Here is a 143411-nt window from a genome sequence, read left to right as displayed (position 1 = left end):
ATTCAGATCTTTGTCGTGGTGTATCCATCCAAGTGGGGTGAGGGCCATGATGCATGGCTGCTACTCGGGCTACCTTAAACATATTACAGTAGACCACCAAGATGATTAGCATAGGGCATAGAAAATAGATTAATGTAAAGAAGACCATGAAAAGCAGACGTGTGGTCCTGCCTCCTGTCCAGTGGAGAGAGCAGTGTCTCTGACCAGTAACAAGGATTCCAGGAGTACCCAGAGTCGGGGTTCCCTGGATCAGCCATCCTACCAGAGGCAGTATTGACATGACAACAGCTTTAATCCAGATTCCCACCAGTACCATCACCACCACCGCTACAGTCATCTTAACCTCGTGACGCATTGGGTGGACAATGTAGTAGTAGCGCTCCACATTGATGGCACAAATGGTGAGGATGGCAGCACTCACTAGACACACACTCAAACAGAGGTAGCTCCGACACAGTGCTTCATCCACCAGGATCCGGTCTGACACCATTCCCATTGGCATTACCAACAGCGCTGCAAGCAGGTCCACCAGACAGAGGTGGAACACAAAGGCAAACTTGCGCAGCTGAGGAGTTTTAGTGATGACAACCATCACAGCCAAGTTCCCCACCACTGTGAGAACATCCATGATGAGCATAGCACACAGTGCCAATGACTGATGCAGATCTATCCCACTTTGGTTGCTTGTGATGGGAACAGTCACGTTAGAAACATTTGACTGTAGTGAGGATGGAAATGTGGAGAGAGACTTGTTCCAGGTGGGGCTTGGTGTAACGGGACGCTCCATGAGAGGATGGGATAAATAGGAAGAAGTTCGGTGAATTTCACGGGCCCATCACCCATCCTCCCCTGTCGTAGGGTGTCACTGAGAAGGTCAGGCAATGGTTTCTACCATGGTGGCTGGAAGCATACAGGCCCTGACTCCCATGGACTTTAGTGTTTGGTACTTCAGTTGACCACACAAGATTTTATCCACTTGAAGATGAGCTTAAACTGAAGGTGTCTGTCTCTCTTCAATACACCACACTCAACTGGAACGATCTTAAAGAAAGAGATAGTCTTATTTAGTCAAGAACTGCAAAAACTATTTTATCAAAGCAAACAGTTTAAAAAGTACTATTCATCTTTCACTAGTTCACAGTGTTCTTAGTCATATGGATGTTTTTGCCACTTCAGATGTTTACAAGCATTTGAGCATGTCCTGTCATTTTCTTACATGTAAAACATGAAGACTGATTTTATCCAAATGTTAAGGATGGTTTTGTGGTTACAATGACCCTTAGCTGTCACTTTAAAATCATCAGACTTGAAACACCCTGCGCTTGTTTACAGCCAGGGTCATGATTTACTATATATTTGACATCTGCATCCTCAGATGTCGGTTTTCAGGGCAGCCAGCACCCCAGGGAGAAGCTAAAAGCAAAGGCTGAACCATATGTCCCCATTATGTGAGTGAACAAGAAAATGTGGATGTGCAAATAAACTGCAAATCTCAGCATTTCAGAGCTCCCTGCTGCCTTAAGTGATGGGTGGAAAGGATCAATGACTGCTATTCATATTATGACAATCCTGACATGGTTTCCTATAATTTTCTTACTGACAAAAACACATTATGAACCATTAAATGTGCAAACAGCGATTCCTTAGGCTTATCTCTATAAACTGAAAAGTCTTGCATGAGAGGCTCTATTAAATCATATTAAATATATGCATATGGTGCTGGATCACTCTCAGCAGTGAAAATCATTGTTTGCCAGTCGAGTAGGAAGTGTTTACTGTAATAACTTCACTTGGATGCAACCCCACACACTGTTAAAGCTGAGGAATGAGCACCAAAGCTTTGGTACATTTCCATATGCTGCACCTGCAGGTTAAATTTTTCACTTCACAAATGTGACAAGCTTCGTCCCTAAAAGTTGCCTTTTCTTTTCCTGCCCACTTTTAGGCATGCCAGGCATAAAAAATTAACCAAGGGTTATAGTCACCGTCAGCACAACTGAATAACCTATAGACAATGGCAATGCAGCAATAACTTTGGAGCAGCCTTCTGGGGATTGTTACTCTAATCAACACTGGTTGTTGTAAGGAAAACAGTATCACCACATCATCCCTAAAGAGAAGAGGTTTAGACTCTCAAAGAGCTTTTTATTCTGTTAAAATCCCTTTAATTAGTATAACCATTTCAAAATGCCTTATTTTATCAAGTCTGAACCGCACAAACAAAACCATTTATTGAGGGAATGAAAGAGGGATTCGGCAGAGTCTTCCGGGTAAAGTAATCAAATCAGTGACAGCAGTGCAATTTAAGTTCAAACTCTGTTTTACAACTCCAAAAAAATTCATACAAAGCTACAGTATAAGGTTGTGTGGAATCTTGGACTGCTGACTAGAAAACATATGACCCTATCATATGCACATGACACTCTGTTTACTGTGAGGAGAAAACTAGCCTGTTGTTCAAGTGTGCCTTTCATTACAAAGCACTAACTCCTCTGCAGCAACTCACAAGTAACAAGCAGGGTTTAGCATGTGAAACAAACATCTATCTCCAGATATTTTGTCCCCTTATATTGAAATACAAAAATATGACAAAATACACTTCCTTGTGAGTCATATTCAGCCCTCATCCCACCTTTCCACCTACAACTCTGTATTAATGTAGCAGGTATGGCTTGAAATGTGTGTGATGATAAGGCAGTGACATACCTCAGTCTGAAGAACGCTGTTTCCTCCTGTGCAGGTTCACAGTCTGCTGAGGCACCGCCGACCTGTTTCGCTTTCTCACCCACACACACTGCAAACACTCATACACGCTACGTCACAGAGAGGGAGGGAGACGAGGAGGAGGAGAGGGGAAAGAGGAGAGTCCTCTGTCTCCTCCTTACCTGGCCTCTTTCATCTTGTCATCATGCTGACCACCCGCCTCTCCCCTTCCCTTTAAACACAGCACACACCTCCATCCTCTCAGCCCTCTCCTCGCCAGGTCTCTTCTATCCAGATTGGGAAGGAAGAAATGGAGCAAAAATTTAGGGAGTAACAATGTCTTCCAGCATATGATGCACAAATTGGGGTGGAGGGGGGGTACACAGTCCCTCACCTCACACACTCTCATACATAGGCTCCCTCACTTGCCCAAAGCAACTGCAGAGCCATGCAGAGTAGGCAGCGGGTGGGCAGGCAGTACCCAGCCTCCTCTGCTCTCCACTGGGTCTTAGTGCCTTGTTTCCTCAGCTGTCCTCATGGAGGAAGTGCTCTGCTTTTTACCCCCTCAAGTGATCTTGTTGAAGGTCATATCAGGACCCACAAAGAGGCCTGGCAACCATTTTTATGCTCAGGATCAGCATTTCTCCAACTCTCTGTCAACTTCTGCTCAGTAGGGCAAGATTTCTCCCAATACTCAATCCAGCAAAAGCCTTCTCACGAGGCTGGATTATTGATTTGTAGTGAAGTAAAGAATCCCAGGGGTTAACGTTAAGAAGCTGAGACTAATATTTACAGGAGTTTGGCCCACAAAATATACATCTACACAGCTTTTTCAGTAGTTTGCTTGTGTGCAAGAAATTAACACTTAAATGCATTGTCTGAAACAGCTAAAACATTTGAAACAAATGTAATCAGACTTCAGAAAAGAGCAACAATACTACAAGAGAGCAGTGAACACTACAAGATTTATGTGTACTCAATATCAAGAAAAATGTTTGTTTCCTTTACTTTACTTTTTGTCTTGTTGTGCCAATGGAGCTATTTTGGATTAAACTAAACAAACAGGTATAAAGCTTTAATAACACAAATATATATTAAAAATAACTTTATATGTTAAAGTTTGTTTAGAAATAAGTACTGGGTAAAATCTCACAAGAACAATTTTCTACTCACTGAAAAGGTTAATTCTGGTGCTTCCTTTGCAATAAAATTACACAAATATCTAAGTTGAGGTAATTACTGGTTAAATTCAAACCAAGTTATTCGAATTAGACAAGGAATTCGAGAATGGAAATCCTCCTGCCAGTGTAGAGTAATTGTGTGTATTTTCTTTACATATCTATGCAGTTTTGGTCTTTAAACTCAGTAGGCCACTGTTTTTGTATCTGGGAAGATCTGTTCTTTATTTCTTTTTTACCTTTGAATTTTATTTTTGGGAATAGTGCCATATGAGATGATTTATAACAATGTGTTTTGGACACAAAAAAAAACCTTTTGATGTTTGGAGGTTGATGTTGTATTTGTCAACTCTACTAGTCCTTTTATATTTGAGTACTTTTCTATGATGCTGTATTTACATGCATGGATTTACCAGAGAACATCTTTCTTTCATGCAACATGCTTTCTGATGGATTCATTCATCACTGGGCATGAAGCTCCATAAACCCTGATTAGTTCATGAGTCATTGCTTCTTTTTACTGGTAAATCAATTGCTCATTTGAACAGATATTAATTCATTGATCCAATTACTGTGCCACTGTTATTTCACAACCTGATGTTGGCTTTTGTTGCCAGGTACAGTGTGATGATCAGGTTTCTACTGCTGCTCATATGATCTTTTGGATAAAAAATCAGATATAATTTTTTTTCCCTGGGATATGTTTCGATATCTAGAGGGGACTGAGGCAGTATGTGATGCATATAAGTAATAGGTTTAATGTACAATAATTTAAGATGTGATGACAGCAATACTAGTGAGGCATTTTAAAGAGGCAAAGTAAGTATAAAGGAGTCTTTGTGTTTATTAATGTGTGTGTATCCTGTGACCGTGCTCGTGTCTGAGGTGTTGAATCATGACAGAAATAGCAGTTACTTGCTCATGCCAGCAGCACCAATCACAAGGGAGGGAAATACAATGGTTTCCATGGGAACCAAGACTTTAGCCTCCCTGTCTAGCCTCTACCACAGGCGTCAACCTCAGGGCACACTCCCTTACTCGCTGCATTCATCACCAGCCGTTGGGGAAGATGGAGTAGGATTCATTGTGTTTTGCCACCATGTTCATTGAGTGATTATTCTCCGATTAATTTCTGCCCATTTAACTAAACACAGGTGGGATTATTCATGCTTAATTACTGCTGCTGATCTCGTGTACTTTTTTATTGTGATCTTAGATCGAATCACTAGGGGGAGCTCTCACATTTAATAAGTTATAATAACATTAGAAATTCTAGAAAAAAAAATCTGCTCCTGCAGATTAAAACTGATATGATTCATGCTTCTAGAAAGAAGTTTAATTTATATCCATGACTCTAAATACTTGCACAGACCTGTCCTTATTTCTCTGAATTTGACACTGAAAGGTTTTCATGCAGATGCTGCAGAATAATCAATAGTCCTGGTAAATTAATTAGATTTGAGAACATGCCTGACAAGGATGTTTGATGTTTCACGATGTAGATGTTTATCTCTTGGTGCATTTAAATATGATTATTTGACTGCAGTGTTATAAAGCGTTATGTACACACACTCACAGTTCTGAGAAGTGAAGATCATGATGGGATTTACATCACACCCCCAGGGATAACTTGTTCTACAAAAATCCTTTTGTATTATTTCATACAGCGCTACATGGTTTCAAACAGGGCATTTTTGCTCCCATGGGTGACACACAAGGGGGCAAGGCAAGAAATGATAAATTCATTTCAAAGTAAATGGGAAAAAAATCCAAGGATTTGTCCGTTTTTAATTGCATTTGACATTATTTTTTATAGCTTAAATGAGCATTGCTTTAGTCCTATTATTTCATAGACCACATATAAAAAACCTTATGGTTTTGTAGGGGCTTGTTTTGTATCAGGTTAGTGACTATTGTCTGGGGATGGAGCCTCATTTTCCTTTTTTAGTGTAGTATTTACCTTATTTAAGCTGCTTGCTACTGAATTCTTGAATGAATTGTTCCACATTAATCCTTTGCTGTCTGCTGTCACATCATTGCACAATATGAAAATTAGGTATGAGTGATCCTAAAATAATTACTCTTAATGTGAAAGGTGTTAACCATGTTATCAGACGTCAGAAAATTCTCTCCTTCTTTAAGGAAGAGAAGTGTCAGATAGCCTTTCACCTGGAAACTCACCTCTCTGATTCAGAATATATCAAATTACAGAGGAGCTGGGCGGGCCAGGTGTTTCACTCCTCATATAATTAAAAAAGCAGAGGGGCAGCCATTCTTTTACATCGCTGTTTGCACTTTACTCTTGATAGACATCTGACAAAGAAGGTCGTTATCTGCTCCTCTCTGGCTCTTTATATGGTGACTTTGTTGTTTTTGGTAATGTGTGTGCTCCAAACATCCATGAAGTTCTTTGTTCTTCATAACTTCTTGAAGACCTGGCATCATGCCCTCTTCATATATACTAACAGAAAGTGATTTTAACTGTGTAAGCAACACCTGCTTGGACACATCCTCCCTCTGCTTAGCTTCCATTACTAAAAGTAATAAAATTATTTAATTTTATCAAGTAACAATCCCACATCCCCCGCTCGTGTTGTAGCACAAAAAGGAGGTTTAAAGAGACAATTAGAGCTAGAGGAAATGGTACTCGATCTTGAGACCTAATTCAGGCTCTCATCAAATACATATGGATATAACACTTAGAGGCAGCACATTCTGTCTTGATACAGATATTAACACAAAAGGCAGGATGTCAGATATTCTTTTCCCTACATAAACTATTTGAATCAGGAAACAAACCTGGTCGGATTCTTGTTCGTGTCACAAGTGGCCGATTCCAATTTAATCCCTTCTCTCTTAGACAAACATGGGTTCAGGTCATGTAAATCAACAGATATCAAACACAATTATTAGACTGTTTTATGCAAATCTTTATAGCTCAGACTGTAGCTCTCCTGAGGTTAGGTGGAAATTTCTTGATAAGATAGCAATCCCACCTCTTTCAAATGACCTGAGGGCTGCATTATGCAGACCAGTTATTAAAGATGACATTTTAGAAAACATCTGTCATCTCAAAAGAGGTAAAGCACCAGGTCCAAATGGCTTTGGCACAGATTTTTACAAGACATTTTGCAAGTTTGTAGCCAACCCTCTCACATATATTTATTTCAGTTGCTTTAAATAACAAGGGTTGCCTCCCCTCTACTTTAAACCTTGCCCACACCTATGTTATTTTGAAGAGAAATAAGCCTTCAGATCTTTGTTGGTTCTACAGACCAATTTGACAGCAAACAGTTGAAAACAAATTGCTTTCAAAACTTGTTACAAGGATTTTGGAGAGTTTGCTTCCAGTCCTTATAAATCCTGATCATACAGCTTTCATTCATGGCTGATATTGTTCTATCAATGTCTGGAGGCTTCCAATATTGTACAATACACTTCTCAGAAAAAAAAAGCTTATTATTATTAGCTATTTCACTTGATGCCGAAAGGCTTTCGACAGGGTTGAATTTTGCTACTTGTTTAATATTATAGAAAGGTTTGGATTGGGGGGAGACTTTATGAAATTGACTCAGCTTATATTTCATGCACCAAAGGCTATTGTCATAACTGATGGCCATCAACTGAAGCCTTTTCCTGTGGCCAGAGGTGTCCGCCAGGAATATCTATTATGTCCTCTTTGCCATGGCGTCAGAACCTTTGGCAAAGACCGTCCAATTTCATGCAAAAGGAAAGGGTGTCTGAATGGGAAACATGGAGCATAATATTGCCGTGTATGCTGATGACATTCTCCTGTTTGTGTCATCTTATAGATTATCTATTACAGCTATCATGACTATTTTTAATGAGTTTAGTGCTATATCTGGCTATAAGATCAATTTTGATAAACTAAAGGCCATGCCACTTGGAGGCTTGAGCAATACTGAGATTAGAAATGATTTTCCATTTACATGGTCAGCTGCTGGTTTCCTCCTGTCTTGAAGGAGCTGTGGAAATTAAATTTCACACCAGTCTGCGGTGCAGTTAAAAAGACTTAGAACATTGGCAAAATCTTCCTTTGTCATTTTTTGGCTGAATTAGTCTTATTAAAATGAATCTTCTCCCATGTCATCTATACCCCTAGCAGATGCTTATTTAACTAAAGGCCCATTTATACTCCCTTACATGCATAAAAAGCAACATCCATTTCAAACGTTGTCATGCATCGACATCCTCATATTTCCATGCCTGCTTTGCATTTTCATGGTTGTTTAGCCAATTCCTCCACTAGTGGGCAGTGCTGAGTTCATAGCGCACTCCCACGAGCCAACGTCAGTTTAAGGCACCGTTGTGCAGTGGCAGTGCACAACTATAAAGTTGTTTCCAACCACCCAAACATTTGCATATAATCTTTCTTCAAAAGCTCATGTAATTCCTACATTTGTTGTGCTTGTCTTTATTCTTCTTCTTTGGTACCTTTCCTAATGCATACATATATATATATATATATATATACATATATATATACTGTATATATATATATATGTATATATACACACACACTACCGTTCAAAAGTTTGGCTAATATTTCTGCACACACTGTATATATATATATATATATATATATATATATATATATATACACTACCGTTCAAAAGTTTGGGGTCACTTTGCCTATGGATTTAATAGGGAGTGACCCCAAACTTTTGAACGGTAGTGTATATATATATATATATATATATATATATATATATATATATATACAGTGTGTGCAGAAATATTAGGCAAATGGGTATTTTGACCACATCATCCTCTTTATGCATGTTGTTCTACTCCAACCGGTACAGGCTTGAAAGCCTACTACCAATTTAGCATATCAGGTGATGTGCATCTCTGTAATGAGAAGGGGTGTGGTCTAATGACATCAACACCCTATATCAGGTGTGCATAATTATTAGGCAACTTCCATTCCTTTGGCAAAATGGGTCAGAAGAGAGTTTTGACGGACTCTGAAAAGTCAAAAATAGTGAGATGTCTTGCAGGGGGATGCAGCACTCTTAAAATTGCCAAGCTTTTGAGGCGTGATCATCGAACAATCAAGCGTTTCATTCAAAATAGTCAACAGGGTCGCAAGAAGCGTGTTGAAAAAACAAGGCGCAAAATAACTGCCCATGAACTGAGGAAAATCAAGCGTGAAGCTGCCAAGATGCCATTGGCCACCAGTTTTGCCATATTTCAGAGCTGCAACATCACTGGAGTGCCAAGAAGCAAAAGGTGTGCAATACTCAGGGACATGGCCAAGGTAAGGAAGGCTGAAAAACGACCACCACTGAACAAGACACACAAGATAAAATGTCAAGACTGGGCCAAGAAGTATCATAAGACTGATTTTTCTAAGGTTTTATGGACTGATGAAATGAGAGTGAGTCTTGATGGGCCAGATGGATGGGCCCGTGGCTGGATCAGTACAGGGCAGAGAGCTCCACTCCGACTCAGACGCCAGCAAGGTGGAGGTGGGATACTGGTATGGGCTGGTATCATCAAAGATGAGCTTGTGGGACCTTTTCAGGTTGAGGATGGAGTCAAGCTCAACTCCCAGTCCTACTGCCAGTTTCTGGAAGACACCTTCTTCAAGCAGTGGTACAGGAAGAAGTCAGCATCGTTCAAGAAAAACATGATTTTCATGCAGGACAATGCTCCATCACACGCATCCAAGTACTCCACTGTGTGGCTGGCCAGAAAAGGTCTAAAAGAAGAAAAAATAATGACATGGCCTCCTTGTTCACCTGATCTTAACCCCATAGAGAACCTGTGGTCCCTCATCAAATGTGAGATCTACAGGGAGGGAAAACAGTACACCTCTCTGAACAGGGTCTGGGAGGCTGTGGTTGCTGCTGCACTCAATGTTGATCGTGAACAGATCAAGACACTGACAGAATCTATGGATGGCAGGCTTTTGAGTGTCCGCGCAAAGAAAGATGGTTATATTGGTCACTGATTTGTTTTTGTTTTGTTTTTGAATGCCAGAAATGTATATTTGTAAATTTTGAGTTGTTATATTGGTTTCCCTGGTGAAAATAAACAAGTGAAATGGGTATATATTTGGTTTTTGTTAAGTTGCCTAATAATTATGCACAGTAATAGTCACCTGCACACACAGATATCCTCCTAAGATACTAAAACTAAAAAAGCCCCACTCCAACTTCCAAACATATTCAGCTTTGATATTTATGAGTCTTTTTTGTTCATTGTGAACATAGTTGTTGTTCTATAATAAAATTAATCCTCAAAAATACAACTTGCCTAATAATTCTGCACACACTGTATATATATATATATTATCAATGCTCCCCATGAATTTTGGTCACCTGTAGGGCAAATAATATCAATAATAAATAAAACATAATCCTGTTATCTACAATAGCATCAGAGTGTGGCACAATATATCTAAATGCCTGGGGAAAAAGAACAGGAAATTCCCACTGTCCCTTATTACTCACAACCCAGACTTCCTTGCAGGTGTCAGCTCATCTCTGTTTTCTGTATGGTGCGATACGGGTAGTGATGTACTTTGTTATCTGTTTAAAGAAAACACCCTTATGTCCTTTCAGCAGTTACCGGAGATGTTGGAAATTCCCATGTCACAAATTTTGGGGGCTATTTACAAGTAAGACACTTTATATTTTCCCTAATAATTTCCCCGCAACTGCTCCATACCTTAATGAAATCAAAACATTTCTGATAAACTGTTAATGTTTAAAGTAGTTTATTTCTGTTTTTTGTTCTCATATGCTTCCCATAACACAAATGACTTGGGTATTGAATTTATTCTGGATGACTGGAAAGAGGCAATAGATGTGATAAGAACAACATCTACATGTAATAGGCTGAGGGAAACCCAGTACAAGATACTTTATAGATTGCATTTCACACCAGTTGTTTTGCATTAATAGATAGAACAATATCTTCCCCTTGCATAAAGTGTAAATCAGACAGGGGGACCTATTCCTATTTTAGGAGCGCAGACCTACCTCTAGATTTTGGACTCACATCGCCAAACTAATCAGTGAGATTTTGCATCAAACTGCATACTTCTTGAGAAGCTTCTAATTTCATTTCCAAGAATTAGTTTCATCATTTCCATGTACATTGTATTATGTGCCTACTCATCTTCTACCACTTATATATGATGGTGCATGTAATGAAATGTGGACTGTGCTTTGTATATCTGATGCAAAAACAATGTTTTGTTTTATTTTATTTTATTTTATTTTGCTTTTTGCTCTTTGTTCTTTTGTGTTTGTGTACTGTGTAGCTGTCATGCGTTATGTTGATTCTTGTTTAAACTAAAAAAAAAAAAAAAATTTTTTTAAAAGAACATAATCTACTTGAGGTCACATACAACTAACAACTGACCATTGAAGAGAAGGTGCATGCTTTCATCTGAATTGAAAAAACCCTCAGAGCAGTTTTGCACATTTGAACACTTAATGCAAGTGAAGCTACAAGGAGTAGAGCAGTGCATAAAAAAAATATTTTTTGTTTATTTTGGGGAATTTTGTTTGTTGTTTAATGGGCTCTCAATTCTCTACAATTTTTTTTTAAAACTTACATAGATGGAGGGGAACACTGTCACCAAATGGTGATCTTCATGCTCCCCTAACTCCTCCGGCGTTATTAGAGTACATAAATCATAACAAACCTTCTCCTGTCTGTTTAAATATTAACCATGAGGCTCAGGGAAAGTAGCTATAATTTCAGAAAAACAAATTTTATGGAAAGAAGCAGGATTTACCACAAAGATCTGAGTTGGATACACAGAAATAATGAAGTATAGTTGTTTTTAACTAACAGAGATCCCAGATAAACAGTAATTGTTATAATTTGCTGGGCATTCTGGGATTGTAAAGAACCAGAAATGCCATAATTACCTTAAAATCACAGAGAAACTTCTGAATTTTGTAGGTGAACAATTAAAAAAGGTAGACTGGAAACACCTACCTTACAGCATCACAAATAGCATATATATATCAATATGTTATTGATTGGGAATAATGCTATGTTATGTATATGGAGGACATGTAAACATACACAAAGTACTAATTTGCCTTCTCACATCAATTCTCAAATTCAAGTAAATTTTTTTTTCCTCTGAAACATTTTTGGACACAGTCACTCCAGGGGTGCCAGAGTTCCAACAAAGGCCATTTAAAATTAATGTGTTTATCTGTGGCATCTGGCAGGTGTTGCAGTGACATTCGATGCCCTTGACAGTCATAAATGGCCTGCAAGAGCTTTGCTGCTTTGTAGATATAACCTCCATCATCTAGACCTTTGACTGTACAGAGCCAGTGTGAATGTTGAAATTAAGACCATGTCCACACAGAGACAAGGTGTGGTGTATCCACTTAACTTTTTTTAGACATTTTGTTCCCATGGAACTGGCATTTTGGGAGCTTGAAAACACAAATTTTTAAAACCAGGAATAAATTAAGGTAATGAAAATCTACTATACAACAATATTTTAAAATCCCTAGCCAAAAAGAAAATTAAGCTACTTTGTAGGCCACACCTTGTGCATCCAGTCAGTTTTGGTTCATGTACTGTGTGATTTAGGGTGCATTCACACAAGGATATTCCACTAGACTTGATCCGATTGGGCACTAACTTTCGACAGCCACAATAAAAATCCCAAATTTATTTGATAAATTTTGGTTTTATATATATATATATATATATATATATATATATATATATTTTTTTTTTTTTTTTTTTTTTTTTTTTTTTTTTTTTTTCTAATGATCCGGCCACCCCCTGAAATTATCTTGGGAACCTTGTTGGCACTGGGACTCCCAGTTTAAGAAAGGCTGATCTCGACAGGCTCTAACAAATATAACAGAAACTATATCACTTGTAAGGCTATGAGAGATCCATGTTCGAGTGGCTTTACGTTTTTTTTTGGTTTGACTTGAAGGAATGCCTGCAGAATTGTCAAATTAAGCTCAACCTTCACATTAGCTCAGTGATGAACTGATTAGAACTTGGTGCTCAAAAGTCAAGGCCAGTGTTTTTATTTATCTGTTTTGCTCATTAAAGATAAATATAAATACAAAAGACTTACAGAAGATCAAGAGCACATTATTCAAGAGAATATGCAAATATGTTTACTTATAATTATTCTTTCAAGTACTGGTGCATCACATTATTCTCTTTCTTCATTTAAGGCAGAGGACGAATAAACAGTCATTAAAAATTGAAATAATAGACTAAACCTTTCTGTAACAAATCATTTTGAGATGATAATATTTGCATATGGTACTATAAATAAATCAAAATGCAAATCAAAAATTAGATGGTCACAGATTTTACTGAAACCAATTGGTGCAGTAAGCCAGTTGATTTATTGTTGGAGTGTATCAGGGAGAACCAAGGTTGCAGCCATCACACTCTCCCCTTCATTCATCACAAGACTCTGTATCTATGGTGACATGTTTGCATTTTATTTCAGACCCACTGTCTCCTCAGGAAACTTGATCTTAGATGTATTACATAATCTGACAAGTTCCCTCGAATATGGGCACTCAAATGTTTTTTCTCGTGTTGAACATCTTCTGTAACTGACAACACATTTTAACTCATTTATCACTGATTTGTTAATGTACGGGAGTGTTTTCAAGTTGAATTTTTCATAAATGTTTTTCATAAATAAATGAAAAACAAGGATATATAATATGCAACAAATAACCTCATTCTTTAAAACTACCTTAAACTCGTGATTTTGATTTAATTACTTTGTCATGTGTCTGTGTTGTAAATTGCTAGTATTAATTAAATTGTTTGTTGCTGAACATAATTTCAGAGATTAAGTTAATACAGAGAATAAAGTTAAAGGCTGCAGCTCAACTCTGACCTCAACCAAACCTCAAAGGGTTAGCCTGTGGACACTGGGGAATGACAAATATAGAGGCTTGTAGTCTTAGACTCACCATTTGGATGCAGGGATGGGGGTGGGCTTTTTAAATGTTCAGTGAAGCGCTGCAGGATAATGCTCCAAGCAACACAGTAGGCAAAAGCACTCACATCTTAGAAAAACATTAAGCAGCCCGCCTGAAAAATAAGCATGCCTCTTTAAGTTTTAAACTTAAAATTACATGTTCAGGATTGTGGTCATTTTAACAGAGTACAATCTTCATCCAAGTTTAACCTGTTCACATGCAGCAAGGAGCAAGGAAACCAGTGAATTAGTGAATACTGGACAAGGTGATGAGGAAGTGAACTAATAAAGAATGAGCATTAACTGGGGAATTCATTAGATAGACAAACAGACAGATAGACAGATAGACAGATAGATAGATAGATAGATAGATAGATAGATAGATAGATAGATAGATAGATAGATAGATAGATAGATAGATAGATAGATAGATAGATAGATAGATAGATAGATAGATAGATAGATAGATAGATAGATAGATAGATAGATAGCTTTATTAATCCCGTGGGGGAAAACTAAATTGCCAAGGACGGTTTACACACAAATAAAAAACAGACAACATAAACACTACATTAATAGACTCTGCTACACACCATTACAACATCAGTGCAACACAAACACAACCATAAAGACATACAAATACAATAAATGTCAACCATAAATTATTTCATAAAAAGTGCTCATTATAAAAGCACACAGCAGTAGGAACAAAAGACTTTCTTAAGCGTTCAGTTGAGCACCGAGGCATCACCATTCGCCCACTAAAAGAGCGCCTAAGTTCACTAAAAACGCTGTGGAGAGGATGGTGTGTGAGAGACAGAACAGTTCTTAGTTTAGTCCTCATCCTCTTGTCCACAATAATGTCCACAGAGTCCAGGCTCAGCCCCACCACGGAGCTGGCCTTTTTAATCAGTTTGTTCATTTGGCTTTTGTCTTCCATAGTGATGCTCCCACCCCAACAAAGTACAGCATAAAACAAGACACTGGCCACGATTCCCTGATAAAAGACAGACAGGAGCCTCCTGCTCACATCAAAAGAATGAAGCTTTCTCAGAAAGAACAGTCTGGACTGGGCCTTTTTGAAGACAGCTTCACTGTTCCTCCTCCAGTTCAATTTATGGTCCAGATGAACTTCCAGACACTTATAACTTTCAACTATTTCAATAGCCTGGCCTTTGATGACCACTGGAGAGACTATTCCCCTTTTTTTTCTGAAATCAATAATTAACTCTTGCGTTTTGTCTACAGTGGAGGAAACAAAGTAAAAACCAGGGTTACAGCATAATGGTCAAACCAAGAATTATCTCATAGTTTTTATCTAAGCTCTATTCCTTGGTCCTGATGGAAAATATCTTGGGGTTGAGGAGAACAGAATTTTTTTACCTCTCTGCAATAAATATGCTGAACACTAAGCATGCACTAATGTTCAAATAACCATATAAAGCACCTTAGTTACTTTGTCATATATCTTATGGTCATGTTCTATAGAAAATATATCATATTTGACTTAATAAGATATAACATGACATTTAACTTATTTATTAAGGTTGTTTATATATATAAAAAAAGAGATAAATAAAAGATGCTGTCACAGGCTATTTATCTACCCTACACATGCTTACCCTCTTCTCATATTTATTTACATGAATCCCAGAGAGTTGCCTTGAAGGATGCTCCTGAGCTTGCTAAAGGAGATACTAATCATGGCCACCACTAAGTCAGAAATCTTTCTATGTATTTGACTACCTGAGACTCCAGGAACAGTCACATCCAATGATTAGTGCCCAAGTGACCTTCAATTATTTATCCAAGCATTTTTTTTTTTTTTTTTTTTTTTTTATATTATTATTTTTATTCTGGTTAAGGTTGCAGGGCGTATCTCAGAGGTGTGGTTCACCACTTTCAGTTGGCTGAGATAGTTTTCCTTACACCATCTCCTCCCCTCATTTATTTTCATGTGGTCATTCAAGAAACTGCAGTTTTGACCCCAGGGCTTTCTGATTAGTTTAAACTTCTTGCTTTTCTTGGATTTCTTTATTAAAATTGAGGATGGGGGGGTACATTTTCCTCTTAGACTAATCTGGTTTTTGCGGCATGTGTATGAAACTGATTTGAACTTGAATGAAAAAGCATGATTTCCATTTCAGCGAGTTATCTTTATTTTGAGGAAAGTAAAATTCTGTGACAAGGATAATAACATGCTACAACAAATTTTTTTGGCCATATCCATTTATGTGCGCCTATTAAATGAGGTTAGTTTTTAAAAGGGCTTGAAGGCCTCAAAGTGATTGATGAAAAAAAGTTGTGTATTAATGCCACACGTAACCCACACCGCACCATCCATTCTCTTTGGTTTGACAGCTGGTGAAAGGGTAAAACTGACTGTGCAACTGAACATTAGATTAGAGCAATTATCATGAAATACATATTCATGAGAACATTACAAATGCCAGAGGTCTGCAAAAGTGTAACATTGACATACCGATGTGTCACATTTTAGTACAATTCGTGAGAACTTTTTCTCAGCAGTTCTGTTAGTGGGTTGAGACCAAATGTGATGCTGGTGGTCTGTCAAAACCAAAACCAGCCCTAATGACTGACTGAAGTCAGGAAGTCCAGTGTACACACTCGCTTTTTATCCTTTTTTAACAGTATTTTCCTACAGTCTTTCTTGTCTTCTACCTTCATTAGCGCCACAGAGAGCTGAGTCCTGCAGGCCTGATGGGGAGGAGTAGGAGGGGGATGAGCTTGTGAAATCCAAACAGATGCTGCATAGTTAATAATGCAAGCCAGCTGTCAGCATTTAGAAAGGTGAAAAAGTGAAAATCAGCTGTCAGCTTTCAGTTTGCTTGTGCACTAAAGCACGTGTAGTTCAACAGCAGCTGAAACACAATCAGGAATCTGCAAAAGCAGCATCTGCTATCATATTATCATGGAAAAAAGGTGTGGAAAATAATTTTTACTTATAGAAAAAAGATGAAATCTGGATATTTTCCTTCTTGTCAGACATAAGATGACAAAAAAATGAATGCATATGTCATAATTATGAGGAAGCGATATATTATTTCTGAAGTGACTGCAAATTTTATTGATATTTTAAACCAAACTCCTGCTCAGATTTGACCTGCTTCCTGGGATTTTATTGTGGATCATTTTAAAGGCAAACTTAAGTCAGTCCTCGATGCTGTAGCTCCACTCAAATCTAAAATAATAAAACCCAAACCCACACCACTGTGGATAAATGAACAAATCAAAGATCTCAAAAGAAATTGCAGGAAAGAGAGGAAATGAAGGAAAACTAAATTAGTTATTCATTTAGTAATTTTTAAAGAATAACTCAAAACCTAAAATAAATCAGTCAGACCATAACACCAAACGTCTTACAGCTCAACCAGACAAAACTGAAGTTTTAATTATGGATCCTGAAGACAGGAGAGAGCTCATTTGACCAAAATTATATAATTTCAGTCCTTCTCTGAACCTGGATGTTCTTTCTGAGCAGGTTTTTATTATAGAAATTAAACAAAGACAGGATTTATGTATCAGCACGGAGGTGCTGATTCATGCATTTATTTCTAGTAGAATAGATTACTGTAATGCAGCTGCTCTCTGGTTTTACCAAAAAGTGGGTTTCAAACCTACAACTACTTCAGAACATAGTGGAGCATGTTCGGAAGAGGACCAGAGGGCAGGAACATTATAAAATCGTTGCATTGGCTCCCTGTGTGTTTTTTTTTTTTTGGTTCTTTTAATCGTTTATAAATATTTTAATTTCTTGGGCCTTCTTATTTATCTGACTTTCTTTTAAATTATGAGCCCTCGTGGACCCTGAGGTCCTCTGGTACTGGCCTTTTAGTTGTTCCTAAAGTCAGGACCCAAACCTACAGCGAGGCCTCATTCTACCTCTGTGGTCCTCATCTGTGGAACAGCCTGCCACTTTAGCGCTGCAGACTGTTATTACTTTTTTTTTTTAAAAAAGGCTTAAGACCTTCCTTGTTAGTTTAGCTTTTAACTGAATACTATTGATTTTTATCTAATTCATCTTTCATTTTAATGTTATTTTACTTTATTCTATTTTATTAATTTTTAACACATTATTTTATGAAGTCCTGTATATGTATATATTTCTTTTTTTTAACTCCAGTGTTTTCCTCATGGGAATCCTTTGTGCCGGGAGCTTTGCCTGCTCAGTCTGGGGGTTGTTGCCACGGTGATCACGTTTGTCCGGGCTGGGGGGGGGGGTCCTGCACTGCAGCCCTACGGCTGTGGAGCCAGATATTTATTACTTTTAATATTTTTATTCTAAGAAACAGAAATTAGGAAGTTGTTTTTGTAGAATGAGGGTGGTGGTGGTGGTGGTGTGTGGGTGGGTGGGATAACCACTGTGTTTGTGTATGTGTGTGGATGTCTGTGTGACAATGAATCAAACATGAAATACTCAAACTTAACATGAGCTCTGTGAGTAGTTCATGGACCTCCTGTTGTTTTTTCATGTTTTGATGTAATTTAAAAATAAAGATTGCTAAGCGAGTTTTAATGGTGTTGAGCAATGGATTTGCTGCAGAGTCAGGCTATGTTTTCAGTTTTCATGCAAGAGGTGCTATAAAAAAGAATAAATCTGTGAAAGAATGAGGAAATAATTGTGAATATTTAAAGAGAAATTAATGAAACATTTAAAACTTAAGGGCAATACATAGAAAATAAATGCAGAGTTTTAATTGCCATGTCTTGTAATACATTTATATTATTATATTTTTCATTTTTTCCAAATAGCTTTTGCTTCTTATAAGTTGTCATTGCTTTTGGTAATGATGTGTTTTTTGGATAGTTTTTGCTTTAACAATTTATAATTCTTTCTCATTGCTTTTGCAGTTTCTTAGTTCACTCGAATCTTTCCTGCTTCCCAGAATTTTTTTTTAAAAAACAATTTTGGTATAGATTTTCTTCTTCTCAGCTGTATTTGCCATTTTTTTGGGTTTAGCTTTTACCATTTCAGTCACTTTTGCTATTACGAACTTTAATCTTTGATACTTTATGTTTTTCTATTCTCCAAGTTTGCTTTATTTTTCTGCTCTTAATAAACTGCAGCTATTGTTTCTTAGCACAACCTGAAGGCCAGGTTAAACAGACTCCTCTTATGTTTACTATCATTGTTCATCACACTTTGCAACAGCTCTCAGCAGCATGCTATGTAATTTCTCTGCACTGTCCTACTTTCAAGCATTGCCGTTCCTGAAAAACACATTTTCTAAATTAGCTACTTTATGCAAAAACATCCTGGCTCCCATCATTGTGCTTTAACGTTTTTCCCTTTTTTTCTTTTTTTTTTTGTTTTCTTTCTTTTGGTGCTGTTACTTGCTGTTATGTGTCAGTAATAATCATAAAACTATAACATCATTTATCAAAAGCAATTTTCCACTTAACTTAAAAACTGGTCATGATTATATGAAACTTTACCAAAGCCCACAATCTGTGTGGTCAGACGAGGTTCTACATTACAGCAGCACTTAACATGAGTATGTGATGCACCACAGCAGTGTGCTGCTAACCACTTGACAACTTCTAGTACAGACTACACTGAACCAAGATACAGTACGTGTTAAATCTCAGCATATGTAAATTACACTTTCCTCCACCATAAACTTGGCAGCACAGACAACAGGATGCAACACAGTTTTCTAAAGTGCATGCACAGTGTGACACCTAGCCATTTTTAATCAGCAGAATTTGCTTTTCTCATGTGTGAAGCTAAGCTTTAACTGTATGCAGCTTTTTTATGCTACTGACAGCATAATGTTTTTAAATAAGGAAGTGCACCATCTTCCTGAGCTGCATCCTTATTTCTAAGGACCGATTTTTCTGTGCAAGCTTTTAAAACATTGCCATTTCTATGAATAGTCTAGGTTAATTTCACAGACATATAACTTTAAATCAATGGGTTTAAGGGAACACTAAGCAGGAATACTAAACAATTTCCTTTGCAAAATGCCTATTCATGCCATATTAAATCAAACAAATGGGTCAATGCCTGTTCCACAACGATGATACATTGCAACAAGAGTGTTTATATTTTCGTTTTTTCCCCTTTAGTGGTTTATTTAATGTTCATGTTTAATTGGCTGTAGTTCAAATGCAGAACTACACAGAATAAGTTACACCTGTGTAAATAAATCTTCTTCCCTTTGGTTTTATTGATCTTTATTATCATTAGCATTATTACTTCTCCCAGATGTATCTAGTGATCTTTGAAATTATTCCAGCAATTAAATATAAGTAAAATAATATTGCTTAAACTTTTATAGACTTTTTTTCTTCAAAATGAAATTACTACATGATTGCTTTTAATTTATCAGTTTAGATCCCTCTGGGAACCCATGTCTGTTATACTTGATATTTCGAGAATAAAATAAGGAGATTACCCCAAAGCCTTTCAAATGAGATTCCAGCTATGGAACAGATTACAGAACAATAACATAGTAATGCCGCATTAAGGGAAAGGAAAATAAATGTTGTGTGTGTGCGTGTCTGTAAGTTTGTGGGTTCATCCGGGGGAAAGCAGATTAGAGAGAGAGAGAGAGAGAAAAAAAGGACAAATGTTTTAAACTGCAGTATTTTTTTTTATTTCTGGCACCTTAATTGGAAAGTTCCATGTGTCCATTCTCATATGCTGAAAAAGATGTGATTAAATACTCACAGGAAGAACATATAAACAGGGTAATAGAAAAATAGATTTAATGTAAGCTTGCATATGTGCACCAGTTTCATTTCAACTTTTCAGACATCTCTGTGACAGCAGAAATGACCCTGCGGTAAACCCAGTCTCTGTTGAATTGTCCACATTCTGCAAAGAGCAGACGGTTGAGATTAATAGAAGCAAGAGAAATACAGCCTTATAAATCCCTTAAAGCTCAGCACAAGACTGTTCCCAAATCAGAAGATTATTACAGACTGACACTGGCTGAAAACAAATCTGTTTAACACACAACTTTCTTCTTCTTGTGACGATTTTGGTTGCAAGAAACCATCCAGGGTCCAAGATGTCCTTGGACCCTGGATGGCCATTACCATCAGACAAATGTCAGGCATAAAATCTGATGTTATCAGGGGCTGCAGGAGCTTTGTGAGTCAAACGGTGAATTTCAGGGTTTAAGAAATCCAAATTTAATCATGGGAAAAACAGAAAGGGGTAAAAGCACGGGCAAGGGTGACAGACTGCACTCAGATCTTTTCAGAGTGCAGTCCTTTATTTTAGAATTTGATTCAAAGCTGCTTAAATAATGAATTTATATGGAAATTAATCAAATGACCTTGATAAATCTGAAAGGTGTGGAACATAATGTCAAAACTGTTGTCAAAAAACCATCATCACTAATTTTATTGTTGTCTTGGACCAGCAGAAGGGTCCAGAATTTGCACAGCACTGACCATGTTAGCTACTACAGGATGAAATAGTGTAGCAACTGAATGAAAGTGTGTAAATATATCATATATAATATAAAATATTATATGAGTCAGGTGAACAGAAACGCAAACATAAATGAATGATAATGTTGCTTCTGTAATCAGTGTTGGATAATATGTGCACATATCTCCAAAGTTAACATTTTCTTGTCCAAAATGTGTTTCTGCTGCTCCCATGTGGACAGAAAAGTATTTAAATGTATGTTTAACTACAAGTTGATGCATATTGTGTAAGCAGGTAAAATCCTCTGGCATTTTTCAAAAAGCCTTAGTTGTTAAAAGGAATTTGAGTGAATCTGAAATAATACATTATAATATATACATACAGAGTACCTTAGAATGACTACATCAGGAAGTAATACCACACCGGATCAGAGACACTATTTAGTTAATGTAGTTTTTTTTCTACTACTAACACCATGCCATCACTTCCAAACCTACTCTTTATTGACAAATGATCATTTATGGTTATAACTGTATGACATCAAATGGTTCAAATATGCAAAACTGCAAGTATTTCTAAACCCCATATCTCTCAGAATGCCTTCCTGGAATTAACTTTCAACTTCATCAGACATCATGCCATCAGTTATTCCTCTCATGAACCTCTATACTCTCTGATCTCTGTTCTATCTTTAGATTCAGTAAATAAAGGAGTGGATAATGGGATTCCTAATCATTCTTGTGATGTACACATCAAACAGAAGTATTTGATTCTAGTTGGTTCAGCTCTTTTTACTGTGAGATCCTAACAGTATTCTCGAGGAGGGTTCACTTTCATATTTTTGTTGCCAACTTGGTGCTCAACAATAGCATGCTTATTATTGTTGGTAAAGCCTTTGTAAAAATGTAGGTATGCTGGTAAATTTACCAGAAATCTGCTTGAACAACCTTCAATTTTGTGAATTTTCCTCAGAATGTAAAAAACTTGTTATTGTTTAATAAAAAAAAAACATATCTGTTGTCGACTTGGGAGGTGTGCTGTACCACTACGGTCACCTCTGATGATCATTTACTGGAGTGTCTGTCCAGTTTTGGCCAAAAGATGAACACAAGGCCGAGTACTTGAGACGAACACATATCTGAATAATAGATCAGTCCTGCAGCACCAAAGTTACTGACTCATACTCTCTTTCATCATATACTGCCATGGGCTTTGGCAGTCATTATATAATAACTGCAAAAAGTCTATTGCTGCTTTTTTGGGGGGGGGTGCTTGCATGAATTCCAGCTGAATTGGCTTTTTGGGTTGACCTCCCACCTCTATTGCATCCTGGGATTGTAATACCCACATGCTGGCAGGATAGAGCTAAGAGTGAGAATTGATTAAAAAAAGGGTGAAGTCTAAAACCTGTTTGTAAAATCCTCTTACTCATACTGGAGTCAGTGCAGTGCTGTCATGCATGAGGCATTTGTCTTATGTAATCAGGGCAGTGAGGTTTTGTTTTGGCTGCTGCTGTATAGGCCAGAGTTCAGAGGAAATGAGAGGAAGTGATGCTCAAGGGAGACCTCAATGGATCTAGTTCCAGTATCTGATTGTAGCCAGGCAGCTAGTGACAGGAATAGAGAAGGGGTGACTAAATACTTACAGTATGATGCTTAATTTTAGAAATATCACATAGATCTACATGCCCCTAAACTTAAGAAGGTATTCGCTCAATTACACTAACACACAAGAATTAAAATACACAAGTAAGTAGACACAGAGCTTTGCTTTCCTTCATTTGACTGTGTCTCCAGTTCTGCTGACAGGAAGGAAGAGCCTCATGTGTCCTCCATTATTCACAACCCGGAGTTGAATAAATAAAGGCACACAGTAAACACCTCTGATCTAATGATGCAATAGGACACTTCTCCTCAAAGCCAAAGGACATTCTGTCCAACTCTCTCTCATTCTGCTTCCCTTCCTTCTCTCCTCAAGGGTCTCTGCTTTCAGCTCGGCATCTCTCCACTCACCCATCCACTTAATTTATGGTTCGGTGGACATTTTTATTCTATGTGAAGGTGCTGCAGATTTATGCTGGCTGATTCCTTAATCTTATCTTTGTTATGACTGAAGAAATATAGCCACTCAGGCTCTTAATAACACTCCCTTCCTGTATCATATAGCACTGTTTCATGTTTCCATATTTAGCCCTCTTTTTTGAAAAAAAAAGTCAAATTTCATACGTGTTAAAAGCATGTGTTCGATTTTGTTAAGCAGCACTATACTCAAAATTCATTTTGTAGCATTGTGCTTCCTTTGACTGATATTTGCACTGCTTCCTCTTTTTAATATGGAAACAAATTTCAACACGCCACCAAGATTTTTCAGACTAAAGAGAAATTAAGGACCTTTCCCTCTCAGCCTCTTTGCAGTGCTGCACTCCAACACACGGATGCAATTTTCTGTCTCCCCTGGAGCTCAATCATTGCCGTTTGACTGGAGAGCTGCAGAGAAGACCTCTTCACCCAGGCTCTATGTGCCACTATTGGCCACAGAAACAGAGACTAAAGTGAGGAGGGAAAAACAGCAAGTGCTCAGCAAACAAGCCTTGCAGGTCGATGCTTTAACCGGTCCACTCTGGTTTGATGGGCTTTTAGCAAAGATAACAAGAATAACCCTGAGTCTCAGTCATTTGGGAGCGACAGAGCAAGTTCTCTGCCATGTGAATAGACTATGTGTTGACTGCTGCTTGGCTTGCTGTAAATCCCTCAGAGCATGAATTTACAGCATCCAGGGAGTGAAAAACTGAACATAGGAAGTAAAAAAAATATATAAACATGTTATAGAGTAATTAGTATAGGTAAAAAAAAGATACAATAAACAATAACATTTTCAAAGCAGTCTTTTGCTGCCTTCTCCTGGGACCCTTATCTTACTGGCCGAGTGCAGGGGCAGAGCTATTATTACAAATACTGGGGATTATCTTTGTTTTCCCATATAATTAATTAGCTGAGAATCATCTACCTCCATGGGGCACAGCTGTTGTGCATTAACACCTTTATCTTCGCCTTGAGGAAGGGATTAACAGGTATTAAAAAATACAGCTTGAAATGTTTCATCCTCCAGCATCTATCTCTATTAATTCTCTCTGAATATCATTAAAACAAGACTAAATCCTTTGTTATGCCTGTCTTTACAGTGCAATTAACTGCAGATTTAATATTTTTCAGATACAGCTTAAAATAGGTGTATAATGAGCCTTGTCAGTTTCACCCAATGTAAATGATTATGGACAGTCATTACAGTAAAGCTTGTAGCAGCACTAGTGCTAGCTTTAATTAAAACAGCAAGTGCCCTGCCTCCTGATTATATCCACTGCCACTACTCAGAGGGCCTCAGTAGGCTGACACCTGCAGCCCCTTCCTCCATGATTTAGAGTAATGGTCTCTGCCTTCAAAGCACAAATGGCTAAAACAAAGCCTGTTGCTAAGCGATAGAAGAACATGAGATGCCAAGATTACAGACCGCTTTGCTTTTAAGGGAGCCTGTGCAGTTCACTCGGGCTTATTCTCTAAGATATGATTGTCGAATGACCTCGTCTCATCCCTGCAGTTCTGATCAAACACAAAACTGAATGTGTTCCCATGGAAACCAAGAGCAGTCCAGACAGCTAAACAAAGATTACAGCTAATCTTTTTTTCTTTTTCTCTCTCCTCTGACACTATCCAAGCATCTGCTTGTCTCAGGTTTTTTTTTAAATCAGAGGAAAGTAATACAGCAAGGAGAGCAACCTGACCCCTGATGGAGCTGAACACCTCATTTAGCCACACTTACCGGCGTCCCTCACACACACACACACTCACACACACACACTCTACTATTTGACTGATTTATGCTGAATTAATGTTATTTACAAAACTCTGATGCAAGCTGTTGTTCTGTATACGTGTATGAGTGACACCAGATAATAATAAAATAAAAAAACACTTTTAAAATGGTTTCTATTGAAATTTATATTATATCAATGTTCTTTTTTTAAGTGGCAATATTTACAGTGCACTGTGTATGTGATAGGGTTAAAATAAAATAAAAAACATAATAGAAGAAAAAAGAGGATAGAAGAGAAAAGGAAAGATGGAAGAAAATTCAGTAATATGAATTGAATTCAAAACATTCTGGTAAATTTCAGATGTTCATGAATAACCATATTACTGTGTTGAATATGTGTAAGTATAAATAGTAATCATAAATAAAGAGTTATTAAGTAGTATTGATATTAATAATAATGTTAATATTATCAATAATAATAATAATAGCTTGAGTGAGAGTAACAGTAATAATGAAGATTAATAATAATTATAAAATAGTTAAAACATGCTTATTCCATGGGTGTGATATGGGCCAGTAGAATCCACTGCCAGCAGCAACAGGGGAAAAGGCAAAGGTCACCCATGTCACCCGACATCCTCGCCACACTGATATATATATATATATATATACATATACACATATATATATATATATATATATATATATATATCAGTGTTTTAAGGATTATATGCAAACATTGTGCCAACACACTTGAGATTACACAATTCTGCAGCTCCCTGAATTTTAAAGAGCTTTATTAGGTTAAACCTCAGTTGTAGTTCCTTTCTCTAAAAACACTTACTACACATCCTGACAGCAGCAAGCTCGAACAATAAAAAATAACTTAATTAATAAAAGATGTGACACAGTGAACCCATCTCCATCTTTTTTTCTAAAAGATTATAGGATGTTCTTGCCAGCTAATCTAACAAGAAGACATTTGCAAGGAAAAAAAGTTTTTGCTTTTCTTAGTATTTTCCAACTGTTCCAGTATTTTTCAGACAATGTCTCCACTGTTTTTTAGCTACTTCTCTGGTATCTACTTCAAATTGTGCATATTGTTGGATGGAATAGTTGCAGTTCAGCTTGGCGATGGGAGGGTGTGTTTACCGTTTCACTAGATGAGCCAGGTGGAGCGCAGCAAAAGATTGCTGTATGTAAACACAATTTACCTCGGCATTATCAGGCTTTATAATGTACACTGATCACCCTGACAGGTGTATTGACATTATGGGTTTTCAAACTGCAGTCTTTTATAACTTCATATGACTTAAATGTTATATTTAAAAAAAAAAAAAAAAACCTTATCTAACATTAAAACAGCCTGTAAAGACCATATTTCATGTTATATTTAAATGATTATTAAGTTATAGACTTCTGCTGGCCTTAACCGTTTTGCAAAGACAGATGTTCTGCCACATTTTACCTGTTAAATATTTAATAAATAGGTATGAATCATGGTATAAGAGAGAATCTCTTACTGATGTTTCTCTGTCAATCCCCACAGACACTCTGATTCTCTACAAGTTTTGTAGATATTGATCTGATTCATAAACTATCTGAGCCGGTAAGTGTGAGAACATAGGAAGACAAAGCCACCCTGGATTTACCACATAGCCAAACCAGTCCATGAAAGGCCGCAGGCAGTTGCCAGGCAACACTAGCCCTATCATTGCAGGAAGTGGAGTCGAGCAGAACATTAATCACGTTCAGCTCCATCTCACCAGAGTCACAGTACTATAAGAGTATGGTCAGACAGAGATTTCACAGTATGTTCAGTCATACTAGTTTGTACATTAATTTCCAAGAATCCTCAAAGTGTGATGACAACTTACACTTTGACCAAGTATTAATATATGTGCATAACTAGGGGAATACATCTTTAAGCACTAAAACATTAGAGCGCATTGTCAGTGTGAGTCCAAGACAAGAGTGTACAGTCTAAACACAGTTAGCCTTTATCTGGAAACAAGTTAGACCTGGTTTAAAAGATGTATTTTCCACGTAGAGAATTTATTTTGCACTGAATATCATCAATCAAATAATGAAGGATTTCTGCCTGCCACAGCCTGTTTCAACTGTGTTTGTTTCACCACTCAAAGCACACCTCTTTAAGGCAACTCCAGCTACATCAGAGTTTCTGTAGGTTTGCTATGCCAGCCTTGACTGTCTTGTGCAGTTGGGATAAAGCATTGCTCCAAGACAGCAAAAATAAAGACCCAAATGGGTGAAAGTATGGTGACGTTCAAGGACAGCAAGTTTAAAAAGGGTTAAAGCCATACGTGTTATTTTTCTTCTTTGGGTAATTTGAACTGACATATGTATCAGTGGATAAAGACATACCTTTAGGTTGTTTTTTGTTTTTTGTTTTATTTTGTTTGTTTTTTTAGACTGCAAATGCCTAAACTAAAGAAAGGGGTGCACTGAAATGACAAAGATGTCATCCATGGTGACCCAAATTCCAGGGTCCAACCTGGAGATTAACATCAATTACAGGGATCCAACAGAATAGTCACCTGATGCATGAACGTCATGGAACTCATCTATTCATATAACATGATGTAATAATGTCCTGTCATTAAATTATCCTATGTCCTCTTTTTTTGCTGATATCTTAATTTATTGTAGGATGTCTATAGTGGCACTCTGAGTAGGAGGCTAGCAGCTTACTGGCAATGTACTGGACCTCACAGCTTTGCCAAAGTCAAGAATCACCGCAGCAGATCTGTGGTTTCAGGAAAACCTCCACAGAAAATCTCAAAAAGCAATTTGTGGGTGGATTCACTAAAATAAAAAATGACTAGGTTTTCCCCTGCTCAGTCAGCACAGACCTAAACAAAGTGTGCACAGTGAGTAAGAATACCCTGAGCTATGTGTGAAGGAATCATTGTAAACTGGCCGCCTTGGTGGCTGTCTGCCCTCCACAAAATAATCCCTATTTAAAATTATATGGGTTAATAGGGTTAATCAACAACTACATACCACCTGGATATATCTCAGTTTTACATCTCAAAAAGGCTGAATTACATCTGAACTGACAGTGAGCAGAGCAATGATATGCGAGCTTTGATAGACAGAAAAAATAACAAACATATTTGCATCACATTCAGTCACATGAGAGAAATTTGTCCAGTTTTAGCAGACAAGAACATTTAATCACCAAGTGACTTTCTCATAGTATTGTGTCAGAAAGAAAATGTAAATGGCACTTACGAAAACCCGGGGAAATCTTATTTAATCATACTGCCTGGGAACTTGGGGGGAAGAGGAAAGATTAAAAGAAATACAATTACCAGAATTTAGATTTAACTTAACATTACATATGGAGATTTATAGTTTGGCGGGAGGTGATGATGGAACTGAAAACATAGGTCAACAGGTCCTTCTATTTCCCTCCTCACACATTATTGTACAGAATAATATGTGCCACTAAATATAGGTTTGGGGGAAAGATAAGATTTCTAACTGTGGACAAATGACTAGTAATGTAAAAGTAGACTTCAAAATGTCTAGAATGCTGTGACTAAGCAGACAATTAGGACAAATTAAATTATTAAAGCAAAATATTCTGGTGTGTGAGATCTAATTTCCCTGGCTGACTCCAGATGGACTTGTCCATTTCCTCTCTTGGGGTTTCAGTGCGTCTTTGGTGCGGTCACTTTCGGTAAACAGCGCCTTCTGGGTTTGAGCGCACTGCTGCTGCCGAGAAACACGTCAAACACTGCAGCAGCAGCACTGCGCGGAGAGAGCTGTAGCAGGCCTGCGTGCAACCACAGGAAGCTTGCGGTCTACAAATTGCTCATTCCTAATGATCCCCATTGCTGCTGATGAGACCCGACACGAGCTGGACCTGCCCAAAATGCGCCCATCATCTTCAAAAAAAGGATGTTCGCTCGCTTGTGCGTCCCCGAAGCAATATGTCCCGATAGAATCAAAGACAGCTAATTAAAGCAGTGGTTATCGATGGTTGCCACTTAAAGGTTCTCAGCTCTTTACGTAATCTTATTTTTGCGTAATTTTGTACCCAGTATTGAATGCCTCGTGGACCAGGATTATTTTGGACAGGAGATCTCTACAGAGCTCTCCCTCCTCCCTGCATCAGTTTTTGTCCTCCACGGCAGACACGGAAGCTCAGTCAGACTGGGGGTTGTTGGTGTGCAGCAACATTGTAAACAAACAAGGGGCTGTTTTAAGGAAATCAGCGTCGGTGCTGCATCCCGGCTGAAGGTAAGTGTTTTCCTCTCCATCTTTCGGCTCATGTGGTCATTTGGGTTTTCCAACAGAATGGTGCAATGCAACGCTTGCACAGCTCTTCCACAAATGGAAAAGGGGCATTTCAGAACATGACACGACGTAAATATTTGCATGATATTTACCTGTGCACCTTTTACTTATTTTGTCCTTAGTGTGAAAGTGTACTGCTGTATTTTTCTGTGTCAGAGAGAGTAATAGAATGGCGAGGCAGAGACAGGGAAACGGGCACTGGAAGAAAATCAATGCCTTGTCTTTCTTGAGCGTGAATGCACATGGGTTAGCGTGAGTACTGGGTTTGTGCGTTTGCATTTGTTTTAGAAACGCAAAACGGCAGGGGAAAGTTAGTCCGGCATGCACGTGAGGAAGACACGAGCAGAGAAAGAAACAGAAGTGGGAAGTGTGAGGACATTTGCACAAGCACAATAGGTGCTTGATTTTAGTAGTTTACGTTTGACTGTTAATAAGAAAGTTATACTGTCCACTAAAATAAAATTATTTCTTTTTGTGGCAATAAATAACAACGGGAGCATGTTTTATGTCTGTTTCTTGAAATTCCTGCTGCAAAAAAGCATCAAATAGAAGCAGCTTCAGCATCAGTCTGGTGTTATATGAGTTGTTATTCAGCAACTAATATTGTTTTGATTTGTTGCATGACACACATTTTTTGTATAACAGCTTGATCTTCAAATGAATGTTTGGATTTAGGATATTTCTTTGTAGTATTTTGATATTAACATTTCCTTCTCCATTTCATGAATGTGGCATCTTTGTATTTAAAATATAATCTCTCTCTCTTTCTGCTCTTTTGTAGCCTTCAATCAGCAATGTACCTGAGATTCTTCCAGCTGCTCTTCCACAGTTTTTTTCTGAGAATGGGATTGTAATAAGCCTCTCTGGGATTCAAAAGAACCGCTAGCATGTTGCAGCCTTCCACAAGAACAGGTGATAGCCTGTTGGAAATCTTACCTCACTGGAGTAAATGTCAAAGATGGGCTCTATTCCTTTCCCTCTACGTGGCTCTGCTCTGGTTACCAGAGGCAGCAGGATCTGCGCTGAACTGTCATAAGATGTGCATCTGCGCCTCAAACATAGTGAGCTGCTCCAAAATGAATCTAACTACTGTTCCCACTAATCTGCCGCATTACACTGCTGTGCTGGACCTCAGCTACAATGACATAGTACGGCTCCGGTCCGAGTGGACCCCAAAGAAGCTGCCGAATCTCCACAACCTCCTTCTCAGTCACAATGATCTACATTTTCTTTCTTCAGAGGCATTCATCAATGTGAAGCATCTGCGCTACTTGGATTTGTCCTCCAACAAACTGCAGCAGCTGGATGAGTTTATCTTTGAGCCTTTGGTCAACTTGGAGGTCCTCTTGCTATATAATAACCACATTTCTCAGATTGACCGATCAGCCTTTACTAGCATGATCAACCTCCAAAAGCTGTACCTTAGCCAGAACCAAATCTCCCGCTTCCCCGTGGAGCTGGTCAGAGAAAAGTCCCGCATGGAGAAACTCAGCCTGCTGGATGTGTCGTCTAACAGGATCAAGGTGTTGCCCATTGAAGAGCTTCAGACACTGCCTGCCTGGATTAAAAATGGCCTCTACTTCCACAGTAACCCTCTGCTGTGTCACTGTGAGCTTTACACACTTCTAGCCCACTGGTACATTCGGAAGCTCAACTCTGCTCTGGACTTTAAAGATGACTATACATGTGTGCTGCCAGGCCCACAAAAAACTCAAGTAAAAGTTTTTGATCTCAGTGGTGAAAGCATGAACTGCAGCACATTCAAGGAGGCAGATGAGGAGGCTTTTTTGGAGCAAACACTGATCCTCCACTGCGATACCAAACACAGGAACATGCTAAAGACCTGGACGATGCCTGGTAATGTGTTGGTGACACCTGGAAGCAACCAGACAGCAAAAGTCTTGCCAGATGGCAGCCTGCAGATAAGTCCAGTGAGGCTTGAGGATTCTGGGACTTACACATGCTTTGCTACGAGCGAGGCTTTCAATGAAACTATCTATGTGGTGCTGAAGGTTCACAACTTTACCATGCACGGGGTGGGGGAGACTTTGAACACAGCTTATACTACCTTAATAGGCTGCCTGGCCAGTGTGGTGCTGGTGATTATGTACCTTTATCTGACACCATGCCGCTGTTTCTGCTGCCCTAACAAGAGCAAGACTCAGGGTGAGGACAGCATCCATTCCTCGATGCTTAGCGTCACTCCGACCCACGAGGACCCAGTGCTCAAGGCTGAGCTAAACAGGCATGTGGCGTTCATAGATTCCAAGGACTTACAAGGCCAAAATGGCAAGCTCAACCCAAATGGGGATGAGGACGATGATGAGCTAGATGCAGAGGCTGGTTCTCTTCTCAAGGGAAAGAGGAAGAAATCAGTAGCAGAGTCCATCAGCTCCGTCTTCTCAGACACTCCCATGGTGGTTTGAGATGACACTGGCAAATTGATGGATGCCATATGACTGGCTGTATATGGTACAACATGAGCCATGATTTAGTTAATGTGAACTGTGACTGTGACCTTGTGGGAGACAACAGTGAAGGGGATGTTCATCTGTGGTTGCTGGCAAGTGAAAAAAAGGAACTCAAAGGGAGCTCAAAAGAAACTGACAACTTGACAATAAGCAGGACTTTTCCAGCATTTTAATCTGTAGCAATTACTTTCATACTGTGAAAGAATGGTATTGTAAAAGGACATAAAAAATATGAGTCTTACGGGAAAGGATAAGCCGTTGATATCAGTACTCAGGAAGGGATATGAAGAACTAAAGCGTGGGAATTGATAAAATAAATAAATTGAAAACAGATTTAAAGAAAGATGATGGCTCACATTTATGAAACCATGGCTGGTTCATAATTATATTAAATAGGGAGGATTAGAATAGATTGCATCTTACTTAACATTAGAGCATAGATACATTTACCCCTCCTCTATTATCACAGGAGCAGAAAATGACATCACGAGTGACATTCACCTTGAGTTATCTATAGTAAAACAGCATGACATAAAACCACATAATGTGAGATCCTAGCCTGATAAATATAACCAAGGGAAAAGAAACATTGATCCTCAGATGCTAAACATATAAAGAAGCCACAGGTCATTTTCATCCTACTTTATATCCCATGTTTAGTTGAAATAGTTGATCCTAGTTCGTAGTTTTAGTCATGTGCAGCCATAAAGGACAGAGCTGGTTCTTCCTTTACCGTGATGAGGGATCGATTTACATAGATTTCTGTTGGAAAGAAAAAGATTACCAACTTACAGTATGAATTAATCATGTATTGAAATAGCTGCCTTTTAGTTGCTGTATATCAACAGTAGGACCCAAAAGAAACATTTGCAACCTTGCACAATTAAACACTTGGAACGTCTCCAGCATATACACATTATGTGCAGAGAAGTATTTTGTTTTGACTAATTATCAACATATTGTCTCAATTCTGTATACAACAAGGTACCAGAGTCCTTACAAGGATGAATAGGCTTCTGGTTGTTGTCCACTGAGGTGCCACTTACTGTAAAGTTTGTCTCTTAGTTATAGCATCAGTTTACGTCTGTCACAACACTTGGGTGTTACATTACCACTGTTAAAGGCTCAGAAACGTAATTTATTTATTCTGTCTGGAAAATGTGCACATAAAAGAAAATGCCACAAATATTTTAGAAGTTGAAGTATGCGATCTTCCTCAGTGGATAGTTCCCATAACATGTAGCTGTTTTGTCCCGTGTTAGTTAGAAAACAATCTACATATGTTGTATTTGAAGCAAAACATTAAAGCTTGGGTAATAGCAAAACCTTAATGGTTCCTCCTTGAAATCAAGCTTATGAATAATACTGATGAGGCTGTAGATTACTGGCATCAAAGAGCTACTGTTAGCATTTGTAGCTGCTGACAGGAAATTTCCAATAACTCGGGGGACCAGAGATCTTTGAAAAGATCTCTTAGTCCCATCATTTATAATTAAATCTGCTGTAAAATTAAGATGCAAGATGCCTGGTATGCTGTGCATATTTTATAAACATCAGATCAGGAAGCTGCACCTTGGAGCAATTTCATTAAACTTTGCAGCGTACGTGTCACAATAGAGCAAGGCCAGCCAGCCATAAATGCTAATTGCATGTTTTAATGGGAATAAACTTCTCTCTGCTTTCCATGTCTTTGTCTCTGAGCTGGAGGAGATTGATGTATTGTCATGAGTCACAGTGACACAAAGGCTTTTTCTCTGGCTCCTTGTACACAGACAGTCTCAGTTCAGCCCAGATGTGTTTGCTTTGTTTTGGTACCTTTGTCATTATGAAACTGCCCTTTCTTAGGTTCAAACGCAATCATTCAACCAGGCAATGAATGCTATGCCCTTTAAGTAGTCTGCAATTTATTTATGAGGGAAACGCCTGAGCTTTCACTGAGCCTTAGCACTTCCAACTGAGTGATATGGTTGGAAAGTACTTTATGATCTCAGAATTGATTATGCTTTTAAGTTCCTGCTCAAAAAAAAAGTTCCATGGCATAGGCCTACATTAGGATTATAAATAACATTAAGTCACATCTTGTGACTAAAAATCAATTTATTTCTGGATGCAATGTTTTTACGTAAAATTAGTGGGATATTCACAGCTGCTGTGTGCACCGCAGCATATCCTGTGTGGGTGAGAAAAGGAAGTCACACTTGTCAGAGAGGTGGTGTGTGAATCACTTCACTCTGTCACATATTGGAATACCAGGTGGAGGAATAGACAGCAGCAAAAATACCAAGACACACTTAATTAAAGCCACATTTAGCACTATTGCAGAATGATAGCATTTGGCCAAGAATCTGTCACATTTTAAGGTTTGTTTTGTTTTGTTTCATCCTCTAGAGCAGAAATATATTTGCTCATATATTTGTTCCATCATCAGATTTCAAGGCTTGGCCACCCAGGACAGCATGAAAGGCTAACAGCTGAAATCTTGCACAGATAATGCCGCCACTGAGTAGCACAGTAAATTACCCTACCATTGTGGAAAAGTGTTTTTCTTGCTAGAACATATTGTTGATCCAATTAAATCTGCTGTGGCTGATTGGTGTTCTAGTCCTCTGTATTGTTCCTCAAAATATATGTTGCATTTCTGTATAGAGACGAACTAAGTGCTTTTGCTAAGGTCCTGGCATAAGGGAGATGAGTGACTTTGTTCTCTCCAAAGCAAATCTGCCTTCCTGTATATCTATATACAATATATATACATATATGTATTGAGACTTTCTGTGTTCAGTATTTATTAGTTGTGTACTATGTTCTGCCAGTGTATTCACTATTCTTCTGTATTCTGATGTTCATTTAGCATTTTGTCTGCCGTTGTGCTACTGTTAGTTACTTCAACATCCAAGTCTTATTATAAATGTTTAATTTTTAAGCAGGGTGGGGCTTAGTTTTTTATTGAAAGAAGGTGTATCTTACACCTAACTGGTAAAACAAATAATATTAATAATAAAAAGATGGTTTAAGGGAAACATATTTTAACATTGACCTAAATCTGTATAAAAAAGTGCCAGTTTTTAAGTAACTTAGGAGCTGTATCCTAATGGGCAGTGAATACTGTATGTAGCCACCAGTTGTAATTGGTCAGTATTTGACTTTGCTCATGAAGCCATAAGCAATTAAAAACACAGTGCTTTACCAGATTGATGTCATATCAGATGATGTAGGAAGCTGTGGGGAGGTGTGTTCTCCAACAGAGCAAGGGATATGGAAAAACTATAAGATCTCTCCAATGAATTTACAAAATGTGATTGGGTTTAAATGGCTTAATAGGCTATGGTAAATAAATTTCCTCAGGACATTGTTGATCCTAATGACATTTAACGACTGCATTTTTAACATTGCCATATTTGCTTTATCACCAAAGTTTGCAGGCCCTTTTTTTCATCAAGAAAGCCCTTAAGAAAGCGCTCTCTCTTGCAATTAAGGGAACAACCATGAGGTGGTGAGGCTAATAGCTTGAGGCTTTAACAGAGTGCTGCAATGAGTATCCATAAGACAAGAAGGGAGCTTTACGCAGCACTGAAAGCACTTTGTTTATAGACCACAGCTTCAAAAATGAGATGGTTGGTCACTGCCATAAGAGTTGAAAAGCCTCACAGCTTTAGCGTAATGGCTTTGCATGATATGCTTGAAAGCTTGACTGCAGGATAGACGCAAACCAGTAGGCATCAAATAAAAAAGATCATTTTAAAAAAACTATCAACTGACCTAATAAAAGATAAAAATTTACACTTTGTGATGTCTCTTATTGCCATACACACAAGAAACATTTCAAGATATTTGTGTAGCCGACAGGTACATTATGGAGGACTGGATTTTAGAAGAACTATGAAGACTTACAATAAAAATAAAATTACCATTTTAGAATAAATATAAATTATACTTTATCTGATCAGGATAGAGCTGGAGCTGGAGAAATGGTGGATGCCATGTTTACAATATAACTCCAGACCTCTTGGGTCAGAGCTCTGCAGGTTTCAGATGTTTCCATGCTCCAACACACCAGATGCAAATTAGTGGTTCATCAAAAGGCATGTGCAAAAATAGACAAGTTGTTAGAGAACCGTTTCATTTAAATCAGGTGTTTGTAGCAGAAAACTTGTAAAACCTGCAGGACACTGATCCTCAAGGATCGGAGTTGGTGATACCCGGATTAGAATTTTTATCCAATTTAATGTATCAGTCTATTGTTACTTATTGTCGCTTGCATAGAATAAACTGTTTATAGAACTTAAAAGTGGCTAAAAGTCAATCAAGTTGCTTTTTCTAAGGAGCACCAATGACGACTTAACACCATCTGGTGGTAACACTGTAACAGTGCAGACTGGATGGAAAAATATTTACAAGCATTTTTTTTAGGAGTTATTAAAGCATTATTATTAAGAGACGGTTTAATACATATAAACCCTATACATACATGCATACATAATAATTTTAAAAGTTTTATTCTGTGTATCTGATTACCAGAAAAACTAAAACATTTCTCCATGGTTGGGATTATCTGGTGTCAGAAAATGCAAATGAGACAGACAGAAGGGACTTCAAACTCAAGCAAAACTCCAGATATTTCAAAAGTCTGCTTTTTAATGCTTGATCACTAGAGAAACAAAGATAAACTACAGTAAACAGAAGGCATAAAAGTTGACAATTGTATAGTTATTATGGCATTCAATGAGTTGGTGTTAGCAGCAAAATGAACAGACTGAGGTATGTTTCTGTTTTTATACAGATATTCAACTAAAACATTTAAACACCCAGAAAAATAGGAATTCTGCAAAAACCTAAAAATAAATTCCTGACATATGTGCATAAAACAACAACAAGAACATACTAAAAAGTGTGCAAACATGTATACATGCACTAATGCATACTAGCAGAGTTCAATAGCTGCTGTGATGATATGTAAACAACTTACAAATAATTCACTTTAAAAATAAACAAACCTAAATTAAGCTCAGATAAAGAAGACAGTATCATCTTGCTTTTCTAAGATGAGCTATCATAACAAAAAGACGGAAGGCAGTCCATCATTTTCACTGCAAACTGCAGTTCTGTCTTTAGGAAGCAGATGTTACTTACAAACCCTGAGAGAGCATGTCTTTTATATTCTAATCCTTTCAGGAGATAAGACTGGGGCAGGAAAGGGAGGAAAAACATTTATACTTGGACGTTCTGGATGCAGAAGAGCTGACAGGCAATGATTTGGTGCTACTTTTGCGCTTCTGAGCAGAACATCTGTGATCACTGTCCATTTTCTGTTGAATAGCTGGTGGGCTTTCTCTGCTGGTGGGAGGGTGGTGGGCTGGTTTTGCCAAATCTGAAATCTGTCTCTCGGTGTGCCTCACAGGTGGAGGAAAGCATGGCTTTTCTTCCTGTGAGATGTTACTCTTGGCTGGTCTTTGAAAGGCAGGAACATGTGATTTGCCCATCTCATGAAGAGGGCGACCTCTGATGTATCTGGAAGATATGTCCTCATCACTGTGTAACAGCTTGGAAGCTTTTAGTGCTGGTTTAGCATCTTGCATTAGCTCCACCTCCATCATCTGAGCCTTTCTGGGTCGCACAATCGGGTAGCGGTGTTTACCAGACCCAAAACTAGTTGTGGTGGTGGAATAAGGTGGCATGCTAATGTGACAGTTCTGCTGAAAGTTTTTGATTTCCTGTTGTTCCTTTGAGGTAGACTCGTGGCTGAAGGGGGCAGTGGATTTAGAGGGTTTATCCACATCCCTGACAGATGTTCCAGTGGCTGGAGGTGAAACGTGATGAGACCTGAGACCTGATGATACCTGAGGCATTTTTCTAGAGGTTAAAGAAAAAACATCGAACTGATTTACTTCCCGCACCACTGCCTGCTCCTACAGCCTTTCCATTTACAAAGTGTATAAACATGCTGGAAGTTTTCTTTTCAATCTGTTCCCATAGTAAATGCACATCAAATATTCCAGCATATAAGGGACCATGTAAGATTCATAGTCTTATCCAAGGACACTTTGGAGCGGTTGGGAATCAAACAAGTGGTAGATGATCACTCCAACACCTGAGTCACAGTTCAATTCATTTATTCAGGTGGCAGAACTCAGTTAAGTCTTCTGCTTTCCAAATAAGTACCAGTGTTGCAATGTAACACCATAATCTATTTAATAAAAAAAAAAACATTCACATACATTGACATATCAAGAATAAACCAGCCTCTGTTGGGGAACTGTGCCTTGCTGTGAATTCAAACACCACAGATGGGACTTATCTAGATGTCTTCCAGTTTACTAGGCAACATTTTTTCCCCAACTGTATGTGCATGAAAAGGTGACCTTACTGCCAGATGCAAAGTGATGACACTCACCTCCACAAGTGTGCATTGACATGACGATCCATCATGGCACTGAGGGCAAATCGTAGGTGGTGCAAACGCCGGTCAAATGTGTAGATGCTGACACCCAGTGTGTGGCATCCGAAAGTGCATAGCTACAAGATAGAAATGGTGTAAGTACAGACACACCAAGAATTCAAAATTCAGTCTGCAACCTTCTGTATTTCTGTGGAATCAAATCTGAATCTGAGTTTTGGATTTCACTCTTTTAACTCATACAAAAGCTTGAAATTAGTTATTCCCCATATAAAAAGTCATGCAAAACTAACATGTCTACATAGTCCAATCCACCTGCTGAGTTTATGTATGTCTCTGCACTCACGCCAAGAGGTTTGGGGTGCCATGGTGTAGCAGGAAGATCTGTGGCTTCCTCCTCTTCATCCTCCTCTTCACTATCTTCACTTGACAATAGGCTCTGGTTAAAAGGGTATGGAGGCTGTATCTCCACTTCCACAGCGCCATTACTATCCTCCTCTGGTGAATTTTCTGATGGATTCCTAGACAGAACAAGTGTGAGAATAATCAGATCAACACAGGTTCTGTGTAGAAACAAATTCTCTAATAGAAACACATCATGATAGCACATTTTGTATTAAAATTTCCATGATTATTATTTATACCTGTTTTTTTCCTATGGTAATACTCTGGCTATTATTTTCACTGTCTACTAACTCGTTTTGGTGTGAAAAAAAAACAACAACAACAAAAAAAAAAACATTCATAAATTATGGTGAAGACTTAAAAACAACGAAAGCTGCAGTTCTACAAAATGCAATTTAACAGCACTGCAAATTTCATTCCATTTAATTCATGTCATTTAGATTTATATTTTATCTCAGCTTGCACTTTGAGGAACTGCTGCATCGACTGATCAAGCAATAAAGTTTTATACCTCAAAATGAGGCATTTACTGCCTCGAGTTGTTAGATTTGCATCAAAACTATTCGGATGTCGCTCCCTGTCTTGACCTTCTGAGACTTTTTTCTGCTCCACTGCCAACTGACCAACGATGTAAAGCTTCTCCGATGCTTTCTGGTGCTGGAGATGAAACCATTCAGCGAGAAAGGGTAGCACAAGAGAAAATTAAAGGGTAATTAATATTTAATCAAAAGATATTCTAAAACCTGTAATGATGCTTTCTGTGAAACAATAGAAGGTTTAATCCTGAAGACAAGAAAGAAAAACATTTTTATGATGAACAACATTTAAGATACTGTTAACAATACTGGATAGCGTACCTCAGCAATGGACTTTGCATTGCATATAAGTTCTCTGTTGCACAGTTTCTTCCTTTCTGGATCCACAACTGTGCAGTGTTTGTTCAGCTCATAGTCTTTTTCTATGTGGGAAAGAAGACAGCAGTCAGCCATTACATATAGTCCTGTATATGTGTACTAGTGTGCTAACACACTAGCTCGACAGCCTTTGCCAGTCTGGAGATAGGTGGATTTTTTCCCCCTGCTGTTGTGACAGATGCTCTAAAGGTTTTAATGGATTTCTCACTATATAAAGTACACCAAGATTAAGACAGTTACCAGGGGCTGAAAAGCAGTGGAAGAATAAATGAATGAATATCAGGCTTACTGTTGACGTTTTTGTTAATTCGGCTGTAGGTTTTCATTCCTTGCAGAGGAATGTTAGACCCAGTCAACTCCACAGTTGCCGACTGTTGCAAAGAGTGACTCTTTGACAGAGAAGTGAATGAGGAATCATCATCAGGGGGCAGGGGTCCTGAGTGCCAAGGAGGAACCCTGGGACAAAGTGTGGAAAGGGGGTGTTGTAAGAGTTTTACCTAAGGTGAGTTTTCCTCTGGTAATTTCACTGAAATTAAAATGCAGAAGTAGTTAGAGAAGAAAACCAGTTTTGTGCAAGTCCAATGAAGGGTCACAGGGAAGCTGCTAACCCAGCATTTTAGCAAGTGAGAGGCAGGGTACACCCTGGACAGGTCACCAGTCCATCGCAGGACCAACACAGAGACAAATAAACAACTATTCACACCCATATTCACTCCTAAGGAGAATTTAGAGTGATCAATTAACCTAGCATGCATGTCCTTGGAAAGCTAGTACATTTAGCATTAATTTTAATGCCTCTGATTCTTATTTTTCTCCCCTCCTTTCTAATGAAAATTATGCTTTCCCACCTATAGCTGTCCATACTAAGTTCTTGCATACACACCAATTTATTAAGACGGACATCTAACAGCAGTAAACAGTACCTTACTGTCTCATTGTGGACATTTTTAGGGCAGTGCCGGTTGGCAGGTAACACTGCTGAGGACAGAGCACTGTCCTTGTTACATTTTAGCTTTTCCACACATGAAGGAATATTTAAAGGATGCCAGTCTGGGGAAGGTAGCTGCTGAGATGCAAGGATAGAAGACTGACCACATATCCTTGTGATAGCACTATGCCACCTTTCACAGTGCCTCTCAAAGGCTTGAGGTTTCACAACCTGTCCACAGTGGCTGCACACCACCAAATAAAAGTTATCATGTGCTGGGCAGTGGCCAAATATATCCATATCTGTGAAGAAGAATACAAAAGAGGGAAATCAGCAGGAGTTGATTATGGACGTAAGCAGAATTCACAAGTTTAAAGAGCCCAAGACTTCACCTTCTTTCCCCAGAGTCATGGTGTCAGAACGGTGCATCCCATACTTTCCATCTTCAGCACTGGATTCACCTGCAGGCAAAGCAAAAACAGTCTGAAATGCAATAATACATTCATGCTGCCTCCTCCTCCAAAATGGAGGTTTACTCGGTTATTCAAGATTCAAGCTTTTATTATAGTCCATTTCTGCAATATGTGAGTACATACACAGGAGTCAAAAAGGACGTTTCTCTCCATCCCAGGGTTAAAAAATACAAGAATTATTTAAAGAAAACTGTGTATGAAAAATACAGTAGTTGAAAAATACAATATAAAAGGAGTATGCCTGTGAATATATATATATATATATATATATATATATATATATATATATATATATATATATATATATACACTCACCCTATACATACATATGCAAACCTACAGTGGAAAATAAAGAACCATGTGATTCTGATTAGTGCAATTTCTGTGTCCAGTAAGTATTGAGAGTTCAATGTTTCTGGGGGCAGAGGGAGGGGAGAGACTTCAGCTTTCTGACAGCCTGGTGGACGAAGCTGTTCAGAAGTTTGTTAGAGCAGGCCTGGGGGCTCTGGTACCTTCTTTCAGAAGGATGGGGACTGAACAGGCTGTGCAAGGGGTGGCTCATAACTTGTGAGTCCCTCACAATGCTAACTGCTTTTCAGGTGAGGCAGGTCTTATAAATGTCCAGGAGGGGGGGAAGTGAGACACCAATGATCTTCCCCGCTGTGTTCACTATGCCCTGCAGTGTTCTTCTGTTCTGTGCAACTCCCGAACCACACAGTGACACAGCTGGTTAGGATGCTCTCAGTGGTGCCTCGGTAAAAGTTGCACATCATGGGTGGGGGAGACACTCACTCTCTTCAGCCTGCGGAGGAAGTGAACCGGTCTTCACCGGTGATGTGCAGTTGGCTGTCCTCCTTTCTGTAGTGTCTCATCGTTGTTTTGAGATGAGACCCACTACAGTCGTATCGTCTGCAAACTTCACTATGTGGTTGGTGCTGAATGTTGGTGTGCAGTCATGAGTCAGCAGGGTGAAGAGCAGGGGACTAGAATAGCTTTGCTAGAAAAACTGCAGAATGTCACATCAGACCAGATCTGAGAAGGGCTGTCGAGGGTCCACGCATCTAATGTAAAGCAGTTCTTGTAAAACACGCATTTTGAATAGTCTGAACTTATTTTATCTAAGCCATAGCCTAACTGTGAATATCTGTTTGAATTAACCTTTTATTTCACTAGACTTCTATGTTAAAAGTATTAAAAGAATGACTTAAATTTGTATTGGTAGGTATTATTGTTAGAACCTCCTGCGTTAGGACCCAGCGGGTCCTTTGTTTCAAGCGCACTTGATGCCGCTCAGTGTACGTCCAACAACAAACAAACAAACCACGGGACACTGATGCTACTACGTGTTGGAAATCAGGTCTGGAGCTGCGGGGTGCGACTCACCGTCAGACGGCAACACATTCACCTTGTCTACCCAGCAACTCCAATTTAATCCGACAAAATCGTCGAGATTAAGATTTCGTCGATCCAAAGCGGCCATTGCTGCTTTTACGCGTTCACGTTCGTCAGTTCGCGCGCACCTTAATCGCGACACGGGGCTCGCGCCCGTGCAATCACCCGCCCCCCTTCAACATCAGGTGTTATACCCTTACATTAACTAAAATTAACCAATTCATTCATGTTGAACATCATGACGTTACAGAGTGTGACCACTTATGATCCACAATATGAATCCTGCTTTAACTACAGTGTGCAAGTTATTTAATTGTGTGGCAAACACATAATACACTGCATGTCCACTGGAGACAACCAGAAAAGGGTAATAAAGTACGACGAACTACAACAGCTCTCCTTTTTCTTTAATGATGCACAGCATTTTTGGATTGTAACAGGAAATCCAGAGCAATCTAACAGCAATGGATCAGGAAACTGTAAGAATCAAAGATATATAAAGAGGGAAATGAGAAGAAAGGCAGAAGACTAGGAGCAACTTGCACTGATGGATGCTGGTTTAAAAAAAAAAAAAAAAAGAGGAAGGTAGGGGGAGTCTCAATGACACTTGTCCAGGTGGAAAAATTTCCATATGCAAAGAGGAGGTAGAAGCCTGGCAAAAGGATGGTGTAAAGAACGCAGAGCAAGGAGCAACAGAGATTGATAATCTGTTTTAGAAAGGGGAGGGAAAAAAAAGTAAATTTAACTGTACCCAATAACAACCTAAGATTATACAATACAGAGGAAAAAAGTACAATAAAGCCTTGTCTTAAGATACAAAAAAAAAAAAAAAAAAAAAAAAAACATATAACCAAAATCAGAAAATGTCTTCAAGTTCTATTTAGAAAGGTTAACATGCATCAAATAGAAATGAAACACCGGATTAAACCTAACATTCAGCTCTTAACTACAAGTATCGCTGTAACATAATGAGATGAGACCTAACCCAATGAAGATGAAATAACTTTGCTTTCAACCTTTTTAAATAATCTCATGTTGGCAGATAAATTTTGTATACTTTAAATATGGTCTAAAATCTGTCAATCGCTGTGGTAAAGTCAGTCCAGTATTGGACAGGAATTAGGCATCTTCATACAAGTAACAGATCCTGCTAATGGTAGAAATGATGTATTGTGCAGATACACAAAAATCCCCAGTAGAAAAAAATAAGGCACTTCATTACAGATGCCTGCAAATACATCAAAGCACATTTAGTCATTTTTGTATTTGTGTCTTCAGGACACACTCGAAAGATGAAATCTCATGGGGTATCCTTTCAATAAAATTTAAATAAATTCTACAAAACTAAACAGGGCATCAAGCTTCAATTTCTAATATTTTTTGGCAGAACAACAATTGTTGTTTATTATTACTGAAACAAAAATTGAATTTGTCTTAAAGTTTTAGTCCAGATAAAAGAAAAAATATGAGTTTTAGAAATTATATTGTCCCATAACTTTTTTTTTTTTTTCCTTTACAGTCATTACCAAAATCACTCATTTAATAATACGATCTTGTAAAGAGGAAGCTGTGCAGTTATGATGGTGTAACTCCCCCCTCCACATTAGCAGGTTGGTTGGCTGATTTATGGAATGGTGTTTCTTTGAAAATAAACCAGCAGTTGCCTCCCCACAGGATGAGGTTAAGGAAACCAAATATCTGCCAAAAAAAAATTAAAAAAGGACATGAGTTAAATATGTGACACTGCAATTGTCCACACAAGTGTAATGTTAAACAAAACAAATTTGTATTTAACTTACAACAGAGGCATTTAATTTGCCCATATGAGGGATAGCTCCTGGGGTGCAAATGTTGCCTGGCTTGCAAACATCGAGTAAAGTAACAATTGTCAAAGGACTGGTTGCCCATTTCACGTCAGTCAAGCCTTTGGCCCATGCAGAGGATGATACCAACCACAGGAAAGCCAAGGCTGCAGTCACCAGCAGGTCCTTACAGAGCAGCAAAAAACATGATCAGTTTAATAAAAACAAAAGAAAAGAAAAAAAACGGTGACAATAAGGAAAATATATCTGCATGGTCAGTTAAGAACATGTCTATAAGATCATTTACACCAAAATCATAAGCATGAGTTTATACCGCGTGGGAATGAGATACTGATTATATTAAATGGGACAAAGACTGTGGGGCAGTGTTATAAACTGTTAGTCAGTTTTAGGTTCAGCAACTTAGTTCAGCCCTGAATATAATGAATGACCATGACAGTTTCTTTGGATTTTTTTCTTTCCTGATGGTAAAAAGGTATACTGTAATATGAAAAAAAAAAACAGAATTCATAGGGCTCAGATTGTAAAAAGGTGATTAAGGAAGTCTGAGACATCATTTGCCAGAATCCAGACCTTATCCCTATTGAGAATCTTTGTGATGTGCTGGAGAAAATTTCACACAGCAATAAGACTCTCCAATCTTTATTACAAGATCTTGTCAAAAAACAAATGCATATTTTACCCATATACTTTACTATTTATGTTTAAATGAGATTGAAGAATATCAGTATAACTGACCCCTAAATAAAATGAATAGAAATATAAGAATACCCATTCTTCATCAAAGTATAACCCTAAGGAGCTTTCCTGTGCTAGTGTTTTCAGTAAGAAAACGTTTTGGCCACAATTCATCCCATACACAGCTAACCTGTGGCAATGCAAAAGCATTTTTATCTCTGTTGTCAGGGGCACTCAATAACTGAGAGACTCCAGACATAACTTAGCAGAGCTTTTAATAATCTGAAACCACATAATGCAATATCTCCCCCAGCTGCTGGAAAACACCCCCTCCCCACTCTTCACACAACTCTGTTACATATACTGGCTCTGACCTCAAGTTGGATTTCAACATGGACTGAACTTCCTTGGAGCCAGCAGTGGACATCAGATTGAAAGTTTTAAACAAAAAGTACAAACAACACATACTGCCTGCGAAAATCCCAGATATGAAATAACACCAGATTCAGTCACTCCAAGACCACATGAAACACATATCTGCTTGAAATTTGCTTTAAACTTTTAACATTTTGATTAATCTTTAAACTATCTGTAAAAGGACCTAGCTGACCACGTGCACTTCACAAAATCAGCTGAGGAATCCAGACAAACATACCACGACAGGACCACGGCTAGACTCTCTGTACAGGTGCTGGTAGCCCAAATAGAGGACTAGTGTGGCAGTGCTGTAGAGGAAAGCCAACACTCCAATACAGACATAAAACTGGGCAGAGGATGAATGGTCTCCAATCAGGTAGAAGGCAGAGGTGGTGGTTTGGTTGACTTTGCAGTCTGGAACATTGTAGGGATGCTGCATTAACCTGAGTGCAAAGAGAGACAACACTTCCCATTAATCTGGTTGCTACATGTAAAGAAATGAGAATTCAAGCTTGCTTACAAACACACCTGAAAGGATAATTAAAGTCTGCATGGATTTCTTCACTGGGTCTTCCTTGGCAATGGACATTGATGCTGGCTGATCCACTGTATCCTCCAGTTGTAGCAAAAGCAAATATGGAGAACAGCTGGAACCACAGAGACAGATAAGAGAATCTGCTGCTGGCAAATATGTTCAAGAGCTCTGATGAAACTGTCACACACATATGCACACACTTCCTTTTATATTTTGCGTAACATGCGTTTGACAGGAAGCATTATTCACCATATATCATCACTGCGTTGTGAGTAAAACAAACTTCTCTTTCTCACTTCAAAAATAAAGCAAAATTAGCATAAATGAGCAAAATTACTTATTTATGTCTGTTGCCTCACAGAAGGTAAAATACAAACATGATCATGCTAATAGAAATAAAGCATGAGAATACCAATAAAAATACATGAAAAATATAAGATTAAAATTGACTTTCCCATCAACACTTTAACTTTTTACAGCCTCCGGTTGACACCCTCACATATAGCCACTTTAACAAGACCATAAGCTAACTCAGTCTTCTTTTTTTTGCACTATAACCATAAACATATATTGCACCAACTGTAATTTGCCTTATCTATTTATTATTGTGTTTTATTTACTTAGTGATAGTACTTGTTTGTTTTGTTTATTGGCTTTTACATTTAAAGTGATTACAGGTTTCTTTGGCTATTGTTTAAGATGAGCCTTAAAGGTGGAGCATCTGTAACACTGAAGCAAGTGGTCCCAAGTTTGCCATTTTGGACACTCATCATGGCTGATTGAGAAAAGAAATACAGGATGACATTATCAGAACAGGTGAGGAAAAGAAAGAGAGAAAATGGCAGAGCAAGAGATAAACCAAGAGTCAAGACTGGCTGGAGCCACCTCAGAAAAGAAACAGGAATGGAAAACGAATAACAAATTAGGGCCCAACGGCCAAAGTTCCACAGTGGTACTTTAAGAGCCCACTACCATTCATAAGCTGTTTAAAAGCACATGTACTGAGGTACAATTAAAAAGTCTTTACAGTCATAATTTACTCAGCAGTTTGCTGTATTGCCATAGCTTTTAATATTCAGTATTAGCAGCGTACAGGCTTTGTACAGTTTTATTTAAAATGTAGTGGTGAATTAAAATGTGAAAATATGACTTTTCTAAATGTTTCAGCCTATTGAATAGTCAAAGTGGGTTTCACAGCACTAACAGTTATAATCTATTTGAGAGAAAAAAAAAACAATGTTTTACTTCAGATAAGGACTGTCTTTGCACAGTCACTGCCTTTTCTGAACCACAGCACCACCGCAAAACTCTTGAGTCAAGGAATAACAGTTTTCACATAATGTGCCATTTTATCATAAAAATTCCTATTAAACTAATAAGCACGCCACATTGTTTTTATTTCGCTCATTTGCATGTGTTTGCATGCATGTGGTTTTAATACACTTTACAAAAAGTAGCACTCATATTTTAATTGTACAATATTTTTTTGTAAAAATACAATATAAGCAATTAAAATTCAAATTAGAAGACTATGTCAGCAAACTACTCAATGCTGCTGCTGCTGCAGGAGGAAAGTTTGGACAGCACATTCACACATTTGCTGAAAGGCAAATAACTGCAATGTAAACCTACTGCTGTTGTACATGACTATAAATGTATGTTAATGCTGACAGCAACTAATAAACTTGTGCACATGCTGAAAGAGACACGTGCATTATTTGACCTGACCCTATTAGGTTTGTAAGCAAGCAAGATGTTCAGGTGCCAAAGACTGATGAAAACAGTGTATGTCTGAAAGGGGGCTTATGCCACCTTAAAGTCCCCTTTAGTGATTAGGCCTCGTATCAATATCACTGTCAGTATTTTTGATAAATAAATTTTAGGAAAATGGAGTAACTTCGTGCAAGACCTTATATTTGCAATATGTATACTGAAATTTAAGAAAACTCTATCATCTCAGAGAACAAGGTAACAATAATGTTTTTTTTTTCATCAATTCATTATGCAAGATTCTGTGCGAGGGTAAATAAATTCAGTGTACATATATACAACAGAATATATTACCCCTAAAATAATAGAACTATAAAGTAACACGGTTTGGGTAGAAGTGTCGTCGAGATCATACCTAAACACTGAGTTTCACTGAGCATGCTAACACACATTAGCTTTCAGTTGAGTCACAATTTGGCCTTTATTTACTCTGATAAGGCTCATATAAACCGTGTCACTGTGTTGCTGCATTCCACATTTGAGACAGATTTTCGTCTATTAGTTTCTTGTCTCCTTAGGGCGTGGATAATGTCACGAGATTTTAAAAAAAGAAAGAAAGAAACATAATCAATTTTAAAAGTATTTCTGTTCGCAGGGATGGGCAACCCATGTTAAACACGAACACACGTACACACTCATACGCATTGCTATAGGCCATATGGAAGAAAAATCTTGCACAACATACCCATTCTAACAATCGAATAAACGCCAAAGGCTCCTTCAAGGGTCCCAAGTCGAGAGTGAAGCCAGAGGCCAGGACTTTCTAATAAAAAAATAAAAAAAAACATCATAAGAAAAAAGCCGTTAAACGCTAAGAAGGTGGGATACAGATAAGTGTGTTTGCTCAAAAGTCTCCATTCATATACGCCATGAACAGTTCAGCATCTTTCTGTCAGCGCTGTTACCTGGGCGACAGATTCCATCGTTTCCCCACAGAAAACACCAAACAGATCAAACCGTTACTTCTCCTTTGGGTTTTTACAGCTCTTCCGTGGCACCTCGGTCTTGTCAAACTTTTCTACAACTTCAGCGAATCGCAGTGGTTGACACGTGATCGCACGCGCTCACACCCGGAAGGGGGCGCTGCTGGGAAGCGGAAGGAAGTTGATGAAGATTTCACGAGTATTTTCATCAGACTAATTTTCACTTTATGTAAACTGGTGATCACAGTACTGTGACAGGAATACTACTTAGTATTTGTTATGAAAGGATGCAGCTGTGGGGGACTTATTCACGGCCTTTTATGTAAGCAGAGGGTTGAAGCAAGCAACATGACAAGAAACAAATTCTGTCCAATTACCACGTATTATCTCATAGGTTATTTGATAATATCTTTGATTGACTTTTTTGAGTAAACGCCTCTCCCACTCCTCTATTCTTTTTGTTTTGTACCATTTCACAACAAAGTTATCTCAATGCCATTTACAGACGCAGTCCAATTCAATACAATTTAATGTAGTCCAAATATTAAGTCCACATTAGTCAAATTTATAACTGTTCATATAAGCTAGTTCATAAAAATAACTGCTTAGCTAAGGAAACCAAGCCACCACCATGACAAAACACAATTCTTACACCAGAAGAATCAAAGCGCTACCCATATCAATTTCAAATTATTTTTTTTTATTCATTGGTTTTATTTTAAGATATTTTCAATTGCTTATTCTGATTAGCCCTTTTTTTTATTTATTTTGTTATTTAGCCACAGAATTGTCACTTTCTGTCTAAAATGTGTTTTTAATATTTAGAAATATGTTTATGTATGTTAAACACTGACAATGGTGACTCTGAAGCCTCATCAGAAAACATAGTAATTTACAGTAATTTAATGCTGGTGGAACCGTTTTTATTATCAATATGATTATTGTTTCATTTAATCAAAATTACAAAATGACATACTGAATATAAAGTTATTCAGACCCCTTTGTGATGACACTTGCAGCTGAGCTCTGGTACATTCTTCATCAGTCTGCAATCTTTGCTGTACTTCTGCAACTGTATTAGTCCATCTGTTAAACTCACTGAGCATAATTAAGAGAGCACACCAATAGTCATGTAAGATCTGACCGTTAAATATGGAGTGAAAATCACATTGGTGAGTTTGAGAGAAATATCTCCTGCTAGTAAGTAATATATAGAGTCACAGATTGAGTTAGGAAATGACACTGAAAGTGCACAAAAACAGAGTAGTCTCAATCATTCTACAACAGAACAATCAACAGACTTTCCACATCTGGTTGGCCAGTCCTAATCACTAATTGGGTTTTGGTAAGACAGGTAGGGGCTGAATGGTGGTGTGGTTAGCACTAGTGCCTCGCAGTAAGAGGGTTCCTGGTCAGAATCTCAGCTGGAACTTTGGGTTCTTTCCAGGTACTCTTCCTCGCATAATCCAAAAACATGCACAAGGTTAATTGGTATTTCTAAATTCTCTGTAGGTCTAATTGTTCCCATGAGTGGATGTTTCTTTGTGTTTGCCCTGTAATAGACTGATAACCTGTTTAGGGTGTACCTTGCCTCTTGCCTGTTAGCAGCTGGAATAGGCTCCGCCCCCTTAGGACCTTGCATTGGAATAAGTGGGCAGAGACGATAGATAGATAGATAGATAGATAGATAGATAGATAGATAGATAGATAGATAGATAGATAGATAGATAGATAGATAGATGAGACTATCAAGCCAATGGTCACTATGAATATGATCAAGGTTCCATTGTGGAGAAAGGAGGACCTTAAAGAAGAACAACAGATATTTTTCTGTGATAGAATTCAGGACAGAGGGAAAAATGCAAGATTTTGAGCGAACTTAACTGAAAATGCTTTTCATTAGTCAGACATCTTTACTTAATTGGGCTCAATCTGGCACTTTTTTTTACTGCTTCCAAAATGAAGATAATGCAGATTTCACTAAGTCAGTCTCTCATAATGAAAGTGTGCTCTCAAACCTGCACACAGGCTCTACAAATGATGACTAAATTTGTAACAAACTCAAACTTGTGGCTTATTAAGTCAAAATAAACTTTTCATCTTGACATGTCAATATGGTATGTGTTACAAGACCTCATAGGCAAAATTAGCCATCAATACTTCTGCTTTGAATCTGCAGAGCACCACCCTTGCTCTCAGAAAGGTGAAGTCAGACACGTAGTATGTTCACTGAGTCATACGCTTCATATGTTTCTATACAAACTAGGCACCAGCCACTTACTTAATATTTATAGTGGCACATGGCCAGATCTCTCATCTGGCTGACTGAGGCAAAGTGTTACAGAACATGTTATTGGTGTATGCCCTTGGACCATTTTTCTCGCAGTCTCAAATGTGACTCAAAAGCTTGGTTAAAGTAATAAACTTATGAAGACTGACACTATCTTAGTCATTTACCTCAATAACATGAATATTAGAAGCTAGATTTTCTCAGCCCCCCCCCCCTCTTCTGTTTGCATCGCATGCCACCAGTTGGTGGCAAATCCTCTGTATTTCCAGGTCATGCCAGGTTTTTTTCTGGGAAAGCACAGTGTCTGTAGCACATGGCAAAAAAAAAAAAAAAAAAAAAAAACTACTGGGGCAGTCCTTTGCTGTCTGTTTAATATAAGCTACCATGGTGAGTTTGCAGAGTTGGAGACAACTTTGGAGAAAACTTGAGTCTGAGTTGTGAGTGGAGCTCATAAGTAACACAAAGGGAGTTGGAAATTTATATTTACTGTAATATTAAGATAATAAAATGGGGGTTTTTTTCATGGCAAAATCTTAAATGTATACAATTTTTAATCAACAGTTGAGTTGTTAGGGAATTAGGAACTGCTGCTAGAAGGGAACTTTAAACTGACATTAGTGTCTCACCAGAGGTCGCTAGCTCCTGAGACATTGCATTGCTGTTATTAAACAAGACTCTTTTTTATGCAAAGGTTGTCATGTGCCTCCTATTACTCCCATCAGAGTGAACTCATTCATATGTGGGCTAATTCCTTCAGTTTAGGTAATTGGAAATGTCTGTTCTTTCCTCAGTAAGAAGGCAAATATAGGCTGAATGTGGGTCCTAGCAGTTCATATTTTAACAGTTCACATCTCCAAAGGATAAGAGCGGCTTTGTTCTCCACCTTTTAATAGTTGACTAGGCTGCCCAAACGGAGGGACTCTGGGACAATCTCTTTATAGAAAAAAGTAGCTCCACAAATCAGATTGTTTGGTTTTAAGCAAAAATCAAGAAATCATGTGATACATAAATAAGACTTTGTGGGATATACTTGGCCTGAGGTGAAAACAAATTCAGTTTCAGTGGTTTTGTAAATGGCCAAAAACTTGTTTGTCAGCTTTCGGTTTAGACTGGGATACAGTGACACCTGTTTCTGTTGTTGCTGTGTCAGGTTCACAGGCTTGATGGACTGGTTGTGCCACACTAAAAAGTTAACATAAGGAAATTTGATGTGGACCCTGAATTTATTGCTGGATATTTCAGTCTGTATGACAAGGCAGTAATGTTACATGTTATACAACAAGAGATTTTCAGAAGAAAGGAAACATTGTGACCACAATGGAATCACAATGATTTTAGTTTGCATATATTTAACCAGGCCTATTATAGTTAAGGATAAATGAGCTCTCTGTCAATTTTTGTTTTTTGTGACACATGACCACTGATCACATGTTTATTATAGCACACTATACCATCACATGCACAAATTTAATAAATACAAAATGACTCAGTTCAGCAGACATTGATTAATATAATTTGAGCGTGACAGGCTTAAAAGGTTTCTCCAACTAATCTATATAGAAGATATGTTCATCAGCTTAAAAAATGGTTTCTTATAACTGACAGATTTAAGAAACAATGTCTATTTCATTTTAAATTTTAAAAAAATATGTATAAATTTCAACTGAAAGAGAGCCAAAAGTATTTTTACAACAAATTTAGTTTTGTGTGTCTTTTTCTTCAGTTATTTAGATTGTTTTGCGTGCATGAGATTTCAATATTTTGCTGGTGGAGACACATTTTTACCTGCCCATTCTATTTACATATAAAATTAAAGAAATTTAGTACAGATCGTGCACACATACAGACATGTACAAAATAAATGTAGGCTATACGTGTCAAGAAATTTTAATTGGTGCAATTTCTCTTTCAGTTTTTTTTTTCTTTCTAATGTTTATTCATTTAGATTTGAATCAATGGTTTTAACTATGAGAAACTTTTACACACACACATAAATCTTAATAATAGTATTATATGTTAAACCACCGGTAGTATAAGAGACAGAGTAAATTAATCATGAAGCAAAACTAAACCGTTTAAATTACAGAATTTCTTTTTTTTTCTTTTTTTTGTTACTGTGCGAATTAAAGACATCGTCATGTCTTGAATGTTACATTTAATAATGGCTGACAACTAGTTATTTTCTCATATAAAAAAGTTCCGACTGCCCCATGAGCTCTATGAGCATATCGCTCAACCTATCTTGATACTTTTTTTTTGACAGCTAATTATGCAAACCTCGCCTTTTTATATTTAAACCAATCAAAATAGCGAAGAGATGGTTAGACTGATGGACTAGCCAATCACAGTACACTCTCTTTATAGACCAGCAGACACATTTTCTGTGATCGTTACAGTATCATGTTGGGTATAGAGTTGCAGGGCGAGAAATTGCAGTTGAATATCCCGGTTAATTTGCTATAAATTTAGGGGGTTTATATTGATATTTGTGCTGCTGCGCGGTGAGACACACGAACCTTTAAGGACGCTTCTTATTTTCAAAGCCTGAAATAGTCGCTGTCAGGAGGACTCTTGTTTTGTTGATGTCATCCGTGGTAGAGCTGTAGCGACCTTCACTTGCTGCTGTATAAGACGGGGATAAACAAAGACTCGTTTTGGTTTCTGTTTTTGTTCTTTGTTGTTCTTTGTTTGTCACTTTCAGCAACAGCGAGGATGGGACATTTATTGCACGGTATCCTGCTGTTTTCTGTATATACTTTCACTGTCGGCTTAGATTTCCAGCCGGGATCCAAACCCCTCGGACAGTCTGTTTTTCTGAAGCAGTCACGCATTGGAGAGAAAGCCGCGAAAATCGTGAAGAGATCTCTGCCTGGCTGGCTGGCTCCATCACCAAACCACAAGATAAAACGAAGAAGCACCGAGCAGGACGACTCATGTAAAGCGCTCCAAGGATCTGACACCAAGTTAGCGAACAACACCCACATAGTAAGTGACCAACAGAGGTCCCGTTTCACGTCGCAGCCTGGCAATTAAATGAGCCCAGAGATGTGCACAGGTGCTAACAAGGTGCACGAACAGGCCTAATCAGAGACGTTTGGTGTAGTTGGGTGTAGCTGATGGGCTGTTTTCCACTCACTTGTAAGCCTTCAAGCCCTTGCAGGTCTAAATACCTTAGTGTCACGAAAGATATTTCCTATGCGTACTTTACACCACACCTTTTTTTTTAAAGCTCAGCCATGTAATCATACTGTCTTCTATGCTGCCATGATTTCTTTCCTTTAAGATTCGGTGCAGTCAGTTAGTGAAACGGTAACTATGCCTTCAGTCCAACCAGGTTCAGCTGAAGGACAAGAGCAGTTTTCCTCTCCAAAGGTTACACTAATGACTATGGTCCATATCCTTTCCTTCTTAAACATGCAGCCACATTCTGTATTTAACCTCCCCACTTTTCTCTGCTTCACTGAGAGCAAATCGGCCTGGATGTTGACAGGAAAATTAGCCCATGGGAATCCATGTGACTGGCTGTGTGGTTCTTATTTTGCAATTAAAAGACATGTTTGTGTGGACGTGAAAGCAGTTAGAAGCAGGAAGTCTCATTAGGGTAGAGACTACAGTGTTTTCTTCTTCTTTTTTTTTTTTTTTTTTTTTTTTCTTTTTTAGCAACAACCAGGAAGAGAATGAGCCTTCACAAGCCTTTACAGGGCTCATAAAATGATACTCCTCTTAAAACAAACAAGACCGATTTCATCAGAAACCTGTCCTGCTTATTTGCCTATCTCCTCTCTGCCATGTGATTAACTTTGCGTTGCAGTCTTTGTATACTTGCGCCCAGTAATCTGAGGTTGAAAGAATTCCTAAAGGCTGAGCCTTCTCTTTTCCCACCGGCACCAGAACTGCTTACACGATGAGCTACTTTGAATACTGTGAAGAATACTGAGCCCCAGAACGGGGTCCAAATTTTAAACTTGTATATCAACACAAGTATTTTATGTGAACCATCCTCATCTGGTGGTATATTGATTGTTTTGGAAGTCTACAGAGAGCAACTGATTTGAAGCCTTCTCTGGTTGTTTTGTCTTATTCCAGCATTTCAAGACTGGAATATGGAAAAGTCATTGCCAGTTAAAGCCTAAATAGGCTGTTCAGAGGCAAGATTCACAAATAGGTTTTAACTGCAGTTGTCAGCCATGCTGTAAAAGTTGATTCTCATCTAATGTGGCACTACTTACTCTATTACTCCCCAGTAACTGCTGGGATGTTTATCTTTTATTGAAGTTTACATCTCTGAACATGTTTGTCCTTTTTTCCTTAGTACGCCTTCAATGACCTGAGTGGGTCAGTGTCACTGGCCTGGGTTGGAGATGGTACAGGGGTGAGTGTTGTACTTATCCTGACATGAGTAGGTCAGACGTGGCAGACCAGTTCAGTGCTGGCCTGCCTGCATAGAATACATAATGAATTCCCTCACATCTGAGTCTCAAACACAGTAATAAATGATGCATGTCCTAATCTCCTCAAGCTGACCCTTTGTTCTTTGCAGGTCATTCTGGCTTTGACGACCTTTCAGGTGCCCTTCTTCTTGGTGAAACTCGGGCAGTCCAAACTCTATCGAAGGTAAGTCTAATAATTTATTTCATTTGAAGAAGTTCATAGTTTGTTTTGAATTTGCATCTCATTTTGCTTCAACTGCCTTTTTTTTTTTTTTTTGCTAGTGAGAACTACGGGAAGTCATTTCAGGATGTGACCAATTTAATCAATAACACCTTCATCAGATCAGAGTTTGGCATTGCAATCGGCCCAGAAAACTCAGGGAAAGTAAGCCATGCCCTGTTGAATTCCTCACCATGTTTACTTCTTGCACTCAGTTTATGGAAACATTGCAGCGCTGTGATGCAACCTGTACAGAAACTTTCCGACTCTGGCTTTTAGGTGATCCTGACTGGTGAAGTATCTGGAGCTCTGGAGTCTCGGATTTTCATCACAGATGATTTTGGAAAGACTTTCACCCACCGGGACTTGCCTTTCATCCCCATTATGCAGATCATTTACAATCCTGAGGACTCAAATAAGCTAGTAGTCCTCAGCAGCAGTGTAAGTAGTAAATACTGAAGGGGTGCTCATTTTTTATGTGGACAGAAAGCAGTTTGTATTAAACTTGAAGGCCAAAGATGTGCATGTGGATTTCACTGATCAATGGAAAAAATCTCTTTAAGTTTAGTTGACAATTTGTGGTTTTGGGCTATTTCCAGCTGCGTTGTCTTATGATGCCTCATTTGCAAATGTGTCTCAATCTATGCAATGAACTGATTCTCTATAGTTAAAGTTTCACCTTGTTTTTGCTTCACTTAATATTTTTCCCTTCATATATTCTAAAATGTTCATATTTGTCACGTTAAGAAAAAGGAATCTAAAAATATTCAACATAGCATTTAAATGCATCTAGAAATTAGGTGGAATTTTACATTTTGATCTTTATTTTAATATTTGGGATTCACCATCATGTACATCTGAGTTTAATTTGCACAGGAGAAAAAAACAATGAGTAGAAAACTCTGAAGTAGTGAAGTCAATACTAGAAGTGTTTGAGTTAATGTGGAATAGCCAATAAATTTAAAGTTGAAAACATTTGTTTTTTTGTGTGTGTTTACGCTGTTTAATTATTAACAAGACTGGTGCATGCTTAAGAGCAGGTCTGTCAAGTTCTGTGTGAACTTTGTGAGCAGTGGTTTTTACTTAAGATAAACTTTGAGTTAATCTTTATTTTTCCATCATCAGAATGAACTGTGGCTTTCTGAGGATTTTGGCACCAACTGGAAAAAGGTCCACGACATGGTGTGTCTGGTGAAATGGTAAGAAATAAAACAAGCTGATCTTTATCAGGCTCTAAGTGGACACTTGTTTAAGATCCCTGGGTGAAACAATGGAGGAATAGGGGGGGAAAAAACATTCAGATCATTGCAAGAGCTGCTCTGTTTGGCACCAGCAATAATTTTCTGTAGTTTTAGTTTGTTAAACATCACGATTATGGTGAAAGAGAGTGGAGTCACACCTGTCTTTGCTGTGCTCTGTGGCAATGTGCCAAAATAAGTTTTAACTAGACTTTATAGCATGTTTGACTTGCTGGGGCCATTTTGTCATGTTCTTCTTTGCTCATGCTTTGGAAGGCAAAGATGGATTTTAACATTACGTGATAAAAAAAAAAACAACTTAAAAATGTAGTAAATCAACAGTAAAACTGCTTTGGACTTTATGAGTGTTTGACAAGCCATGGGGAAGTAAGGCTTCATAAAACACACACTTTTAGAGACACTTCCTGGTATGTAACACGTACTAGTAGCTTTCAGCACTAAATACCGTTGTAGTTTCTATTTTAAAATGGCTGCATTTACTGTTTATCACAACCATAGAAGATGTAGATCTAAATAGGCTACAGGAAGATTAGTCATTTCCACCAGAGGAAGGATTTTTTTTTTATAGTTAGAATGTGTTTATTTAAGAAGTTGCATTTGATAAGTTATTATGTGACTTTCACTTTGAAGTAAAAGCTACATTAGTAGAGAAATAGATTACTAATGCTTAATGAATTCTGCATTTTTTGCTTGTGCGATTACAGAGCCTGGCATTGTTCTTCACTTAGTTACCAACACATCCCAATTTATAAAGCAGTATTTATTTTCATAGCCTTGACAATTTTTCAGTATTTAATCATTTACTTTCAGGGGAAGGAAAAATACCCTCTTCTTCACAGCCAGCCAAAATGGATCCTGCAGTAAGTGATTCTTACAGCCTCAAATCACATGTATCACAATTGTGTACAGTCGTTGCCCTTCCATTTCTAACCTCTCAGCATGTTTTAGGTGATCGGGGAATGTTAGACCTGAAGAGAACTACAGACTATGGTAAAACCAAAAAGACAATCGCCAGTAAGATCTACTCTTTCGGCCTCGGTGGACGCTTCCTCTTTGCCTCTGTAATGACAGGCAAGGTCAGTATAAAGAAGAGTCAATTCAGGACAATATAATAAGAACGTCTGGCAAAATTCTTGCGTAGATATTTGAGTTAGTGAGAAATTACAACTGTAAAATTGGTTTACTTGACAGAGTCAAGTCACAGTCAACAAGCCTGTGCTACATTTGGGGCTGTCTATTACTGAACATACATCTGTTGGTTAGCCACATGATGACAAGCATAACTGTATTTTCTTCCTTACATTAGCTCATTTTTTAATTTCTACTCAGGGAATTAGTAATGTATTTTTCATTTAATCTGTATAAATTTTTAAACCACTTCCTAATGTCAGCTCCAGGACTGAGCATAAAGCTCTGTCAACATGTGTGTTTTCTTTAAAATTGCCTGTGTGCAGCTCATTTTTATAATGCAATGTAACTGCAGGGCATGCTAAGGATGATCCACGTGTCTGTGGACCAGGGTGAGACTTGGAACATGGCCCAGCTGCCACCCGTCGGTCACGAGCAGTTCTACTCCATCCTGGCTGCAAATGACGACATGGTTTTCATGCACGTTGATGAACCTGGAGGTCAGTCCACACTGCAAGCTGACATCTTTATTTCTCATATCGAATTTATTTATCAGTAGCAGACATATGTTCTAATCTAGTGGTTTCAAATTCACAATTTATTAAGCCACATTTATTTGCCCATTCCAAAGTGATGAAGTTTTCATCTACTTATAATTTTGTTCACAAGCTGCCCTTTCATCTGCCTCAGTAATGCTCTTTTGGCTGATAGGAAGTGAATATTCATAGTGTTTTTCCAGTGTTTGGTTGTTTACATACTTTTAACTTGCACCAGATAAAAAAAATGGCCTTATGAGCCATTACCACATAACAATGAACCCTTCTGTGTTTTATCTCAGATACAGGATTTGGTACAATTTATGTGTCGGATGACCGGGGCACTGTGTACTCCAAGTCACTGGAGCATCATCTTTATACCACCACGGGGGGCGATACAGACTTCACTAACGTCACATCCCTACGAGGAGTTTTCATCACTAGCATCCTGGGTGAAGGTACCTCTGTTTATGTGTCTGTGCTTACATAAAGGAAAAACATTACATACCTGCACTCAAATTCTCCCAGGCAACACACCCACTCATATGACTTCTCCATTACATACCAGTAACAGGGTGTGAGGTAAATATTTAATTAGTTGTTCAGTGTTAGTGTTGTGTTGTATTGTCTTTTTTGGCTGAATGAAGCTGAAATAACTTTAGTTACTCCTGTTGCTCTGAACTGATCTATCCACTGAATTGATCTTATTAATGCTTACTGATAAAATCTATTGAATTGAGCCCGTTTCTGGTGCAGCCCATAACTTCCTTTAAATGTTGTGCTCTGTTTTTGTGGTTTCAGATAGCTCTGTGCAGTCTGTGGTATCCTTTGATCAGGGAGGGGAGTGGGTTCCCCTGCAGAAACCTGCCAACACCAGGTGTGATGCTACAGCCAAGGACCCTGAAAAGGTAAAAACATGCAGGGGATTCAACTGGTACTGATTTTAAAAAATAAAAATAAAAAAAGTGCAGTTGTTTAAATTAGAGGGTCCCATAAAGTTTTTAAGTGTTCAGATCCAAAGAAGAGTTGGTACTATAAACAAATGGCAAATTCTGCTTGTGTTTTGTCTACAGTGCAGTCTCCACATTCATGCAGCTTACAGCACTGCAATGAAGCTGAATGTCCCCATGCTGCCTCTGTCTGAACCAAATGCTGTGGGTCTCGTCTTAGCTCACGGTAATCCTCAGATTAGAATTTTAATGCAAATACTGCTGTACAAAAGTGTTTTTTTTTTTTACCCTCTGAACATTTTTTAAATGTGTCTTCAGGCAGCGTTGGTGATGCAATCTCAGTGATGCGGCCCGATGTATATGTGTCTGACGATGGGGGCTATACCTGGATAAAAGCACTTGAGGGGCCCCATCACTATGCTATTCTGGACTCGGGGGGGCTGCTGGTAGCTGTGGAGCACAGCATTAATGAACCTGTCAACCAGATCAAGTAAATTACACAGTTGGTGTTAACAACTGATTTACTTCTGCAGCTGCATGTGTTTTAAATATCATTTGACTCTGAATGGAAATTCTTTGTAGTTCTTTTTTTTTTTTTTGCCTTTAAATGTCAAGTTACTTTCAATTTCCGAAGCCTGTTGTAGTTTAGTTTAAAATATCCCCTCTTTTATGCTTGGATTTTGGCCATTCATGGTCAGATCTTCAGTCCTCACATCCTCTGGATAATGCAACCAGTTCAGATATTGTTGACAGTGAACACATACAGTAGAATATATTATCTAAGCTAAGCTGAGCCTTGTGCTGCCTTTAAGTTTCTTGGGCTTATGCTGGTGTTTGAACACTCTTTGATGTCTTGACAGATTTTCCACTGATGAAGGGCAGTGCTGGGGTGTGTATAACTTCACCACAGATCCCATTTTCTTTACTGGGCTGGCATCAGAGCCAGGGGCTCGCTCCATGAATGTCAGCATCTGGGGTTACAGAGACTCCCTCTTCAGCCAGTACTGGATCTCCTTCACCATTGACTTCAGGGATCTTCTCACCAGAGACTGTGAGTGTGGTTTCTATGTAAAATCATGGATATTTTGTCAGTATTTCAATCATTTGTGAGCAGGAAGCAATTATTCATGTTTTTAGGTGGAGAAGATGACTATGTGCAGTGGTTGGCCCACTCTGATGATATAAGTGACCCAAATGATGGCTGCATGCTGGGTTACAAAGAGAAGTTCCTGCGGCTCAGAAAGGACTCAGTTTGCTGGAACGGTCGTGATTATGACGTCAACAAACAACCGACCCCGTGTCCATGCACGCTGGATGACTTCTTGTGGTAATATATTTTGCTAATAAACTTAGTTTTGGTGACTGACAGCAGGTCTTATGCAACTTGCTTACAGTTATGCCTTCCACACTTGCTTAAAAACCTGGCATCATGTGACTCTTTACAGTGACTTTGGGTACTACCGTAATGAGAACAGCTCAGAGTGTGTGGAGCAGCCAGACCTGAAAGGCAAAGTGTTGGAGTTTTGTCTGCATGGAAAAGAGGAGCAACTGCAGACCAGTGGGTAAGGCTTCACCTTCAGCTCCTAAATGCAGGATAAATTAAACAACAAGACAGAATCTATGGGTCAACATGTGCTGGACAACAGTAAATATCCTTGGCCCTCTTTTTTTTAATCACTGATGCCACATACGTTGTTTTTAGCTTGCATGCTGGGGTACAACATCCTCAGAGTGACTCTGATGAAGACACGGAAAGTGTTGAAACATTAGTTCTCTAAAGTTTGCACAATAATGCTGTAAATCAATCACTTTGTTCCAGCTCTTTCTGCTTCTTTGCAAGTCTGATGTCCTTCAGCTGTGAAGCACCTGATATAGCCATTGCCCTTTTTAGAAGAAGGACAGAGTACCTTGATTTTTTTGTTTTAACTTCTTTGCAAATGTGTAGTCTGCTTCACAACTATATTTATTGAGCAATGACTTGATCAGTCTTGCATCCAACAATTGGATAACTATGAATGACTTTAGACTTATCAGCATTTGAAAGAGATACTGATTTCAAGGCAACCACAGCCTTAAGAAATACTTTTATTAATGTTTTTAATTAAAAACCAGCTGGACAACAGAATCTATAATTTTGCTGTTTTTCTGAATGATCATATCAGTTAAAACCGTGTGCAAACCTCTACCTAAAATCAGTCACTCTTGACTGCAGGGTCATAAAATATTTTTTAATTTATTTTTTTTCACAGGTATAGAAAAATCCCAGGTGATAAATGTGAGGGAGGAGAGATGCCTGAACGTAAAGAGATCGACCTCAGTAGGAGGTGTGTCAGTGACTTGGTGGGCTCAGACCGTTTGGTGAGTATTTCTGTAGACTAATGCCATGTTTAGACTAAAATTTCTGTGTAAATGTCTTTTTTTATAACTTTTACCATAGTTTGTAGTAAAGGGTTTACTATAAGTGCTTTAGAGCAAAAATGTATTCGTCCAGTGTACCTCAACCTTTCAGATGACATGTAGGATGGTATTACTCTATCCTACAGGCTGTTTCTGATAATCATGGCTCTCTGAGGAAATCAGGCTGGTTTACCACTTTTGACTGGACTGTAGACATTAGCCCTAAACAGTGGGGCAATGAATAAGCTGTCTTGATAACAGGTTGACAAAAGAGAGACAAAAATAGTCAGTGTTTTGTCAATAAGTCATTTTTGCCAGTTTCAGCACTTTGTGAGCACCAGTACATTCGTTGTTTCTCTCTGAAAAAGTGAGCTGTCTTGAATTTTGTTGCCCCAAAAAACCTGCATCCAGAGTCATTTGATGCCACACTGAATGTCAAACATTCAAATTTACGTTCAATTGTGCCCAAGAACCAAATATTACTGTTTTGTTTTTTTTTTACCTGTGTTTAAAGGGCTAATGGCTTGCTTAAAGTTTTTTCTAATAATAAGACTGCATCTGCTTTCATTGTAACGTTATCTTTGGTCTTATTCTCTTCAGACAGACACTCGGTCTACCAGTTCTGTGCCCATCGTGATAACCGTCATTGTGGTCATGCTGCTGAGCATTGCAGCAGGTGTGGTCTTTGTCAAGAAATATGTCTGTGGTGGCAGGTTAGTGTATCTTTACCCCAACTCTGTATCTCAGCCGCTTTTAACAAATTGTATCTTTTTCTTTTTACTAGTTCATGGTATGTGCTTACTACAGATTTTAAATGGTTTTGAGTGACCTGACAGTGTCTTAAATGTGCCCTGCAGGTTTTTGGTTCACAGGTACTCTGTGCTGCAGCAGCATGTTGAAGACAATTCTGCTGATGGGATGGATGACCCGCTAGAGACCAACCACACTCAAAATGGCAAAATTGAATTTCACGATGACTCAGATGAGGTACAGTGGATACCTTGTTTTCCTTCCATGAAACATAAGAAACAAGGTCACAACATGAAGTTATTTGCTATTTGTCACATGCATATGAAAGGCTCTTTTTTCCACAGTTAGCTGATATTCTTTTTTTTTCACATTACATATGAACTGTTTTTGATCATTTTTAGTTGTTGAAATGTAACTTAAGCTGAACTTAAAACCGTCTTTAGAGCATGCTACAGCAGTCATTAGTCAGTATGATCATGCTCCCACACATACTAAGCAGTCTTCACCACTTTATGACAGTAGTACTCTGGACTGGCGAGTCAGACTACAACTTTCTGCTATAGTCGGGGACACACTTGTGTTAACAGCCGAACAAAAAAAATTCCATGATGACAAACACACACTGACAGACCCACAATGTATAAATAATGACCAGCTATGTGATTATAGCTGGTCATTATTCTGACTAAGGTTTCAGAAGTGATGTCACTGGTTAAGCTCAAGTTAAATTACTGGGAAATGCGTAGTAACAAGAAACAGGCTTCACTTTGTCCAGAATCAGCCTCAGAGCATTGTTACCTTACACCAACCCAACAAAAGCCACCTGGGACAGCTTACAAAGCTGACGCCAGTTTTTTTTTTTTCTTTCTTGAAATGGCATTCTTTCAGATTTCCACACTTGAATGCGGATGTAGGTCACTTAAGTAACTGAGTTAGGTGTGTGTGTAAACATAACCATGGTGGTTTGTTTGCTCACCTGTGTTGGTTTTGGCTACAGTATGCTCTCTTCTCTCTGTACAGGATCTGCTTGAATAACAGGCGACACCTGTTACACAACTGAGCAACAGGTTTCCTGTCCACCGTGTGGCCGGCCGCTGTCCCTGCCACTCTTATGTCTCCAGCTCCTTCTTCCTTTCTCCCTCTACTATAAAGTTTGGCCTCAGCTACAGACAAAGAGTCTGTCTCTGCTCTCATCAGTAAAGTTTAATGAATGTAAGGAGGCTTTCTAAGACTTACGCCACAGCTGAGAACAATGAAGAGGGTCATGTTGTGTTGTACCTCAGTTATCAGTCCTGTTGAGTGGGTTTGAATCTCGGAGATATTTATTTTAGGGAATGAAGAAGTGCTACAGTAACTGCTGTCATGAGTAATGAGTTTTGAAGAAAAGTTAGTTGTATAAATCCACCTCCACTGTTTTATGGGTCTTCCTTTCCCATCATCTTACTGTGTTCCTGGAAGTACTTTCCATTTATGTTGACTTGTTCATAAAACCCGCATTTATTTCAATTTATTGATCAGATATCAGTTTGGTGGGTGTTTTTAAAAGGTTGCAGTTGATGGCCTAGACTATATAAATATATATTTGGTTTCTTTTAGTCTCACTAAAAAATACAATCTTATGTATTCATCTGTGCTTTGAATACCAGCTTGCTGATTGTTGGAACGTCTTGGCATTGTGGTCTGTTGTTGAAGTAATAAGGCACATGAAATTAATATTTCTGTGAGGTTTGACAGCAATAACATGTTAAAATTTTGTATATTTAGCTAATTGTCTTTGCACGGTAAAGCATCTCTTACCCTTGATATTTTGTTTGATGAACGGAGATGTCATTGAGCAAATCACAACGCATCAATCTGAATAGTGAAATGTCTGTTTTAAAGACAGAAGTTGTTTAAATCTTTAACTGCTAAAAGCACAATGTCCTAATTATGATAAGACTTTGTAGTTTAAGATTTTTCTTAAATGTGACCTAATATGGTAGGATATCACTGTAACTCTGTAAAAGCTGTTTGTAATTATCTGAGCAGTTTTTGTACTAATCAACTTCTACTAACTATTTAACATCTCGTTATTGAGATTTGAAGTAATAACTGTTTGATAATAGATGTGTTTTTTTGGCAATACATTTGGATAACCAAATAATTTGATGATAAAAACAAAAAAATGTAATAAAGCAATTCAGTTATAGAACTGCAATACAAGCTCTTTTGGGGGCAGGATTTGCTTTTGATTTTAGGCAAATTATCTAAAATAGCATTTATTGAAGGATTCTCATGTATTTTACAATGAACTGCTTTTTTTAATCAGTTCAACAAATCTGTCTTATGTGAAGTCTTATTTTTTTGTTTTTCTTTTAAGGCGTTTGTTGCACAGCTATTTATCTGTCTTGTGTTAGATACCGAACTTCCACGCAAGTTTAATTTATTTATGACAAGCTGGTTCAGAGTGCAGTAAACTGGAAGTGGTTATACAAGTGCCTGGTGTGAGGATCTGACACGAGGCCAGCATCCATCTACTGATCATTATTTATATCAGATACATGTAACCAGTTTGATCTAGTTTGTCAGTGACTCTCCAGAGCTGCACTTGTTGCCTAAGATGACTTTGGGAATAGTTCATGTCTGCATCATATGAGGTCTCATACACCTGCATGTTACTTTGATCTTTGTATAAAAAATGATCTGCAATAACCTGGCGAGTTTCCATTTTGTTTGCTGTTTTTTTTATTTTTTTCTTCTTCTTTTGGACCGAGGCCGTCTGATAAGAGTTGACTTAAAAAGAACAGAGCGGGTACAGGGTTACTATGTAGCTACTTTATACTGGAAAACATCCGATGAGGTTTATTTAATGAGTTTGTTGCATTTTTGTGGGGGTGACACATTTTTCATTTAAAACAGCTGTATAAACTTAAGATGTGTTGTCTGTAAATATCTACTGTTACTCATTTATAACTGCTGTTTCTCTCTTCTGTATATTTAAGGCAATTAATTTTCTTTGGGTTTGACAATAAATTTCTGTTCCTTAAATGTTGCAAATTTTTTATTTGTCATGTGCAGCAATATGGAAATGTGAGTGGAGAATTAAGTAGGCGAGTAAATGAATAAACAAGGGGTCATTTTTAAGTTATTTTCACAAGACTTGCATTTTGAGGTTTTACTTACAAATTATCAAAATTATTCAGTGAATTATTTCCATGTACAATAAAGTTTCTGTATATGAATCTAAGTATGTGACTGGTTCAAATGTGGAGAAAAAAACAGACAAGCTGAGAAAATAAATGAGTTGGTAAAAGTTAATATTTAAAATGTTCAATAATGACTTGGAAAATAAAGCAAAAGTATTTATTAACAGGCAACATAGTAATATACATAAATCACTGAGTTTTTGAATGACTAGTATAATATATATTTGGCATAGCAATATTAATCTAAACTTCTTCCATCAGCTCAACACGTAGTCAGATTCTATACAAAAAGTTTCCCTCTGCATCACAGAAATCATTTCCAACCTGCACCACAGGAGCAGGTTTTTCCATTTCAAGATACTCTTCAAGTTCTTCCTCTGTTAACACACATCCATCCCAGCTGTCTTCATCCTCATCCTCCTCTGTGTAACTGTCCTCTGTGGAACTGGTACCAGTGAAATCCTCTACAGGTAATTTCTTCTCTGTGGCATCTTTACGAACACCAGCTGCAACCTGAGGGGTCAGTGAAGTAACATGGATGGGACTTGCAAGTAGGGCTCCGGAGCCTTTACCTCGAATCATCTGACTCAAACCAGTTGCGGGGACCAAAGCAGTTCCTACATTCCCAGCTGGGAGTGTGGCTGGTGTGCGGTTACCAGGCAGTTTCAACTTGTCTTGCAGTGCCCCACCACTTGAAGGTAACAACTGCTGACCAACTCTTGCCATTACTTTAGCATCTTGCTTGGCTCTTTTGTCTGGAGAGGGGATGAAATTGCTCCTCAACACCCTCAAGATAACATCAGGGGCGACTGAGAAACCCTCTGCCAAGCGCTCTACTGTCCACTCCTCTGGATCCTCTTTCTTGAGATATCTGAGAATTATGTAAGTAGTGTAGGTTTTAAGTGATTTACAATAATTGAATCAATGGGTAGACTAATAAGACAGAGACCCTCACCTAATTTGCTCAATAGCATCCCAGGTTAACATCCTCTGTGGAGCTCCTGGTGGAGTCATCTGCCTCCTTAAAATGTGGTACTTCACTGCCCTCTGCCTTTTCCTCCCCTCGCTGAAAAACATGGGAAAGTTGTTTTAAATCACCATAAAGATATCACGCCCAATGTGTTTCCCATCAGGTTATTGTTATTATTAACAACTAGACAAATTTATTATCATCCCAGGTGAATCTTACTCAAGCAAAGCCTCGAGCTTGTCCTCCACATCATCCAATTCTAGCTCTCCATCAGACATTTCATCCCTGTATCTGGGTCTATTTGGTCCTCTGTCTCCGCGCACATGGGTATGTCCCATCTGTGTCTTGCTGGTAACTCTGCTTGCAAATCGATAGCTATTACAAGAAACTAAGGAGATAACTGATGGAGCACGAAGCCTATAAAGAAAGGAGAAAACCCGCAGAGATCGGGACATTCTCAAAGACGACGTATTCCACTATTTCCAGAGCCTGTATTTGTAGCTTGTTATGCTAAGATTTATAATGTCAATTAACATAAACAACACACGAAAGCCCATTAGCCAATCCTACCACTCACAGTCCATGTATCGTGGTAATATTACCCTCGGCTCATATGTATAATTAAAAGTCTTGTTTCTGTAGTGTGACAGAGTTGAGATTTTCACCAAAGCTAAAGCCCTCCCTGCATGTTTCACAAATACCTTGGATTCACTCGTTGAAGTTCCCCCACAAATACCGGCTCGACAGTATATAGACAGGGCAGTGCTGCCACCTAGCGAAGTGGAGGTCATATTCTAACTATAGTTTTTATGTGTAGCGTTCTCTTAAACTAAAATAAACACGCATGTTTGTAAAAACGAGCTTAAAATTTTATTTTCTTGTCATAAAATTCGGCTGACACTAATATAAATTAAATTTCTTGTAATCAAACGATTAAACTGACAGATTAGTACTGACACAAGAATATACACCCAATGAGGCTAAATGGTTCCACCTGCCGGACAACAGAGGGGCTACACCTTGCCCTGTCCCTGTAGTCATGTGTCACGCAGCTGCGCACCTCCTCCCAGTCGCTGTTGTTTCATTTGCGCCATTTTGTCCGTTCACTTTGTTGATTGGGCTTTAGCAAGCTGTACTAGAGCCAATCAGAGGGAAACCGGACAGTGAAGATACGGTAAGGGAGCCACGATTGAAGGCATTGGTAGTTGTCAGCACGGATTGGTTTGTCATGGACCAACCAAATTACTAACCCAGCTAAATGCAAAAAACCGAAATTGCAGTTTGATTTTGACTGTCCTGAAACAGACTTGTTTGGTTGCAAATGGCTCCGTCTTCGAGATATTGGCGGTCGTGGGGAAACATGATCTCTGCTGCTCAACAAGCCTGCGCTAACGTTAGCTTGTATGCTAAAATAATGACTCACAAACAAAGAGACGGTTCATAATGACACCATCCACCCGACAGTAAATGTTACCCGGCTTGTGAACGCCAGCTGTAATAAATGTGCAACTAAAATACATGGTTTTCGTCCTGTTCCAAATAACGACCTTCCATTTTGCGCTTTCTAGGATTTACCATGCTTTATAGCTAGCTCTGACGCTACCACCGTTAGCCCACCTGGGTAACCCTGACAAAATATTCTGTTAAAAGTGCAACGAGTAATCAAGCTGCAAACTCTTCCGTGGGTACAAATATTACCTCTATATACCGAAATAACAGCATGCATATGGACATTATGTAGCGTTTGTGTTTTAAATTAAAAATCCAGTAGTGGCCAATTTAAAAATAAGATAATTTCTCTTGATGATGGAGATTAAAAAGGCAGCACTGTCTGTGTAATTGGTAATAAACCTAAGGCCAACATATTTTTATTTATTGTATTTTTTTTTAAGCGTAATCTGAAATATCTGCTATATACTGTATGTTTCTTTGTCTAAGGAGGACTGACGGCAACAAGCCATGGAGCAGTACACCACTGCCACCACTACTACTGGGGAGCAGATAGTTGTGCAGACTGCCAATGGACAGATCCAACAGCAGGTCAGCATTTATTTATTTTTTTATTTTTTATTCTTTTAACATATGTGTAGAAACACAGCAGTTATGTAAGTTTAATAGATTCCAACCTAGTCTATATACAAAAAAATAAATAAATAAAAATAAAATGATTTATACTTATGCCAAATTTTAATTCACTCTCAGCTTAATACGTGGCTTTTATTCCTCTCTGGCTGAAAGAGATATAAGCACGTGACAAGAGACTGAAACTAAATGTTAGAAGGTGAATGAAAGTATGTGACCATTGTATGTTTTAAATGATTTTACAAGAATATACATTTTAACATCCATTTTATATACTTTTAAAATATTTTTAGTCTTTCTCAATTGTCTGTGGTAAAGTAATCTCTTCACAAACATAAGTCTTATAATTGGCACTAGGATTTAAGCCTCCCCGTCTGTTATTTAAGGTCCCTTTCCATTAATTTTGGCTCTTAATTCCATCCAAATATTTTCAATGATATTCAACTCTCCCTCTCTCTGAGATGCTCCTCATTATTAAAGTTATTAATTTCTTTTCCACTTGGGTTGTATGTTTTCTTATTGGCAGGCTACCTAAGATTGTCTGCAGATTGCTTGACACTTTCCTCCAGAATCAGAAGGTGGCCCACTTCTCTCACTGTACTGTTTACTATGACTTTATTGTCTGTGGGGGGGAAAAAGCCCAAAGCATCACATTCTGTCACTGTGAGGATGGTGTTCTTAAAGCTGAATGTCTCTGCTTTTTTTCCACCAAATAGGAATGGATGATCAAAAGCCCTGTTTAAAATAGAGTCCTTTCATATATATATATATTTTTTTTTAAATTTACAACATATAGGTAACAACACAAGACATGACATAAGTAAAATGTTAAAAAGAAACAAAGAAAAACAAAGAAGAATAAATTGATTGTATTAATGTGTTGTGTAGTGAGTATGATTATGTCTGTAGTCCAGCTCATCTGGAGGATAATGTACAAATTAATGAAAGGCAAATGTAGTAACAAAAGGGAAGATTAACACTTATAACAATAATAATGTTGATAATAACCATAATCACCGCAACTAATCTTAAAACCACCACCCCCATCATTACAGTGGTCATTATTACCAATAATAAATGTAGTAATGTTAACAACCACAACAATAATAGTCACCATCATTATAATATTTATCTTCATCACTATCATCATTATTATCCCCATCATCATCATCATTAACCATCAATAATAGTAAAAATATGAACAAGTCAGCTCAAAGAGTAGATTTGGCACCTACTTCCTATCAGATGGGCCCAACACAGATTCCTTTTCATACTGGTTAAAAATCTTACTAACACCTGCTTATGTCTAGTTCTTGAGTGCAATGTGAAAATGTTTAATCAGTATTGAGTCCCGTGTCAAATGACTGCAGTAGACGTGAGTTTTCTTCAGGTTTAGATGGCTCAACGTCAACAGGTATTCCATAGAAAAACCTAACTTTTGGTAGCTTTGAGTTAAAAGAAAACAGTGTTCACATTTCAACGTGGCAAAGCCCGAGTCCAGATCTTGATGATCCCCATCAAAAGTTTGTGGAAGGATCTAAAAAAAGTGAAGTAAAGTAGCCTTGCAACTTTAAAGACCTGAGGTCATTCTTGAAGACTTGTGATACAAGATCCTAGGGGTTTGTTAGTAGAACTGCTGTTGCAAATAAACAACTTCTCCGTAACAGAATGACTGATTTAAAACAAAAAAAAAATGTTTTTCTTTTCAGAGTATCTATATTTTTATCCTCAGCACAATCTCTCACTTTCTTTTGTTGATGTCTTTGTCATTTCAATCTAGAAGGAACTTATTGCCAGAGATTATTAGGAATTGAAACTTTGCAGGGTATGAGGAGTTTTGGGTTGAATTGTACCTGTCTGAGACTGTATTGTCCTGCCTCACCTGCAGACACAAGGCACAGTGACGGCTGTGCAACTGCAAACAGATGCGCCAGTGGTGACGGCCTCAGGCCAGCAGGTGCAGACACTCCAGGTAGTGGTGTCACTGCCCCAACAGTTTGACAGCCCACTAGTTTGCATGTTATACTCAGGGCTGTTTTTTTTTGTGCTGTTCAGTTTATCATCTCCCTGTCAGCATGTCCTCAACATTGTGAACTGCATGTTTCTCAGCACACTGTGTTGTGTGACAGCCTTTGATTTATTCTCTATTCATGGCTGCAGTAAGACCACTGTTTGTCTGATTTGTGTTCTTGTCTGGCTTTTTAAGCAGCTTTAGAAGGGCTTGACCTTTTTCTTTTGAGGACCCATACTGTTGAAAAGCATGTTGGATGCAGTTCACAGAGAACCATTCTGGGGTTTGGCATTAAATAGCACGTCTCCACTGCCACCGCTGGTAGCCACAGCTCATCGTCTGACTGTATGTTATTGTCTTTATGTGAAACCTGAGATGAGTTTCTTTATCTTGACATGTTTCTGTAAGATACATCTGCTTCTACAGGCTTTCAGGTGAACATGATGGTTGTTTATGGATGCAAGTTGAACCATTAGAGCTTAGCCATTTCTATGGCTGCTATGAAGTGATATAATAGTTACATCTTGTCCAATTTCATAGTTTGCACACATCAAATAAAAATGAACCTTTTCGTTCCAGCAGCAGAATTCCTGTTTATTTTTGCAATGTAACCAAGTAGAAACTTAGTCAACTGTGTAATGCTCCTCAACATTTTTTTACACATTTATTTTTTTATTTGTAAACAAAAGCGGAAAAAATATGTTAGCAACTGCTTTTATCTGCACTCTGCTGTCCTGGTTTTTGTGATTTGATTTGCATGTAGCCCCACCGTCTGTTTTGAATTCTGTTCACATAAATCATGTCAGTGCTGCTATAACAGCTTTGTGCACCTGTCTGCAGGTCCAAGGACAGCCCTTGATGGTTCAGGTGAGCGGTGGACAGCTCATCACATCTTCAGGGCAACCAATCATGGTCCAGGCCATGTCAGGGGGTCAAGGTCAAACCATAATGCAGGTGCCTGTATCTGGAGCTCAAGGACTGCAGCAGGTACAGACCAGGCTTAGTTCCAGCATGAAGATCAGGTTCCCTGTTTTACTACTTTATCAAGGACGATAGCTCTGTAGTCTCAGAATTAGTCTGCAATAGAAAAGTTTTAAGAATTATTTGACATGTTTTTAAAATAGAATTTAAATGTTTTTTTTTTTTTTTCTTCTTTTCTTAAACTTTAGTGTTTTTATATTTACCCACTCTAAGGCGGGGGTTATGTTATGTTGCTAACAGACATCTGCCTGTCTGTTAGCAACATAACTCAAAAAGTTATGAATGGATTTTGATTAAATTTTCAAGAAATGTCAAATATAGAATGAAGGAACAAGTGATTACATTTCTGGAATGATGTGGATCACTGTCTGGATCCAGGAAAATGGAGCTTGCATATACCTCTCATACAATTCTCAGTTAAATAACTCTTATTGACCAGTAAGTGAAACCCAGTTTATCTGTTATTGTGTTTGTGTGTAGATCCAGTTGGTGCAACCAGGTCAGATACAGTTACAAGGTGGCCAAACTCTCCAGCTCCAGGGCCAGCAGGGCCAACCACAGCAAATCATCATCCAGCAGCCACAGACGGCCATCACTGCTGGACAAAACCAGGTATTAGATTTTACAGATCAATTATAATAAATTTAGATCTAATATGATTTATCTAATGTCTTGTTTCTTTATAATATTACAATGTATGAGAGGATTTTTGGGGGATGCTTGTAAGTTCCTCTCCTTAATTTGACTAATCCAAAAAAACTAATCCAGACATTTGCCTTACTTCCATCATAAGATGTACTAAACGCAGAGCAGAATGTATGCTGTTGTATCTACAGACCAGTGTTATAAAACTCTGGTTCTGATGTTGTTTTTTTTCCCCCTTGTCCTGCTGTAAAACAGGGGCAGCAGATCAGTGTGCAGGGCCAACAGGTGGCACAGACAGCTGATGGACAGACCATCGTCTACCAGCCTGTTAACGCAGATGGTTCTGTCCTGCAGCAGGGTACATCCGGTCTTCTTCTACCTTTTGTGTCTGTCTTTGTAAACTCCATAAATCTGAGTATCACGAAGTTGTCACTCTGAATAAGTTCTCTGATGATTATCTGTGTGCAGGAATGATCACTATTCCAGCTGCCAGCTTGGCAGGTGCCCAGATTGTACAAGCAGGGGGTACTAACACCAACACCACCAATAGCGGCCAAGGCACTGTGACCGTCACCCTGCCCGTCTCCGGCAACATGGTCAATGCAGGTGGAATGGTCATGGTAAGACCCTGTGCAGAGGTACCCAACATCTTATTTCATTTTTGTTTTCTTTGATCTAGACTCATACAAGGGTGTGGAGAAGGTCACAAGTAGTCATCGTTTTTATTTATTCACTTATTATTTATTTATTTTTTTGTTAACAAAATTCATACTCATTCTTTAACATTGTTTTTTTCTACTAATTACCACTAGTTGAAATTGTGTACATTCATTTGCACCCCTTGGTTGAATAGTAACTATCTTTTTAAAGCACCCCATAGCCATCCACACAGGTCTTTGCTATCACATTTTTGGATGTCTAATCTGTTTGCAATTATGTCTTAATTATAAATATCTAATTACATATAAAAAACATTCACATCAATATTTTTCTTCGAGATGATGACATTGTTTAATTCTGAAGATTCAATATTTCTTGTTTTGGGCTACAAATACCTAAAAAGTCCATGAATATGATGCCTTGTGTCTCTTAAGGGCCATCCATGGAATTAAGCCAAAATTTTATGTATGAATTCTGTGATTAAACACGTTTGTGGTGCCAGGGAGAGTCAAGTGAACATCCACACAACACACATCCACACACTCTCAAAGCTGTGAGGATTCATTATATTTGGTGATGTAATTCAGTTTCCAAACAACAGACCTTTCAGAATCAGTCTGAATTCAGGCTGAATGATTGGACTGAAAACATCTTTATGGGTGTACATAGTTATCAAATTACTACTGTGATGTAGAAGCTGCTCATTAATACAAATGTTAACATCTGCCTAGTAACTGCTTATTTGTGTTAGTTTATTATTTCACATGCCAGGTTTCTAAGCACTCTGTGCCTGTTTGTGTTTCCTCCTCTTATCAGATGGTGCCAGGCGGTGGTGGAGTTCCCACCATGCAGCGTATCCCCCTGCCAGGAGCTGAAATGCTCGAGGAGGAGCCTTTGTATGTCAACGCCAAACAGTACCATCGCATTCTGAAGCGAAGACAGGCCCGGGCCAAGCTGGAGGCCGAGGGCAAGATCCCCAAAGAAAGAAGGGTATGTCGTGTTTTTTATTGTAGAAACTCAAATATTTGAATAATTTAACTTATTTTTTTATTAAGTTAGGCTCCTAGATCACCAATTTGATTTGGTTGTATTTGTACTTTAGACAAAAAGGACATTTATTGGTTAAATAGAAGGGAATATTTATAATATCTCAGAATTGGTACACCATATTTAATATGTACTTAATATGTTTCATTATTGGTGTGTTCTGCTTGAAGGATAGTGGGTGCCCATGATTTATTGGGTAAATGCAGGCATTAATGTTTTTTTGTTTTTTTTTTAAGTTTCCACTAAGGCCCTGTTTACACATTTCCATGCAAAACGCAAATATTTTTCATTTGTGTTTTTGAAAGAAAAACCCCCACAAAAAACATTTATACAACAGTGGAATGAAAACGGTCAGTGCAGCAGAAAACTCAGAGAGGACCAGAATTGATGTAGTGCACATGTTATGGCTCTAGTGGGCAGTGAAACTTTGCAACGACACACCCAGGTGTGCACAGCATCCTCATAGAGGCCCATTTATGCTCCCTTAGAGACGTAAATAGCGACATCCATTTCAAACGTTGTCATGGGTCGCCATCCTCATACTTCCATGCACATTTAGTGTTGCCATGGTTGTTAAGGCAATTCCTCCACTAGTGGGCAGTGCTGAGTTCAGAGTTCACTCCCACAAGCTGAACTCTGTTTCCGACACCTTTTGGCAGCAGTAATGCACCCCTATAAAGCTGTTTCCAGCTGCCTAACACACCCTAAACATTCACATATAATCTTTCTTCAAAAGCTCACACAGTTTCTACAGTTGTTATGCTCGTCTTCATTCTTCTTATGCATTTTTGTTCCTTTCCTGATTCTCTTCTTCTCAGGTTTGTTTATTTCCCTGGTTGCATGTCAGCTATTCTTCTCAGCACTGACCCTGCGATTTTCAGTGGTATTGCTCCATCTTTTGCGGCAAGCGCCGGATAGCTAAGCTACCTGAAAATGGACAAAATTACGGACGACAGAGGACGAAGCTGTCCTCCCTTCTGTGTATCAGTCTTCTGCATAAATGGGCCTTAAAACTGCACAACACAACAACAGAAGCGTGACGTGTCAACTGCTAGTTATCTGGCACATGTAACCTATGCATCTTCCCTGAGAAAAAAATTATTCTACTGGAATTGGGTTTTACTTCAACAGACCGAACATGACACTGGGGTCTGCCATTGTTGTGCTTTCGTAGGTTAAGCAGGGTCTGAGTGCACAGGTGCAAGATGACTTAAAATATGTAATTGTCACCAAAAGATTCCCCTTCCAGTTTACACCGACGGGACTCTCCTTACGTTGTGAGAAAATTTTACCCTGAGGCTGTTTTCAAATCTTTGCGGTTTTATCCACACAAACCTCTGGTACTGTGTAAACAAGAGGTCAGAACGCAACAAAACTTTAGTATTTTACTGCTTCAGCATTGTGGTGTAAACAGAGTCTAAGTGCGGCCTGGAAAATATCTTGGATGTTATTTTTTGTCTTGACACAGTAGTGTTGTCAAAAAAAATCAATTATCATATACTCATTGAGTTTAAAATTTAGTATCTAGTTAGATATTAATTAGAACGGGTGTTGATACTTAAAGGCCACTTTGGCGTCTGCTGGTTCATGTAAAACTATTTAAATGCATTCAAAAACATACACTACCGTTCAAAAGTTTGGGGTCACTTCCCTATTGAATCCCATGGCAAAGTGACCCCAAACTTTTCAACTGTAGTGTAATTCTGACCTTTTAATGGAAGTTGGGTTCCTTAAGAGAAAAATTAGTAGGTGAGGTAAACTTCAGTAGAACAAATCTGGCCGATAATGTTAAATAATGTTCATTGTGCAGTGTACCAATGTACCTGTTTTCTTTTGTAGAAATACCTACATGAGTCTCGCCACCGTCATGCTATGCAGCGCAAACGAGGAGATGGGGGACGTTTTTTCTCCCCTAAGGACAAAGAGGAAGCAGCTCTGGCCTTGTCACAGGTAAGAAAAAAATATGGGCATAATAAAAAAAAAAATCTTGAAGCTTTTGACAAATTTAATGTCATCAATTAACCATATATATAAGTAAAAAAAAAAAATCATTCAAAAATGGTATTGATTTAGTGGACATTTGATAGGGTGTTGTCTCTTGTATGAATAAATATCCTTGAGATTTCGTATCAGGAACTTACTGAATCTTTTTCCCATGATGTGGCAGCAGCAGGACATAGGCCAGTCAACACCGGACGAGACAGTGACTCAGATGATCCGAGTCTCGTAGCACTGTCGTCAGCAGTCTGAACTCTACCCTGCCTGAGACTCTTCATCCCAGCTAACCATCCGAAACACCTTCTCATTTTACCTGTCCTGCTCCGGTACACCAAACAGTGCTTTCACTGGGGGTTCTCTGTCATCTCTCAACTCCTTCACTGGTCTTCCAGGAAACTGGCTATGTGGCTGCTGAGCCAGAGGACTTCTCTGTTCCTCACTCATACAGGATACTATAATGCTCTTATAATGATCTTATCTGGTTGAGCACTTCAAGCCAGCTTTTCATTTTCATACTTGATTGGACAATAATGAAACATGGATTTGTTGGTCACCAGTCATGCAGAGGAAGTGACAGCCATGACTCCATACTCTGTCAGACCCAAGTCTGTTAGATACATATGATTTTTTTCTCCAGTTGAAACTTTTTGCTTTAAATCTTTTTGTAAATGGTACCATTATTTTCTTTTTTGAAGGAACATTTAAGTGTTTACGATACACCGCTTTTCTGTAGCTTTACATGATGCCCCTTATATTGAAATGTAATGACTATTGTGTGGTTGGACTCATTTGAAAAGCCAACCTCTATTCAATGAGAAAAAACTAGGATGTGATATTGATAAAAATCTTGTACAAAAAGTCTTTTTTTTTCCCTAAGTGTGTGGATATGCATACTATTGCTGTTGATGCATTTTATACAGTTTATAGTTAGTGTTGTTACAGGGAAAATAGTTAATTGTTACATCAGATTAAACTATCCATGCAGTTAAATTTTCATCAGCAAGTCCACTGATTCTTTTTTTTTCACTGTAGATACTTTTTTTTTTTTTTTTTTTTAAAAAACCTTCAGATGCAGTTATGCAATGTTGTTATTATTATTAATATTATCTTTTCTAGTGAAAAAAATGTTGGACTTTGCATTCATGAAACCTGTCAATTAAAATTTTAATGAATGAGTGGAAACTTTTTACTCCAGGTTTTGTTAAATTTGTTTAAAATGTCCTGAGATCTTTAACTAATGGCATGTTAAAAAACTCAACAAAACTTCCAGTATATTAGTGTTAAAGGACAGTTTATTTTATTTTAACTAAATTATTAGAAACGGCTTATATGTCATAATAAAATTAGTAGAAGTAATATTCATCCCCATCTTTTGATTAAGATTATGGAAAGCGAATGCATTATATATATTGATGTGAAGACACATCATTCTTGGTGGGAATAAAGGTACTTTGAATTTTTCTCTCAAAGTACCATTTAACAATCTAAAGACAAGTTTGTGATTGACATAAAACTTTGATGTTTCATTCACTGGCCCGGTTCAGACCCAGTGCTAACATGACTGTTAAATTCATAAGAAGAAAGAGCTAAATACAGGTATGAATGTAGTGGGTAATTCCTGGTGAATTCAGAGATCTAGGACTGTTTTCCATATTATAACAAAAATGAATGCAAATATGACTTGGGTCATATTAAGGACCAGCTTTTACCTTGGCATGACTAAGAAGCTTTCTCACATGTGGTTTCTGTAAAAAAAATATAAAATAAAATAAAAAGCAGCATCTGAGCTCACAGGATGTATCATTCATGAAAAATCTCTTGATAATTTATGTGAATCCTCACAGCTACAGTTATAAAAGCAGCTGTGAACACTGCACCAGCCCCCAGAATCAGTTTTTTTTTCCTGTTAGATGTCTCAAATGCTTATGGGCAGGCTGCATTATCTCTACTTCTCAGAACATTTGTTTAATGTCAGATAGCGTAACTAAAAGCAAAGCACCAGAGAGGGCAAGAAGTGTGTCGATTCACATTATAAGATACATCTAGAGATGTATTGCAGGCATTACAGAAACACTGGGTAAAGGAGGCTGTGTGTTTAATAGCATACAGGCAAGGTAAATAAAATATATCCACATGTGGCCACTCAAGACTCAATATAAGGACTCTAGGGATGACAGGTGTGAATGCAGTTCTTAAATTTCCGATTTGTGACCAGATCATCCAGGACACATTATAATACTATATGAACAGCTTCACAATGTCGAACTATAGCCTATATGGCTTTTATCATAATAATAATAATAATTATATTATAATTATATTGTAAATAATAGTGTGTTTTTTTCTGAAGTAACACAACGTAGCAAACTTCCTTTGAACAAATATATAAATTCATGAGTACCATATAGTCCCTCAACAGGACCTCTCGGTTATAACACTGATTGACAGGTTCTACCAATCAGAAGCTGCGAATTTTGGACGCTAGCGGCACAGTCAGCCAATCATAGGTAAGAAGGCGGGTCTTGTGCTCAGCCTCCTTGGCAACTTGACCTAGGGCAACGGAAACTTTGCAGCTACGCGTGCGCCAACTAACAGATGTGTAATGCAAGTAACAACTAAATATTTTATTTACTCTTCTCATGGGTAACAAGTCACGAGCCTCATCCGCGAGTCCCTGGTTTTCTCTTCAACCTTCCAGGAGCGCTCACTGGATGTTCACGCCCACAACACTGCTCACTTGCTCGTGCAAAGCCTCAATAAACCGCCCCCTCCCATCGGAGATGTTGCTGTGTGGGTGACAGCTGAACTGCAGAAGCGAAACAAGTGTTTGTGCTGCTTTTTCCGAAAGTAGAAGGTTGGAAGTGAGAAAACGGTTGTATTTTTTTCGGAGTTAGCTACGTATTTCTACGTCTAGTGTTTTACTGCTTCATCGTCGATTCAGACATTTTAAGCCACGAAGCTTAAGAGAGCAAGACGGCGACGGGCAGAGCTTCCGTTAGTCTAAAAGTCAACTGAAAGCCGGCTTTTTTTTCTTCCTCTTTATCCACTATCAGTATTACTTGGATGCAATGACAGACTCAGTCGTGGACAGCAAAGCTGAGGTCAAACAAGCAACGAAATATGTCAAAGAGACTGAAAACGTTGCAGAAAAATATTCCGCGTTGACTGTCAGCAAGAACAGCAGTGATGTGAACATGAACGTTGGCGATGTGCCTTCCTCAGCTTTCACCGCAGTCCCCACACTGAAATCCGTCAAGAAGGTAAGAAACGTGAAGCTGAACATCACTAGCTGCCACTGGGCCGAGACCAGGCAGTCACGTGTCAGGAGGATAAATTCCCGTTAGTACGCAGAATTTTGCTGCAGTGAAATGCTATGGGACGGCATGTTTTTTTTTTTTTTTTTTTTTTTTTTTTAATTTCGAACAAAAAATGTCACCATGGAGCTTTATTGCTCAGTTGCAAAGTGACCAAAACAAACAAACAAAAAAACGAAAACAAAACAAACAAAAAACTATGTATATATATATATATATATATATATATATAAAATTAATGCCTAGATTTAGCTAAAACAAACAAACAAAAAAATAGAAAGAATGCCTCATCTTCTGTCATGTAGTACTGATCTAGTTATAGTTTTTACTATATTATTACTGAGGTAACAATATATAATTATGACGGAGCTTATACCAAGAGTGGATTATTGTTAGAATTTACCTTTATGTATCCTTTCTGTTTGTATATATGCCAATTTAGATATCGTGGCAACATCCTTGAGTCAGGAAACAGCTACATGCCAAGTTGAGCTCTTAAACCTCTAATTTAAGGCCTCAGCAAAGTAGAGAAATGCATGGGTTAACATACCTGAGCTTAGAGGGGGTGGGGGTCTAATCATAAGGGACATAATGAGGTGCAGGCTTTTTTTCTTTATGAAAAAAAATATTAACCCACTATAACGTGCTGTTACACTGCTGTAATTACAGGTGAAGGGAAAGAAGGCAGAAATTAAACTTGTTAAACTTAATCATGTAGGCATTGAACTCATCCCTTGTTGATGAGATCAAGTTTTAATTAGATAAAGTATGCCTATGTGTGGGCATCATTATGCTACTTCTTGCAATAAGAGTAGCAGAGAAACACATGGAGCACCTGTGAGAAAAGACCTTGAATTACTCGGCTGTTATGAAAAAGCATATAACAAGAAGACCTTAATCAGTGGGTTCACATCATTACAGATCCATCAGTGTGTAACAGCTGGTAACAAAAAGCAAACATGCATGTGTTTATCCACTGCTGGTTGAAGGCTTGAAGCTTTTTTGTTTCTCTGAAGCAACCTGCTCCTATGTTGAAAACATCCTTTTTTGTTTGTTTTACTGTTATTCGTTTCAATAAATCACTTCATTCTGTGTGAAAATATATTGCTAAAATCATAACTTGACAGCGTTACTCTATTAAATGTTGGAAGTAATTCTGGCATAATAGATGCTTCATGTTTCTAATAATTTTCTTTAATAAACAATTTGGTTGATATAACATTGAAAGCTAAAGTTGTCCACCATATTCAACCACTCTGCTTTAATATATTATGTGATTTTGCTGTCTTTTCATGTCTCACAATAAAATCTTTGCATTGGCTGCTGTGGCCTTTAAAACACAGTTTAGATTTGAAGAATGTATGATATTTAACGTGATGTTCAAAAAAGAAAGACTTGCTTATCTTAGACGTTGTGACACAATGAAAACTGACTCATAAATTAGTCAGAAATGTTAGAAAAATTACAGAATGTGTAAGTCCCAGACAAGAGAAACAAGCAGACCAGCACTTTTGACTGAAAAACACCTGACTGATTATTTATTAAACAGCTCTTCCGCGCGTGTCGAATAAACATCCACAGCAGCACAAAAGACAAATAATAATTTTTTCCAATTCTAGGACACTAAGACATGACAGTGTTGCCTGACACAGAAACTGCACTATCTGCATATATTGTCTTGCTCAAATGTGATAAAAATGCACAATTTACATTCCCACACTATTCTCCACCAGCTGTAATATAAATATTTTCTATCACCTTTTTCTACTGATAGATCGCCCTAATTGTTACATATTAAGAACTTAATTGGTATTAATCATTGTTCACTTTTTGTCTTTTTTCATACACATCAATACATTCACAGAAACATGGACAGTTAAAATCAAAATAACAGCAATATCTATTTTCCCAGCAGCAGGGCTAATCGACTTCAGAATATAAACTCAGGCCCCCTATCTGACTGGCAATAATGTGCGGACTGTGAGCCGCCTCAGGGAGCCTGGTTCAAAACATATTGGATGATAGGAATGTGCAGTGCACTTATGAAAACAAAGCTGTGTGTTATGAACAAATGTGAGAGCCTACTGTCAAAGTGAGTCACCTGTTTGCTTGACAAAACGAATTAATAACAGCTACCACAAATGATTAAAAAAAAAACTGAAACTAAAAAAAACTAACAAAAACATAAAACTAATTATTATTCCAGAAAGGATCAGGCATGAAGAGGAAGACTTGGATGTTTGTTGCGTGAAGGAGGCATTGTCACATGACCAAAATGAGCAGTGAGTAAACACAATCAATGCTACAAATTAGAAATGAACGTGTGAGTGCAGTGGTGGATGAGTCAAACAACACCACCTCTCTGCCTCCCCTCTGTTTGAATCCATCTAGCAGTTATGCAATACACCCCCCTGGGAATGGGACTCACTTTGAATTTGTTCATGCATCATCATTTTGTATTGATCCCTGTGGGCGTGAGCTGCTGTACGTAGAATCTGAAATTTTTTCATACATTATTTTCACAAGCTCATGATGTTTTTCTGCCAACATTGTAGCAGAAATTTATGGACAAGGACAAAGTCAGTTTTTTATTTTTCCTTCCAGTAGGATTAAACAAAATGAGGAAAACATTTAGAAAAGAGAAACAAACTCACCCAGAAACCATTTGGAACCGTATATTTGTAATATTTGAGAACATTTGATGTGAGACCAGGAGTCTGGAGCCTGACCTGAAAATGTTGAAGACTTTTCTTGAAGGTGAAAGAAAGTATTACACTGATTAAATATACATAACTTCTACCACTATTATTATATAATAGTTTAATCAAGGTATTTAACATATGGATATATTTTTACTGTGTTGCTATATTTTTATATGAAAGATGTTACAACTGTTTCTCTATAGTGTTTATTTAAAGTCTGTACTGTCTGTACAAAAGTATTAATACTGGGGGGGGGAATCACCTTATACCGAGAAATATAACACATCCATACTGACATGTTTCATCATTTCATCAACTGTGCTCTCACTTTTGCCCATTATATTTACACTAGATCTCTGAAGCTCCCTTTACAAGCGCATTCAGGCGATAATGGGTTAAATATAGTATTTGTTGTTGGCAGTGTGGATTTCCAAAAATTTACATTCTCATGTGATTGTGCAAGTGAATAATTACTAGTCAGTACTACTGCATTCTGTTGTATTTGTCCATAAAAATGGTTGTTGCTCACCTTGATAATCTGTGGAAGTTATAGTTTTAGCTAAAGGTTATATGGTCCTGGAGGAAAGTGAGATTATTACACGTTATTTTTTTATTTTACCTAAAACTAACCCTAACACTGTGTAATCAGTCATGCATGTGTTGGTCTAAAGAGGCACCTTTGCAGACTTACAGAAATGCCCAAATTTTACAATAACACCTCAATTTCACTTACTTGACTTCAGTCTTGCTTCACTGTATATGTACTATCTCAAGTTGTGTGTCTTTGACCTGTTGAATGCAGCCACTGTGAGTTCTACTCAGTGCCAGAGATCTATGTGGATTACAGTTAGATGGTGCTATAGAGCTCTAGTGGTGTTTGAGTAAGTAGTTAGTGTTGCCTTATGCCAGACCCACCACTGACAAACAGTCACACTCTACAGCTTAACTCTTGTGACCTGGCCTGCTATCTAAGAGAGAAAGGGTATTTTTAGCTGTAGGATGGTACTAGAGGGATGCCTATTGATGCAGCAGAAGGCTAATGGAGAGACAGGGTTTAATTCTTCCTGTCAATCCCCTTGTATTTAGTGATCCAAACAAGGAGCACACCGAAAGCATAATATGCTGAAAATGTGTTATCCTTGTGGACATATGATTTGAGCATATTTGGTGTTTTCTCTGCACTTAAAAAAAATCCCAACTTTCACAACTAGTTGTCAAGGGCAGAGCCAGAGAAACTGAAAGAGGTAGAGGGAGAGGCTCAGTTAAAATCGACCTCCCCTTTCTGTCTAGGCCTCTCTTCTCCTCTCTCTGTCCAGGTTAGCCATTAGAAAGCACAGTAGTAGGTGGGAACCTCCCCCCTGCTCTGCTCAGGGAGTGTTCTGGGATAATAGCATCAGGGACACCTGGTACCATCAGACAGAGGACACAGAGACTCAGGGAGGTAGGTTGGAAAAGTGGAGAGAGCAGGCACTGACTGGCAGCTATGGCACACAAACATGGGCACGGGAAAGAAAGGGTGAGTTGCTATTACTACGGAAGGAATTTATCATTTTTTACTCGAAGATACTAGATATCCCAGACACTGATCAGTCTTGGATTATTTGAGGCTTGTCACAAGTTTTTGTGTTTTTTTGCAATTGGGGAAATGTTTTTCTCTACTGTGTCATCAGAAGGTTATTCACTCAGCTCATCTTAAGGAGAAGCTTTTGTGTAAGGGTAGCAGAAACATGCCATCTTAAGTCAAACCTAGTAATTTGTCATTAATTAGATTAACATAATTTTCCTTCATTCTTTTATAAAATGAAGAATTCTCAGATTTGGATGGCTACAAACTAAGAAGTATGAGTGCAGAAACTGTCCAAAATATCTGCTGAGTCCACAACATTACAAGCTGATGCAAAGTAAACATGAATGTACTATTTTACAAGCACATGAGACAGGACATGTTCTCAGTTGAGAAAACAGAGACATGCAGAGATCTGGTCAGTTCACTCTGTCTCCCAAGCTTCTTGAATTACTTTTTACGCACACAGTAAGTTGTTCAAGCCCAGGTGTCACTGCCAGTGGAAAAGGGATTGTGAGGTATAAACATTAAGTGAATAAAGTCAGTTTTTATTCCTGACACTGTAGTATGAACGCTATTCATTCAGCTGCAGCTCTTGCTAATGTCTTTGTAATAATCATGTTATTGAGCCATATTTACCTTAATATTCAACTTTGATGTTACCAAATATATTCACTTATTCACATTTTGTATTTATTTAATGCTGTGTCATCACCTTTCAGTGTAGGGTTGGGCAATATATCGAGATTTTTTTAAATATATCAAGACACAATATGGAATGAGGGAACATTGTTTATATCGGGGTAGCTTGTTTTGAGTTAAAGTATCTTTTCTTTTTGTATTTTGCACAACTGTATTTTTGTTATGGTCATTGAAAAGTATTCTTCATTCATTTTGTTTTAAGAGCATTTAATTTATTTTAAAGCTACTTTAATTTCAGTCAACTCTTTTAATGCACATGTGCTGCTGATCCTTAATAAAAGCACATTTATTCCTCAAGGCTGTAAATTAGAACTGTTTCTTCGGTTACTTAACAAAAAAAAAGATTACAATAAATGTTACCCACCTCTATGTTGTTAGTTTGGGTTTCGTATGTTCCCTGATTCATCAGCTGTATGTTGTGTCAACTCTTTTGGCTCGCTTTTTAGTTTATACTCCAAACACATGATATGGACAATGAAAATAAGAGACTGAGACAATCCCATTGATTTGTCTGAATGAATGAAGGCATTTAAAAGTAAGTGATTGTAAAAGCTGTGTGAACGGACTTAGTGTAAAGTAGCATTTTAATACCACTTTGTGAAAATAATAATGATAATGAGAAATTATGGAAGACACAATTAAGGATTAGGGAAATAGCTGCAATGCTTCCTGCATTGACAACAAAAATGATTGCATGACACTATACAGTGTTTTTATGTTAAACAGTGTTGTCTGAAAGACAGGTGACACTGGAATTTTTGGAAAAGCAGACAAAGAGATTTTACTTAGAAGGTCTTCGTGACACACCTGACCGGATTTTCTTTTTTTTTTTTTTTTACCAACCTTTTTTACCAATCCATCCATGCATGATGGATGCACGAGGAGCCTTAATGCAGTTATCAGTCATACTGATGAATGTATCCAATGAAAATAGGATGCAACATAAAAGAATGTTACAAGGCCTCTGATGTGCACCTGCAGTCTTCCTGTGTTAGTAATGTGCTGAGTTAGTGAGTCACTGCAACGCTGTCCTGTAACACTGTGTTCCTTTAAGCTCTTTTTATTTACAAGCTATAAGTAAAATAAAATAAAAAAAAAGATTAATCAGATATTTGAGCAGTAAATGCTTTTATTAAATGCCAGGCCTGAAAACATAAAAGATAACAGTTTGCTGATCCAATTAATGTGGCCCCAGGTCTTTGATCTTGGACACTTTGAAGGGTTGAGATGACATGATGAATCAGCACCAACAGTAACTCAAGCCTGTGTATTTGAACAAAGCATAAATCACAGAACAAGAGCAAGAGAGAACATCTAAAAATAGGCACCAGCCTCCTTCCTGATCCACCTGTGATTTACTGTAACAAGTTGATTTCCTTTTTGAAAGGACAGTCTTGTGGATGGAACAGCACAATGAGTTCAAATATAAACAGAGCTTGTATGAACACATTATATAAAGCTTATTATGGAATCCAGTCACTGTTAATGTGGTCATGATGCTGCTTCTTCTTCCCACCCACCAATGATAAACAGTAGCTCACAAAATTTCTGCATAGTTTGGCTTTTTAAAATCTTTATGTAATTCACTGTTTTGACCTGTTCTCTCCAGATTCAGTTTGCAAATGCAGAGGACAAACAGGAGTTCAGCAAGTACCCGACCAAGGCAGGCCGGCGTTCCCTCTCACGGTCCATCTCGCAGTCCTCCACAGACAGCTACAGCTCAGGTACAACCTATTTAAACTTTTCCTACAAAGCTTGTTTAACTATTGAACTTTAGGTACAGTTATTGTTTCTAAACATCATCTCTCTTTCAAACACTTGAATTATGTTTATACTTAAGTGCAACACCTATATAGGACAAATACACGCAGGCACACACATGCAGGTAATGCACACAAAAGCTTCCCCTTTTGCACAATAGATTTGCAGTATAGATTTCATAATTGACTCTTTTGTGTGTTTACTACAAAAGTAACCTTTTGTGTTTCCATTTTCCAGCTGCATCCTACACTGACAGCTCAGATGATGAAACTTCGCCCCGTGACAAAGCCCAGGTCAACAGCAATGGTAGCAGCGATTTCTGCGTTAAGAACATCAAACAGGCCGAATTTGGCCGCAGAGAAATTGAAATCGCTGCCCAAGGTATATGCAACCTCACTGGCAGATAGTATGAGCTCAGAAAATGAGGCTACTGTTTTTTTTTTTTTTTAATCTAAATGTAGGTATAAAGTAGTGTACACTGATAATATATCGCTTTTTGATGAATCCATGAAAATGCTTGTTTGACACAAGGAGGCCCTCGTATATGTGCCATATAAATTTCTAGTTTCACAGTTTCTTTGTGATTTTACTGTGAGGTGATCAGGAATAATAGACACCCTATCATTACCACTCGTACAAAGAAAACTTTGAGATACCTGTTGTGCCTGTTTTCTCAAATATGTGTCACATGGCATCAGTTTAGCTGCTTAGACAATATTTTCTGAAAGTCCTCTGATTTTACAGCACTCACTAACCCAGGGCTCAGTTAGTGTCAGTGTTAGTATGGAATCATGATCACAACTCTTTCCATCACTTCTAATAACCATTTGTTAAGTTTCCCCCTCGTCTCTCATCTCAAGGTTGCGGGTTTTTGTGTACTCTTCCTTCTCCTTTATGTCTTTCTGACTGTTTACATTGTCCATGCAAGAGATGAGTAGGTTTGAGTGCTTGACAATTTTTCTTGTGCCTTAAAACCTGGGTAGCAACATCTGTTACTGACACTGTTGTGAAATCAGTCTCCCATTTTACAACCATTTACTGCAGAACCACCACATATAAAGAGATTGTTTATCTCTAGTTTAAAAGGATTTATCAATCTTCACTGCTCCCCTTAAAAAAACAAAAACAAAAAAAAAACAGAAAAAATTACTCTTATGTCAGCTTTTTGACCAGCAGACAGCCAGTAGATTCTTATTTGTGCACCAGTTCTGGACACAGTTTTCAAGCTTCCTCTGAAATTCCGACGGTGTCCATGTTGACCCTAAAACTGGACTTTCTTCGGCTGACCAGCTAGTTAATGCGTGCCCACTCGTGACTGAACATTAGTGGTAACCGGTATTTTTAATTTCTGAGCTCACCTGTTTTTAATGAAAATGTCTGAAACTGTTTTTCCAAATGATACTCAAACCAGTGTACAAGCTTAATCTGTTACCTTTAACTGATGTTCTCTTTTCCTACTTAGACATGTCTGCCCTGATCTCCTTAAGGAAGCGAGCCCAGGGGGAAAAGCCACTGGCTGGAGCAAAGATAGTGGGCTGTACTCATATCACTGCTCAGACAGCTGTACGTAGTCTCATCCTGTTAACTTCAAGTTTCTCAGAAGCGTCGCACTTCTTACCTCTGCTTTCTTCTTGTGTATCCACGTCTATTGTTTCATTGTTTATCTATTCCATTGTATCTTTATAGGTCCTGATTGAAACCCTGGTGGCCCTTGGAGCTCAATGTCGCTGGACTGCCTGTAACATCTATTCCACTCAAAACGAGGTGGCTGCTGCTCTTGCTGAAACAGGTGAAATCCTCTTCTCTCTTCTTATTTGTACCTCGGCTGCTTGAAACAAAATCTTTAAATGACGTCAGCTTAAATTTTGTTGCATTGATCCAAAATAATTTGGTGGCCATGTTGTGCAGTATCCACGATTTTAGACAAAGAAATGATAAAAATGAATAAACAAATAAATGAAAAACACACCTGCATTTTACAAAGCTTAACAGGAAGAATAAATTAAACACTTCAATATTTAACAAAAAAAGCTCTTGTTGTGTTTTATTATGTATTCCTTTAAAGGGGCAAAATCATTTCAAGTTTGCTGTAGACCAAATCAAAGTATCATGAGTCACACCTTCCTCTACCTCGTCCCCCCACTTCCATCGCCTCGTCTGCGAACGACTTCGCAAAGTGCAAACACGCTGAGCAAAACAAAATCACCATTTTGTGGAACATGGTGAAGTAACTTATAACGTTTACGTTGTTACTTACTGTCCAGGAGAAGAGCTAGTTCTGGGTCAAACTGTAGCCTCTTTAGCTCTTGCAGTGCTTTCCACTTTGAACATGCATAACCAGTGTTATTCTGGGTTACGTCCCTTTCTTTATCCGATAACTTCTTCACAACGATCGTAGTTTTTATTTCAGAGGTATTGTCGGATTCTGGTTATCTGCAGGTGAACGTTTTGTTCTGCCATTTCGCTTAAAAAAATGTGAGCTGCCATTGCTCGCGTGCTCCAGCCTTTATTAGGGAGGGAGGGCCGAGGGCTCCGAGAGGAGAGAGGAGGTGGCGATTCGCTTCACAGTGATACATGAACGCACAGCCGGACCGGATGGTAAACATGGGTCTGGAGATTAACACAGAGAGACGGTGTGTGACGTCATGCTATACTCTGGATGAAATTACACCTCTAGTTCTTCACGTAGCCATTTTTAATTCCTTCATTCTAGAAATGATTAATTTCTGCTTACTGCCCTTTAAATATTTTGTAAATATGAAACTGAAATCTCTTTGGTGTTTTCTGAAATGACTTTTTTTAAATTGCTGTTTTTTTGTAAAACAGTGTTTTCTCCTTTTTGTGCAGTCTACAGTAATAAAGAAGTGGGTTTAATTTAGTCTTAATTAGTTTGTTTAACAATAACGTTATATGAACCTGGGTAACTTGAAACCTAGCAGCCATTTTACACCTTTGCTGTTACTGTGTAATGCACTCTAATGAACCTTCCACTCACGTTGCCGTTGCCCATCATGTGTGTTTTCTTTCCTGCAGGCATACCTGTGTTTGCATGGAAAGGTGAATCAGAGGATGACTTCTGGTGGTGCATCGATCGCTGTGTCAACACTGAAGGCTGGCAGGCTAATATGGTATCATCTGGACTCTCCTGTTATACATTTAATCTTGGTCTGTTCTTATTTTATCTTTCATGGTTTTGTCTGATTTGTTTCTTTTAGATATTGGATGATGGTGGAGATTTAACCCACTGGGTGTACAAGAAGTATCCAAGTGTCTTCAAAAAGGTCCGGGGCATTGTAGAGGAGAGTGTTACTGGTGTTCACAGGTAAGATGACCTTAGATCTAATGGGTAAAGGAGCAGGGCTTAAGGGAGAGGAACCTATGACCTGCTAGGGGATGCTCAGAAAATTAGAGGGAAGCTAAGAAAAAAATATACCAGGCTGGATATCAGGCTGCTCTACCCCTCAAGCTACTGTGTAGATAGCTAGCACGTGGAGGACTGCAAAAAACCTATGAACTCATGGCCAACTAAAATCCTAAAATATGATGCAGCAGAAATTAGAAAAATGGCAATGATTGCCCAAAATGCTTGCTGTCTGTAGACTCTAGTGTCCCATTAGTGTAATTTCTGTCACTCCCAAACACAGACACACACACACACTTACATGCAAGTGCACACTCACGGGAGAGATTTATGTGTTTTTGTTCTGTTCTTACCTGCCAACAGTTTATTAAAAAGTTTATTATTCAGTGGGAATATACAGTGCTGAAAAGATGTTTTAAATAATTTTCTTATGCCAAACAAATGTAATAGTATTGAATAGTGAATAAAAAAAGGAAAATACATTTTAAAAATTTGATGTTTCTTTACATATTTTGTAGCATTGTCTGTGGGTTTGGGGGTCCCTGGCTAGAAGCTATTGCTGCTTAGGGGACCTTGGCATGGAAAAGTTTGGGAACCACTGGTTTTAGATCATGTTATGAGGATTTTTAAGATGTTTTTCAATGGTAAAACATGTAAGCTTACAGACTTTTTGGACAAATGCTCCTGACATTTGATCAAAATTAGAACAAAACCCACTGCTACAGCAGTGTGTTGAGACATTTGAGTAATTTGTCCTTTAGATGGCGCGGAGTTAGAAACAACTAAAGCTGTTGATGAAAGCTGTCACTGATGAATGAGATACAGTATATAGTGTCAGCAGAAAAAGAATCACAGGCAGTTACATAAGTTATATTAATATTGACACACACTGACATTGTGGACTGAAAAGGACATTGGTCTGATTTGACTGGAGGCCATTTGAGAAACCTGACAGCTCATTTGCTTGCACACCAGTATTGTACATACTGCCCTCAAAAGACTTAATTAGCCAGATGCTCTGGAAAGTTTAAGGTCATGCAGGACTGCATCTCAGTTTTCTTTGATATGTGCATGCATGTTGTGTTTGCTGATCTGCCTGAACATGTTTCCCCATGTGTCCTCTCAGATTGTACCAATTGTCTAAGGCTGGCAAGCTGTGTGTCCCTGCAATGAATGTGAATGACTCTGTTACCAAGCAGAAGTTTGACAACCTTTACTGCTGCCGTGAATCTATCCTGGATGGGTAAGCAGATTTAATTATGGAGGAAAATAATTAGCATTTGCAATCATGCTGCTGTTTTTCTTTTGTTGTGATTATGTAAAAGTTATCTGTATTTGGAGTGTGATGATGGTTCAAAATGGTTGGTTTATTTTGCTTGTCTCTTCCAGCTTGAAGAGAACTACAGATATAATGTTTGGAGGGAAACAAGTGGTTGTGTGTGGTTATGGAGAGGTGATTCATTTATTTATTGAAAAGATTTTCATTTTACATGGGACGATTGAAATTTAATTGGTGTAGCAGATTTTTATTGCATAGTTTTGTGATCTGTAGGTGGGAAAAGGCTGCTGTACAGCTCTGAAAGCCCTTGGAGCCATTGTGTGCATCACAGAGATTGACCCCATCTGTGCCCTGCAGGCATGGTGAGTCACTACCCATTATCATTCAGCATGACTACATCAATAACTGTGCTTTACTAGCTTCTGTGCCTGTGTTGTTCATTGAATTAGATGTGATTCCAAGGATTGTTATAATTTGTTTTTAGTTCTTTTCATTCTGTCTTGTTTATCTGTATGTATATCCACACAGCATGGATGGTTTCCGAGTGGTCAAACTGAGCGAGGTCATTCGGCAGATGGACGTGGTGATAACTTGCACTGGTACTGTGCTCCATGCAGTGACATCCATTACTTCTGCTTTGATGAACACAGTGATTCCAATATGCAAACACATGTCTCATCTAAATATTCCTGTTGATTTTTCTGGATGTAACCAGACTTCATCTAAATGGCCAAATACTTTTTGATTGTGTGCTAGATGACCAATTTATATGCAGTTGTGAATGAAATGAAATTAAAACAAAAGCACTTTTAAATCTCACCATCTACAGTCAGTGACTCTGTTTATAGCTTGTCCTCTTTCTTATACAATACAGGCAACAAGAATGTTGTTACCAGAGAACAACTTGACCGAATGAAGAATGGCTGTATCGTCTGCAATATGGGACATTCCAATACTGAAATAGATGTGGTAATATGACTTTGTATGTCTGTGTGAGTGTATTATATTAACGATGCTGTCTGAGAATTTCTACTAAAATTTTAGCTTTAAAACATGCATTGGATTGGAAGGTTTTTTAAATACAAAACAGCAAAAACAAAAAAGGAAGGAAGAGCCCAAAACTTATGAAAGTTTAAACATTTAATATGTCCATTAACTAATACAAGCACACAAACACAGAAAAGAGTCAGCACTTACTCACATTTTTCTTTCTTTTTTTTGTTCTTTGTGGTTTCATGTAATCCAATAAATTCTACAAAAATGCCTTCATGTCTAATACCTCATTTAGATTTCTATAGATTTAAGTTCTTAGTTTAGAAATCCAAGGCAGCCTGGCCATTAGAGAGTGACTTCCTTAATCTTCCCCCCTCACTCAATAATACGGTCACTAAACTGTTTTGGTTGGATTTTAGTCCAACTCTCTTTCATTTCAGTAGCACATTTCTACAACTGTTTGTGCCTTCCAGTGATATACACAAATATAGCATAAATGCCATCCTGCAGCCGTCCTGAGGGGACGTCATAAGCATCATACCAGTTTTTAAACTAATGATTTCACATATTGCAATTTTTCCAGCTATATAAGGAGTTCCTGTGGTATGCTGGTAAAGCACATATTAAATACCTTGATTGTTATATAACACTGCTCAGCCACAACTGTAAGCCAGGGTCCATTTTGCTAGAATGCATTGTTGTACTAGGGAACCTTTCATCCTGCCATTCATGTGGATTAAATTACATATTTATTACCTATCTACACATTGCAATTATGACTGCAACCTCCCAAATTAGGACAATGCCTGCCACACTGCAAAAACTGCTCAGATAGGGCTCAGGTAACAGACACAGGACACCTTCAGAAGTCCTTTGTCCATGGTTTGTTTTGTTGGTTTAATATTGTGGCTGATCTGTGTGAATTTGCTCTCTGCCTCTTATATTTTCAGGCAAGTCTGCGCAGCCCTGAACTGACCTGGGAAAGGGTTCGCTCTCAGGTTGATCACATCATCTGGCCTGATGGAAAGAGAGTTGTTCTGCTTGCAGAGGTAATGTTCCTTATAACCAGCATTATATCCTGCAAAACTATGCCCCTTAAAAATGTAAAGAATTCTTTTGGCCACAAATACCAATTATGGAACCAAACACTTGAACTAAAACATAAAACATCATTAATGATTGGTAATGCAACATTAAAAAAAAATTGTGTGCAAAATCTACAATGCAACTTGTGTATGTATTCTGTTATTGTCAGGGTCGCCTCTTAAATTTGAGCTGCTCCACAGTGCCTACATTTGTGTTGTCTATCACTGCTACAACTCAGGTAAGTAGTTCTTTTTTGCAGGGATACGTCATTTTCTGGCACTGCTTGTGGGTCTTGTAGCCATTGTATACTCTGTGTCATCTGTAGGCTCTGGCCTTGATTGAGTTGTTCAATGCTCCAGAGGGACGTTACAAACAGGATGTGTATCTTCTGCCCAAGAAAATGGGTGAGTCTGTTTATTCATTTATTTTTTGTTAGTCTGTAATAACTCTTCTTTGATGCACAAGTGATGATTAACTGTAAATAAGAATGCAATTTCAGATGGCACACTGTACTCTCTTCCCCACATCACCCAAATGTTGTTCACTGCTGCCATCATATGGCTTTACCAAAAAATACACTGTTCAAAGGCCCAAGTGCACTGTGTCTAGACCAGGGGTGTTCAAGGGCCACGGTCCTGCAGGCTTTGGATGTTTCCTGTTGCAGCACATTTGAATCAGATTAACGGATCAACACGCTTGGATAGAACTTGACAGCAAGCTGTTGAGGAGAGCCATTTAATTTGAATCGTGTTGGTTTAGAAAGACATCTTAAACTTGCAGGATTGCAGCCCTTGAGGACCGGATCTGGACACCTCTGATCTAGACAGTGTGAATTTCAATCTGTGTCTGTTCCCAGACGAATATGTGGCCAGTCTGCACCTGCCAAACTTTGATGCCCACCTGACAGAGCTGACTGATGAGCAGGCCAAATACATGGGCCTCAACAAGAATGGCCCTTTTAAACCCAATTATTACAGGTTGGTGTAACTCTGATTATGTTTGCTATCTTTTATTACCTGTCAGCCCCTTGGACTACAGTTTATAGAGCGGTAGAGTGTTAAAAATCTGTCTGTGTGTAATAATGCTGTATTTTGTTCACAGGTACTAAAGAGGCTGTCTAACATGCAGTGAACAGTTGCCCTGGGATAAATAGAGATATCTATTTTATTTTCTGAACTGATACAAAATGGAGGAGTTATTTTACTTATGCTGAATGTAACTTATTAATAGCACCTCAGAAGTAGTGCTAATATTACAGAGTAATACATGTAGAGAAACTATAATATATAATCAACTAATATGTCTTGAGATGTATTTAAAAAAGAGCCTATTTGCATGTGTTTGTGTGTGTATTTAGTTGCTGCAGATTAATTGACGTCATAGATCACAGAGCAGTTAATTTGTTTGTTTACTCTACGCACAGTGCCAAGTCAGGGCTGTATGTATGAAACAGAAGCAACCATTTATGTTTTGTACATTCCATGAGCCGGAGTTTATGCAGAGCCAAAGCAAACTCTGTTAATGCACATTATTTTAGAAATTGATGTTGTGTATTCATGAAGTTGTCTCATTGAATATGTGCATACAAGCCCTAAAATGTAACATCCAGTTATACACTGAAAATAGTACTTATTGTGAAAATAATATGACTGAATATAGAAGAAAAAAAATACAAGTGCATTAGAAAAACAAAGATTAAAAAAGATCATTTTTGATTTATGATTAGAAAAAGCCCAGATAAAGAAATAAAGATTTCAGCGTAAAAGAACCAAATGCAGATCTGGACTTCTAAATAAAAACTACTGTAGCAGACTGTTTCTGTATCTTTTAAATTCCTCACCAGCTGGAAGTTAACACATGAAACACTATTTTGAATTAAGATGATATTTTATGATTCAGGATATGTAAAACAGACTTCACACATTCCCAAAGAAGTAGCTGGAAATTCTTGAACCTGTGCAGCATTTTCTAACTACTTTAAAGTCTTTCAACTTTCCATTTGCTCACTCACATTCCACCTGAGATCTGTGTCACTGAGGAGCCTTTGACTGGATAATGCCTTGTAAGGCCATGGTATGAATGTGCCTTTTTGATCATTTACAACTCCGTCTTCAAAGAAGCTGGGACGTGGTAAAATGTAATCGTTTTAAAACAGGACCAAGAGAACATGTTAAAATGCTGAAAATGCTAAAAAATTTAATGGTTTTTGCATTTGATGACAGTAACAAAACTGAAACAACATGAACAGGTTAAAAAAAAAGTTTAAAAATATGTTAGTATTGTGATTAGGTCTAAAAAGTAAGGTCTGAGTTGCTCAGAACTAAACAAATAAAGATGGGATGAAAAGTTACTTTGGTTTAGTACTTGAGAAATTTGAACCACTTGGCACATTTTACATTGCTTTTTCATTTAAAATAGGGATTTTTTTTTATCTATATCAACAAGGAAATGACAATAGCATGTAAAACAGCAGCATGACTCTCTGGTAAAAGAAAAAAAAACATAGAGAAAAAAAGAAAGGTAAAGTATTTGGTGGCTGAAATCTTATATCAAGCAAAAAGGGAAACTTTAAACTATTAAAACTGTTATTCATTCCCTCAGCTCCCAAACTCAGTTGAGGTAAAAGGAAGATGTGATATAACACAGTGAGGCACTGTCAGGTTTGTTTTCTTTGTATTGCTCACACATATTTGAAGATTACATAATTTTTTTCTAACAAAGAAAGAAAATCAGTTTCAACATTTTTACATGTTGTCTTTGTCCCATTTTCAGCCGAGTTTGGCATATTGCTGCTTCTGTTTTCTTTTTCTTTTTTGTTCCACAGTTGCTCAGTTTCTCTTGAAAGGGGTTGTACAACTACTAACCATCTGCACTGACCTTAATTAAATTTTTCATCCCTTTTTGTAAAACCACATTTATTTGTGGTACACTTAATGTCTTCCCACTGCTTCTGCTAGTAATTGTAACTCTAATGTATAGCTGTACTTTAAGAAAATTATTAGTCTTTGTCTGTTATATGATTGTCACTGTTCTAATTTGATCCAGCAGTGTAATTTTATTGATCAAAATTACATGTGTATACTATGTATGTAAAAATAATGCATTAAATCAGCAATAAAGGAAACCTTTTTATCAAGGAAAAGATACTATGAAGTATTTTGTTTAGTTAATAAAATAAACAGAACAGAGGAGAGGCTTTTGTGGTCATAGAACATATTTTTCTTTTTGTGGGGGATAAAGGTGGCATTCATGGCTGCTAACGCTTTCACATAACTCCCCAAATGTGCCTTACTACTGCATTCTTCACATTGTTTTTCATCACAGTCAGCCCTGCTGGTTGAGGGTCGAATTGCTGTCCCTCTCTGGAATATTCCCCAACTCTCGCACACCAGGCCAGCTGCGTTAGTTTCTAATATTAACAGCTCAGTCACTGGACTTGGAGGAGGAGGAGGGGGCTGAGAGTGTTCTGGAAACCTGGTTGTTACTATATAAGCAAAGAGTCTGAGTCAGTTGAGGCATGAGTTTCAGAAGAAACACAGACAGAAGCTACCGAGAAGGAAACTTCAGAGGGAGGTCCTTCCATACTTCCAAGCGACAGAGAGATTATCATTGACAGTAAGTAGCAACAACTAGAAGATTTTAGATGAGTGTGGTTCAACATTTGATTAGAACGATGCTTACTAAGATGAATTAGAATTTTTGTAACCCACTTTAACTTTTTAAATCAGCATAGATGCACCATTTGACCTTCATATTACATCTTTATTGAATGTGTTAGAAGCAAGTGCAAAACTATTTGAGGCTTGTTTGTGAATGTGTTCTCACAAATAGTTGAATTCAGGAAATTAAAAAAGAAACTTATAAGATATTGTGAAAAATAGTACTCTCTGGCATAAATTGTAGCTGGTTTCTAGCCGTACTTACAGTGTTCCATACTTTTCAGTCTACTTGTTGTATAACTGATAACTAAGTCAGCCAAGACGTGCTCATTATTATTGACAACAGGCTATTGATTTTAAATTTTTAACAGCAACGTTTTCTGGATTTGTCTAGACAAGATGTCCTCAGCAAAGGGAATTTCCATTGGCATCGATCTTGGCACCACCTACTCTTGTGTTGGGGTTTTCCAGCATGGCAAAGTGGAAATCATTGCCAATGATCAAGGCAACAGGACCACTCCCAGCTATGTGGCCTTTACTGACACAGAGAGGCTTATTGGAGATGCTGCCAAGAACCAAGTTGCCATGAACCCCACCAACACAATCTTTGATGCCAAAAGGCTCATTGGAAGAAAGTTTAATGACCCAGTGGTTCAGTCAGACATGAAGCTTTGGCCTTTCAAAGTCATCAATGACAATGGGAAGCCCAAAGTCCAGGTAGAATATAAAGGGGAGACAAAGGCATTTTATCCTGAGGAAATTTCCTCTATGGTCCTTGTTAAGATGAAAGAGATAGCTGAGGCCTACCTGGGCCAGAGGGTGTCAAACGCAGTCATCACTGTGCCAGCTTATTTCAATGACTCACAGAGGCAAGCCACAAAAGATGCTGGGGTGATCTCTGGACTAAACGTACTGAGGATCATCAATGAACCCACTGCAGCAGCAATCGCCTATGGCCTGGATAAAGGTAAAAGAGGAGAGAGCAATGTGCTTATCTTTGATCTTGGTGGAGGCACCTTTGACGTATCTATCCTTACAATTGAAGATGGCATTTTTGAAGTGAAAGCTACAGCAGGAGACACACACCTTGGTGGGGAGGACTTTGACAACCGGATGGTTAACCACTTTGTAGAAGAATTTAAAAGAAAGCACAAGAAAGACATAAGCCAGAATAAAAGAGCAGTGAGGAGGTTACGTACAGCTTGTGAGAGAGCAAAGAGGACCTTGTCCTCCAGTACTCAGGCTAGCATTGAGATTGACTCTTTGTTTGAGGGAATTGACTTTTACACCTCCATCACAAGGGCACGTTTTGAGGAGCTCAACTCGGAGCTTTTCAGGGGAACACTGGACCCTGTTGAGAAAGCCCTTCAAGATGCCAAACTGGATAAGTCCAAGATCCATGAAATTGTCTTAGTTGGTGGCTCCACAAGAATTCCCAAAATCCAGAAGCTCTTGCAGGACTTCTTTAACGGTCGAGAGCTAAACAAGAGCATCAATCCAGATGAAGCAGTGGCTTATGGGGCAGCAGTTCAAGCTGCTATCCTTATGGGTGACACTTCAGAGAACGTTCAAGATCTGCTGTTGTTGGACGTGGCACCCCTGTCTCTGGGCATTGAAACTGCAGGAGGCGTTATGACACCACTTATCAAACGAAACACCACGATCCCCACAAAGCAAACTCAGATCTTCTCCACATACTCAGATAACCAGCCAGGTGTACTGATCCAAGTGTTTGAGGGTGAGAGGGCCATGACAAAAGACAACAATCTCTTGGGGAAGTTTGAGCTCACAGGTATCCCTCCTGCTCCCAGAGGTGTACCACAGATAGAGGTAACCTTCGACATCGATGCCAATGGCATCCTGAATGTGTCTGCCGCCGACAAAAGCACAGGCAAAGAAAACAAAATCACCATCACCAATGACAAGGGCCGCCTCAGCAAAGAGGAGATTGAACAGATGGTGCAGGATGCTGAGAAATACAAGGCAGAGGATGACCAGCAGAGAGAAAAGATTACAGCAAAGAATGCTCTGGAGTCCTATGCCTACCATATGAAGAGCAGTGTTGAGGATGAGAATCTGAAAGGAAAGATTAGTGAGGAGGACAAAAAGAAGGTCATTGACAAGTGCAACCAGACAATCTCCTGGCTGGAGAACAACCAGCTGGCAGAGAAAGATGAGTACGAGCATCAGCAGAGTGAACTTGAGAAGGTGTGCAAGCCTATTGTGACAAAGTTGTACCAGGGAGCTGCACCATCAGGAAGCTGTGGCAGCCAAGCAGGAGGCAGCTCGCAGGGTCCCACTATAGAGGAAGTGGATTAAAACCACAGACTTCAGCATTTCCTCTTAGTAAAAAGAATTATCAGTGTTGTATGGTTTTATGAATGATGTGATATCACTATTTTTAGACATTACACAATAAACCCTTTATTATTGACTGTCTTGTGAATCATTCATATGTTTATATTTCAAATATTTGATTAGGCTGAGTGACTGAATGAGTTCAATTATGGAGTAGCATAAAATGTAATTAAGTAGAGTATTTAAGTAAACAAGTTTATCTGCTTTCCATCACCAATAAAATCAAAATAGGAATATATAGCAGAGGCCAAACAGGTAACCAAGCAGGATTAATACACTTTTATCTGAATCACCTGATAAACAAACCACTCCTGTTTAAGAATGTTCAGCAGATTCATTATTATTTTATTCCACACATTCTTCCTTGCCAAATCCCGGTACCTGCACTGTAACTATCTTACAGTTCAGAAGGACTCTCAGGCACTGGAAGTAGCTACAGTCATATCACCCTAATCTACATTAGATAAGAGGCTTACTGCAGAGACACACTACTTTCTGACTCCCTAACATAACAGTTTTCTTTTTATTTTCAGACTTAAATTATTTAAACAGATTTAAGACCAAAAAAAAATAAAAAATTTAGACTTTATTAACATCTTTCCAGACTTTGAAATCCATACACTCCACTGGGTAAAACTCAAGCAACTGCAAATCTGTACACCTGAAAGCCTGCAGAAAAGATAAGATACTTTATTGTCACAGTAAAGATTTACAACAACTCTTTGTTTGGTGTTCTCCATCAACCAGCAGCAAGAGATAAGACGAAAGTAGATTTAAAAACGAAGACAGTAAGTACAGGACAAACTATAAAAAGTATAAAAACTATATTTAAAAAAATTGACATAAGTGTAAAAATAGCAAAGTTATGCATTGTTAATATTTTACATCAGTGCTCATCAGTTATTTACATTGTGTGGCCGGGGTAGGGGGTGAGGGGGCTGATGTAAAGCTACTGTCCAAGCCAAGGGGCTGCTCATTCACCTGTTTGTTGGATTTTGATGGTCCACTATCTGTTGTCCAAAGTCAAGGCCATAATTAGGGGGTGGCCCATGTGTATCAAATCTCTGCTTGTGCTGCGCTGTCTAGACCACACAGATCATGTGTTTTTTGTCTTCTGTTGAGCAGCTGGTAAACCACATTGTGACACCCGGATATATGATGCTCTACTGTGCTCCTATATAGCTTATCTTATTTTTCTAGGTGTGAAATGTACAGCGACCATGTGAAATTGTTGCTAATATGAAGACCCAAATATTAAAATGTTTGATGTTCTCCACAATCTCCACTTCTTCACTGTTAATGTGAAGTGGATTCTGAATGTTAAGTCCACAATGATATGTCTTGGTATTCAGTAGAAACGTCAATATGTAATTCAGCAGTAATATGGTAAAAAAAATCTTTCCTTTATTTAAGTTCTCTTTAGTTAGTATTTAATTGAGAAGTCTAAAAATACTCTTACTTTAAATAATTGATCACAATTTGATTTTTCTCCCTTGACTTCTGAACAGCACATGTATTTTTGGTTCTTGAAGCATGTCGTTCATCATATCATCCACTAGGTGGCAACATCAGCTTGTCTATTTTCTAAACACTTGCCTCACCATCTACCTGTTGGAGCACACTCATCAATCACCGCCATCATCATGAAATGCCGCTGGGAAAAGATAACGTCTGGATTTTTTTTAATAAAATAGTAGTTATTGTAGTTTTTGATTCAAGCGTCGTGCAGTTGGTTTTATTCATGTGTGAACGTAATGTTGGTGCCAAAGTGCAGGTCAGTAGATTTTTTACAAAGTCTCAATATATACAATGCCACGCAGCCGACAAAAACCGTAAAGAGGATTAATTATGCAGGATTATTGCTCTCATCTCTGTCTGTCACACACCAACACTTCATCAGTCTGTCCTCTGGGTCTAATTAGAGGGAGGGGTTCAATAATGCGTCAACCCTCAGCACCCAAAGAGTTAACCTGCGCAGCCTGTTGTTGAACGCGCCATCCCCATCCAACTGGGCTGTGTCGCAATAGGGGAAGACAGGCTCTATAAGAAGCAACAGATGCCCGGTTAGTAAATGACCTCGCACCGCATCTGGCGCGCGTTTTCATCAGCAAGAAGTAGTGAAGGCTTTCCCTGCACCACTAAACCGAGTGGTATAGTTTCCAGGCTTCCTTGAAATTAGAAAGGAGATGAAAAGTTGTCAGGAATAGTTGTTGAGGTTTGGGCTGCATAATTGGAGTAAGAGTTTTGTTGTGGCACCAGACTGAGTTTTGTTGGTAACAGCCTTTGAGTCTCCTTATAAATGATAAGCTCAGTGTGCGTTTCGACTTACCGAGGGCGCAAGTCAGGCAACAAACCTCCTTCTAAATCATGTCTGAAGGAGGAGATGACCAGAGGGGAAGACTCGGACAAAATTAGAATTAACGTTGGTGGAATTCGACATGAAACCTACAAGAGCACCCTCAGGACCCTGCCGGGGACGCGTCTGGCGTGGCTGGCGGAACCTGACTCCCAGGTCAGCCCTGACTCGGATGCAGAGCCCCCGAGTGCCACCGAGTATTTCTTCGACAGACACCCGGGCATTTTCGCCTACATCCTCAACTACTACCGGACAGGCAAGCTGCACTGTCCAGCTGACGCCTGCGGTCCGCTCTTCGAGGAAGAGCTGGCGTTTTGGGGGATAGACGAGACCGACGTGGAGCCTTGCTGCTGGATGAACTACCGGCAGCACCGGGACGCGGAGGAGGCCCTGGAAATATTTGAACCGCCAGAACCAGAGAACACCGACGATGACAGACGGTTCGGCATCGAAGACTGTACCAACAAGTCGAGGGGATGCTGGGAAGTTTGGCAGCCGAAGATTTGGGCCTTGTTTGATGACCCTCACTCATCCAGAGCAGCCAGGGTGAGTTCAGCTGTTTTCTGTTCTGGGTCTTGTCATGTTCAGTGTCAGACCATAAAAAGGCAGCAAAAAGAGAGAGAAATAGTAGGCATAGTAGGCTATAAAAGGCAAACACAACTATGCAACCAAGTGATGTCCAGAATTTAGTTTACTCATGAACGCGCGCGCGTGTGTGTGCAGTGTTTTTCACTATGGTATGTTAATTTCTCGCTTTTTTCTCTATTTTTTTCCTTCCTCATAGAGCTGATGCCCATATAGTAGTGAGTTTACGCCTTGTTGACCCTTGTAAGTGCTTAGAAAATACAAACATACACCTACTATTAAAAAAACAATACAATAGGAAAATGGTGTTTATTTTTAACTTCACATTTCTCTTCGTTTTATTGCATTTTATTCAGACACAGTAATATACACAACATTTTCACACTGGCAATACATTCTCTGGGGCCCCTAGATGTTCCTGTACACCGAGAACACACGTTAACCTCATTATTGTGGATCAGTTCTTTATGTACTTTGAGTTTCTCTTTTTAGGTATTTCTTTCTGACAATAGGTTTCAGGGCATAGTTTAAAATAAAATAAAAAAAAAAAACCTGATGTCTTGGGATTTGACACAAGTTTTCCCAAATTTTCCATGAATAGTTGTTTTTTGTCTGGTCAGAGCGGTTTTGAGGACAAGCCAACGTATCCTCAACAGGTCATATCTTCTCATCTGTTTCTTTGACTGCTTTCATGACCAGATGTGCTGGTGGATTAACTTCTTACTTTCCAGAGGATTGTTTTCCCAACCAAAGTCAGTTCAGATATGATTGCTACTCACTTAAGTTCATATTAGATTACAGCCAGACTACAAATTGAAAACAAAAAGCTTCCAGTACCAGCTTGTTCCTGTCTTATAGATCGTTTATATTCACGTGCAGGTATTTGTTAACACATTTAACTACCCAGGCCAGTGGTTCTCAGCCTCTTTGTGTAATGATCCCCAAGAATAATCAGGTGGCTAAATGAGACACCCATTCCCACACCAGACTCATCAGACTTTCCAAAATAAATAAAACTGTAAAATTTATGTCATGGGTAAAAGGCAGGAGGGATGTCTCCATGCAAATGCAAGAGTCACAGATGGAAGTACGAAAAATTATGATGTAATTAAACCAAAGCATGGCAGAAGCAGGAAACAAGGGGACAGAACTAACAAAAGGCAAAACTAAGGTGGCTGGACAGACTGACCGGAACAAAGGGGTTGTCCCCAAAAACATAACAATACACATGATGGACACAAGTAACAGCACAACAACTATAACACAGTGAACACAATAAACTGATGCAGGGCAAAGGAAAACTGGTAGCTTAAACACTGTGGGACTAATTCTAAACCACATGAAGGTGTGACAATTAACAACTGGAATCGGGAGCAGGAAGTAAGCTGAACAGAATACACAAGGGAATTAACTCGACAAAATAAAACAAGAAACAAGACAGAGACTCTAAAGCTGAATTTACACTTGCACAGCGTCTGCATAAGGTTGGTTATGGTTACGTCACCGCTTTGTGCTCCACATAGGTCTGTGGAGGCTTGATGTGCACCTCTTCCAGACATGACGGGCACCCCTGTTTGCAGCGCTGTTACAAGAAAGTACTCCTTTGTGATTGGTTGGTTTGTGATTACATGTTTACAGATTTCTGGAGCTACTTGATGAATTTGTGCGGTTACCGCAGAAGGTAAACTGCAACACGATGCTGTAACCGTACTCGAGTGTGAGAGCACATTTTACCAGCATCAGCTGTGCTAGCTCTACCGTAGAAACTGAAGAACAAACTATACCAGATAAACATGAACTAAACCATAAACACACATCATGACATTTTAACACAGATTATAACACTGTTCTACAATGTGTTAATGTAATTTTTTTAGTCTACAACCATCTGGTGACTCAGAAATGATCTGGTAACCCTCCTGGAGGTCTGCCTCAGTTTTACAATCACTGGTCTTCACAGTCTTAGCAGAGGAAGAGCAAGTTTTCTAAATGATGGATTTAAAGCTACTCTGTTGGACAAATGATGCAAGTCCTTCATTTCTAAATTAGGCAAGACACATTTATTTACATAGCACATTTCATTCATAATATGTATGAAAACACTCCCCACCTTGATTTGTTTTAAGACATTAAAGACCTAACTTAAAAGAACTAAGGTTTGAAGCAGACTTAAGGTTTTGTTCCAGATATTAAGGCATAAAAGCAGAAATGTTGATTCTTATTGTTTAGTTTTAACTCACTGGACGTAAAACAAAATTGACCCAGATGACCTTAGAAGTCTTGGCGACTCTTGGTGTGAGCAGATCAGAAATATAATTTGGACCAGAACCATTTAGTGCCTTGAACACCAGCAGGAACATTTTAAAATCCATTCTTTGGCCACAGGGAGAGGTAGGTATTGGAGAACTGCAATGATATGTTCCCATTTTCTGCAGCATCATTCTGAATTAGTTGCAGTTTTAGTGATTTTTCTTTTTCTTTTTTTTTATTAGAGACCTGTAAAAACTCCATTGAAGTAGTCAATCATGATTAAAACTAATACATGAATGAAGTTTATTTTGAATTTAGAGCCATCAGTTCCTTTATTCTAGAAATGTACTTCAGGTGGTAAAAGTCTGATTTGGTTGCTGCTTTAATATGGCTGTTAAAATTTATTTCAGAATCCAAAATGTTACCAGGATTTCTGGCTTCATCTGTTGTTTTTAACTTTGCTGACAGAAGCTGGGCAGCAGTAGTTGGATGTTAACCTTTACTTCCATATAGAATGACTTCAGCTGTGTCTTTATTTAGCTGAAGAAAATTCTGGCACATCCACAAATTTATTTGACAGAGATACACACTTAAGCTTTATAGGTGACCAGGGTCCCCTGGTGAGGCAGTAATATAAGAGCTTTTTTATACGTCCTCTTTTCCGGTGACGTGGCTTTACTATCGACTTACCGAAGCTCGGTGAGAGCTTAGCATACTGTATATGCACAACTGGTTTCCTGTGTTGCCTCCATCCAAAATTTTTATGGTATTTCAGAAATGCATGTACATGCGTCAGATCCGATTATTACAATTATCTGATTTCTCCCAGATAACTGATTTTGATTACAGTAAATGGATGCAGTGTTTTATAAAAATACTTATTTGAGAATTTCTTTAATATTCAAGAAAACTAGGTGGTGTTATACAATTAGTTGTAAATGAATCAATATCACGGTGGTGTGGTGGTTAGCACTGCAGCCTCACAGCAAGAAGATCGCTGGTTTGAACCTCGGCTGGGGGGGAGGCTTCTGTGTGGAGTTTGCATGTTCTCCCCATGTATGCTTGGGTTCTTTCCGGGTACTGCGGCTTCCTCCCACCGTCCAAAAACATGCACGTTAGCTTAATTGATGACTCTAAATTCTCCCTAGGAGTGAGTGTGAATGGTTGTTTGTCCCCTATGTGTTGGCCCTGCGATGGACTGGTGACCTAATGCTGGGATAGGCTCCAGCTCACCCGCAACCCTTAATGGACTGAGCGGTACAGAGAGAGAATGAATGAATCAATATCAAATCGGATTTAATCGAAATCAAATCGAAATAGACTGTTGGGAATCAAACTGATTCCCAGCCCTAATATTTTGCTAGCCATTATTTTTTCAGCAACATGAATTTTATATTCATCAGAGCTGCGCAATTAATTAAGCTATTTTTTAGGTAATATTGTTATCACAAAGACATATCTATTTGAAAAAGAACAAGTGTAGATGTATTAAAACCCCACTCCTGAACTTTATAAGATTTTATAACTTTAGTGCCCCCTAACGAAGGCTAATTCGACATCCGTTTTGTATCCTGTCTCTTCTCTGAGCTCTCTCCAGCCAGTAAAAGTCAGTCAGATTCTGACTTCTGTCTATCACTTTCTCTCTTTCTTTTCTTCACTTCCTCCATTAATGTCGTCTTGCTTTGTTTCTTTGCTCAATCAGTCACAGTTTGCTTCAAAACAGTCAGTGTGTTGATATCTAGTTGCTGGTGTGTGATGCAATGCTGTCAAGCAAGATGGAGTTGCCATGTGAAGCCCTGGGCTGGTAAAAATAATTGTAGTGTGTTTTCTCAGAACTGAGATCGCAGGTCAACAATGGCTCCAGGAATCTGCACAATTAATGTCAGTGTGCCATCAAAACAAGTCAGAAACACAGAGTTTTAAGGTCAGAAATTTTGATATTCTTAATGTATTCCAAAAGGAAGGTTAGTAAGTTTTTTTTAACTAGCCTGTATGAATATGTGCAGAAGTAGAAAGCCGCCCTTGCTAATACATCAGAGATGTACAAGAAGGGCCAGAGTCGCCTCCACCTCCTGAGGAGACTGAGGTCCTTTGGAGTATGCAGGCTTCTGCTAAGGACATTTTATGACTCTGTGGTAGCCTCTGCTGTCCTCTACGCCGTTGTCTGCTGGGGAGCGAGCAGCACCGACCGGGACAGGAAGAGACTGAACAAGCTGGTCAGGAGGGCCAGCTCTGTCCTGGGCTGCCCGCTGGACTCTGTGGAGGAGGTGGGTGAGAGGAGGATGTTGGCCAAGCTCACATCCATCATGGACAACACCTCTAACCCACTGCACCAGACTGTGGGGGGGCTGAGCAGCTCCTTCAGCAGCAGACTGAGACACCCTCAGTGTAGGAGGGAGCGCTACCGCAGGTCCTTCATCCCCACTGCTGTCAGACTGTACAACTTGTCTGTATAGTCATAATACTGTGCAATATTTATTTATATTTTACTGTGCAATACCCCCCATTATCAATGTCATCATATTCTTCATATCCCACCATCACCATGTAAATATGTATATAGTCTGTGAGGTTGTTGTTATATTTTATTTTATTTTATGTATGGATGTAGTGTGTGTGTGTGTGTATGTATATATATATATATGTATATATATATATATATATATATATATAATGTATGTGTGTATGTATGTATGTATGTGTGTATGTATGTATATATATGTATGTATATATATATATATATCTTTATATTATAACGGTACATATTTTTGCTTTTCTTAGACTTGTAAATAATTTCTATTGCACTTTCTTGCTGTGATGCATGTTCACCTTATTTTGCCTCTCTGTACTTTATTCTATAACAAGAGCTGCTGTAACAAGTGAATTTCTCCACTGTGAGATAATAAAGTCTAATCTAATCTAATCTCTAATCTAATTAAAACCATATATTGAATTATTTTTTTACATTTTGCAAGTCATTGCCGCACTGCTTTCCTAATATTCTGCAGCTGTTATTCATGCATATTAGACCACATATATTTCCATATGGCAAACATATGGAACGCATATGTAAAACATTGCTTAACTACTCAGTCATCTTCTTCGGTAACTCCATGTTTTTCTCTGAAGGGGTCTGCGTTGTCCCTGATCAAACTTTTCCTTTTATCATGTGAATCTGAGTTTTCAGTTCTCAGTTTAATGTGTCAGAAAATTGTAGTAAGTAAATGCCGAAAATAGAGATAATGCCATTTCATGACAGTAATACAGTACTGCTAAAGTGTCTTGTTCACATCCTCTTGAAGTTTTTGCGCCCAGAGGTTCTCCAAACATGAGTGTTTCTAAAATAAAAATGGCGCCTAGACACAGATTGAGGCTAAAAAATGGATAAGTAAACAGAAAGATAGATAGAATAATTGTCACCCAAGGGGAAGTTGTAGAAAATTGAAATGCTAGTAGTCATCAATTTATAATTTGTAAATAATGTTTGACAAACATCCATATTGTCCACCTTTTAAAATTATTGATAAAACATAGAAACACAACATATATCTGTGTCCTCAGCTATTTCCTCATGATGAACATAAGATAGATGTTGCTGTGATGTAAATTGAACTTACAATTGCTTTCATGAGGGCTATAATCCAGCTTGTAAGCGTTTTAAAGTATGCTATATCCCTAATGGCTTGACAACAAAAGCAATAGAGGGCTTATTGAAGTAAACGTGAAAGCAAGTATGTTGGGCAAAGAGCCAGAAAGGGAAATACATTTAGCTGTAAAAGAGAGTCTCATCTTCTTTGTTGTATCTGTTTGTCTGCATATGGAATTGAATGGTCTATTCAGACAGTCGCACAGCATTCAACAAGTATAATGTTCTTAGTACATGGCAGAAACCCAGATAAAACTGTTTATTTTAGGTTTTGTCCAGGTGCCAATTTCAGTCTATTACTGTGGAGTAGCATACATGTCTGGCTCACAGCTGCCACAACGCTGGTGTTGACTCAAGATGACCCGTGCTGTGCTGCTAGTTACTCACATCTGTCTTTCACCACTGATTATTTGTAAATGAATAATTATTGATTTGTACTGTTCTGTAAAAATCCCCAGTGCAGATATCAATCTTTAGCTAAGACAGGTCCATATTGACCCGGTCAAAACCCTCTTTGTCCATTTCCTTTCCAGATGGATTATGTATGTATGTTTACTCTGTGTGCATTATGAGATAATTCTCTCTGAGAGGATGCAGGGCTGGATTCACATTACCTTTATGGGCTTTTTATTTCAGAGAGCATCTGAACTCAATTCAGGTAATGTAAATCCTGAAAGCTGTTCGGAAGTCAATCAGTCCAAAGTTAAAGCCACATCCTCTTCAGAGTCAAACAAGAACCTGGAAGTACAGTTTTTCTTATCACTACTCTGGTGTTGGCACCACTGTATCAGACATGAGTCCAGCAGCTTTATAAACGGTGCCGAACAGTTTCTTTATCGCATCAGATTGGATTAGAAATGAATCAATGACTTGAAAGTGCTAACACGTTTTATTTTAAGAGTATTTGCGTTTACATTTTGACCTTAGATTGACACATAGCTGCAAGCAGCTCAACTATATGCAGTAGCCATGGAAACTTGATCTGATCACATCAAAAGTCAGACATTAATTAGACTTGTCCCAATTATAACTGAACTTTATAGTATTATTTGAGCAGATTTCAGTCACTTTGCATAATTGTTATGATCCTGTCACCTTTTTAAAAGTAAATGGATGAAACTATGTCATGACTGTTTTCATGTAGATTCAACTGTTTGTATTAATTAATTCTTTTCATTAATGAAAAAAATCCAGTATTGTCAAGGCCGTGCTTTGTTCAGGGTTATATCAAAGGAATCCAGTTTTATAACATCAGGCCGTATTTCACAAAACCTTTATGGATAAACTAATTTGCAGCTTCATCTACTTTGTGATGCTGCAATGGTAAAGGCAATGACATGAACATGAAGGAAAGCAATCAGGAGACTTTTCCAAATCGGTGTGTTAAATGTCTAACTTTAACTCATGGTTGCTTTACATAGACAGAGAAGAAAAGAGGCTATGATTAAGAGAGCAGCCCCCAGCTGATGTAATTCAACACTGTTCTTATGAGGGAAACAGTTCAACTGGTCAAATATTTTTATTTATGTTCAACTGAATTTATTAGTCTACTTTGGACATTAAGGAATAATCAGATACAATGCCCTCAATTTCTCTTGTCTGTTTACTGGCGGCCCGATATGGATGTGAACACTGTTGTAATCCAGTTTGTCAGTATAAAGGCAAAACAATTACTTCTCATAATTTTATCACAGACATATGTAACATCTATAAAGAATTGTGTTTATTAAAATAACTTTCTATCTGAATCCCAGTTTAACTTCTGGAGAAATGGATACACCACCGCAGCTGTATAATCGCACTTCAGGGACAATTAGTCTTGACATTAACAACAAGATCAAACAAGATATATTTTATTTGTTTCTCAGCCTCGTTGCTTGTAATTAATCTCTGCTGTGGGTGGTAATGGGCTATAACTTTTTATCAGTGGTAAGCAATTAAACCTGTTGTTCCCAAAGTATATCCACATTTTCCCCTCACACGGAGGATTAAATCAATGTCTCATCTTTCCAAAGACCAAAGGAACGATGGATGCAGGATTTTTGGGATCAGAAGCAACTTTAATTGCTGCAAACAACAAAGAAATTTCGAAAAAAAAAAAAAAAAAGTTTTCTCCTGAATTTTAAATGGCAATTTACACAAAATGAATGGATTTGGTGTGAAGTTTCTCATATCAACACATAAGTAACATGAGAGCTAAATGTGAAGCTGTCACATCTGGTTATTTGTGCAGTCTTGAAACAATCAACATGGAACATTTAAACCTTACCACTTAATTTTCAGCCATGTTAATGCTAAACATGTATTAATATCTATTTTTAAGGTACAGTGTGTAAGCATTACAGATATCCAGTGGTAAAGAGGGACATAGAAATGATTTTAAATGAAAGCACTGTTATGAATGGACAGTGGCTCTCATTGGTTAAAATTCTTTTAGACATAAACATGTTTTCGTCTGTGTGTGCATCCAGTAGCCTCAGGCGCAGCGATGACTGCACTGCAGGTAACTACGTTGTGTATGTCTGTACTATCTTTTTCTATGTGCCCTTTTAGGTGTTAAATCTCCCAAATTGTGCTCTAGCACTTACCAAACAAAGCCAGTACTGCTGTTTTAAAGCTCAGAGGGTTCTCACTTCACACAGAGTTGTTTTCCATTCAGACACTGTAGTAAAAATTAGTGACAAAAATTTCTTAGTGAAAGATGTAAAATCTTTTGTGATTATGCTGGTTGTTTAGTCTGCTCTGATGTTCTGAGCTGCTCACTTAAAATAACTCAGCATCATCGAGTCGGCTCACAGGTGTAGTCTTTGGCAGACAAATAATAAAAACTAAAAAGTTTCCGTCACTAGAAGTCTCTTCTTTTTTCCACATTACATGGAGAGCTGTTGTGAATGACACAGATTGCTGGCATTTGTTAATAGAATTTGATTTTCTTAAAAAAAACAAAAAAAAAACTATTTTGATTATGTTGAAGATTTTCTATATAGTAAAAAGAGAATAGAAAGCAAAAAGTTAAATGGCAGCTTCCATTAATATGTCTGTATTCTTTGTGTGTTTTGTTTAATGTCACTGGCAGGGATTTCATGTACATTAGAAAGGTTTAACCTGATGAATATTGCGGCATAGTCAGGGATTATTTTTCTTCATGAATATGCAGCCGGTACTTCTTTTTTTTTTCAGAAATCTTTCTGTTTGAAACAATGAAATGATCCGCAGTGTGTTAGTTCCATGATAAAGAGTGGACATTTGAACCAAACAAACAAACAAAAAAAAACAAAAACCCAATTTACTTATGTTTTGCTGCCTTCATATCACAGGGCTTTTAAGTTATCTTCTCTCTACACTACTTACATTTTTGACCTTAAAACTAAGAGCTTCTGATTTGTTTTGGTAGCTGTCATTACCCTGCAGCATGCTGAGGCTGAAATACCACACTTCACACCTTTCTTTCCAGCTCAGAGCATCATGTGACAGCTGCGTTTTGCTTCACACGTCACATTCCAACAGCTGGACGGATGGACATTGGCCCGTTTGAATCTGCACCATGGCTGCACTAGCTGAGAAATGAAAGAGACAGGATGCCAGATGGATGAAAAATTAGTTGTTGTAAGGAGGCGCCAAAGTACAAAAATCTGTCAAAGTTTAGTAACCTCAAGGTGTGTCTGACAAAATGTTTTATGGTCTGGGTGTTTTGGACACAAGTACCTGCTATTTTGGGAGCAAACCAAAACTAAATATATAAATCTTAAATAACCACAGTTTCATTTCTATGTTTACAACCCACATGTATCTTTCCTGAACCAATGACGCCATCACTCCACCTCTCCCATAACCAGCAAACCCCTCCAACAGCCATTAATAACAACGATGGATCACAGTGTTGTGTTTGTGATGCAGAAGCTACTGAGCATGATATGGCTTTTACAGCAAAATCTGTAAAAAAAATTCAGACAGATGTTTCCATTGTAGCTCTGTTTGCTGCCATTGTTTTCTTTGTATGTTTGTTTACATTGAATCAGTTTATACACATGATCAATCTCACATTTTCTGGTATTGGTGTATTTTTGTTGCAGCATTACAGCAACACTTACAGGCCTGGCCCATGAAGTGTTTTCAGTGGTTTTCTGTGGACACACACACTTCTTGAAACAATTGCATCAGGGATCTTGAGGGCCGCTGCCCTGCAGGTTTTAGATGTTTCCCTGCTTCAACACACCTCACTCAAATGAACGGATCTTTGCATAGAATTTGATGTTGATGGGTCCATTTAATTTGAATCAATTAAGTATCACAGTGGTCCCTCAAAGACTGGATTTTGAGATCCCAGATTACATCTATATGGAAATGTTTTTTTTTTTATGAAATCTACTTTTCTGCAGGCATTCTGTGTTGCCTTGTTTGCATCATCTTTTTTTTTTATTTACAATGGAGGGCTTGTCTCTAGTGTACCAAGAGGTTTAAAGATGTTGCATCCTTGTAACTCGCAAACCTCTGCTTTCTGTAACTAAATATTACAGCTGTGTAGAAACCATAGACTTCCACTGGGATGGCTCTTGTTCTGCTCTGTGGAGGCTCTAGTAATTTGTTATACATCATATATAGATAATCACCACCATTTTTTCCTGTTATTTTTGGACCCTGAATCTATGAAATATAAATGTCTGATAATGAAGTACTCCTCCACAGATACCCAGGAGATATGTGGCAGACAGGCTGAGAGGTGGAGATTAATTCTCCATCCTCAGGTGCACCGAATCTCTGTCATGAATCAGTGTTACATGAATTACAAGAAAACCATCAGGCTGCTCTCACTGCCCCTGCAGAGTGCTCAGAAGGCTTGTTGTTGGGGTTCATGTGCATAACAAATCTGAACTGGTAACACAGCGTGATGCTCTGCAGCTTTAGGTGATGACTGTGATGGGACTCCCCAGCTGCTGCACACCGCTGGACAGCCTGCTGCCTGTTGAGCCTTCTGCTTCACTCCCTGTTTGTCTGATTTTCCCAGCTGGGACTGGGATGCTGTCCCCCCTGGGGTCCTCTGCTCTGTTTGCACACTGACACTTGATGACATTTAATTCATGTCCTTTTGGCAACAGTTATAACACAAATTATTAAAGGCGTAGCTGTATTCTGCCCCATTTCACAAAAGTCTAGTTCTGTATTTAAAGTAAATAACATAAAATATCTTATTAACAGTGGATCAAATGACTGTAGATTTCCTATAATAGATTAATTTCTGTGGGTGTTACCCACTCGTTTGTGGCTGACCATTCTGAAACCTTAAGTTCAGCATTTAGATATCAGCATGTTGGGTGTTTGCAGCTGAAAGTGACAAGGAAAGGATGGATGTAGCTGAGACAACAAGGACACTATGGATGTCCATATATTAACTCACCTGTCAGTCAAAATGGCCAAACCCATGACAATGCAAAAGTTTAAGTTTTTAAACTGTTTGATGCTTACAATATATAAAAAAGTACACACCCCCTGTAGAACTGTGATAAATAAGCAATTGGACACCCACTCTCGGTATGTCCTATGCTAATGCTTGGTCATGAGACCTTAAATTCATGGGTTACTAATCATCACTCATGACTTTGCAAAGTTTTCAAACAGATCACAAGGTCTTCATTGGCAATTAGAGACTGCACGACTCTTACTACATGCTAGGTATAGAATCTAACATCTCGAATTTGTTCTTCAATATGTCTTTTCTCCAGATTTAATGTAGACCTTCACCTGTTTAACAGATAGCATCTAGAGAAAATATTGAAATGAAACACTGGGAAAGTACACGTCAGAATTGCACAAAACTGTTAAAAATGTTACACCTTTATTACAGCAACACAAATTGCAAAGGTAACGATAAGACAAAGGCTACTTGAAAAGAAGTACATTACAAAATCTAATAGAATCAGGCTGTTGTTAATCGAATCGATTCAGGAAACATGGCCAGCCCTAGTTTAGTTACCAGCACAGAGCTGTAAACAGTGTTTTAATCTCCCTTTATTTCAAGTCTTAAAAAAGCCACACAGACATTTAAATGCAGTAGATGTTTAGGACAATTTTTTGCATGAAGGCATGCAATTAATGAAAATATAGACCTAAACATTCCACAACCTACAAAAAAAAGCTTAGATACGTAAACATAATGTCAGAGGTGTGACATCAGGCTGTGTAACGTTACTGTCAGACTTTCAGGTCACGTCTTTGAGGTGCCCCTGACTGCAAATACCCACCTTTGTTTAGTTTGGTGATAAACTGTTTGGCATTTTACTAAACCCGGGGCTGTCACGACTGGTTAGGCTCATCGCGGACCTCTGAACTGCTGCAGAGCTCAGTTTTTATTTGGTTGTTGCAAGCTGGTTGTTGGAATGAAAAACCTTCTATTTGTGTTTATGTCAGAGCCAAATGTTGTTAGAACATATTTGTGTGTACTTACTAAGTGATACATATTTTGGATTAAACTGATCTGAATTACAATATTTAAAGCCATAATAGGGATCTAACTTTTGATAAAAAATTATTTAATTGATTTGAAAGAACCTATTTAACAAGTGGGGACTTGTATTAAAGATTAAAGGCACATTTACAGCAGGGTCCGAGGGGCTCGGTTTAATTGGGTGGGGAATTAAAAAAAAAAACAACACTTTATTTGGTTTGGTTTACTTTCCCAGTGCACTTTACCCAAAGGGCCTGAATAACGTCATGCAGTTACAACAACCACTCACTAGGGGGTTAATATTCCCTTACACAACCACTGACCATTTACAACCGTTAACGGAGGCAATTTTTTTTCCTTTCATGCTTTTTTTTATCATTTAGAAATAGACCCATGCATTCAGTGCATAGATGTCCAAAATATTATACAACACCACAACAGGCCATTTTCTAGTCTTCATTAATTTGTTGGAGCATATCCAAAATTTATTCTGCATTAATTTTTGTTTTTATTATAATGTTTTGCTATGTGGCGTTGGCTTGTCTGTCGGTCTGTTAGTAAAATAACTCAAAAAGTTAAAATTTTCAGGAATAAGGAAGAAGTGTTTACATTTTAGGGGTGATCCGGATCACAGTCCGGATCCAGGATTTTTTTTAGAGGATTCTTTACTATTGGGCCAATAATGCTTTTAACTCAACAGATAATGCCCAGAATCATTGGCAAAAAACAAGCAAAAACAACAAGATGACTTCATGGTAGGTGTTTTAATCTGACATTGTTTGACCCGGATCATGTTAATATTCTAGATCTGGTGATCCAGAAGGTTAGAAATATGGGGGTATAAGGTGGGTTGTTGGGTCTTTTGGGGTTTTTCTCAGTGACCATATGGCAATGTAAGTCTGCACTCAGGGTGTCACTAGTTATAATTATTTTACACAATAATAAACAGAAGTTTTCATGCAGTATTCAGATTGACAAAACCAAAGCAAATTAGTCATTTTATTCTTGTTACAGCCAAACATAAAACAAGCAGAAACTTAACAAAATATATTTTGGGACTTAATAAAGAGGAACTTAGAAACTTAGAATAACTTAGGTTAAAGATTAAAAAGTGTGAAGACTACAGGAAAAGGTTGGAAAGTCAGCTGCAGCAGAATGTGGTCAGGAAAGAAAATATCACAGGATTCAAGTTAAAGAGGGATCAGACAGATAGAAGTCTAGACAGAGCAAATAAGGTGAACATGTTCTTCTATAGGTTCCGTTCAGAACAATCAGAATCAGAATACTTTATTAATCCCAGTGGGAAATGGTTTGTTCAGCAACATCCCCCTCTGCTTCCAGTCCAACCAACCACACACCCTCTACAAGCCCACATCTTCCCTGTCACACCTCCACTCTCACCCTGCAGCTCAGTCATAAACCTTAACACAGTTGCATTTCCCTCTCCTTCAGAACATACTAAGACCTCCTCTGCCTCCACCTCTAGCCTGTTTGTTTCCTGCAGTCAGTTAAAAAACTAAATTAGAAACTAAATTAGAACAAGGCTGCATATTAGGATTATGTTTTTTTATTTTTCAAGTGGTTTTAATATAGTTCAGCCTGCAGTGTAATGTGAGAAGCTCTATAAATTCCCAGTGGATACCTCCACAACCACCTGGATTTATGACTACCTAAGAAACAGACCACAGTTGTGAGTTTGAAAGGTAGTCTGTCTGAGAAGGTGACCAGCAGCACAGAATCACCACAAGTGACTGTACTCACACCATTTCTCTTTATGTTGTACAGCTAAGACAAGTTAGTCCTGTCATCTGCAGAAATGTGTGTGTGTTTACATCCAAGGAGAAGAGTTGGAAGTGGTGGAGGAATAAAAATACCTTGGAGTTCAGATAGACAACAGACTAGACTAGAAATGCAACACAGAAGCAAGGACAGAGCAGGCTCTACTTCTTAAGTAAGCTGAGATCATTCAATGTCTGCACCAAAATGTTGTGGAAAGTGCAATATGCCTTGCAGTCATCTATTTGGGCAGCAGCATCAAAGCCAGCTTCTTGGAAGAAACTGAACAAACTAATCCCCAGGGACTGATTATCCAGAGAAGAATGCTGCACAAGTTGCTGAACATAATGAACAATTCTTAGGGAAACAACAGAGTGTGTTTAGTGGAAGGCTTCTTCAGGTCTGCTGTAACAGAAAGGTACAGGAGATCATTCCTGCTAAGATCCATTGCCCACCACAACAGAACTTAAGCTGTTAATTATTAATTATTTCTAATAAAAAAGAAACAAACCAACAAACAAACACCTACTACAATATTAGAATTTATCTCAGGGGATAAAGTATTTTCATCTAATTTCATTTGGACTTTTCTGGAATCAAATGTTAACATTAATCTGATCATGAGTATTGATTTATATTTCCACTATCTCATGTTTATGATGGCAGACTTGTTGGGATCAGTTTTATGTCACACTACTTTGCATTTAGATACTTAAAAATAAAGGTCTCCTCCACTTAAAATGCCATTAGGTTTTTATTAATTGTTTTGTATAATAATTTTATTTCTCACTGTGCTGACTAATCCATCATCAAGTTTTGCCCTTGATCACTACTGTGGGTATAAACAAGCCCTTCGATCGTCTTCTTACCTTTTACTGTGTGCACGCTACTGTTTTCAAAATCTTCTTAGTTACAGAAAATACAAACCAGAGCTACACTGATCATGCAATAATGCAGCCGTGCTCGTTCTGTCTGTTGCTACGAAGAATTTTTTATGCATTTACAATATTTGCTTTCTATCGGTGACATTATACAATGTTTGTACTTATCCTTACACTCCAGATGGGTTATTACACAGAACCCTCTGGAATGCATTTATAGACAAGTGCATGAAAGAAAAGAGACACTTTAAAAAAAAAACTGGTAGTTGATTAAATTAACCACCCTTTGTTAATCATTCACCTGACCTTTAACCAATCTGATAAACCAACTGGAGGCAATGTATTACCAAAATTCAGGCCCAAATTAGTTGCATAAAGAGCATTGTCCATACACAAAGAGTGGTCTCTCAGTGAGTGTGTTGATGTTGATATGCACAGCTTTTATAAATTGAGTTAAGATTGACAGAGAAACCACATAAATCAGTTTATCCTTATTAACTCTTAATTCTGCATGATCTACTGCAGCACATTATTTCTAGTAATGGGATCATAGAAACTAAAAAGGTGGTGATTAGTTTTAGTAGGATAATTCAACATATTGTTTTTCCAGTTACTGTGGCTGTTGTGGTTGTAGCAGTCATTCTGACTGATTGCACTTTGCATCTGTTGTAGAAGTTAAGTCAAAGATGGACTGGCACAGTTTATACACAAGCAAGAGTTCAGCTGAAATTGAGACCGATCAGACCAGGCCATTTTTTTCCAATCTTCTATTGTCCAATTTTGGTGAACTCATTTGAAAAACAGCTTCAGTTTCCTGTTCTTAGCTGACAGGAGTGGCACCTGCTGTTGTCTATCTGCAGCTCTAGCCCATCTGCTTCAAGGTTTGACTTGTTGTGAGTTCAGAGACGCATTCTTCTGAGTTCAGAGAGGGTATTCCTGTAATGTAAACTGTAGTTTTGGATAGCTATTTTACAATGATGATGATCAATTTAGGTTGCCTCTTTTTGTTAGTTTTTGTCTTGCCTCTATGGTTGTTTTTTTTTTTCCAGATAAACATAAAGAAGCCTGTATAAATCAACAGGCTACAGAACAAAGGCAGATTAGTTGCTTGTATCCTTTTCATTGTCATTCAGTGGGTGTCACTAAAAACAGATATTGCATACATTTTTGATCTTGAATAGGAATGTCAACACACACCTTGTGTGGTAAATCTCTGCCCCCTTGTAGTGATAATTTTCAAAAACTATAACTACAGAATCTACATTTAACTCTTAAGAGCCCGACATGACATATGTGTTACATGCAGTTTCTGAGACATTTTGCTTCAATTTATGGTATAAACGTTACTCACACATTGAACACAATCTGATACTCTTCTTCTGTCCCCTAATAGATACCCAGAGGCAGAAAACCACATTATAATATTTTTAATGTATCACATGGTAATAAATGGTAGATATCCGTCCCAAAAAATGTTAATTTTTTTGTTACATTTTGTTAAAGGGCCAAATAAAGACCTCATATTAAAAAAAATTGACTTTTCTTACCATTTTTTCATGGGTCGGGCCTTAATGGGTTAAAAGCAGCACTAAGAGAAAAGTATGGACCTTAAAACTATGAGCTTCTAAATCAGGCACACTGACATTAATTATGTACGCTCCTGGTTCTGAAACTTTCCTCAAGTGTAAGAAACAGCAAATCACAACTTTGATCAACAACATACCATTTTGCTTTATGGTGCACACATCAGCAACTGCATAACAACACACCATAATTTAACCATAATCCATCCATCCACAGGTTACAGAGAGAAACTCAGACATCCCACCCCAGCAGGGGCTGGAGATTGATGGGTGATATGAAGATATGCAGGGGGGGATTTGTTGCAGGGGAGATATACAGTAAGTAATCCCTCCCTCTGCAGCTATGCAGCTATGCAGAGGGAGGGATGGGGCGGCATGGCTCAGTGGGTAGCATGGTCGTCCTGTAACCTGAGGTTTGCCGGATGATCCTGGCCCGTCGAGTTTATGTTGAGGTGTCCCTGAGCAAGACACCGAACCCAAATTGCTCCTGATGGGTCGTGGTTAGCGCCTTGCATGGCAGCTTCTGCCATCACTGAGTGAATGTGTGTGTGAATGGGTGAATGTGTTGTACATATAAAGCGCTTTGGATAAAAGTGCTATATAAGGGAAGTATTCCAGTTGTTGGGATGAATCAAGTAAAGAAAGAGCCTATAGTGGGACTTTGATGTCTACAGGCGATTACCAAATCACTGGGGCATTTTTTTTTTTTTTGAACTTGAAGCACAACAGCTGCAGGAATAGGAAAATCCTAATTATCTGACAATGGCTGCATGTCTGACCCTTTGGATGGTTTGACACTGAACCTTTGCAATATGTCTCTGGTTATGTAGTCGTGTGTGTGTGTTGATTATTTTGTTGATTTACGTGTTAGTTATGAAGCAGTTTACTTTGTTTTAGCTTTGTGCTTGCTTTTTTTTTTTCAAGGTATGTCCCTGTGACTCCTGTAACATGTGATGTTGCAGTTAGTTGGCATAAAATTCAGGGAAAACTGTGTCCATATAAGAAAAAGCTTCTCCTAGGATAGGACTTAGTTGAGGCTTTTTCTCTTGTTCTCAGTCATCATCTTTGCATCGGATGTCTAGTTGACAGCTGCACATAATCTGCACTGTAAAGATATGCTCAGGGTGATGCTTTCTTAACACTAAAGTCAAACAACCGATTCCTATTATTTCAACCCACTAAACTTCATTAACCGTTCAGGTCTTTTTTATTTTGTTTGCCCTCCTGTGAATTAGAGTCCCTACTGTGCTTTATATACCTTATTTGTTTTTCTAATCACAGACATAAAGCTGAATGGTATGCGAATGTCACTGTGGGAGAGAATAGCTAAGTGCACACAAGTTACAGGTACATATTTATCCAGCTGGAAGATCAGAAAGGTTGAAGAGGCACTTTAAAATGAGTCCAAGCTTCAGTAAACAATAAAGATAGATCATGTATGAGTAAGCACACAGCACTAATAAAAACACTGGCAGACTCAGCCATTGTGTTGGCCCAGGTGAAAGCCATGCAAGCTTATTGTTCAGTTTGAAAGTTGTTTGACTTGCTTACATTTTACATTCTGTTTATATTAATGACAGTAATTAGAGCCGAGACGTTTCCCTCATTGAAACTTATCTGATAAAACCTGACAAAACACAGGGTTGTTTCATCTTTCAGTCTTTAATGAGACAGCTTTTTCTTTGAACTTGTTTGATGCTGTCCAGATAGGTAGGCTGAATTGGTTTGAATCCTACTTGAAAGACAAAACTATTTGTGTCAATAACTGGATATTCTAAAACAAAAGCAGTATGTGGAATTCCCCAAGGCTCTAATTAGGGCCCCCTATTGTTTAACATCTTCAGGCTCCCACTAGCTCGGATCATGGAAACAAAGAAAATATCATAATTATGCTGATGACACTCAGAACTATATTACTGTCTCAACCGGAAACTCTGGTCCCATACTTTGTGCCTCTGGTATCAGATATCAGAGTTTAGAACTTTAGTCTTTACTTATTATCAGTCTTCTGACAGGCACTGCCTCCGCAGAAAATAATTGCTGAAAGCATGCTACTTAAGAGATAATAGACATATCTATGTTTTGTCTTTGTTGCTTTGAAGATGAGGCAATCCTATAATTATACGTTGTGTAAGCTCATCATCCAGACAAAGGTTTAATTGGAGCTTTTGCACCACAATGGGATACATGATAAAGAAATTGTTGACTGCTATTAAATTTTTAGAAGACATTCATCTGGTTATATAAACATTGTATTTAATATTTGTTATCTGTCTCTTACAGGGAGTGGCATTAATCTCGCTCTTCTTCATTCTGGTATCCATCACCACGTTCTGCCTGGAGACCCATGAAGCCTTCACTGAAGTTCGTAATTTCACAGAAGAAAATTACATTGGCAACCACACATTTCAAGTAATAGTTTATGAGTTGGTGACTAGTCCAGTCTTCACCCTGGTGGAGGGCATCTGTGTGGTGTGGTTTACATTTGAATTTCTGGTGCGTATCATCTGCTGCCCGAATAAAGTCATGTTCATCAAGAACACATTGAACATAATTGACTTTGTGGCTATTCTGCCTTTTTACCTGGAGATGGGGCTGAGTGGTCTGTCGTCCAAAGCTGCCAGCAATGTGCTCGGCTTCCTCCGTGTCGTCCGATTTGTGAGGATCCTCCGGATTTTCAAGCTAACACGCCACTTTGTAGGCTTGCGAGTCCTGGGTCACACTCTGAGGGCCAGTGTCAATGAATTCCTTTTGCTCATTATCTTCATGGCTCTTGGTGTGCTTATATTTGCCACCATGATTTACTACGCTGAGCGTATTGGAGCCAGTGCAGATGACCACACAGCCTCGGCCCACACGCAGTTCAAGAACATTCCCATTGGGTTCTGGTGGGCAGTAGTCACCATGACAACACTAGGCTATGGAGACATGTATCCTCGAACATGGCTGGGCATGATGGTGGGGGCATTATGCGCACTGGCCGGTGTTCTGACCATAGCCATGCCAGTTCCCGTCATCGTCAATAACTTTGGCATGTACTACTCGCTGGCTATGGCAAAACAGAAACTGCCAAAAAAGAAGAAGAAGCACATTCCAAACCCAGATGCCCCGACTGACTCACCTTCATTTGGGAAGTCGGAAACAAACTCACACATAGACAGCACTCAGAGTGACACGTGTCCGCTGGCTGCAGAGGAGAGTGTCAGCAGGAATCGTTCTGGTAAGTCCATGAATTCATTTTAAAGAGTCAGTTCATCCAAAGTGCAGACACAGATTCTGTAATGTTATTGCTTAGGTTTTCTGCTGTCAATGCTATATGATGAAGGTGAAAGGTTTAAAGGTCCCATATTATACACTTTATTCCCAATCTGAGACCATTCATTAATATCTAAATGAAATATTTCCGCCATGGTATGGACAAATCGACCCTCAGTTTGAGTGCAGCGGCTTCTCTTCACCTCCCTCTTTTTAGCAGCTTCAGAAATGTGCCGTTTATGGTGGGCGGAACCCTGGTGGAGCAGCTCAGCTGTTGGCTCCGCCCATCGCATCGCCCGTCATGAGGTGATTGACAGGTTAATATATTTTCAAGCTATCAGACTAATAAGGCCGAAACGATAAAATAACTGCCAGCTCTTACCTCTCCAGCTGTGTCACGGACAGTTGGTATTGGACCTGGCTTCAGCTTCAAACGGTTGGCGAAGCCTGCTTTCCATGCCCCCATGTTGTGGAAACAGTCCTCTTTGAAATGCTGGCCACAGACATGCAAAACCTTTAGAAGTTTTCCGGGTACATTTCCTCCAAAAATAAAATTAATCCACTCAGTCCTCGTGGGTTCAGTGGATGGAAGTAAAAAAACGTTTTCGTGTTCATTTATGCAGCCACAAACAGAACAGTGCTTCTGTCGCTTAGCCATGTCCGCTAACGAGGGTTGCCGAAGAGGGAAAAACACTGGGCGCTAGGTGATTTTTAGAGGGCGGGCTTTGAGAGCCGGTAGACGGGTCCATCGCTCTGTGGGGAGTGGTTATTGTCCCTTATGACGTCATAACGTACACGCTTTCAAACAAGCTCATTTCAGCGCTTACTTCCCTAGAGGTGGAGCAGGGGGGAGAGAGAGCGCCTGAAAGAGTTTCACACTTACGGGTCTCCTACACATGCGGGGGGACCAGTATGACTGTTCCAAAACCATTAAAAAGTGAATTTTGCATAATATGGGACCTTTAAATATTTGAGTGGTCTAGAGCAGGGGTGGGCAACGTCCTGCAGGTTTTCCAAATTTCCCTGCTCCAACACACCTGACTAAAACTAAAACTAATGAATCATTGTGCAGATCCTTATAGGCTTATAGGATCCATTTAATTTGAGTCAGGTGTGCTAGAGCAGGGAAATTTGGAAAACCTGAAGGATTGTGGCTCTCGAGGACCGATGTTGGCCACCTCTGGTCTTGAGTTTCGTAACATTGTGAGAGCCATTCTGTTCCTTGTCTTTTAGAGCCTAAAGTTTTGACAGAGGAACTCTGCTTTGTCACAAAGACAGCAGCATCAAATCACTCCCCATAACATTTTAGTGAAATTAGATTCGTCACAGAAAAATTGGCATTTTATGCAGTGTACTTCTTCCTTTCATGTCCTTGGGGGAGTCTCAGTAAAAGATTTGGCATTTATGTGTTGGTGTGTTTTTGTCTTCCTGTCAGACTCCAAACAGAACGGTGATGCAAATGTGGCCCTTTCAGATGAGGAGGGCTGCAGCTTGACCCAGCCGCTTTCACCCAGTGGGAAGTGGTCCTTCCGGTGCTCCCGGGGGCGAGTCAAGAATAAGAAAGAGGGCACCTGCTTCCTCCTAACATCTGGAGACCCAAGCATCCATGTTGGTGAGTTACATACATGTCATTCATACATGGATGCTTAATATGCATTATAAACCTGTTCCTATTTCGCGCTGCCACCAACCAGTTCTGTCCAGTTTTTTTTTCTTTTGGAAGACCGAACCAAGGGGCTAAATTTGCCAGAACGAAAACAGAGCCACTAAATCATTCAACAGACTGATGTGGGCCTTGCTCCACAGAGCACACAATGTTGCATCACAATGGCCCTCCTTTAATGAACAAACATATGACAGAAATCTGTGCGCAAGACTATTTCCACGGAAGGTTTGTCATTTATCAATTTAGATGTGAGCATAGTATACGATCAAATCTCACGACAGGTCTGAAATCGTGTACAAAAGTTTGAATTGTTGTGGATTAGCATTGAAATTTATTATTAAACAAACGTCAAACCATCATCTAAACATAAGCAGCCACATTTAGCCACATTCAGTACTCAGAATTAACCCATTTGCAACAAAGCATATTAAAATGGATTCCTAAAGCCAATAAAATAAAATAGCCTACTTCCGCTTGGAGTACACACCGACACTCAAAAAATTATTTCGGAAAATAAACATGATGAACAGCCTAAGCCCATGACAATTATAATAGCTCAAATGTAATAGGCCCATAAATCATTATACACTACCGTTTGAAATAATGATAAATACAAATTGAAATCTGTGTTTGCAGACAAACTCATACTTATATTCACTGTCAGAGCATCTCATCACCCCCCTGACAAACACACACACACGTGCCACGGTAGCTGCTTTGGGTTGCTAAAGGGAAGGTGGATGTGTCTTGGACCAGTGGGGGTCCTCCAGCTGGACTCTGGAGAAACTCTGTGACATAATTCTGTCCTGTACAGTCCTGCACACCATGCTCTGGCTCATGGAACCTTTTGATTATGGCGTTACATCTCAGCCAAATACCTTGAGGTAGGGCTGGGCGATTAATCAAATTTTAATCTCAACTATGATTTGGGGTTTCAATGCTTGCAGTGACAGATTCGGTAGAAGCAGAAAGATTTCCTCTTTTGGTCCTGGCCAATCAAGGAACCTGATTTTCTTCTTCATCCTGCTTTTCCATTAGTATCTCCCCCTAACGACCAGTTGTTTCAACTGTGTGACGTTGTCCAGCGATTTGGTCCACTACAGTTAAGTGCAGTTTGAACGCAAACCAGATACAGATGTGAAATCTTTTGGAAATCCTCACCCAATCGAACTGAGTCCCCCAGAATATCCTGGTGTGAATGCCCCCTAAGTCATTTCACCCAGACACAGACAAATGTTTCACCAGTGTTTGGTGGGCAACCTTTATTACTTCATCTGACTACAAGCTGCCCTTAGTAATTTATTCATTTTTTTTTTACCATTTCAATCAACAGAAAATCAATAGAGGACCTTTGAAGCACTAATTGGTTCATCTGCCTGTGTGTGCATGTCAGTGAAAAAAGCTTTCCATTGGGATTTCCATTGAAAGTCAGTGGTGATACAAGAAACTACACCACCTCTTGGCTCTAGAAGGAGAAAGCCCCACACAATAAAGTACTCACGTTCAGGTTCAAGTAGCTAATTTGCTTCAGTACACTGACAGGTTTACTTATTTAAGTATATTTTTAGCCCAACATTCTGTAATAATGAATATTTTAACCACTTAAGTAGAACCTCAACGGCCCATTACTGGGAGAAAGGTGTTTCATTCAGTTTCACTGGGTGTAACATCAGGCTTGTTATGTATATATAAACGTGTTGTATCTACTGAAAGCACAGAATCTTAGCTAAAAGATCATTGAAACCATTTCTATGACCACCAAACATAGTTAAGATAAACAATAAATAAGCAGGTAAACAAAAGTGGCAAAAAGATATATAGTATACAATGCAAAAAAAAAAAAAAAATAGATAAAGGGATTTTTTTCTTATGTTCCATCCTCAGCTAATCTAACACAGTGGTATTTGCAGTGATGTTTCCACTTCTGATGAACTCTCCCAAGTGTTAGCTTTATTTTGATACCAAGATAGTTTACAAAACAGAGTTTGTAATAGCAGCGAAATAATCTATTCTTTTTGGGTAGGTCATTTTTATGCAGAAACCCCCTAAAGACCGCTTGGAGCTAAGGAAACAGCAGAGTGGAAAAAACTGTATGTATATATTTCCAGTAATTCTTGGACAATGCCACTCTTAGTGTCTGTGAATGATTACGTCATCTCACGGCAGAGCTTCCTGAATTACACAAAAGGTTTTGAGATGAGGGTCCATATTCAGTTGCAGATATTTTGTGGACATGGCCGGATGTTTCCTTCATACCCAAGCCCCCAGAAACACTGAAGGCATTTTATTACAAACCTGCACTTCACTGAGATGTATTACACTGCCAAAGCTTATTAGCACATCACCATTGGCGGACGCAAAAATGACCTATAAGTGGAGCACTTACCGCATCTCAGGCCCTGTGAGAATGTATATGTAACCCTTGTGTTTTTGTTCTTTGTTTTCAAGTGTCCATTAAACGGAAATTGAAAAGAAACATATTTCCTGGAAGACTCACCAATCCCTGAATGTGTTGATTGACAAAGTTTGGTGTTAGTTAATGTTGGCTAATGGCATGATGTCACAAGAAAGAAAGAAAGAAAGAAAGAAAGAAAGAAAGAAAGAAAGAAAGAAAGAAAGAAAGAAAGAAAGAAAGAAAGAAAGAAAGAAAGAAAGAAAGAAAGAAAAAAAAAACACTAGCAGTAAGACGTTTTCTAATAATGATCTTGTCAGCTCATTAGATCATCACTAAAGCTTTATTGTGACAACAGAAGCAAAAATGTTGGAAAGCTGAGCAAAACCAGAACACCCCAGAACTATTCTGGGAAAGAGAAGAGGATAATTCAATCCTGAGCCTTGTATCTGGTCAGTATGTGCATAACAACATCCTTTTCTCTTACAACAGAGTATAGCAAATACATGACATATGCAGTATCCACAAAAAAGTGGTGAATTTTCAGAGTTTTAGTTTAAACTCTTGTGACTGAATTAAAAAGCCAAAGCTTCTAGTTTTTGCCCAGCATGAATAAGGCTGCCTCTGTTATCGCAGTGTTTTGAGCAGGTTTGATGTAAACAGAGTGGCTCTCTTTAGAGCTATGGGGTCGCTGGTTGATTCCAGAGTTAAAAGGTAAAAGGCTGTGGATAATATTTCACCAAGGCAGTGAGCCAGGAAATGGAGGAATAGACGGATGGAGGTCTGAAGATGCTCTCAGATGGTTATCAGTGACTGGAAGCAGTTGCTCACAGCTACAGGGAGAAAACAAAGTGATTAAGGTCTAAACAGGAACACTTAAGAGTTGCTGTGTGTGCTTCAGAAATCAGTGTCCAAATCACAAACGCATTGTGCATAATGTGTATAATGGTGTGGAAAAAAATAAGCAAACTGATGTGCAAACGAGTAGAGGAAATGTTTCTGATGCTCAGCTGAGCCTCCATATTCCAGAGAGACACCTCTGGATAATTTTCACTAATAGGTTGACATTAACAATTCAAAAGAACAATCATTATATGCAGCCCTACTCTTCTGCTCCCTGTTCAATCCTTCACACACACAAGTTGCTAATCAGGGCTCAAGCAGATAACTTCCAGTTAGTGGACAGCCCCCTCCATCATTCGAGCCACAGCTGAATGGGGCCCTTCATCAGTTTAGTAATAGATTACATAACTTTTCTGATGCTCAGATAATTACTGATTATTTCCTGTCTTTCTGTGTGTCTTTGTGTTCCCTATCAGAGAGCTGTATAGACGTCCACGGTTCTACTGGAAACTACGCTCAGCCAGAGGTCACCACTATGACCTGATGACAATTTATAATTAGAAGGAGAAAGGCCATGAATTCCACTGTGGCTTTTTTTTAATATTTTCATGTGTTTTGGCTTGTTTCTTTCCTTCCTGAATGAACTGAAGACACAATTGTATTTTTTTGGGGGGGAGGGGGGGTCTTTTTACATTTAAACAAACCACATCCAGAGATGATATAATGTCCCAATTATACACTCAATATTAAACTTTTAATAACAATAAAAAAAGGAAATTTATTTGTTTTAAACACCACTTCTGTTCATAATAACATTTATCAACCAGATTTTTTTCTGCATGTTTCAATTTTACCAGCTGAAACAGCTTTTGACACCTGCAGTGAAGTGCAGCCTTTTTTTGATACCAAGATAGATTACAAAACAGAAATTGTAATTGCAGAGAAATAATCAATTCTTTTGGAGTTTGTCATTTTCAAGCAGAAATCCTCTAAAGACCACTTGGGGCTAAAGAAACAGCTGAGAGGAAACAGTATGTTTTCCAGTAATTCTTGGACAATGCCGCTCTTAGTGTCTGTGAATGATTACTTCATCTCACGCCAGACCTTCCTGAATCACACAAAAGGTTTTGAGACAAGGGTCCATATTCTTTTGGAAGTCAGACTCGCCATCATAAAAGGCCATAGATGATGCATGAACATTAACTAGCGTTATTGTGGGTTTGTATAATAAAACCAGAAGAAAACATTTAACTTTCAGGTGAACAGATTCCTATTTTTCCTCGGACAATCTTGGTGTGCCCCTGCTCGGTAACCAACCACAATGAAGAATTCAGATATTTTGTCAAAAAAAACAGTGTAATGAAGGCAGCTCAAGGCACTGTGATGTTTGTACAACCCCAATTCCCCAAAAAGTTGGGACCCTGTATAAAATGTTAATAAAATCAGAATGCAACGATTCCTGTCCACTTTTATGTTGGAATTGGGTTGTAAATGCATGTACAGTAACAAAAGAAGATGAGAAAAAAATCACTGGAGCAGTATTGTCTGTCTATTGCATTAGCTGTATACAGTTGATGCATCATTACTGGTTGAGCCCGGACCAAATGCAGGCTTTATTAGATTAGTTGCAGATTTTCAGTACATGTAAGTCAAAATACATAGAGCACAATGCCATCAGTTTCACTTGTGCCTCATGGTGAGTAATGGAGTTTAAATGTCTGCAGTAATGTAATTCTTTTTGTTTTGTACCATTTCTGCTCATGTTGCATCTGTAGAAACCCTGAAGAGTTTCCGTTGTGTCTTCTAATATTTTCCCTTATAGTCTGCCATAGTGGCCTTATGTTGAATAAACAATGGAGAAATATGTTTTATTGTCATTAGACTATTTCTATACTGACACAGTATATATAAGCACAGCTTAATCGATGTAGCATAGTACAATATTTTAGAATGTTTAACTATTGTGTATATTATGTGTATATGCCATTAAAACTGTAAACCACAATAACAGATTATTATTTTGATACCTAACGTTTTAATTTAATTTTCTTTTTTCCTTCCTGTATGTAATCAATGTTATTAGAAATCTATACATCACATCTAGTTAATATTTGCTCATTATAAATTGTATAGGTGACAGTGATGAACTCAAACCCTTTCAAACAACCAGAAGTGTATGTGAGAGAGTGCGCGATGGTATATTATGTAGATGTGTTTCTATGCAGAAATTCAATAAAAATCCATTTTTACCTGGTGTTTAAGATAAGTTGATTCCAATAATTTATTTATACCTAGAGATACCATTCAAACTTTAAAATATTTAATAGACATTGGACGATTCAGCCAACATTCAGACTTAGCTTAAGGGATTCAGTAAAATGCTCTGAAAGGCATTTTCTAGTTATTATTAAATGAGGAGTTTCCAGCTGTACCTTGCGCTGCTCTGTTATCTACAGCTATTTATAGATCAGCCACCAGACTACACATTGTTCCTGCTCAGAGTGGAAACAGCAGACACAGATGTGACTCCTCCTGCTGTCTTGTGCCTTCATGATTATGCATCAAAGGTGTAGATGGCATACTGAACACATCGCCATGGAGATTTGAGATGACAGGCAACACTAATTAATGCTCTATCCATCCTCCTCTCCCTCAGTATATTGCATACAAAGAAATACCGCATACAGGTCCACAATCACACGCTTTTGTGTCAGACCAGCAAGACGATCATTTATGTTTCTCCCCATGAGACTTTCTGATGTTTAGAGATGCATTGTGCAGGAAGGGGAGACATGTCAGGGGTGAGTCTAAACCATCAATACTACACGAATGAGAAAACACTTGCGCAGTGTTCACGCTATCTTTTGAGTTTCCTGTGGACTGGGAGAGTTTTCAGGCAGAAAAAGAGGGAAAGGAAAAAATTTAAATGTAGCATTTGGCTGACCTAAAGGGTTAATTTGAAGAAGAACAAAAACATAAAGTACAATGCTCACCCGTCTTTCTTGAAGTTTTTTGAAACGTGGATGCAGAATTTTTTTTTTATAGCTGTTGATGTATCAGTTTTATTATATTGATGATTTATGAGATGCATTTAATATTAAGAATACAGTTTTTTACAATGACTGAAGTTACAGTTGAATGTGTTGTGTCAATCCTAGACAGGATGTGTATAACAATTTCAATGAAAATGTTTCAATTATCAGAAAAAACAGACCTTCAGTAACTGCTGCAAAGTCTAAAATGCAATTTAGGAGGAATTCATTCAGGACTACATAGTTTGTGTGAAGTTTTTACAAAGAGATGGCTGAGGAAGTTCAGATACTCTCTGAAAATCATGAGGATGTCTTACACTGGTGGAGAGTGTTCTGACTGGTAACATCACCCAGTGGTATGGGAACAATACTGGTCATGACCAGAGGGAGCGGGACATGTTCATTACATTATACAGTTATTTAGCAGATGCTTTTATCCAAAACACTAACAGTGACTCACAGTGGTTAGGTAGTAGCATTAAGGGTCTTGCATAAGGACCAAACTGAAAGGTGCTAATATTCAATATTCCTGAGGGAATTGAACTGTTGTCTCCTGTATGGGAGACAGATGTATTTGCTGAGCTATCCAGCTGCCCTATGAGGAGTAGAACAACAACCAGAGTGAAAAGAATCATAAAAGACCTTCATCATCCTAACAACCGTGTGTTTGAGTGGCTGCACTCTGGCCAGTGCCTAAGGCTCATTAAGGCGAACACAGAGAGACTCGGGAGGAACTTCTTCCCTCAGGCTGTCAGAACTGTGAACTCCCAGTAGTGACACTGGCCAGTGTCCTACCTTCTGCTGAAAAACGCTGTCATTTACTCATGTTACTTTAATACAACCTATAATTTCTCTCGGGCACAGTAAAGTGTTTCACTATATTTTCCTCATATATAAACAAGAAAACTGCTACATTCATAAAAACACAATTGCCTGAGTAGTTTCGCAAAACATGAGAAAATGTACTTAAATGTGTGGATGAGGCCACTTTAAATTTTTGTTACTGAGAAATCAAGGCAGCACCATTATCTTTAAACTGTTTGCCCCTCTCAATTTATTTCATTCAAGATCAAATTAACTCAAACACATGCACATGCAAGATGGCAGTGAAAAGCAGTCATACAAGCATCCAAGGCTGTGCACACCCATTTACCACTAAAAACAAAAACAACATGGTAATAAAACTAAGAAATAATATATATATATATATATATATATATATATATATATATATATATATATATATATATATATATATATATATATATATATATATATATATATTATATATATATATATATATATATATATATATATATATTATATATATATGTATAATATTTACAATGTAAAAAGTAGTTCAAAATATTAACCTTGTTAATCTTATACTATTCTAACACATATGTGAATTTTATTAAGTCTTAGTTTTGACAAAGTAATGCAATAAACAGCTCATATGTAACAATTTGGGAATTTTAAGTAAAACGTTTTTCACCATCTAGATGCATTAATTATTTTCTTTACTGTACTATTCTTAAATGAACTCATACAGACACTTTTGCTGCTGAAAGAATAAACCACTGTAGGGTGATGATGCTGCATTTTTGATCCTGATAAATGCACAAAAGATCATGATATCTCCTGGAGGACTTTTTAACAAGTAATAACTGTCCGGATCATTTATTTATTGCCTTATAATGTATTTTGATAAATCTATCACCGCAAAGCGGCCATCATAGCGGTCAATAGTTTTACACACCTAAGTGGCTCCATTATTGAATTAACATCACCTGCTGGGTGGAGCCTGGCAGAATGAGGACAGACAGATCCATGGGAATGTGATACATAAACAATATGATAAACTCATGAAGAGGCGAAACAGGCAGAGATGAAAGTTGAGAGAGTAAATCTGTCAGGGCTTGAGCTGCCATCCCTGATTACTCTCGTTTATCGTTTCCCCTTGCTCCTTTTATTTTTTTCCCCTCCATTGAAGGTTGTCATGACAATAGTGAACACAGTTTCCATGGAGAAGGGCTCAGTCAGAGCCATTTCCCCGCTTGATTTACTGGTGCAGCCTGGTGGAAAAAGGATCATCTTTACCTATCTTATCTGCTGGAATATCACATATTTAATTAATCTATGACATTGAGAGGATGTAAATCAGTTACTGCAATAATGTTAAATTAAGTTTTTATTGTCAACAAAAACTAATGCACTTTTTAAGAATTTATTAATTATGTATAATTATTGAGCTTCAAGATACCATTTATGTAAAGACATTCCCTTTAGAAATAAAATCTATCTTTGAATGTACTGAAATGGTTTAAAAACACTTTAAAAACATCAATGAATCAGAAACCAAATAATCTTTGAAGCGGTATCAAATGTGTCGCCTCATCAAACATATCAAAGCGTTATGCAGTTCATTCTCTGTTTGTCAGCATCCACTGTCATGTATCCAGCTCCAGCATGGACAGATGAGAAAAAAAAAGAAAACAGAAATGGAGCTTGGCTGCTATGCAGATGGAGCATTTGGGGCTCTGTTCTCTTTCTCATATGTGGACTCACATATTTGACACATCATGTAGCCCAGACTAAGGAACTGCACTAACAATGAGTTTCTTTATGAAGTGACCCTAATTAAAAGATCTAATCATAAAACAAATATGGTTCCAATTAAAGCCAGGTGGGTGTGTTTCTCATTCAATCACATATTCACACACAGTGATTTTCTCAGACAATCTTCACACTGCCTTTTTGAGGTCTTTATATGTGACAGTGATAATTCATGGTTGTTTGACAGACAGTTCAGTCCACTGTGGGATTTGGCAGTTTTACACTTTGAACTTATTTTCAAGGTAGCCATGAATTTATCATGTTACTCTAACAAATAGACCCCCAAACCCTTGTATGCATATAATACACCTAATATGTAGATGAATGCCTCTTAGCAAGTTGTCCTGGTTGAATTTTTATTTGAGCTCTGTTATTGACAGAATTCATCCTTCATTATTTATTTGTTTATATCAGTGGTAATCAATTAAAATTCCACTGGGTTCTGTTACCAAATTGTTTTCCATGACAAGGTCCGAACCTCAAAATAAATTGCATCCCATGTCCATCCATATCAACCAAATCACCACCGTATATTTCTTTCATTTTAGTAATTATTGTTTTTTGTGTTCACATTAAGACACATATAGCAAACAGAGTGAACATCAGGCCTGCTTTACAACTAATAAAAAAATATATTTCTTCAAAATAACTAAATCAAAAGTGCTTCTTTCTGGAAACAAGTTTTAAGTAGTCTCCTTTCTCTTAATGTTCTATTCTTTCCTAATACAGTTAACACAACAATAGTATAACTTTCAAACTGCTGAAGAGGCATTTGAGGCCAGCTTTTTAAGAAACACATCACATGTGTAAGTGGAAGCCTAATTTCAAGTAACAGTGGACTGAAACTTAACATAAAACAAAACTGGACCTCTTTAAAACAACAGAATTTTTTTACATTCTTTTGTAACTACAGGTTTTTTTCTCAGAGGGAGAAATGTGCTTGTGACTGTTCTGTCAGCAGCTTGAATCTGGGTTTGAATGTGGTCAGAGCCATTCTCATGCACATTTGAAGGTGTTTGTTGGTGAGCCTAGAACAGTGTTTGTTTTTTATGTAGTTCATGACAGAGAATGCTGACTCATTGTTGTAGGTTGAGCCAAACATGCAGGTAAAGATGTTTAGGGCTACCTTGGTAAGAAAGCAGGGTCACTTGCTCCAAAATGCTCTCCAAGTGCAACATCTGCTTGCAGATCAGTGAGCTGCAGTTGTAGAGAAGCAGCATCTGCTCACTTGAAGGTCTCTGTTGCTTCCTGTAAACAAATGATAAACAATTAAAATACATAAACCTTATAAAACAAAATAAAAAATAAAAAATTTAAATAAACTTACTTACTTCAGGTTGTCTGTGATGTAAAAAAAAATAATGCCACCATGTTCATATTGTGCTCATCTTGCAAAAACAGTAAAAACTGTGTGGCTCTCTGACTCCTGAGCTGTTGTAAAAAACCTTCTTTTTCTTTCTGAATGGACCGGAAGCGAGCTAAAGTGTTCCCTTTACTCAGCCATCTTACATTGTTGTGCAGCAGGAGGTCATTTGTGTTTAACTTCTCTCAAAAAATCCCTCAACTGACGATGTTGATGGGATGATGATGCTCTGAGGAAGAACTCTGAGGAAGTTGATGAGTTTTATTATTATTATTATATTGATGGATGATACAGTGGGATGCAACAAGATCTGGGTTATCTTCTTTCATCCGTGGCCCCTTTTTCTCTTCCCATCATGACTGGGGCACCATCTGTAGTGATTGAGATCACCCTTGTCGGATCTATCCCCCTCTCTGTCAGCATCTCCTTAATATATGTCCTCTCTTCTTGTGTGGGTCCCAAGTGGTCACCTCTGATAAAGATTTTTTTTTGTCTGAGGTAAGTTACAGACTTCAGATGGGTTCAAAGTTGAGTCTTGACCAAAAGCTTCTCCCATGGATGCCAGACCCTCAGAACAAGGGGGAACAAGATTTGCTTGACTGTGACAAGTGTTCCAGCAGCTTTTCATCCATAGCAGACTGCTGTCTTCATGTCTAATTGTATAAACTATATCAAACTATAAAATGCTATAAAAATTAATCAGTCACACTCTAAATAACACTACCTGAAGCTGGAGAGACTGTGCAAATGGTGTTTAATTAGTTTTCACATATTTATTTTTAGTATTTTGGGGTGTGTGCAATAGGTGTAGGGGTGTGACTATATCTGTAAAATTTGCATAGAAAAAGAACTGTTCACATTAAGTGCATTACTTGCTTGTTGGTATGTTGAGTGAGTGATACAATGGTGTTATTGAATCTGTGAAGGCATCTTTGTGTACAGCAGTGGGTCCAAGTGTAGATAATCTGGTTGAACTTCATCATCTGCATGTTGGTGATGCTGAATTTTCACATGAATTCACTTTCCCAGATTCTGTATGCTGGAGTCAAACCTTCACTGTTTGCTCAGTAAGTGTCAGATCTTTCATGTATTAACATATACAGAACATCAGACACTCAATACTAAGACCACACTTTAGTTATTATTTCTCAATTCATCTGGTAGTGCCTTACCATTTGTTACTTTCATTAATAATCTCATTAAACATAAATAATTGTCCTTACATACTTGATAATAACTAATAATAACTGAGCTATCTCTGATTATATCCCCAACATGAGGGCAATGACATAAACAAGAATTAATTCTTTAAATAGAAGACATCTCTACAACAGCACCATTGCAATCAATGACTTATTTACAGCTGCTTACAACTGTTTAGCAACTGTGCTTCATGGCCATGACTGCCTTTAAGTAAAAAACCATACAAATAAAATCCCAAACAAGAAGCAAAATCAATCCGGCCTTGTGAGCAGAGGCATAAAAGTAATGATCTGTGAAGAGCAAAAGAATTATTTCACAGTCAACTACTCTAAAGTCAACTACCCTGCCCACCAAAGCACCATTATGTGTTCAGCAGAAGGCCAGTCTCTTCTGGCTCACTAATGGAAAGCACTCCCTGCTCTCCCATGTGTGTGTGTTTTCATGTGTGTGTGTGTGTGTGTGTGTGTGGGGGGGGGGGGGGGTGCATGTGCATGTTTTAAGTTGAGTCCGCCAGCCAAGTCCACCTAGAGATATATAAACGTTTTACATTTCTAGAAATCACTACATGTACATTCTTTAGCTGAAATAGCCACCATGTAAATTAATAAGAGGTTTTGAGGAAGTGAAAGTTATGTAATAACTGTAACACTAAACCATGTTCTCTCCCTTAATCATAGCCAGGTGCTGTACAGTAGTGTTCATATAACGTAGCCTGATAGGTATATCAATAACTTTGAATTTCCAGCCTAACACTCAACATTTTGTATGAGTTTATTTATGTAACATAACAACATATTTAAATGCTGAAATTCGAGATTGCATAATTACCTGAATTGGCCTGTTGTTTCGGTGCAATGTCATAACAGAATATTCTCATATTTTTCTACCATAGTCATTAACCAAAAAGCCTATAACAAAGCAACTCTGCTGCCTGTTCTTCCAACTGGTTTACCAATACCTCAGTTAGTCACTGAGATATGGAAGCACAACAGTCCGATGGACAGTAAAGGAAACAAAACATGCAATTATTCATAGCCGTGTGCAATCATATTCATGTCTTTTGAAGGATAATGCTGGACATATACTTGGGCGGTGTCTCCGTAAGGTCGGTTACGTCCATCTGTCTGTGTATTCGTGCGTTGAGCATAAATGGGCCTTTACTCTGATTTTTGTTCATATTTATCTGCACTGAAATAGAAACAAAGGGCGCTGTTGGGAACTAGGGGTCTAGAAGTGTGGGTCCAGAACTGCAGGTCTTCAGGTCTGCAGACACATGCTTCTCTTGCAGCCTACTGTTCATGTGCACATTTGGTTTGGCTCTAAAATCAGCTAAACATCAAAATAATTTTTACAAGTATGAGTGTCTGCTCAAGGCCTCTGCTTTCCAGCTGTCTTTACAGAGAGGCTGTTTCAGAGCTGCTCTCCATCTGAATATCTGAACAGTGACATGACCAGAGCACATTAACTGCCAAATACGTTAATGACACTGCCACCCACATCAGGTAGGAAAGGAGTCATTAAGGCATCAGCATCTTTCATCAAGTAGTTATAGTTCTACCTACAATCTTTTAATGTTCAATTTGTAAATATCGATATACGTATCTGTTGCTAATTGCAACAGTGTGCGTTGACCGTGGGTGGGTTATATGACCTCTAGCTTTAAGAGACCCTAGGGGATTTGGAAACTAGATGCAGATACTTGAACTCCACCACTTGTGCAGGATCTCATTAACAACCCAGTGAGGGCACCCCACACTTTTCTGGGGGAGGTCTATGGTCTGAGATTTGGAGGTGCTGATCCTCAGTTGCAAATCACAGCCTGATGAAGCAAACAAGAATGTTCCGTGGGTGTAGAATTATCTACTTCTTTATAAACCATGCCCCCCCAGAAAAGTTGTCTCTCTTCCACTGGTGCTGGACCCCTGGAGTGAGGTTCACGTTGACCGACCACAGAAGGCAGTAAGGTTTAAGATCGTAAACTTGGTTAGATAGACCGTTTTTGGTTATGGTTCTTGCTCAGTTTGCTATTTTCTTTTTGGTCATACTTGCTGCAGTGATGAAATTCTGCCCCCTGTTACCAGGTTTGCCAGCAGGGGCGGATGGTTATGGTTCTGCATCAAACTCCATCTGACACCGGTGGCCACACGGACCATCTTTAACAGACATGTTAAAGACAGTCTGTCTGCAACCTGGCAGAGTGGAGCAACTCAAATTTCACCAGGTGAAGTCAGTTTCCACAGGTGATGTTTTACCACTCAAAGTTGAAGGTAAATTAAATGTGTAATAAACAGAACGTCTGCTGATGTAACAGTTTTACAGATCCATTAATCACATGCCGATAGTGAACTAGTTACGTGTAATATGAGAGAGTTTCTGTTTCAGCAACTGAAGATTCTTTGAAAGTTCTATGTGATCAATATCAGCAATGAGGCTGATCAATTAAAACACGTTACATCTTACTGTGAGATGGGAAAATAAAAGACAGGCTTAGATAATGGTACGTAGTCTAAATGGATTCATCCTTTATTCCAGCTGGACCACATGGTATGTTTTATTTTGCTGTATAAATTCTAGTCACACAGATGTTACACAATGATATAACATGTTAGTTAAAACCTACAGGTGTGTTAAAAGTTTATATATGTGAAGCTTTGCTTGGTTAATCAATGAATATGATAAAAAGTGTGTTTAAATCTTATAATAGATAAACACTGTGAAACTATTATATTAATTATATAATAGTTTCACAGTGTTTATCTATTATAATAAATTAACTAATTTTCACTATATGTTCTTAAGATGTATCAAAATACAGTGTTGATAATCTGGGTGATCTAGTTGTCCTCAGCGATGCAGAAGCCCCATAACTGCCATCTTCAGTTCTCCTAAAATAGATTTCTGATGTCCCTCCTGTACTTCTTTTTCTGGACTTTTTTTTTTTAAACTATAAGCCTAAATATTGTCTTTGTTATGAACAGATAATGATTCAGTAAATTGTCTTAAAGTGTTTCTGTGGATTTTGTTTTGACTAGGGGATTTTGCAAAACTGCAGTGATAATGATCAGCAGCTGTGATTACATGGACTAATATTTCAGCTGAATAAAATCAATTTTATTTTGACATTCCAGCTGACATGTTTACATGGATGCTGGATGAAGTGATCAGTTGTGTGTTTACATGATGTACAGATTCATCAACATTCACAAAGTGGACTGATTTAGAAGAAGAGAAAGACAACAAAAAAGATTAAATCTGATGAGATATCTGCTTGAACAAGTAATTGTTTTGGGTCTTTTGGAGTTGAAATGCTAAAAAATCTTGAACTCTTTCCGCTTTTTGCAGTTTATTTGTTCCAGCTAAAACTTTGTATGCTCCACAGTTCAGTTTTGTGTTGCTGATTTAATGTTAAATCAGATGAAAAGTGTTCCATGTAAACCAGGGGTGTCATAAGTTGATCCTTCAGGGCCGCTGTCCTGCAGGATTTGAATGTTTCCTGCTGCAGGACACCTGAATCAGATTGATGGGTCCCAGTTGAGAACAAATCTTTTGGTTCTGAGTCAACTTTTCCTGCTTGATAGCTCAGCTGGCAGCATTTGTCTCCCGCATGGGAGACCATAGTTCGATTCCTCCAGGGGACGGATATTAACACCTTCCAGTTGGGTCCTTAGGCAAGACCCTTAATGCTACTGCCTAACCACTGTAAGTCCCTTTGGAGAAAAGTGTCTGCTAAATGAAAGGAATGTAACTTTATGTGTTTGGTCTGAACACACCAGTCAGTCCAAATTTCAGAATCCTTCTCTCTCCTCTGTAACCCTTTAGTTAAGCTGAAAAATTTATGTAAATCCAATTAGAACTACTTTGTTTGTGTATCTAAAAATTAGTGCCTAAATAAATGAATAAAATAACCTTTCAATGAGAAGGTTTTCCATGTCTGTCCCTGCTTTGGAAAACAATTTTTCTTAAAGCAGCATCCTCTTTTTATTATAATTACAGAGATTTCTGGCTTTATTACAACTGGAACTCCAGCAGGAAACAAATGAAACATAAAAGGTCCTCCTTTTCACAGTTCATGGTGACGTTACTGTTAATAAAGGTCACTGGTTGCCAGCAGGTGTCCAGGACTCAAACATCTAATTGGGGTCCAGGCAGACAAGGCACATCAAGTCCACCAGAGAGTGTATGTGGAGATAATTGCTCATGTTCATGTTCTGTGTCAGGGATCTTTATACTAACCACATTACAGTTAAACGAAGGAGAAAGTGCTTTCAGATGTGAGATTTTATGTATCAGCAGAACATTTAAAAAAAATCATCTGGTTTTTCCCAGGTCTTAAAATAATTTTAATCTAAACTTATATGAACAATGGTACATCATATACTGTTTCATCATTTATGTGTGTATGTGAAAAACTAAATACAACCCATGATTACACAACTTGTGGAACTGTCTGTCTCTCCTGTCATTGTGGAGGGATTTGGCCCACTTATCTTTAAAATGTTTTTCTATTATTTGAGGTTTGTTGGCATTTGTTCATGCACAGCCCTCCAAAGGCTGCACAACAGCTGGTCAGTCAGGTTCAGATCAGAACTCTGAGACATTCCTGTGGCAAGACCCAGTTTCACCCAAGCCTTAGTAGTTAGGCAAAATTTTGTCCACTTTGGTCTTGACTTTGTAAACCCAAGTCATGCTGTTATGTTCTTTTCAGAGAGAAGCTGTACATGTTCAGTCTTTTTCTAATTGTACTGTCATTACTGTAACATTTAACATGCTAACTTAGACCTCTAGTGTATGAAGAGTTCCTCTTTAGTTTTCTGCAGTTTCTGTGAACACTGTACAGGATGCTGGAAAATCCACCCTTGGAAATATGGTATGTTGAGTATTTTCCACTTAATAATAATCTCTCCTACTGTAAAATGATGGACTCCAAAATGTTTGTAAATGTGGGTGTTTCTTTAAATGTGTAGTGTGTAACAAAATAAAAGGTCAATGACAGACAAATTTAAGATAACTGTGTTTCTGTTGTTGTCTAATCACATTAATAAAATAACTTGTGTTAATATCTCTTAGAATGAGCCATTTATATCTTGTTGCCGTGGATCCACATACGTGGCAGCTGTCATATTTGTGCCACCATTTTTACTACGCTGTCTCTGAATGAACAAACAATTGTGTATGTGTGAAGTGAGAACCCTCTGAGCTTTAAAGCTGCAGTACCGGCTTTGTTTGATAGGTGCTGGAGCACCGTTTGATAAGTAAAAGGACCATATAAGAAGATGTACACATGTAGACAATGCTAAAGTCGTTGCCTGTAGTGCAGTCATTGCTGCACTTGAGGCCACTGGATCCACTCACAGATGAAAACATGTTTATGTCTGGAAGAATTTTGGCCACTGACAGCCACCATCCATTCACAAATGTGCTTGGTATTTGAAGTCATCTTAATGCCCATCTAGATGATACCACTAGATGTTAGTAATTCTTACATGCTGTACCTTTAAGTTGACCATTGCTTCCCGCTTCCTTCTCTTTAACCCTGTTTCCACCAACGGGTGCGGGTCGGGGAAGGGCGAGGCGGGATGTGTTTTTTTTTTTTGTGTTTCACACGTGAAAACTGGGAAGTATACCCTAATATCTGACCCGACCCATTCTACTTTGTTGGGAACCTTATGTTAGAGTACCAATCTAACCAACTCGACCCAAAAGGGTGGAGTTTGACACACTGCAATCTGTTGATTAGTTAAGAAAAAACAGTTACTTCAAGTGCGATCTGGCACAAAAAAAAAGCAGGAACAGCTCCTTGTTTCGAACAACAGAGTTTCTTTTTGTTGATTGAATCTCTGTTTAAAATGGCATTACAAAGCACCCCCAAGAAGAAAGTACACAAACTGTTGGATGACGGCCATTCTCCTCCTTTGTTTCGTAGTCATGCATTGGTTATATTTTAAGGAAGGCATGCTGTTACGTAGTTGGGGCTAGAAAGCAGAAGGCTATTCTACTGATACTCCACCTCTCAGGTAAAGTTATGGATGGCTGTGGAAATGCAACAAGATTACAGCTTACAAACCATGTCTGCACCTCTAACTGTCCCTTCCAGATCCACACCCGTCGGTGGAAACGAGGCTTTTGGGCCAGATAAATGACCTGCAGCTCGCTGAGCAGTGCATACGCCCTTGTATGCAACTTCTTCCTCATCCAACAGAAAAAAACAACAACAAAAAAAAAAAAAAAAACAAACAAACAAATGAAGAGGTAATAACTGTTTGTGACATGTTTTACCTTTTTCTTTGTGCCCAAATAATCTCAGCTGATAAAAGCTGCTATTATCTCCCTTTAAAATAATTTAATTTAATGTCGGTCACTATTTGTGACTTATGAAGATGCAAGCAGAAGGTTAAAATTTAGAGATGTGGAGGTTAACAGAGGTTAATGTTGGAACTGTCATATCATGTCTGTTTGAAACACATTTAAGTATAATAACACACCTTATTAAAGATTCTGAAGATGGAAAGATTGCATTGTGGGCTGGTGCCATTCCTTGATATGAATTGTGATTGAAGGAAGTGAAAAGTAATGCAGTCTTTGGCTCTGCTGCATTAGTTCTGTGATCATTTGGTGTTGACTAAAATCTTTTGAACCTGCCAGCTACATCTAATGGAATTACAAAATTCCTATGCAAAAAAGAATACCTGGGTAGTTTCTCTTGTGTATATGATCCAGTAGACAACCTGGTGATTATTTGATATCTAAAGTCTTAAAAATGGATCATTCAAGAAAACATATGAACATAAAATCATATTTTTTTATATAATTAAATCACTGTGTGCGAGACCTTGTTTGGTAATGCTCCCACTAAAGAATAGAATAGAATAAAATAGAATAGAATAGAATAGAATAAATTTGGGATGGAATATCATTTTATTTAAATAGGGATGATACAGTTTGATATACTTTCAATTCAAAGAATGTAGGAAGAAAGCTTAGCATTGTTTGCATTAGGATTTGCAGATGGTAGTGAGTTGTTTCAGCTCTTAGGTCCATCCTCAACAGACTCTAGGACCATCTGGCCTTTGTGGTGGAAGTGGACAACAGCAGAAAAAACTATGAAAGAATATGAATGGTGGATCTTTATCCATGCAGAAAAACGCTGCTGCAAGTGTGAAAAATATCAATTGACAGTCTTTTGTGGGTTAGGTGGCGGAGCAGCTGGAAAATAGGAAGTAGCTCCTTGGCTGTGCATGCTGTTATGAGATAAACATCTGTAAAATAACACATCTGTAAAACAATCTGTAAAATATCACATATTGTATTCCTATCATGCACATTCTCTGGATTTGAGTTATCAAGCTATTGCAATCAATTTCTGCATTTCGTGTTACTCGTGGTGGGTAAATGATTTGTATACATGATCTGGAGCTGGAAGACTCTTTTCTTTTTGACTGTTCTCGCCAGTCTGAAAATGAATCCTTGGAGGCAATTAGGTTGACATTTACGCATAAACTCTGGCTACAACCAGCACAGTTACAACAGCAGCAGTAGTATCACTGTTTGCTTTGTTGGTACTCAAAGTGCATGTTCTGCATCAATTAAAGTGAAATAATTCTGCAGACTTCAACATGGCCTGCAGGAATTAGGCGCCCTTATATCAAACTTACTCAGCAGAAATAAAGCTAGAGTTAGTTTCTTTGAAGCAAGGAGAACATAGCAGGATAAATGTATTAAAAATGGAATAAGGTTAGCATTTCACACCATTGTGACCACTACAAAATGTCTCGCTCTGTCATGTGACTGTATATACAGTTTCTTTAATCCCCGAGAAGCCAGCACATGGATATTTCAGTTCAAAAGGAAGAAGATGTGTCCTTGTTGAAACCACATAATAAGCTTGTGTAGTGATGGATTTACGAGTGAGTACAGCCGTTATTTTGGCAGCAGGCCTGATTTGTGTCAGTGCTAGGATATTGCACTTCATGGTGATCTGGATAGCTAACATGCACCTTTGAAACCACTGTGGGTATCAAATTCCAACCAGGCTGGACAAAAGCCAAGCAATTTAATTTATGTAGTTATGGGAATTGGGTTAAAAAGCAGAGCACGAGTAAAATGTACAAGAGCTGTGGAGCTGGTCTGGTTGTGATAAGGAAATCCTCTTTGGTTACTGAAAGCTAATATGATAATCATTTTATAATTAAGGGTAAGTGATCAGCAGACATTGATACTGAGCTTTTCTTCTAAATGCCAGATTTTTTCAGGATTCACTCAACCTGCACATAATTACATATTATTTTATATTTGCTTTAGCACACAGGAGTTTGACCACTGCATTAAACGATCTGTTAGTCATAACTAAACACGAAGATCAATAAATGGTTAAATAGTACTAAATCAAAAATCTTTTTACATGGTTGTATTGTCTACAGCAACTTATTAAATAAAACTAGTCCTTCTGATCATGTATGTTCTACTTTTATAATCATTTTAAACATTTTGTATGTTTCCCTGAAACCACTGTACACCCTGCCATCATGGGATAAATAGCTTTTTAAGAAACCCTCTGATGTTTTCAGTGACATTACTACCAGTATTTTGTCTTTTGTCAATGGAGGCTGAAACCTAGGATAGTCGAAAGTAAGTATTTATACTTATATTTCATATTTTTAATCACATTACGTATGTAGTTAGATGTTAA

At 38.3% G+C, this 143411-nt stretch overlaps 10 protein-coding genes across 22 annotated transcripts in view; 6 read left to right on the top strand and 4 right to left on the bottom strand.

The window, feature by feature from the left end:
• gpr61 (G protein-coupled receptor 61) overlaps window positions 1-3049 on the bottom strand; it is a 5993-nt gene extending 2944 nt beyond the window's left edge. The window contains exons 1-2 of the mRNA XM_042002958.1: window positions 2707-3049; window positions 1-1041 (exon numbers count right to left, since the gene is read on the bottom strand). The exon at window positions 1-1041 is cut by the window's left edge and continues 2944 nt beyond it. Of these exons, the coding sequence (XP_041858892.1) occupies window positions 1-787 (787 nt within the window). The 5' untranslated portion in view covers window positions 788-1041; window positions 2707-3049. The remainder of the gene's footprint in view (window positions 1042-2706) is intronic.
• A 25781-nt stretch (window positions 3050-28830) lies between these two features.
• On the top strand, window positions 28831-35645 carry amigo1 (adhesion molecule with Ig-like domain 1). Its single transcript, XM_042003545.1, has 2 exons — window positions 28831-29338; window positions 30177-35645. The coding sequence occupies exon 2, from the start codon at window positions 30283-30285 to the stop codon at window positions 31819-31821; it is 1539 nt and encodes a 512-aa protein (XP_041859479.1). The 5' UTR covers window positions 28831-29338; window positions 30177-30282; the 3' UTR covers window positions 31822-35645.
• Window positions 35646-36385: 740 nt separating this feature from the next.
• On the bottom strand, window positions 36386-42536 carry atxn7l2b (ataxin 7-like 2b). 3 transcript variants are annotated; one of them, XM_042003542.1, is made up of 9 exons: window positions 42364-42536; window positions 40900-40968; window positions 40503-40809; window positions 39869-40035; window positions 39523-39623; window positions 39177-39322; window positions 38607-38781; window positions 38258-38379; window positions 36386-37716 (listed from the first exon to the last, which is right to left on the bottom strand). In XM_042003542.1, the coding sequence occupies exons 1-9, from the start codon at window positions 42458-42460 to the stop codon at window positions 37035-37037; spliced, it is 1866 nt and encodes a 621-aa protein (XP_041859476.1). In that variant the 5' UTR covers window positions 42461-42536; the 3' UTR covers window positions 36386-37034. The 3 variants fall into 3 exon arrangements, with proteins under 3 accessions (XP_041859476.1, XP_041859477.1, XP_041859478.1); XM_042003543.1 differs by having other exon boundaries at window positions 42386-42466; XM_042003544.1 differs by lacking the exon at window positions 42364-42536 and adding an exon at window positions 41773-42276.
• Window positions 42537-42758: 222 nt separating this feature from the next.
• Window positions 42759-48658, bottom strand: sypl2b (synaptophysin-like 2b). The gene is made up of 6 exons (XM_042003546.1): window positions 48501-48658; window positions 48281-48358; window positions 45819-45937; window positions 45529-45733; window positions 44172-44360; window positions 42759-44070 (listed from the first exon to the last, which is right to left on the bottom strand). Exons 1-6 carry the CDS (start codon window positions 48516-48518, stop codon window positions 43948-43950), a joined length of 732 nt encoding a protein of 243 aa, XP_041859480.1. The 5' UTR covers window positions 48519-48658; the 3' UTR covers window positions 42759-43947.
• Window positions 48659-53192: 4534 nt separating this feature from the next.
• On the top strand, window positions 53193-65505 carry sort1b (sortilin 1b). Its single transcript, XM_042003533.1, has 20 exons — window positions 53193-53793; window positions 55121-55180; window positions 55349-55422; window positions 55521-55623; window positions 55738-55899; window positions 56584-56657; window positions 57528-57577; window positions 57666-57793; window positions 58201-58345; window positions 58684-58839; window positions 59183-59289; window positions 59455-59557; window positions 59650-59821; window positions 60192-60382; window positions 60469-60658; window positions 60777-60893; window positions 61581-61689; window positions 62329-62441; window positions 62586-62715; window positions 63499-65505. The coding sequence occupies exons 1-20, from the start codon at window positions 53521-53523 to the stop codon at window positions 63511-63513; spliced, it is 2472 nt and encodes an 823-aa protein (XP_041859467.1). The 5' UTR covers window positions 53193-53520; the 3' UTR covers window positions 63514-65505.
• Window positions 65506-65538: 33 nt separating this feature from the next.
• Window positions 65539-67357, bottom strand: ngrn (neugrin, neurite outgrowth associated). Its single transcript, XM_042003534.1, has 3 exons — window positions 66853-67357; window positions 66619-66729; window positions 65539-66534 (listed from the first exon to the last, which is right to left on the bottom strand). Exons 1-3 carry the CDS (start codon window positions 67086-67088, stop codon window positions 65937-65939), a joined length of 945 nt encoding a protein of 314 aa, XP_041859468.1. The 5' UTR covers window positions 67089-67357; the 3' UTR covers window positions 65539-65936.
• A 297-nt stretch (window positions 67358-67654) lies between these two features.
• nfyal (nuclear transcription factor Y, alpha, like) lies at window positions 67655-77102 on the top strand. Of its 9 annotated transcripts, none has more exons than XM_042004060.1 (10): window positions 67655-67807; window positions 68572-68673; window positions 70604-70687; window positions 71567-71713; window positions 72188-72319; window positions 72608-72710; window positions 72821-72990; window positions 73829-74002; window positions 75899-76009; window positions 76227-77102. In XM_042004060.1, exons 2-10 carry the CDS (start codon window positions 68593-68595, stop codon window positions 76287-76289), a joined length of 1065 nt encoding a protein of 354 aa, XP_041859994.1. In that variant the 5' UTR covers window positions 67655-67807; window positions 68572-68592; the 3' UTR covers window positions 76290-77102. The 9 variants fall into 9 exon arrangements, with proteins under 9 accessions (XP_041859994.1, XP_041859997.1, XP_041859995.1 ...); XM_042004063.1 differs by having other exon boundaries at window positions 70604-70690; window positions 72821-72972; XM_042004061.1 differs by having other exon boundaries at window positions 70604-70690; window positions 76230-77102.
• A 1702-nt stretch (window positions 77103-78804) lies between these two features.
• ahcyl1 (adenosylhomocysteinase-like 1) lies at window positions 78805-95961 on the top strand. Of its 2 annotated transcripts, none has more exons than XM_042003327.1 (17): window positions 78805-79317; window positions 85949-86063; window positions 86338-86481; window positions 87563-87663; window positions 87787-87889; window positions 89134-89228; window positions 89316-89422; window positions 90588-90704; window positions 90851-90914; window positions 91014-91102; window positions 91269-91339; window positions 91615-91709; window positions 92684-92782; window positions 92989-93057; window positions 93145-93223; window positions 93676-93796; window positions 93921-95961. In XM_042003327.1, exons 1-17 carry the CDS (start codon window positions 79126-79128, stop codon window positions 93925-93927), a joined length of 1668 nt encoding a protein of 555 aa, XP_041859261.1. In that variant the 5' UTR covers window positions 78805-79125; the 3' UTR covers window positions 93928-95961. The 2 variants fall into 2 exon arrangements, with proteins under 2 accessions (XP_041859261.1, XP_041859262.1); XM_042003328.1 differs by lacking the exon at window positions 78805-79317 and adding an exon at window positions 83460-83589.
• Window positions 95962-96178: 217 nt separating this feature from the next.
• On the top strand, window positions 96179-98905 carry hspa1b (heat shock protein family A (Hsp70) member 1B). The gene is made up of 2 exons (XM_042003324.1): window positions 96179-96434; window positions 96873-98905. Exon 2 carries the CDS (start codon window positions 96878-96880, stop codon window positions 98795-98797), a length of 1920 nt encoding a protein of 639 aa, XP_041859258.1. The 5' UTR covers window positions 96179-96434; window positions 96873-96877; the 3' UTR covers window positions 98798-98905.
• A 1938-nt stretch (window positions 98906-100843) lies between these two features.
• Window positions 100844-128767, top strand: kcnc4 (potassium voltage-gated channel, Shaw-related subfamily, member 4). 2 transcript variants are annotated; one of them, XM_042003326.1, is made up of 4 exons: window positions 100844-101738; window positions 120639-121575; window positions 123085-123222; window positions 126988-128767. In XM_042003326.1, exons 1-4 carry the CDS (start codon window positions 101136-101138, stop codon window positions 127053-127055), a joined length of 1746 nt encoding a protein of 581 aa, XP_041859260.1. In that variant the 5' UTR covers window positions 100844-101135; the 3' UTR covers window positions 127056-128767. The 2 variants fall into 2 exon arrangements, with proteins under 2 accessions (XP_041859260.1, XP_041859259.1); XM_042003325.1 differs by having other exon boundaries at window positions 123046-123222.
• Window positions 128768-143411: the final 14644 nt, after the last annotated feature.

This window comes from Melanotaenia boesemani, chromosome 13, assembly GCF_017639745.1.
Source record: "Melanotaenia boesemani isolate fMelBoe1 chromosome 13, fMelBoe1.pri, whole genome shotgun sequence".
NCBI lineage: Eukaryota > Metazoa > Chordata > Actinopteri > Atheriniformes > Melanotaeniidae > Melanotaenia > Melanotaenia boesemani.
This window is presented reverse-complemented; position numbering and strand designations above follow the sequence as displayed.

What these genes read in the sequence shown, in the direction of transcription:
- amigo1 (XM_042003545.1), top strand. Translation starts at nt 30,283, where the DNA reads ATGTTGCAGCCTTCCACAAGAACAGGTGATAGCCTGTTGGAAATCTTA.
- atxn7l2b (XM_042003542.1), bottom strand. Translation starts at nt 42,460, where the DNA reads ATGGCCGCTTTGGATCGACGAAATCTTAATCTCGACGATTTTGTCGGA. An exon ending in GAATGTGTTGCCGTCTGACG is followed by an intron (nt 40,969 to 42,363) that starts GTGAGTCGCACC and finishes CTTTGCCTGCAG; the next exon opens with GTGAATCCAGTGCTGAAGAT. An exon ending in GTCCACAATGAGACAGTAAG is followed by an intron (nt 40,036 to 40,502) that starts GTACTGTTTACT and finishes ACTTTGTCCCAG; the next exon opens with GGTTCCTCCTTGGCACTCAG.
- sypl2b (XM_042003546.1), bottom strand. An exon ending in CTAGCCGTGGTCCTGTCGTG is followed by an intron (nt 44,361 to 45,528) that starts GTATGTTTGTCT and finishes CTGCTCTGTAAG; the next exon opens with GACCTGCTGGTGACTGCAGC. An exon ending in GCAAATTAAATGCCTCTGTT is followed by an intron (nt 44,071 to 44,171) that starts GTAAGTTAAATA and finishes TTTTTTTGGCAG; the next exon opens with ATATTTGGTTTCCTTAACCT.
- sort1b (XM_042003533.1), top strand. Translation starts at nt 53,521, where the DNA reads ATGGGACATTTATTGCACGGTATCCTGCTGTTTTCTGTATATACTTTC. An exon ending in CAGCCAAGGACCCTGAAAAG is followed by an intron (nt 59,290 to 59,454) that starts GTAAAAACATGC and finishes TTTTGTCTACAG; the next exon opens with TGCAGTCTCCACATTCATGC. An exon ending in GAGCAACTGCAGACCAGTGG is followed by an intron (nt 60,894 to 61,580) that starts GTAAGGCTTCAC and finishes TTTTTTTCACAG; the next exon opens with GTATAGAAAAATCCCAGGTG.
- ngrn (XM_042003534.1), bottom strand. Translation starts at nt 67,088, where the DNA reads ATGTCCCGATCTCTGCGGGTTTTCTCCTTTCTTTATAGGCTTCGTGCT. An exon ending in AAGCTCGAGGCTTTGCTTGA is followed by an intron (nt 66,730 to 66,852) that starts GTAAGATTCACC and finishes CATGTTTTTCAG; the next exon opens with CGAGGGGAGGAAAAGGCAGA. An exon ending in GATGCTATTGAGCAAATTAG is followed by an intron (nt 66,535 to 66,618) that starts GTGAGGGTCTCT and finishes CATAATTCTCAG; the next exon opens with ATATCTCAAGAAAGAGGATC.
- nfyal (XM_042004056.1), top strand. Translation starts at nt 68,593, where the DNA reads ATGGAGCAGTACACCACTGCCACCACTACTACTGGGGAGCAGATAGTT. An exon ending in AGGTGCAGACACTCCAGGTA is followed by an intron (nt 70,691 to 71,566) that starts GTGGTGTCACTG and finishes ACCTGTCTGCAG; the next exon opens with GTCCAAGGACAGCCCTTGAT. An exon ending in TGGTAAGACCCTGTGCAGAG is followed by an intron (nt 72,991 to 73,828) that starts GTACCCAACATC and finishes TCCTCTTATCAG; the next exon opens with ATGGTGCCAGGCGGTGGTGG.
- ahcyl1 (XM_042003327.1), top strand. Translation starts at nt 79,126, where the DNA reads ATGACAGACTCAGTCGTGGACAGCAAAGCTGAGGTCAAACAAGCAACG. An exon ending in CGTGAATCTATCCTGGATGG is followed by an intron (nt 90,705 to 90,850) that starts GTAAGCAGATTT and finishes TGTCTCTTCCAG; the next exon opens with CTTGAAGAGAACTACAGATA. An exon ending in CTATCACTGCTACAACTCAG is followed by an intron (nt 93,058 to 93,144) that starts GTAAGTAGTTCT and finishes TGTCATCTGTAG; the next exon opens with GCTCTGGCCTTGATTGAGTT.
- hspa1b (XM_042003324.1), top strand. Translation starts at nt 96,878, where the DNA reads ATGTCCTCAGCAAAGGGAATTTCCATTGGCATCGATCTTGGCACCACC.
- kcnc4 (XM_042003325.1), top strand. Translation starts at nt 101,136, where the DNA reads ATGATAAGCTCAGTGTGCGTTTCGACTTACCGAGGGCGCAAGTCAGGC. An exon ending in ACTCATCCAGAGCAGCCAGG is followed by an intron (nt 101,739 to 120,638) that starts GTGAGTTCAGCT and finishes TGTCTCTTACAG; the next exon opens with GGAGTGGCATTAATCTCGCT. An exon ending in TGTCAGCAGGAATCGTTCTG is followed by an intron (nt 121,576 to 123,045) that starts GTAAGTCCATGA and finishes TCTTCCTGTCAG; the next exon opens with ACTCCAAACAGAACGGTGAT.